General features: G+C 40.9%; 5 protein-coding genes and 1 pseudogene across 8 annotated transcripts; 2 read left to right on the top strand and 4 right to left on the bottom strand.

Annotated features, from left to right (window-relative positions):
* Window positions 1-10,605: 10,605 nt before the first annotated feature.
* On the bottom strand, window positions 10,606-10,818 carry LOC308244729 (translation machinery-associated protein 7-like; annotated as a pseudogene). Its single transcript has one exon. The product of its transcript is annotated as a translation machinery-associated protein 7-like (transcript).
* A 3,051-nt stretch (window positions 10,819-13,869) lies between these two features.
* On the bottom strand, window positions 13,870-35,859 carry DCTN6 (dynactin subunit 6). Of its 3 annotated transcripts, none has more exons than XM_080660949.1 (7): window positions 35,772-35,859; window positions 31,529-31,593; window positions 21,270-21,375; window positions 19,796-19,884; window positions 18,583-18,630; window positions 16,896-17,038; window positions 13,870-14,441 (listed from the first exon to the last, which is right to left on the bottom strand). In XM_080660949.1, the coding sequence occupies exons 1-7, from the start codon at window positions 35,792-35,794 to the stop codon at window positions 14,343-14,345; spliced, it is 573 nt and encodes a 190-aa protein (XP_080517075.1). In that variant the 5' UTR covers window positions 35,795-35,859; the 3' UTR covers window positions 13,870-14,342. The 3 variants fall into 3 exon arrangements, with proteins under 3 accessions (XP_080517075.1, XP_080517076.1, XP_080517077.1); XM_080660950.1 differs by having other exon boundaries at window positions 35,140-35,778; XM_080660951.1 differs by lacking the exon at window positions 35,772-35,859 and adding an exon at window positions 35,384-35,490.
* Window positions 35,860-38,930: 3,071 nt separating this feature from the next.
* Window positions 38,931-44,249, top strand: MBOAT4 (membrane bound ghrelin O-acyltransferase MBOAT4; the record flags this gene model as incomplete). The annotated part of the gene is made up of 3 exons (XM_080660769.1): window positions 38,931-39,238; window positions 40,037-40,261; window positions 43,286-44,249. The coding sequence occupies exons 1-3, from the start codon at window positions 39,120-39,122 to the stop codon at window positions 44,247-44,249; spliced, it is 1,308 nt and encodes a 435-aa protein (XP_080516895.1). The 5' UTR covers window positions 38,931-39,119.
* Window positions 44,250-51,469: 7,220 nt separating this feature from the next.
* Window positions 51,470-64,843, bottom strand: LEPROTL1 (leptin receptor overlapping transcript like 1). Its single transcript, XM_080662766.1, has 4 exons — window positions 64,372-64,843; window positions 57,710-57,785; window positions 56,347-56,533; window positions 51,470-54,587 (listed from the first exon to the last, which is right to left on the bottom strand). Exons 1-4 carry the CDS (start codon window positions 64,385-64,387, stop codon window positions 54,471-54,473), a joined length of 396 nt encoding a protein of 131 aa, XP_080518892.1. The 5' UTR covers window positions 64,388-64,843; the 3' UTR covers window positions 51,470-54,470.
* Window positions 64,844-68,680: 3,837 nt separating this feature from the next.
* On the top strand, window positions 68,681-83,953 carry SARAF (store-operated calcium entry associated regulatory factor). The gene is made up of 6 exons (XM_080661427.1): window positions 68,681-69,021; window positions 72,277-72,455; window positions 73,706-74,111; window positions 76,331-76,460; window positions 77,581-77,732; window positions 79,401-83,953. The coding sequence occupies exons 1-6, from the start codon at window positions 68,922-68,924 to the stop codon at window positions 79,424-79,426; spliced, it is 993 nt and encodes a 330-aa protein (XP_080517553.1). The 5' UTR covers window positions 68,681-68,921; the 3' UTR covers window positions 79,427-83,953.
* On the bottom strand, window positions 80,794-83,203 carry LOC308244974 (upstream-binding factor 1-like protein 1; the record flags this gene model as incomplete). Its single annotated transcript, XM_080661428.1, is given in 5 exon segments — window positions 80,794-81,621; window positions 82,861-82,904; window positions 82,907-82,951; window positions 82,954-83,089; window positions 83,093-83,203. Coding segments are annotated over 5 exon segments (1,164 nt in total).
* Window positions 83,954-132,224: the final 48,271 nt, after the last annotated feature.

Genomic DNA, 132,224 nt, shown 5'->3' with positions numbered 1-132,224 from the left:
TTTAAATAAGGATTATGCTAGGAAAGTAATCCAGTGTTTCACTCTGGATTATGAGGGTTTTCTCAATATTTTTCTTTATAGTCTTCTATAAAAAGCATACAATGTATTTAAAGAAAGCGTTTAAAACAATTCCTACCCTAAGCATGAAGAAGGGCCTGGGCGGCCTGGCTGTGGGGGAGGGGAAGAGGAAGGCGCCTGAGCCTGGTCTGGCGGGAACAGAGTGTCAGCGTGATGGGGAACACACCAGGGCCTGGCTGCGTGCTGGGAGCAGTCAAGATTACTAATGGCAGGACAGAAAGTAACAGCAACAACAGGAGAGCGAGGGCCCAGGCTGGGAAGACAGACAGCGCTAATGAGAACATCGAGATGCATTCCAGGCGAAAGGGAAACCCAAAAATGTAAGCAAGCCTGGAGCGGAGATTACTTATAGCCAAATAAGTCATACAGGATTCAGAGGGTGCAGGCGGCCGAGTGGGAGCCGGGGCACCTCCGCGTCTCCGAAGCCGGCAACATAATGCTTTGTATAAATACTGACTTTTTAGGGAAGACAGAGAGGAGCCTGTCTCTTTTTCCACTGCCATTCAGAACAGTTTATTGATTTTTAAACAGGCTGTTTCTATTCAGGGCTTGTTTTAGATCTAATAAGGTCTGTTAGTATTATATTTTTAATTGGGTACAGAGAAGGGAATTCAGTGCCAATCTGTGAGTAAAGTATTTTTAATTGCTTTGGAAGATGTTACACTGAAACCAAGATTGTAGGTCACATGTGAGTCCCGGGGCCCTAACACCACAAGCCTGTTCCACTAGAACCAGTATGTCACCCAGCACTTGGTCCAGCATTAAAATGTCTAGGAAGATGGATCGGTGTCCACAGAATGGGGTAAATGAATATAATTTCCAGAGAAAGCAATCATTTAGTTATGACTGGCAAACTCCTATTCATCCTACAAGACCCAAATCAAGTGTTTCAATGGAATAAAATTGACCAGATGGGAGAAATGAGGGAGCATGTTCAGACCTGCAGAGCAGCCACTACGGTGGATGGAGCATGGGGAGAGAGGATGGAGACCAGCTTGGAACTTCCCATATATTTTAGAATCCTTGGGGTGAAGGCCTGGGGTAATGTCATGGGCTACTGACTGATGAAGAGGCCAGCTGCTGAAACCAGAAGCTGGGACTGAACCAAGTCGGATTGGGAAAGCTTGTGGGCAGGTTGGAGGAGGCCTAGACTCCCAACACTCCACCTGCCCTGTTTTGCCAAGGAATAGTCCTGCCTAGGTGCCTGACTTGGGCTTTAACAAGTTGCTCTACTCATTTGTTTTTTACAGATATATATTCAGATGTGACCTCTGTCATTATACCTTTTCAAATTGCCAAACCCACCAATATTTTAATAGCTTTCTGCTCTAATTTAGAGTCTCTGCTCTATTTTAAATTTTCTGAGGAAATAACAATAGTGACAATAAAATAGCAACTGATTCTAGACCACGATCTATGGGCCCAGAACTGGGCTAAGTGCTCAACGCCCTCCCTGTGAGGTCTGTGCTATGTTCCTTTTTACAGGCGAGGACAGTGAGAGTCAAGAGGCTAACCCAGGGTAGACACCTGGTAAGTAACAAACTTGGGATTCTGACCAGAGCTGTCTGGTCCAAAGCCTGTGTTCCTGACTTTGAGGTGACCCAAGTGAACGGACCACACAGCTGTGTAGACAGCTGTGGAACAGATAGAAATACAACTGAGTTCCCCAACTTTACATCAAGTAAAGTACATACTTATTACGTAACACTTAAATTAACTAATAAATAATTAAAATAAATTAAAATTAAATAAAATTATCAAAATAAAAATTAAGAAAACAATTGTATTTTAATTAAATAGAGTAAATTAAAATTTAAAAGAATAATTGAATTAATGTGATGCTGGAATTGATGCTTAATTACATTAAGTAAATTATATACAAATTACATAAAGTAGTGTCACGTACTTTCAAGGTTTTTATTACATTTTCAAGTTACATGTGACTTTTTCTTCTGGAAAATCCAAAGGGCCGGTGTCCATTCTACCCCATCTTCTTCTCCAATGCTTTGCTGTTCATACTGAAAGTGTTCCGCTAGGAGCTGTGGGAAATATAAGGAATAATCGGACATGGCTTCTGCCTTCGGAGGGTTTTTCATGTGAGAAATAAGTGGGGGTGGAATAAGGGCTGAATGAAGCTTTAAGCAAGCGTCTTCGCCGTTTCCTTTTGGCTCTTTAGAAGTGGCACGGACTCCGTTTATTCTGCTGAATATCTCAAGGCGGAAAAAGGCCTGGAATGTAACAGCCAATAGCTAAGTGTTAGGAGCACAATTTTTTGTGTGTGTTTTCAGGGGTGAGTCTAAGACTTGAAGGGTGGTGAGTTGATGCTATGACTGTCAGTTGCCATGTAAGGCTGCAATCTGTCCTTGCCCCCAAATTTGGAGAGGAGAATAAATTTTGGCTTTAGTCACTGTGAAAGCCATTCTGTTTCCCAGTCCTTCTGGCCCGCCTTGGAATTACTGTTGGGTTCAGTTTAGCTAACCTTTATGGATAGTCCACTGTGAACGAGATCAGCGATTTTCAACCTTTTTCATCTCATGGCACACATAAAGTAATTACTAAAATTCTGCGGCACACCAAAATATATATTATTTTTATTAATTTATTTATTTATTTATTTTATTTCAGAGATGAAGGGAGAGGGAGAGAGAGATAGAAGCATCAATGATGAGAGAGAATCATTGATTGGCTGCCTCCTGCACACCCCCTACTGGGGATCAAGCTCACAACCCGGGCATGTGCCCTTGACCTGAATCAAATCTGGGACCCTTCAATCTGCAGGCCGACGCTCTACCCACTGAGCCCAAACTGGCTAGGGCAATATATTATATTTTTTGATGATGTGACAAAAAATAGGTATAGTTTTGATTTATCCACACCAGATGGCTATAGTTGTGTTGGCTGTTGTCAATTTTGTATTTGACAATCTAAGGGAAAAAGAGGTCAGTACCCCTGACTACTAGTAAATAGCAGGTATTGCATGTTTTAAAAATTCTTGTGGCACATGGGTTGAAAAGCAATGAACTAGATAGTGTGTGGGTGAAGGTAGGGTGTCTAAAGTTGCAAAAGACATGATCTTTGACCTTGAAGAATTTACCATTGAGACAGGACAGACTTGTCAGTAAAAGCTGGTCAGTTCAGTGACTGAAGTCCAGATAAGGTGCTATGAAAGCCCAGAGAAGGGTTTTAGCCCAGTGTGGTGTAATATGTGGATGTGTGTGTGTGTACATGTGTCTGTATGTGCCTGTGTCTGTGAGTGTGTCTGAGTATCTGTGTGTGTCTGAGTGTGTCTGTGTATCTGAATGTGTCAGTGTGTATATCTTCCTTGAAAACAAGACTCCTGATCTAAGTCTTGGAAGGAGATCCCAAGCAAAGAGAAGTCATAAACAAGTGCACTAAGGCAACAGATGACACACACAGACCTCAAAACAGGGAGGCAAGGTGGGAAGGTCAGGAGACGAGGCTGAAGAAGCAAGCCAGGCTTAGGACTAGAGGCCCGTGGATGCTGGCTGCAGCACTTGGGTTAATCCTGTAACACCGTGGTCGGCAAACTGCGGCTCGCCAGCCACATGCGGCTCTTTGGCCTCTTGAGTGTGGCTCTTCCACAAAATACCACGGCCTGGGCGAGTCTATTTTGAAGAAGTGGCGTTAGAAGAAGTTTAAGTTTAAAAAATTTGGCTCTCAAAAGAAATTTCAATCGTTGTACTGTTGATATTTGGCTCTGTTGACTAATGAGTTTGCCGACCACTGCTGTAACAGAACAGGGCCCTGGGAAGCAGGGGAAAGACATGGTTAGATTAGCCTGTAGGAGACACCGCTCTGGCAGCAGCCTGGAGACCAGACTGACAGTGGGCATGATGGTGGCAGTGGGATGCTAAGGTCAGTCACCAGGGAAAGCGATGCAGGAAAGAGGCAATCAGGGTCTGAATTCCAAGAGGGGAGAACCCGATAGAGAGAAGGCTCCACACCACACTGTTTCCCAAACCCAGACATTTCCATCTCCTCTTCGTGGCCTCCTCTCTCCCCATCTCTTGCCAACCTTTCCCCCAGCAGCTCCCTGGTCTTCCAGATGACCCTGAAGGCTTCTGAAGGCTCTCCTTAAGTTACTGGGGAGAAGGAAGTCTGGGGAGGGGAAGAGGCCACACCAGATTGTTGGCAGAAACAGAGCCTGCCAGGACCTCCCCATTCCAAGCATCCTTATCTGATCACCGTGTAGTGTAGTTTCATTTGCTTTTTGCAGTGGATTAAGTCCAATTACTTCTCCATCAGCTTAATAGAATTGTATACTTACTAGTACACCCGTATGAGGGGTTAAGTAATGCTGTTACAGGGATGGGGTTTGAACTCTGGAAGGTTTTACAGCACCATTTCATTTTTCCTTTTAATGAAAATAAGGTTTCCTCCTGCTGCCACCTTCTCCACCTCCTGGCCCAGGTGAAGACCCTGTGACTACCCAAGGGGAGATTTCCAGTACCTCAGGAGCAGGCTCCCACGGGGAAACTTCCTTGTAAGAGCTTACTAGTATTCTTTGCTTCCACATGCCATTCATATAAATATCCATCACATTCTCCTTTAAGTAGTATGTGTTGTGGGAGAGGGGATCATTAAAATGTAATGAGACTGTTAGGCATAGGATCTGTGACTTTTCAGCTTTCTGATTCTCGTGAGATCAAAACCAATGGGCATTCTGAGCGACCTGTCCATGCATCGCACCAGGGAGAGGGGGTTGGTGTGCAGATGAGGCAAGAACAGCCAGTCCTGTCCTCCAGGGGTAGGTCCACTGCCCATGGAAGAACTCCCTCTGCCCAAGGGAGTCTGAGTAGTTCTGTCTGAACTGGGCTTTTGAATGTTAAGTGGCTGTTTGACAAGGAAAGACAAGCGCATGCCAGGTGGAGGAGGGAGCCTGACCAGTGGCGTGGCAGGGAATGGTGTGCTGGGTGGCTGGAGGCCTGGGTGATAGTGGGGGGGGTAGCGGGGGAGTGATTGAGAGGCAGTTAGAAGTCACTGCAAAGGCCCAGACTGGATTCCGACTTTACTTACAAGCAACTGGAAGTCATGAAATGTATGTAGGCATGATGCATTTTGCGCTTTTGGAAAATAACTAGATAGACTAGAGAGAGGGGAATATAAAAATGAATCTGGAAGCTGTTAGAAGATAAAGATGATGAAGCCTGCTTTAGGCAGTGGGATGGAGAGAAAGGACAGTGTCAAGAGATGTGAAGGATATAGAACTAAGCTGCGTACTGATGGTACAGGAAGGAGGAAAGGATGATAGAAAGGTTGCTAGTTTGGGAAAGTAAGTGCCTCCCATGCAAGGTGTAGGATACCCAAGGAGAGGTAACACTTCCTTTTTTAAAATATATTTTATTGATTTTTTTACAGAGAGAAAGGGAGAGGGAGAGAGAGTTAGAAATATCAATGAGAGAGAAACATCCATCAGCTGCCTCTTGCATGCCCCCTCCTGGGGATGTGCCTGCCACCAAGGTACATGCCCTTGACCAGAATCGAACCTGGGACCCTTGAGTCCACAGACCCACACTCTATCCACTGAGCCAAACTGGTTAGGGCGAGGTAACACTTTTATAAACTGACTTCTGCTATCATTTCAGATGCATCTATGATGGAATTACCTACGGATTGGGTAGAAGGCAAAAAGGAAGAGCTGAAGGAGGGCATATGTCTTTGTGCTCAGGTGGAATCTGCTATTTTTCCTAAGGTCTGCAATTGTGCTGTCTGCTACATGCAGTGGGGCTCTCACTCCAAACCTCCACATGTGAGACTCATCCGCTGAAAGCACACGTTGAAAGCCATGCCAGAAGGACATCAAGGTGGAACTCTCTAGAAGGCAGCTGGAGCTTGGATGTCAGGAGATAACTTGGGTGGAAATATGAGCTGCAAATAATTAGCATACCGGAGGTGGTTGAAGCTCCTGGCATAGGTGAAATCAGCCAAGGATGGCCCAGGGCAGAAACCCAAGGAACCTGAGCATTTAGGGAGCAGCTGAGGAAATTGAGCATTTAGGTAGCAGTGGAAATTGAGGTCTGAAGAGGACAAGGAGAGGGCAGAGGCTGGGAATCTGCCGTATAATGGAGTAGGCTGATTAAAGGGCAAGTAAAGCCAGTAAGGGCTGTGGGGCAAACAAGCACAGTGGGGCAAAAGGAATTGGGCAGGGCAGGGAGGCGGCGCGTGCCAGCTCGTCAATGCTGGGGCGCATTGCAAGTGAGGCAGTCACAGCTGACCATTGTGCCCCTAACTGTTGTGTACTAACTTCTCTCAATCCAGGCTCAGCTTACTTAGCTCTTGGCTCATAAAACCCTGGCTCTAAGGAAGGCTACCATCTTGACCTTTGGGGGCTCAGACGGCAGAATCAGAGGTGCAGCAAGAAGGGACTTATAACTTCCTTTCACTTATCTCTGGGATAAGATCTCTGGACCACTGGGTGAAGGCTGTTCTTTCTTGCTTTGCACTGAGAAGAAATATCAGCTTCGATACCATGCAGAGATATTTCTGCACATGGCTTTGATCTTGTGTAGGAACATTCCAGGAGAAAAATAAGAAAAAAGCTTCTTAAGAATCTGGTGCTTGTTGGCTGAGAGATTGGGTGTTGGGCTGATTGATGAAGGTCACGACACTCAGCATTTAGGGGGGGGAAAGCACTCCCCTCACTATCAGAAGAACCGCTTGGCATGTTCTAATCCTGGCGAGCCAGCTGCTATCTTCATGGTTAAGCACCTCTAACAACTACCATGTGTCAGCTAGAAATTTTACGTAACCAAAGAAATAAGCAACAATATGTAATCATGCGATAAAAAGTTTGTGTACTATGTTCACATAATAAGCAGAATCATGTCTATTAAAATTTTATCCTATATGCCAACAATTAGACTTTTTAATACATGCATGAAGTTTTATAATCATCTGAAGATTTTTAATATAAGAATTAAAAATGAGACAGGGTTGGAGAATTTAACAATGATATAAAAAGCTCTACAAGTCAAGTCATTCTCTTTTTCTACTTTTCATAATCACAGTGTAAAGATACATCTATTAGTCATAATGCTTATTTCTTTGTTTACATAAAAATTCCAATGGATGGGAGGTAGTTGTAGAGATTCTTAACTATGAATGAATGAAGCAGGACAGAATAGTAATGAGCCTGAGATAAATTCAATAAAATTACATTCATCTTGGTGGATTGAGACCAAATGCAGATTTTTCAAGAAGAATTTAACCTATAAATTTTCTTTTTAGAAAATTAGTATTTTCTATTTGATTAAGGATATTGATCATGTCCACATTTTCTCTTTTCCCTTTTTATCAACTGAGAAAACAGAATGTATTCCATCTGCTGTTCCTTCCCTCACCCCAAATCTTCTTAATTTCTTTTAAGACAGAATTGCTAAATAATAAGAGTTGATGGTAGTTTCTGATAAGATGAGAATTTGATAATCATAGAGACTGAGAGATTTTTAACAGTTATGATCAAAGGAGAAGGCTGCCTATGGGGAAATCTATGGGGTCTCATTTTGAGAATGTTGATAACCCATTCCACTCTTTAAAAAATATTTTCTGAACTGAATTTGAACCATTAGGGTCATTCTTGTTCTAGATGCTTTTTGGTTCTCATTAATTTACTTATGGAGCACTGAGAGGAGGTAATGATTTTATACACTGCCTTCTGATATCATCTGAAGCGAATATAAAAATGGAATCACCTCAGGGTTTGGCAGAAGGCAAAAAGGTAGAGCTAAAGGGGGGCATATAAAAAGAGGGTTGGCCTTTGTGCCCAGATGAAATCTGCTAGTTTTTCTAAGGTCTGCAATTGTGCCATTGGTACTAACCATCATCTATAGCAATGGGACTCTCACTCCAGACCTTTGGCATTTCTTGGAGACTCCCAGGGACTGCACCAGTTGGTTCTCTTTTTTATTTTTTTTTTATTATTTTTGTTGTTGTTGTTAATCCTCACCTAAGGTTATTTTTCCCATTGATTTTTTAGAAGGAGAGGGAGGTAGTGAAGGAGAGAGAGAGGAAGAGGGAAACATCGATGTGAGAGAGAGACATCGATTGATTGCCTCCCGCACTTGCCCTGTGGGGCTGGCCAGGGTTTGAACCTGCAACCCAGGTATATGCCTTTAACGATGGGGAATAGAACCTGCCACCCTTCAGTGTGCAGGCTGACACTCTAACCAGAGCAACACCAGACAGGGCTATAAGTTGGTTCTCAAGGGCATCCATCTCAGATGAGGGATAAGTGGAAAATCCTGTTTGGTTGGATTCCCCACTCTCTCTGACCGGCACTAGAAATACTTTTTGAGTCTTCTAGCTGAGACCTTCCATTATATGTGATGAGAACAATGTTAACTTACCCTTTTTTCTTATTTGTCATGGCCACCAAGAGTCACGGGGATGTGTTTCAGACCAAAATATGGGGGACTTTATTGCCTCCACATTTTGCCGTCTGAGATGAAAGAGCTAAACATATGGCAAAAGCACATTGCCAGTTTAATCATTCTTTTTTATTTCCTAAAACACAAGAGTCAAATGATCCTGAGTGAGCTCACACACAGCCCCATAGAGCTCGGCGCTGGACTTGTACAGAAGATTCCAATCCGATGGCTTCTTGTTCCAAAATTACTGTAAAAATGGATGTAGTGGCAACTTCATGTGGTGAAATAACATGGGTATGAGACAAGAAATGTAAGAGTGATTATAAATTATAATAATATTAGCCACCATGTAGTAGCCTTACCAGGCTCCAGGTTTCCTAACTGCTTTGTATACCTGCTCCTCAAGCCAAACCTGATGCTCAGTCACAGTGGTTAGCTCGGTCTCAGGGTTAGCACATCTGCTTCTCCTCATTTTTCTACTTTATTAGTCTTAACACATATGCATTTTTTATCTTAACCCACTTCCAGTTTCTCTTAGAAAGAGGCAGCATTCTGATTAATGAAATACATTTTCAGAATGCTTTTATAAAGAGTGGTTAATTAAGAAGGCTTCAGTCTGTCTTAAATTATAAAGAAGTAGAGGCCTGATGCACGAAGGTTCATGCAAGAATGGGCCTTCCTTCCCCTGGCTGCCGGCACCACCTTCACTCTAGGCTGGAGCTGCCTTTTTGCTCCGGCCTGGCGCTGCCTTTCCACCTTCCCACGCTGCCCAGAGGCCCGGAGCAGCTGGGGCAGTGTGGAACGCCTGCGTCCCGCCCCGCCCCCAGCCGCTCGGCGCCTGAGTTTGCAAATTAACCCTCCATCTTTGTTGGGTTAATTTGCATACTCACTCCTGATTGGCTGGTGGGCATTGAGAAGGTTCAGTCAATTTGCATCTTACTCTTTTATTACTGTAGACTAGAGGCCTGGTTCATGAAATTCATGCACGGGTAGGGTCCCTAGACCTGGCTGGCGGTCAGGGCCAATTAGGGCCTTGCTTCCCCCGGCTGCCAGACACTGGCCAGGGCCTTCCTTCCTCCTGTACCACCCCCTGGTGGTCAGCGCATGTCATAGCGAGTGGTTGAACTCCCAAACTCCTGAGGGGACAATTTGCATATTAGGCTTTTATTATATAGGATTAGAAGGAAGGAAGACAATAGCCCTTCTTCCCTCTTGGCCTCTAAGCAGTTAAACAATATAGATCACACATCTACAATGATGCCAGCCAGCCCTAAGTCGAAAGGAGACATTTTAGGCACAGTTACAGGGTAAGTTGAAAGACCTAAAACCATTCTTTCATCTAATAGGCTTAGACACATTATAGGTGACTAAGTTCTAAAAATCTGCTGTATTAAAAATGAAGCACATCTAACCCAGAGATAAGGGACTCTATGTGTAATCTTTAAAATGTGAGGTTATCCATTTGCAAGTACATGAGCCATTGGCAAGTGTTGTGGTCCAGGCAAGTCATTGCCCCACACCCATGTCTGCTTGACAGCTCCTGGATTTTACTGAAGGAGGCTCTCTTCCCCCATGTAGTCAAAATCTGTAGTTGGCCAGTTAAAGTAGGGAATCTCAAAATTATAATAAATATCCTTAAAACTTTATTTTTATTTTAAAACATACACAAATCCATTCAGCCATCATTCCTTTGATACCAGGCTAAAGCCTTTTCTTTGAATGGGGACTGCACATCAGACCTCCCTTAACATGCAAGGAGCATTGTTCACTTCAGCTTCAGTGGGGTGAGGACTCGAGATGCTTGTAGAGCAAACTGCGGGCAGAATTCTAGATTTTGTTTCGCTTTGTTTTCAAATGAGTTGATTTAATTCCAGGTGGTACAGAATTTGGGATAGAACAAATCCTGCCAGGACTCTGGGCTGGGTTTACTCTGACCTCACAGCTAAGGTTGAAATGGCAGAGTGAGAAGAACTGAAGAGATGAGCCACTGCATGATTATTATTATTATTATTATTAATTATACAAAGTTTATTCTTAAATGTATAACAGGCTCCAAGACCACACTTTACTCTAGCTATAGGTGACAAGAGATGTTACGACAGGGAACCCAGATGTTAAAACAGGAATGGAACTAAGGGTCACCATTGCCCAGGCACAAGGAACAGCTCACTTTTTGCCAGACTTCTTCATTCTATCTGTGGCCTGGAGGCCCTTCCCCTTGGCCTTCGCTTTTAGCTCCTCGGTTTTCTTCTGCTCCTCTTTTTGCTTCTGGAATGCTTTATCTCAACCATCCCCTTGGCCTCCTTCTTGGGCTGCTTCAAGGCTTCTTCTTGCCACCTTCATGGCCGGACATGATGCCTGCCGCCCCTTCCCCAGACTATGCCATGGAAGCTGACAGAATTCTAGATTTTCACAACCCTTTCTCCACCCAAACTTTCACATGTGTTGACTCACACCTAATTCCATAGTCTTTTTCTCTTTCCCTTGAGAAAGACCTGGCTTTATCATGTTTCCTCCAAGCATTCAACTTATTTTCATAGAGATTACCATTCTCTTTACACTCATGTTTACATGGTTTTGGTAATATTGACTTAAATTCTATAATAACTAAATACAACTTGAATGAACAAGTTTGGGAACAAATGACTGACTTTTGGAAAACACACAATTCAATTAGGGAGAAAAGTGATTAACCCATCAGGAACTGGCCTACTTCCTAGTTGTAAAAATTGGGTGGGCCTTGAGCTACAGGCATATTATTCACACAGAACAGAGAGTGGTTCAAAGGTCCGAACCATAGGGAAGGTGAGTTCAACAAAAAAATCTAAATTCAGCACTCAAATGCACATGAAGGTAGTGCTGAAATTCTTTTGGGAGGAATGCTAACAAAAAGGATTTGAAGGACCCTTTCTTTGCTGAGTCTCTAGTAGGACCAGCGATGCTTCTCTGTGGGAGGGTGTAATGCCTGAGCCTCCATGTGGATGTGATTAGTGTCACTGGCTCTACTCCTGGTAAATGCTCTAAAATATTAAAATATATCTCCCTTTGAAGGAGGCAGGGAAGGAACTGTTCCTAGTTTGTGTTTAATAAAATATCGAAGCCTAAAGTAGCCTTAATATGGGTCAGATTACCAAGGATAATAAATTCTCCAAAAGAACCCATTTGCTAACCAATAGGGGAAAACCTACCCTGTGTCCTGGGGCTCTCCTGTGGTAAAACAGCAAGTCTACATTGGGGATTACAAAGCTGTAAGATTAAAGTATCTGAAGAGATCTTCATTTACCTTCGTTAATGGTTGGATTGCACACAAAGAATTAGCCACCAGAATGATAAAAGTGGTGGTGCTTTGAGGGTGGGCCATGGAATTAGAAATACTTCCTCCCCACCCCCTAAATTATCTAAAATGAAATTATATTACTTTCATAAGTAAAAACAACAAAAACCCACCATAATTACCACCACAGTTCATTAGTAATAATACACAGAACTAGTTTAAAGTTTTAGGCAGAATGACCTATAGCCTCAACAAAGGACCCCTTGGGGTAATTCTTATTGAATTCAGTGGGAACACCAAACAATTCTTTTACAATTTTCCTATTGTTTGGTCTCATGCAATTTAAGAACTTTAAGAGAAGCAAAGACAAAGCAATGCAAATCCATAGCTCTTTTCCTAACTAGCGTTTAGGAAGCCCACTGAATTATGGAATCTTTAGCTTAAAAGGTTTAGCTCAAAAGGCAGAATTGAATGGGGTTAAAATCATGAATGATGGACTCAAAATGCTCAGTGGCCTTGGACAGTTACTTAACCTCTCTGTGCCTCAATTTCCACATCTATAAAATAGTGATACCTGACTGTTAAGAGAATTAAACGAGTTAATGTGTAATTAATAAGTTAAGTATAAACTGCTTTTAACAGTGCCTGGCATGCAGTAGGTTCTATACAAGTTTAATAAAGGAGTGCAAATTTAAAAACTATCAGTAAGTTTATATATTTTAGTGTTAAGAATAGTTTTGTATTATTTTCAACATTCATTTAGCATTCTTATCCTTCAAAAATTTTACTTATAATAATTGTAACTAAGCTGAGTTTAACTGATGCTTAATGAAATATATTCAGGGTGTCCCAAAAAAATTTATACACACTTTAACAGCTGATAGGTTAATTTTGAAAATGAAATTTATTTTAATAAACATTGCCTTTATAATTATTGTGTATATACATTTTGCGAAGTGGGGGGGGACACCCTATATTTAGGGATGAGTAATACAGGTTTTTAAGAAGACAGGGTTTACAGGTTATAAGATGAAGACTTTTGATGATATCATGGGCTATGCCCATTAATAAACAGTCCTCTTCCCGTGTGGAGACCCCTAGAGATGCCAACTGGGAGGAACCCAGTTTAAATGGATGTGTGTGTATATGCTAGTGGTTTTAGATTATGAATTCTTGGATGTGTCTCCTTTCAAAAGGTGAAGCCTAATCCCCTCCCCTTGAGGGTGAGACCTGCTTCTAACAAATAAAATGAAGTGGAAGTGATGGTGTGCAACTTTAAAGACTAGGTTAAAATCTTGGATAGTTTGGACCAGAAGTTACTTATTAGCATATCAGAGCTTGCCCAGACATAGTGTTTTAGAATTGGCATAGCATTTCAAAGGCAGTTTTGTAATTTCAGATCTTTTATCTAACATAATTTTCATGACCAACAAAATCCTGAGTTGAGCACCAGGAACTGAAAATGAATAAATACCAGTTATCAAAACTAGAGTTTTATCTGATGTTCTCCTTTTTCAGACACTGTATATAGTCATGTAGTTTTCTAACTTGAGTCATAAGTATTGCTAGCAAAATCAATTCATTCAAATTTGGAACAATTAGGCTAATTTGTACCTGTCAGTTTCAGAAATTCAAAAATAGGTTTTACGATCCACATTTAAAAATTAAATTTCAAGAGAAAATATCTTAGTATTTAATAGTATTGGTTAATATCTATTTATTCAAAAGTTGAAAAGTATGTTCCATTAAATGTGTGCACTTGAACTATTAAAAATACTTGGAATTACAACAAAATCTTCATTATTTTGCCCATTTTGTAATTAAATAGAATTATAATGAGCTCAATCATTAGTAATATGCCAAAATAATTTCATAAATATATCAAAATCTCTTGTAGTTTCATTGTCCTCAGAAACCAAAAAAGAACCACACAATTAATGGTCACTTGTCATTTTCATCAGACATCATTCTTTTTGACTTTGTATTCTATTGAATACAATATCTTTCCCTGACCGTTTTTGTTTTACTAAAAAGAAAAAAAAATACTTTTCTTGGAAACAAAATGAATTAATTCAATAGTTGCTAAAATTTCACCTGAAATTTTAAAAAGCTACAAATCCACCAAAGGAAAAGGCAAACACATTAGCTTTAATACAGCCAGTACATAATAAAAATTAAAAGAGTTATTTTTGGGAAAGCTAATGTAAATAGAAAAATTGATTAAAATATGCTCACTAAAAGTCCTGTCATCAACATTTTTTATTTAGTTTAGTATGTGGCAGAATATAAATACATAACAATATGTCTTTCCTTATCGCGGGTAGTCTTTTGTGTAACTAAAATTTTTAGCTAACATTTTATATAACAAAAGAAACAAAATCTGTAAACTATTAGAAAAGGAACAGGGATATAGGAAAATAATACATTTTAATTAAATAGAGAACAGTTACAATGAAAATCCGTCACTTTCCTTTCTAAGTTTGTTTTACAAAATAAAATCAACCTGTATTATGCTGTGACCTGCTAAGAGGGCATAAACACTATGGCCCTTTCAAAAGACACTGGTCAAAGACAAAATATTATCTTGATGTCACAACTTGTTCTTAGTTTTTAACTGGAGTTGAGCTTCCTTTCATAGTCTTCTTTAAGTGGTGATAGTTTGGCAAGATTTTCATCAGGAAATCCAGCTGTAGTGTCTGGGGCTGAAATGAAAAGATCATTAAGAACTAACAGAAAGCAAAGTTAAGAATACAGATAGAAATGATGCTCACCAGATTATGGAATTACAGATGATTATCACTGACTTATTACTGCTTACCCCATTTTTAAGAAAATTTACAATGAACATATATATTAAACTTGATAATTAGAAAAGCCAAAATATCCTATATAATAAAAAGGTAACATGCAAATTGACCCTCACACCCTCACAAGATGGCTGCCTACGACCAGGCCCGCAGGGGGGTTAGTGAGGGATGACCCAAGACTGAACAAGCAGGCTGCATGGGGCAACCAGGTCGGCAGGGGGGTTAGTGAGGGACGACCAAACGACTGAACAAGCAGGCTGCATGGGGCAACCAGGCCGGCAGGGGGGGCAGTTGGGGGTGACCAGGCCAGCAAGGGGGGCAGTTGGGGGCGACTAGGCTGGCAGGGGGGGCAGTTGGGGCGACCAGGATGGCAGGGGGGGTAGCTGGGGACAATTAGGCCGGCAGTGAGGGGCAACTAGGCCAGTGGAGGAGGGGCAGTTAGGGGCAACCAGGCTGGCAGACAGGGGTAGTCGGGGGTGACAAGGCCAGCGGGGGGCAGTAAGGGGTGACCAGGCTGGTGGGGGGGGGCAGTTAGGAGCGACGAGGCTGGCAGGGAGGAGGCAGTTGGGGGCAACCTGGCTGGCATGGGGGGCAGTTAGGGTCAATCAGGCCGGCACACAGAGGTAGTGAGGGGCAATCAAGCCAGTGGGGAGGGCAGTTAGAGGGGACCAGGCAGGCAGGCAGGTGAGCTAGCAGTCCAGGATTGTGAGAGGGATGTCCGACTGCTGGTTTAGGCCCAATCCTGGCAGTCAGACATCCCCTGAGGGGTCCCAGATTGGAGAGGGTGTAGGCTGGGCTGAGGGGACCACCCCCCCACATGAATTTTGTGCACCAGGCCTCTAGTTTTATATATAAGAATATGTAAATGACTCAGTTTTCAACACTGCTTTTACAGATTTCACCCTGTCCTCTAAAATGTTAAAAAATTCCAGTTATAGAAGACAACCTAAGTAAAATACCCAGAGTACACAGCTTTCCACAAGACCTACCTAGCACACATCTGCAATACTCATCTGATCTTCACTCTTCATATGCTAACTTTGCCCAAGCTTCCCTGTTGTAAACCTCCCTAGGGGTAATTGTGAAAAATACAATTTTTTTTAGGCCCTTGCCCTAGACACTCTGATTCACTGAGTCTGGGGAATCATTTTTCAATGAGGCTTCTACATGATCTTTATGATAACTGAAATTTGAAAAACAGTGTTGCATACCATTGTGTATTAAATATCAGATATTCTTACTCAATTCTAATCTCCCTTCCCCAGCTCCAGCTTCCTTTCTCCCTCTTTAATCATTTTTGCTGTTATGTAGAAAGATAATGAAATAATACGGGATTGGTTATTTCCTTTCCAGTCTACAGAAGTAATACTTGCTTCTAATAATAATCCTATATAATAAAGAGCTAATATGCTAATTAGAACGAACGGCAGAACGACCTTCCGGAATGACCTTCCAGAACAACCTTTGGAATGACCAGTGGGCAGGGGCCGCAGGGCCACGAGGCAGCCAGAGCTGCGAGGGCTGAGCCCCTTACATGAATTTCGTACACTGGGCCTCTAGTAGTAATAATAAAAGCCAAACATTACAGAAATAGAATAACCCCAAAACACTAGAGTTTAAATTTCTGATAAAATATGGCTAAGAATCAGAGGGAAAGTGATAAATGTCTTGAAAAATATTTTCTTTTGGAGGAGTGGAAGGAGGTTGGGTAACTAAAAAAGTATATTGAGTATGCCAACCAATGAGGCGCCAGATTCTGATCAGAATGTCTTCTGTCAAAAGGAAGTTCCAAATGCCCTTTCTTATTCATCTACTACTCTAACAATAAACTCCAAATACATGCTCTTCGTTACTCTTGATTATTAGGAGGGGATAATTTCTCATAAGCCAGGAAATTATCCAAACACACCTGCATATTCACAAGCTGTATTTATTTTCAACAACTGTTAGTAAACTAATCGATGAACTCAGCTGACTGTCCAGTATAAATTCGGTAGAGTCACTCCTAACCCTTGAAGATTGATATTTTAGGAGGAATCAATACATTTTAAGATTTCGTGACAAATCTTCAGTGAAAATATATAAGAAAATACATTTAGGAATAACATCTCTGAATTTTCGTTTCCTATAATCAGTTTGTCATTGTCATATTGTGCATATTTTTTACATTAATTAAAGAGTGAATAATTCCACTGCAGATAAATTCTAGTTTTAGGAATGTTTCTATGATGTTTTGTTGTAATCATGTGCTTTTTTAAATAGTGGACTTGCTGCCCCATTAAAACAATTATGTGGTATTTTGGGGAAATTAGCAGCTAGAAAGAACTCTCTAGAAAGAGGTTATAGTACCTGCGGTCGCTCAGTCTGTACCCGACGAAGGCAATCTACACCATAGATCACTGTATTCTCAGGGATGACTTCAAATGTGTTTAGGTTGCAACAAGCCCCAATGATGCAGCCACTTGTCAATATTACGTTTCTGCCTACGTATGCTGCAGGAAAAACAAAGGAAGAATTACAATTAAGACATCAACTGATTAGAACACTCTTATTTTCTATGATGATTTAGGTATAAAAATGCAAACTGGCTTAAGGAAAAAAATTAAAGAAAACACTTCATTTCAGAATTTGTGTAACACAGAGGCACGTACCAGACTAGTATTCAAAACCGAGTTCTGCTGCTGATTTGCGTGTGACCTTGGACAGTCACTGTAAATTCTCTGAGCAAGTTTAACAATAAATGGAAACTTTTTTCATTTTGTTGTAAGAAATAAATGGGATAGTAAATGTACAGGGCTGAGCACAGGTTTGACACATAGTAAGTATATAATAAATAGAAAATGACAATGACAATGGTAATAATAATTGGCAACCAAATTAAAATAAAACCACTAAGTAGAGTCACAAAAGTCTAATTTCATTATTTAAAAAGAGAAGCATTTTATCCCATGCCAATGAGAACCAAGGAAGATAAAGCATTATCCTAAATAAGTCTCATTGTGCAGCGTCTTTCTGGACCTTCGTGGGACAAGTTCTTGGAGCTGCTTCCCAGTCATGGTGGTGGCTTTACATGAACCCCTGCCTGACCCCATTTATAATATGTAGCTTAAATTTGTTTCTGATTGGCTAGGGTAGTAGACCTGAAATTAAAGAAAGCAATGGCCTCGCTGGAGTGGCTCAGGAGGTCACGGTTCAATTCCCAGTTAGGGCACATGCCTGGGTTTCAGGCTCGGTCCCAGTGTGGGGCGTGCAGGAGGCAGCCAATCAGTGACTCTCTCTCATCACTGATGTTTCTATCTCTCTTTCCCTTTCCCTCTCTCTCTGAAATCAATAAAAAAAAATATTTAAAAATTTTTAAAAATAAAGCAAATGGCTAGACAAACTGATTTTTAAAAATTCTACAATAACATTAATCCACAAAATTATCATTGACATTAGTGCATTATTTAGTAGAAATCTTTTTCCAAACTTTCATTTAAACTTTCCATAAATTTCAGTTCTGATTTAAATATACACAGCTGAATTTTTAATTTAATGTATTAAATGCATTACTGGATTGGATTCCTTAAAGGCAAAGAATGGAATTAGTCTCACAGCTATTTTAGTCCACTTCCATGCATTCCACTTTGTCATAGTTTGTATAGGCAAACCTTGAAAATATTGCAGGTTTGGTTCCAGACTACCACAATAAAGTAAATATTGCAATAAAATGAGTCACACAAAATTTTTTACTTTCTAGTGCATATAAAAGTTATGTTTACACTATACTGTAGTCTACTAAGTGTGCAACAGCATTATGTCTAAAGAAAAAATGTGCACACCTTAGTTAAAAAATACTTTATTGCTAACCGTCATCTGAGCCTTCAGCAAGCTGTAATCTTTTTGTTGGTGGAGGGTCTTGCCTGGATGTTAATGAAAACCCATTATCTGGAAAGCACACTAAAGCGAGGTATGCCTGTACTTAGGTTGCATTCCAGATACCACAAAGAGAAAGGAGGTAATCACTTTTCACAATAAAACTGCCAACATAGCTTACCTTTTGATTCAATAACATTATTATCTCCCATTTTCATGGCCTGGGAATCTGTAAGCCAGAGTTAAGTAAATATTAAATATGTTCCTTTTCCCCCCTAATTCACTATGACCTTTTCCTGCCTGGGGCAGAGGACAGGCGTGGGAAGGGCCATGCAAGCTCAGCCTGGCCAAAATTCCTTGCTCAGGGGTGACTGAAAGTAAAGTTTTAATCTTTCAATATAAATATCTCTAAGTATAAATAAATGACTTTTTAAAGAAATGAGCACCTCATGCCCCAATTCTAAGAGTAACATACTTCCATAATTGTTTTAAAAAGTTAAATACCTATCACTCAATAACTTAATGATAACATTGTTGATGGTTTGATATATCTTTATATAATTATGCATATTTCCCTTTATATAACTGGGAATCAAACAACAAAATCAAGCTGTATAAACTTTTGCAGCTCACTTTATTTGGTCCCTTTAAATTTATGAGCATTATTACATATCATTAAAATTGTTAAAAACATAATTTTAAGTGACTGCTTAATGGTCACAATAGTCCATTTTATGTTTTATGTAAATATTTTGCTATTGTTAAACATTTAGCTTTTTTTCCTCCCAAGTATTTTCCATTATAAAATAATATTTTTCTGACAACATAAAAAAAATCTTTACCATTTTTTGAATACAAAAAAAAAAAAAATCAAGTGAAAGAACTGCTGACACTCAGGGGGAAAAACAAAGAATGAAATATTTTTATCCCCATCCACCATTTCCTTGCATCAGACGATGCACTGTCACCCTAAAGCTATATAGGAGTCAAATGGAAACAACCGTGGTTCTTCAATCAGGACAGAAGCTAGTTTTACTGTTTCTGTGTCTGTCGTCACTTAGTCATTGCTACCTGTCAACAAGTTACAAGAACAAGATGGTGCCTTCAAAATGCTGAGCTAAAGGTGTGTTTGTGTGTGTACACCTGTGTGCCAGCACATCTGAAAATGGCATTCTTCCTTTACTCTCCTGGGTTATTCAGTAGAAGAGGGGGAATCATTTTTCTGATACACTGCAACTATATCTTCTCAAAGAACTGGATAGTGAACCCCTAAAAATGTAATTAATATATACATAATAAATATATTTGATAGATAAACTATGACAATTTCTACAAAGTCTTAGGAACTAAAAAGCAGCCGGGAATGGTTTATCCTAAATTATTGTAAAGGATACAACAGCCAACTTCAAACACGTTATTGGTGCCAATGATCATAGGCTTGGGTTCCACATCTTCAGTGTCAGGGGTGATATTATCAGGGTGACTATAAAAAGAAGAGACAAATCATCAACTCAGTAATGGAATATATAATTCTCCAGTCTTAGAATTTGGGTTTGTTCTCTCAATTTTACCTAATCAAGCTTAAAATAAGTAACTTCTTAATCCAAGTGAATTATTTAATCCTTATACTTGATTTGGAGGTAAAAAAGAAGTACTGAAATGTAAAGAAGTCACAGGTATATATAGGAGGATAGCCTTCCTTTTATTTTTTATACTCAAAGCTCAGAGGGCCTTCTCCAGGACAAGGTAAGAAAGACACTGGCTATGACTTTTAGCTTGTTGAATTTTGGAATCAAAATCATGCCTAAGTTGAATATTTTCCATTCTTAATACTCATTCGTAAACAGATATTCACATAAAATAATTGTTTTATGCTGTCAGGTAGTTAGTTGAAATACTGGAACATAAAATGTTTGTGGTCTAAGCCCTGGTCACCTGGGTGGCTCAATTGGTTAGAGCATCGTCTGGATTCGCCAAGGTTTCGAGTTCGGTCTTGGGTCAGGGTGCACACACATACGCACAATTTGTGCTCTAAGAAGAGGAAGTCATTTTAAAATGGTGATTTATCCCCAACAGCTGAGTTACTGCAGAATATAGCTGTTATTAATTGACTCATGATAAAGGTGCCAAAATATATTTTAAAGAGAAATTGCTTAATATAGTAAGAAACTCCCAAATCCTAAGTAAACTTTAAGACCCCCCCCCAAAAAAATCTCTTTATCAGTTAAATATTTTCCCAAGGTCTTTGTTAAAAATTCCACACATTATTGCTATATATTAGATATAAGCTTGAATTTCCTGCCAAGATTTTTCTAGAAAGCTTTATAAATGCTTATGAAATTTTCATAGGTATTACATTCTAGCTCACTAAGATCATGTACATGTTCTAATATTATATTATTTTTTTAATCTTTAAAATTGCCTCTAGGACCCCAACTTTTTCAAATATAAATAAAACCCCTACAAAGAATATGATGATAACATTTCAGCTAGAATCAAGAAATCCAACCAAAAGACTCTCTTCCGGGGGGTCAGCATAGCACTTGGACATTGGAGGTACCTGGGAAATGTTTGCTTAAGGAATAGAGGAGGTAGTGATATGTAAGGGGAAGATGATCAGATTGAGAGTCTAGTCAGCCGCAACCCACCAAGGAGCTACCTCACTTTGGACCAGTCTCTTCACTCATCTAGTCTTTACTTTCCTCTTTTACTAATCCCTTGTGTTGCAAATGATCCTTAATGCTTCTCTAGTTCTAAAACAATGGGCTTTCCAGAAGTCAGTTATAAAAGGTTCCTATAGTTAGGTGAAGTTAATAAAAACTCTAACTGTGGTACTTCGTTCAGAGGATGTGTAAGGGTCTTACTCACGCATTTATGATCAGCGCCTGTTCTTCTATTAGGTTACCTTCACCAATCACTATGGGTCCGGCCTCCGCAATGATTCGTGCTTTAGGGTGGATCACTGTCCTAGGTCCTGTTGAAAGTATGGTGGGAAGAAATGATCAGTGGAGCCTATGCTTCAACCAGCATAGGAGGTGACTAAGGGGGGGAGGGAGGAGGCTGTGGGGAGGAACATTTTCTAAAGTATGTGCCAGGCACCACACAAGGCACTCTGCAAATGTTATCTCCTCAGCCGTTATCATTAGTAGTTAGTGCCAAATCTCAAACCAAGGTGAGTGGAGACAGCCCAGGCGTTGGAGCCAGACAGCCCTGGCTCGCCCTCTATTTTGAAGCCCCTGTTATCTCAGCGGCAAAAGGGAGGTGGTGAAAATACCAGTCTTGCAGTTTGTTGTAAGGATTCGATGAGATAATATTTGTAGAACCAGTATTCTGACACATAGTTGGCAATAAAAGTTAATTCTCTTCCTTCCTTTCCTTCATAAAGGTGAACCACCTAACACTTTCTTATGCTAGTGTACTACAGGGTCAGTCTTTCTATTAAATGATTAGGAGGGAATAGGGGCGGGATGGGAATCAGAAAATATGGAAACTAACCTTAGCTTTGTTACTTTGCCACTATCCCTATCCTCCATGGGGAGGAAGCAGAGCTTGTGTTGTCTGGTCTAAGACGTGATTTTTAACCAGTAAAAGGTTGAAGGGAGACCGTGGAAGGAGCCCAGTGTGATTACTGGAGCCCTGCACTCTGATGCCGGGAGACCTGAGGCAGTGACTCCCATCTCAAACGGCAGGAAAGGGCTCTCACACATCCACTTTCCCACTGCACCGCCCAAGCACAGGCTCTGGAATGCCAACACACTCCCTCTCCCAGCTCTCATCTACCCAGTGCCCCCAGGCTGGTGATAATGAAACCACTGATGAGAAAACAACCTCATTTTAGCCTCTCCCTCCAACACCCGCTCTACCCATCCCCAATTCCAAAGCTATTTTTATTGGTAAACAAGCAGACAGGAAGTAATGGATTCTGAGAGTAAAAGAGAGAGGCAGAGTGTTGACAGAAAGTGGGGAGGGAGGCATTGGCCATGAAATTCAATTGTATAAATTACTAATTTATTCAATAATCATTATCTGCTTGTGACAGGCAAGATTCAGTGCTATATGTTATTCGGAAACAAAAGGACATTTTATTTTTGCCCTTTGAGCTTGTCACCTTAAAAACTGGGAGTACTTCACACTCACTCACAAGTATACTAGAATGAATAAGGTGCCCAAAGCAAGGAACCTCAGCACAGCGTATTTTTCCCCTAACAACGAGGAGCTGGAGATTGACAAAGGGGTGGGGGGTGCTACAACAGGATGCACAGTCAAAGGGCACACGGTCTGGTAAGATATAACATGAGAGTGGCTTTGCTATTTCTATCACCCTGTTATGGGAGAAAAATGTGGCTTGTCTGCCCCCCGTTGCTAGTGGGAGTGGGGTTCTTGAGGTTCCACTGGAATAATCATATCTGGAGGCCCCCACAGGAGGATGAGATATCGTAGAAAGCTGTATTTCCATGGAATTACACCTGTGGGTTTCCAAAGTTCCACTTCCCTTAATCCAGTCCTGGGGGATGTGCAGCTGAGGATTTAGTAGAGCTAAAACCACAGCCAGCTCTGGCCAGTATGATTCAGTGGTTAGAGTGTCAGCCTGAGCACCAAAGGGTCATGGGTTCAATTCTGGTCAAGGGCATGTGAATGGGCTGCAGGTTCGATCCCCAGCCCTGGTCCGGGTGCGTGTGGGAGGCAACCAATCGATGTGTCTCTCTCACATGGATATCTCTCTCTCTCTCTCTCTCTCTCTCTCTCTCTCTCACTCTCTTTTTCTCTCTGTCTCTCCTCCCCCCCCCACCTTCCCTCCCTCCCTTTCACTCTCCCTAAAAATTAATGGAAAAAATATCCTTGGGTAAGGATTAAACAACAATAATAAACCACAGCCAGCGTCCAGAGTTTTCTTTCTACGGTGGAGCTGGGTCCAGTTCTACATTAGACTAGTTATAGTCCATGAGTCCATTGTGTGCGGGGGCCACATGGCCGTGCGAAAGCAGGAGCAAAGAGCCCCACCAGCACAGAGTAACACGAGTCCCAAGAGAGCCAAGAGCACAAGGCAGTGCACTCCTTTTTCAGGGAATTAAGTATCCCACCTCCTCACACACTTGCTGTGGCCACGCCCATTCTGGCCAATGACCTCTGTTCCCAGATGTGACTGACACAGCACCTTCCTTGTCACCCCAACTTTACTGGGCATGTGTCTTTCTCCCCTCTGCCCAGTCCCAGTGGTTTGCAGGGAACATTCCTATAATGTCTGGCCTTCCCTTTGCTTCGTTCCTGTTATTAATAACCAGCTAATTACCATAGTATCAACCCCGGCTCTCCAAATGTTCGGCTGCTGAAGTAAATTTCCCTATTCAGGATAGACTTCAGGAAAGAAGATGGCGTCTCTCAGATCCTTGGGAAGCTTCTCAACTTGACCATGATTGTGAACATCTGAGTCTTTTTTTTTAATTATTAAAAAATACACACAATTTGGTTATGGGTTTGATCCTCAGTTGGGGCATGTATGGGAGGCATTTGATTGATGTTTCTCTCACTTTTTCTCTCTCTAAAATCAACAACAAAAAAATATATTCTTGAGTGAGGATTAAAAGGAAATACACCCAATTTATTAAAGGAATACATGCTCATTACAAAAAAATTCAAACAAAGCAAAGAGTGCAAAGATCCTCTCATGCTAATCCCATTCCCTAGAGGTAACTATTCTTAGGTAAAAGTCTGAGGTATATTCCAGACTTAAGTGCTATTGTATATAAACCATATCTCATTAGACACGTAAAAAGTAAATTCAACTGGAAGGAGAAAAAAATATGGATTACAAGCACATACTTTAAAAAAAAAATAAGGAATAGTACTTATTCTATAATTTGCTTTTTTCACTTAGTGAGTCATGGTCATTTCCCATATAAGTACACCCAAGTAAATATTATTTTTAATGGCTGAATAGTATTTCACATCATATGAATATGCCATAATTTATTTAACCAATTCCTTCATAACGGGCATTTAGATGTTATCACTCTGGGTGGAGAACTGCTAAACAATGTTGAAACAAACACTGAGTCTCTTTGAAATAAGATATTCCAGCTGTCTGAACCAATTTAAACATGTAGTTTGCACAATCCTAGATTTACATTTTACTTCAAAATGCTCTATGGCAGTGGTCGGCAAACTGCGGCTCGTGAGCCACATGCGGCTTGTGAGCCGCGGTTTGCCACTCTCTTGACTAATGAGTTTGCCGACCACTGCTCTATGGTAAAGGGACACGACCTATTTTGAGTTTCCTTTGTAATTAAAGCCCCAGCCAGCACCCCATCCCTTGTCTAGACTCTAGTCTAGCCTCATCTATGTGCTTCATCTCTCAAAAGCCTGTTTTCCCATCTACAAAAAGATGAGATCTATAACCACATCATGGGGTTGAAGTGTGAATTACAGGAAATAACGTTTGAAAGGAAGATCATGGGGTCTGGTCCATAGTTCTTAAAAAACAGAGGTTCATCTCTATCTGACACTGAGAGCTAGCAAATCGCTTTATCATAGTCAGCAAAGTAACTCCTGGTCAGGGACACAGAAGAAAAGGGTCTATTCTACTCCCTTATTCAGGTCATCAGAGCAATAGCTCCTTTTAACCAGGAGAGAAATTTCTGCCCCTTATTTTAAGATAGTAAAAAGAGTCATACAGGTATCTTTTACACTAGTATTAAAAATCGTAGACAGGACGAAGAGATCATCAGGACTGTGATAAAAAGCAGATCCTTTGTCACTGTGAGATAAGTAGCCGGAAGCACTGGATATTCAGCTGGTCCTCAAGTGGTAGCTTCTGATAACAAGCAGACTTGCAAGAAGATTCCCAGAATGGACTAACAAAACAAAGGTACCACTGGGACCTGCGTTTCTTTAGAATTTGCTTTATCCCCTTTCAAAGATATAATACATGCTAATTATACAAAAAACAAGACAGATAAACACAAATTTTAAAAAATTAAACTAATCCCATCTCATGTTTTCTTACACAATATTTAAAAAATGCCTGTACTATTTTAGACAGGTGTTTTCTTATTATGATTTTTAATCATTATTAATAAGTTAGTAAATAACTGGAAAGCTGGTTTTAAATCTGAGGGCCTTGCCCTGGGAGTAGAGCTTTATCAAAAACTTGGGTGAGCCCTAACCGGTTTGGCTAAGTGGAAAGAGCGTCGGCCTGCGGACTGAAGGGTCCCAGGTTCGATTCCGGTCAGGGGCAGGTACCTTGGTTGCAGGCACATCCCCAGTATGTGCAGGAGGCAGCTGATCAATGTTTCTAACTCTCTATCCTTCTCCCTTCCTCTCTGTAAAAAATTACTAAAATATATTTGGAAAAAAAAACACAAAAACAAACTTGGGTGAGATCTGTGCTTAAGACACTACCTCCACCTGGCGGCAGCACTGCCAAACTACAAGTCCTGGTGCTTCCGGGCTGAAATAACATAAAAGGTCAAACTACCAACTTTGAGTTGTGAAGTAATAGCTAATGTCCTGAGCCACAAAAACCTGAATCGTTCCCCTAAGCCTCTTGTAGGTCTTTTGTGGGCAGAGATTAGAAAGGTTAGAATACATGAACTTCAGTAAATGTAACTGCTAAAATATTAGATTGGTGAACTTCTTTAATTTTTTACTGGCTGTATGCACTTATTATCGTATTTGGGAAGAAAGCTTAAATGGTCTCTCCTGTTTTGAAAGAAAGTCCAAATTTGCCCACGTACACCATAATTTGCATGGAGCACAGGCCCTGTCTCCTCCTCCCCCCCCACCCCTGCCCCCAATAGGCATGCACTAGTGAGCACTCCAGGTGGCAGTCATCACCCCCTGCGGTAAGTCTGCAATGTCTGTACTCAGAGCTGTCGGGCCAGTCCCAGTCTGCCCTGGTGGCATGCCCAGAGAGCAGAGCTCTTGCATTGACTTTGGAGGGCCAGTGGGAGCGAAGGATTGCAAACCCAAGCATGGATTTACTGTTGTCCAGTACATAGACTGTGTTTGCTTCTCACCAGTCAAACCCCGGGCTCGTGGGCGTTTCTATTCCAGCTGATAAATTGACAGTAAATATGGTATCAATTACTGTAGTACATTCGGACCAGTGACGACATGTTGGAGTGGTGAACTTCTTAAAGGAAGGCTCTGACTCAGGTGAGTGATGCGTCCAATGCAACTCTGTCTCCGCGTGGTTTTGTGCTGGAGGCTGGCACCCGCACAGCGACAGCATGCTGAACTGTGGGCACAGTTTGCTCCATGCTTTTCTGAATGCAAGAAGCACTTTTACCTAGAATGGGTCTGAATTCAAACCAAGTTTAAGGGTCTTGAGGTTAAAATGCTTTAAAAATAAAAATGTCACCATGGAAAGTTAAAAAAAATAAAAGTTGTTGTGAACCTTCTTGGGCTCTTTCTGGCAGAGTAGTTTGTATATTTTCTTACCACATGTGGTGAAGCCCTATTTGGCTTATCTCCTTGTTTGGATAAACGTGTCTAGAGTTGGAGCTGCCCTACTGGCTGATGAAATATTTTTCTAAATGGTTGGCTGGGCTTGATGCAACATAGCCAGAAAGACATTCCTTGCATCAAATTTCCATTCTCCTCATATGGTTAAGGACATTTTTCCTCTCTATCCTTGCCACAGAAAGCAATCTTTGAGTTCGTTTTCATATGTCAATAAATAGTTGAAAAGCCACAAGCTTTCTTTTGAAAATTAAAATGATTCCTTTGACCTGTAAGTTGAAGTACCTGTAAGAACTGCTTTGTAGTCCATGAATTTCTCAAGTCAAAGCCACTGTTCTGCCTTATGGAAAAAGATTTCCACAATAAAAGGGAAGCTTTTGATCTAAATTAAAAACTATAATGAAGAGAAAGACAGAATAAAGTGGGACAAAGTGCTTCCATCACAGAGCTTTTACACTGTGCCAAGTTCTGCCTTCACACTATATGTCTCAACCAAGCCCGGTCCTGACCCAGGAGACGATGGCCTTTCACCCTATTATGGGACTATAGGACTGTGCTTAATGGTACTTTTCTGAAATATTTTCAGCATTCAAAATAAAATCTACAGGAAGTAATGCATGGCCCATAAATCAAGGCAGCCTAATTAAAAACAGGCTTGGTGTTATGAAACCGTATTTACCCACATTACAATTAACAAGAGAGCTGTTATTTTTCCCAAGGTCTGTTCTTAGCAGCCTCTAATGAAGCAGCTCCAGAACCACCTCGAGTCATGGGGTTTCTGGTTAAGGAAAATACTTCAAAGCTTCGGACTAGTTTCTTTGTTTAACCAAATACCTGATTTTCTAGGGAAATAAAAGATTGGGTTCTACTACACTGAAACACAGCAAAGGAAAACAATTTTTTCCCAAAAATATTTCAGAATGGTATAATATAGTAAGAGTATATAACCAATGAGGGGATAAAAAGTTATATATAACATCCTGAAAAATCTGTAAGTTGAACTACACTTGAGTTTATTGCCACTTAACCCAGAAAGCAGCTGTATTAAATGCTCAAATCTCCATATCCACAGCACAAGAGAAAAAAGACAAACTAATTCTTCTGGTAAATTAATACAAAACAAAAACAATAAAAGCCATAAAGTGAAAAATAAAACATGGCAGGGAATGCAAGTTTTAATTAGATAACTTATCTCTACTCTGTGCTTTGATTTAACTCTATAATTATAGTAGAGACCCGGTGCACAGATTCATGCTCCGGTGGGGTCCCTTGGCCTGGCCTATGGGGTTCGGGTGGAAACCAGCTCTCCAACATCCTCCGAGGGGTCCCAGATTGCGAGAAGGCGGTTCTTGGGTGATGCACCCCAGAATCCGGCTCCCTGCTCTCTGGTTCCAAGTGTGTCACCCAAAAACTGCAGCTGCCAAGTCACCGCAGCTCAGCAGCTCCTGCGTTGAGTGTCTGCCCCCTGGTGATCACTGCGCATCACAGCTACCGGTCAGAAGGTCACTTAGGCTTTTATATATATAAATTGCCCAGGAGCTTTCTAATCTGATGTATTATATAAAAAAGAACTAATAGTAGCCAAAGGATGCCCTGGCCAGCTACCTTGGTTAGAGCGTTGTCCTGATATGTCAAAGTTGTGGGTGTGATCTCTGGTCAGGGCACATACAAGAAGCAACCAATGGCCCTGACCAGGAGGCTTGGTTGGTTGGAGCGTCCTGTACACCAAAAGGTTGGGGTTCAATTCCAGGTCAGGGCACATACCTAGCTTGTGGGTTTGAACCCAGATCGGGCACATATGGGAGGCAACCAATCGATGTTCCTCTCTTTCTCTCACTTACTTTCTCTCTCTCTAAAAATCAATAAAAAAACATATCCTCGGGTGAGGATTAAAAACAAATTAAAAAAAAAAAAAGCAACCAACAAATGTATAAATAAGTAGAACAACAAATCAATGCTTTTTCTTTCTTTCCCTCTCCCCCTTTTTTTCTCTCTCTAAAATCAATTTTTAAAATTATTTAAAAAATAGTAGCCAAAGGATGAAGATATTTTATACCAAATATAACAATGATAGAAATGACTAAATATCAATTCTGGGAAATTTCTATATGTATATGTACAATTAAATATAAGAAACATGTATAATGAAAATGAGACCAGAATTGTGGAAGACAGGACAATGGGTAATTGTATCACTTCTGAATTTTCCTTAATTTTTAAAGTAGATATATTTCTATAAAGTATTTGAGCAAATTTTCTTGTTTTAAAAAAGTGGGTCAAAAGTAAACATAACAAATATTAACTTAGATCCATTTTTTAAAAAAATTATTACTTCTTACGTTATAATCCATCACTGAAAATCTGTGTTGAACTGTCATTTTATATTTTAACCATCAGAGCTGTACCCTATCAACTAGTGGTCAAATATTACATGGAAAGATTTAATCACTGTATTGACTTACATAATTTCAACGTTTAGGGGAAGTAGGAGGATAATAGGGATAACAAAAGGGGAGGAGCACAAAGTAGTAAAAGAGAGAGGGAAAAACAGAAGAGGGAGTGCTGACTCCTGAAACCCTCATGCCCCAATCCTATGCAGTGAGTGGTCCAGTGGTCGACCTTTTCTTTTCATAGGATAAAGCCTTTACTGAGAAGCTTCTGCAAAAAACAGGTGTTATTTCAAATCTGAAATACACATACAAACATATATATATATATACTTGTCTGGGCATGTATGCCTGTAGAGATATCTACAGACAATAGTAGATAATGTTTACTTATTCTTTAAAATTTTTTTGTATACTTATTCTTTAAAATGGATAAGTAGAATGAAATGAAAGGAAAAGTTTATACAAATAACTACATTATTTTAGTATTATTTTCCTCCTAATTATAGATTATCTTGTGAGCTAATATTAGATGTTATTCCTCGAATCATGATGAAAACCATAAAAAGACCAGAATAGAAATAATGCAGAAGACTGTTTTGATAAACATATGGCCTCATAATTTCTCCTCATACAGAGTTTGCAGGTGGTTGAAGAGTTAACCAAGAGTTAACACAGCACTGAAAATAAACAGGCTCACCTTCTAAACTTTGAAATTTGATCCATTTAAGATAAATCCAACCTGGCAAATTCCTAATGATGTTCCTTAACAACTGGCACAATCTTTGCTAGTTTTATAGGACATGATGCCTAAATTGGTTGAAAGATTAGACTTACTAAAATTTATAATTTTTTTTTCATATTAGAGAAAGATACTGTTACTATAAGGGAACAAGGCATATTTTCTCTCTGAAAATGTACTTAATTCACGGTACCTATACTCTGGGGACCATATCCAGTAAAAACATGTAAAAGAACCTGGGGGAACTTAGTCATGTGCATACAAGTTGCCACAGGTTGAATTGTCCATTTGTTTTAAATGTTGGAATTGACCTCTAGCAAGGCCACACGGACAAGATTTACCAGTTCGCTATGTTAGCTAACTTTTATTGAGTGCTCACTATGTGTTAGGCTTCAGGCAATCACTTGCCCAAATATTCTTATTTAATCCTTCAAAAGCCTAGGAGGTAGGAACTCTATTTTGCATGTGACAGTAACTGCTAATTGCCACTGGATATCCATTCTTCCCTTTTCCTTGTAACAGAATCCTATTTTATTAGGGGAAGCAAAAGGATGAGTTAAGACTATATTCCCCAGCCTTCCTTGCAGCTACATGTGTCCATAAGACGAAGTCCAAGGCATTAGACCACAAAGAAGGGTTACTTGGAACTTTCAGAATGACATTTTAAAGAGAGCTGACTCAACTGAGAGGTACACTCTTTTGTCTCCACTCCTCCCCTTCCTTAACGTCACACTTGGTACTTTAAGCCATCACATTCTGGCCTGCAAGGCTGGGACTCCTGGACAATCAACTGACCAGCCCTGAATTGCCTACTTACCTCTAGATGTTTCTGTTTTAATCCTCACCCGAGGATACGTTTTTATTAATTTTTACAGAGAGAGGAAAGGAGAGAGAGGAAAAAAACAACATTGATGTGAGAAACATCGATTGGTTGCCTCCCATATGCGCCACGAGAAACCTAGGTATATGCCCTAACTGGGAGTTGAACCCACAACGTTTTTGGTATATGAGACAGCACTTCAACTAACTGAGCCACCCGGTGAAGGCAAACCTTTGCATGTTTAAGCCACCTCTACATGCAGCTGAGCCCATTCTGAGACACACACGGGGAAAATGAAGGCTACTGAGGTTAAGTAATGTGTCCAAGTTAACCCAACAAGTAAAGTGCAAGGATGCTCACCCAAGTTTGTCACACTTCATGGTTCACACTGTTAATAATCATTCAGTAGAATGTAAGCTCCAAAACCGGCAGTAAATTTTTCTGCTATCTTCATTGCTGTATCCCTATGCTAGCACACAATAGATGTAAAATGAATAACTTAAATTGCTTCATTAGTTTATCAGATAGAAGTTTAAATAGAGACTCCATCACATTACATTCTTTTAGACACATAAAACACTTATGGGAGAAAATACATTGTTTTGGCAAAAGTAGGACATCAGCGAAACAAGACAAATGAAATACCTAATTACTGTAAAACACTGAAATAAAATCATATCACTTCTTGAGAAACAACACTAGTAAACTATTTTCTTACCTATAGTTACATCGCCTCTGATTTCACTTTCTACACACACAACTGCTCCAGGAGCAATCTTCACACTGAAGGAAGAAAAAAGGTAACATTTAGCATGGGTAAGGTTTACAAATATTGTTATAGAAGCCATCCTGACACTGTGATGAAAAAAGGCTAAGAAAAAAATTGATGGATGCAAGTAAATTGTAAGAGGGTAAGGTTTAATTGTAAGAGGGTAAAGTTTATATATTATAAACTTTTCAGCTGGCATACTATACATTAAGCCAGTGGTCGGCAAACTGCAGCTCGCGAGCCACATGTGGCTTTTTGGCCCCTTGAGTGTGGCTCTTCCACGAAATACCACGTGCGGGCGCACACGTACAGTGCGATTGAAACTTCATGGCCCATGCGCAGAAGTCGGTTTTCGGCTCTCAAAAGAAATTTCAATCGTTGTACTGTTGATATTTGGCTCTGTTGACTAATGCGTTTGCCGACCACTGCATTAGGCTAAAATCATATATGAGCCCTTATTATTAATTACAATACTTGAGAGAAAAAGTGGCTTGAATCCTTTTCTTTCAACACGAGCACCAAAAAGCTGAAAACATAAATATCCATTAGTAGGGGACTGGTTAATAAATTATAGTATACTATGGACTAATACACAATCATAAAAAAGAATAATTCTTTACATAAAGATTTAAAATGATCTCCAGACTAAATGAAGGAAAAAAAGGAAAGCCAGCCCTGGCTGGGTGCTCAGTGTTTAGAACATCAGCCAGCAGACCAAATGGTCTCGGGTTCAATTCCCAGTCAAGAGCACATACCTTGGTTGTAGGTTCCCCAGCCCTAGTAGGGGTGTGTGCGGGAGGCAACCAATCAATGTCTCTCTCTCATGCCAATGTTTCTCTCTCTCTCTCTCTCCCTCTCTCTCCCACCCCCGTCTCCCCTCCCTTCATCTCTCCCTCCCTCCCCTCTCTCTAGAAATCAGTGGAAAAAATATCCTTGAGGATTAAAAAAATAATAATGATAAAATAAAATTTAAAAATAAAGCAAAGCCAGAAAATGGACAGTTTATATGCTATGCCACTACTTTTGTAAAAAAGGGGAAAAAGAGTGTATATTCAAATTATTTAACCAGCAAGGTAATATTAATATAAAAATCAGTGTAATGCATACATGTTCCTATTTATTTTCTAACTGTATGTAAAACTGCTTATCGAATGATATAACTTAGAGTTCTAACTGTTCAAAACAAATATTGATATTCTGCCCTGATCTTTTGTTTGACACAGCTGAATCTAGCTAAATGTTGCCCTAGCCAAGTCTTGTGCTGATATAGACTGTACCAAATGACTTTCCCATTCAATTGACAGTCATTAAGTAACTTGTTCACATTATGCAAAGAATTTTTCTTAGTAGCAATGCTATTATTCATGGCATTAAATCTACTCTCAGCTTCTATGAAATAATACCATTTTAGATATTTTGACTTTAGAATTCTATTTGGATTTTTCAAAATTTTGATTTCTAGTTGTTCATTGCTAGTACATTATAAAAATACAATAATTCTGTATATTGACCTTGTGTCCTGTGACCTTGCTTAAACCCACTCAGTTCAAGTAGCTTTTTTGGTAGGTTCTCTGGATTTTTCCATGTAAAAACTTTTGTGTTCGGTGAATAGGGACAGTTTTAGTTCTTCTTTTTACAATTTGTATGCATATTATTTCTTTTTCTTGCCTTACTGCTCGGGCTAGGACTTCCAGTACAATATTAAGTAGGAGTTAGGAGACCAGACAGCCTTGCCTTGTTCTAGCTTCATAAGACCAACAAAAGCTATAAAATTATCTTCTAAGCCAAGAATTTTGCATTTTAAAAAATTATTAAAACCTGGTATATGAAACCATTGAAGCTTTGTTGACCAAAATGTTACCACCTTGATTTATAAATTTTTCAAAAAGTTCTTTTCTCATTTTAGCAAATATTTTACCACCAGCAAGGACCAGAAATCTAGATTGCAATGAATCACTCATATCAATATTATTTTATAAGTTCTATAAATATTAATGTATAAAAATGCAGGGTACAAACTCCATCATTCATATTTCAGAATCCCCCCACATATTGCAATATAAGTGCAAAGTAACACCAAAAATATTTTAAATCACATCAACTTCCCTAAGGATGATAAAGTAAAGAAAGACATACACAAATTCTTATTCCATAAATTTCAGTGAACAAAACTTCCTACCACAAAATATTTTTAAGCTCTAAGCAAAAAGTCTATCTATCAAACAAAAAACGAATAATCCCTGGGTCTAACTTCAAGAAATGTTTGAGATTAGACACAGCTACATGTATTTCCATCATTTTGACATACACTGACTTTGTACAAAGCTCAAGTTAATGAAATTTGAAAAATGATCTATCTGGGTTACTATGTGCCACCTGACTCTGCTGAAATCACAGAAAATATAGAACCTTTCTACTGAGTAAGAGAAGAAAGAAAAACTTCAGTAACATAACTCAGAAAATAATCTCTCATTTTGCAGATGAGGAAACTGAAACCCAGAGACTAGAAATTTCTTGAAGCAAAGTTCACTGGTTGGGCATCACTATCCTCATACCAATCATCTCTTTTCTGTTGAAAGTTTTCTGGAACCTGTCATTTTGGATATTTTTCCTTTGAGAGATGTGATCCTTGAATGTATCACCATTTGTAAATGGCAATTCTCTAAAGCCTTTCATTTAGAGTGGGTTTGTGTGCTAAACTATGTATTTGATTAAGCCTTGGTCAAATAAATTAGGCTTTATATATAAATGCCTCTTGTTTTAGACCTTATTTCCCAATCCAACTTTCCATTCCCTCAGCCTCCCTCTATTTTTTATGACAAGAGCATTATCTAACATTTGATTTGTCCTGGACAAGTGAAGACAGGACCAATTCACAAGTCCCCCTCTGTCTTCAGTTTTATGCCTAAGCGCCCCAGGTAGAGTTTGTGTCACAATCAGCATACTTCTCTGTGCGCAGGAAGTAATTAAATTCACCATTATATCAACTAAAAAAAACATGGTCCAAACATCTCCGGGTAGACACACTGCCCTTGAGTGGTGGGGCCGAGAAGCAGCAGGCAGCTGGGAGGAGGCTTAGCCAAGATCTATTAAAATAAGTCAACAAGCCCTGACCGGTTTGGCTCAGTGGATAGAGCGAAGGCCTGTGGACTGAACGGTCCCAGGTTTGATTCCAGGCCAGGGCATGTACCTTGGTTACAGGCACATCCCCAGTAGGGGGCGTGCAGGAGGCAGCTGATCGATGTTTCTCATTCCTCTCCTTAATTCTCTAACCCTCTCCCTTCCTCTCTGTAAAAAAATCATTAAAATATATTTAAAAAAATAAGTCAACAAGAAATACCTTCATCTCCACCGTACACTACTGTATACTGCACCTAATAGTCATAGATCTGTTCCTCTGTAGCTTATGAAAAAAATTAGTTACCTGCTTAAGTAGAACAACCTACATTTTAAATTTATGGCACCAGAAACAAAGTTTGTCGGCTCTCTTTTTCAGAGTCAGCAGGGGGTGCGTAACACTGCTGCTTTTGGACACAGTTTAACCTAAGCATTTGTCTCACCTAAGCTGTTCCTTTCCTCCACCACCAGCTCCTAGAAATGAGACTGCTGGAGAAGCCACAATTCCTGTCCCCCCGCGTTTACAAAGCAGCTGGTTCACGCAGGACAGAATGTCTCAGTTCTAGTCCAGGCGCGGCCCCTTTTGCACAAGTGACCGTGGATCAGTTTACACCAACACACCGCCCACGACAGGTAGGCAGGGACGGGGTGCGGCCAGCCCTAACGTGGGTGGCTGGGAACACACACCCGAGAAGGCAGCTCCGAGCCGTCGGTGATCCGCTGCACCAAGCGCGGCGGAAGGGAAGAGGCGACCCCTCTCCCCTCACGGCCCCCGCCTCCCTCACCCACGCCCCCGCCCCGACCCCTTTGCGCAGGCGCGTGGAGGAGGGACGGCGAGGTGGGCCAGGGATGGAAGAGCAAATCCTTCCCCGCCCGGCTTCCGCATCTCTTCCCAGGCCTCCCGATCCCTATTCGGTCGCTTCCTCCCTCCGCGGAAGCAAGGCCTGGGCTTTCGGAACCATTCAGGCCGAGTGCCGGGGATAACACTCCATCTCAGTCCCCACCATTGGCGATCAGAACAGGTTCCATCTCTGCAGAGAGCTGAGAGCAGGCTTTTCTCAAACAGCAGACCCACCTCTTTTGAGTCTTCTCCGCCATGGTTGGGCCCCGTCTCCAATTGGAATCCAGATCGACACAAGCGCCTGAGAAAAGCGATGATCTCGACAAGCGATTGGATAACCTGGCAGGATTGGAAGGGGGTGGGGCCTGCCCGCGGGGGCGGGGCCAGAGTGGGGCTCGCCCCGCCTCTGCTGCCTGGGTGAGTCGGCTTGTTCTGAGCGGAGGTGTACGGCCACCAGCTGATTTCAACTCAATCTAGGGATCGATAGGCTCAGATTTAAAACAGTCATTTAATCCAATCCAACATACATCGTTATGACCACATTATACCCCACCATTCATTTTTAGTCTTCTTTCCAGTCTCCATTCTTTAAGATTCTTCCTGCTAGGCCCTTGGGCCCCTTTCTTGTTCAGTGAGTTTACCTCTTCCTCGATCCCATAAATTAAGTACCTTTACTTGCTGGCTTTCTGGGGTTAATCCTTTACTGAACTTCACACCTGATTATTCAATTGCCTACTGCCTCAAAGTCTTATCAAACCTAGAGTCCAGAAGGGAGCTTTCGATTCATGTCTGGCTCTCTCTCCAACCGGTTGGTCCTTTGATCTCCATCTCAGTAAAGCAAGCATGTCAAACTCAAAGGCTAACACGGGCCAAATAAGGTTTAAGTTTATGTGGGCCGCAAAAAAAACAAAAGCTTCAATTTTCATAGAAACACATGTTTATTTCGTAAGAGACATGCTGAATACAAAGGGCTGAAATAAATGAGTCATCGTTAACATAAAATAATAGAACATTTTAATAAAAATTAATATTTTTTCTTGAACATTAACTCACCAGACACTGAATAACTGCACAAATTAATAAGCATAATGCAAATAAACCTATTTTTCTTGTTCTCCGAAAGCAAAATATTTCCCATTGCACACACCAAACAAGTCAGTACAAGACTAATGAGGTGGCAATTGGCTGCTAAAATATTCGCTGCTAGTATTAGTGGAGAGGAATGGTGCGCCTGCGCGGAAGGCACAGAAGGGAAATGAATGCAACACGATTCTAGGAATCAGTCATTAGCGAACGTTGTAGTTCGTTATTAATAATTATGTATAACAGGATATTGTAAAAATTAAGTTACAAAATTTTTATTAAAACGTTTCTTACATACCGTTATATTGGCTGGACTGCAAAAATACTCGTTGTGGGCTACATGCGGCCTGCGGGCCACGAGTTTGACATACGTGTTCTAGGCACTCCTCACCTCTCCATCTATATAATTCACCAGCAAGTTCTGCTGGTCCTATACCTGGTGTCTGTCATTCCACTTTGCATCATTTAATCTATCACCTCTCTATTGTAATCTCAGCTCTCCTATTGTCTGCTCCCTCCACCCTTCACCTCTAAAGTCACCCCACCACGCCCACCCACACCCCACCCAATCCTGTAGTTAAAATCATCCTTTAAAAACCAAATCCAGTTTGGTTTTTACTTCCTATTCCTTATAAAATCCAGGCCAGCCTGGGTTGCTCTCAGTGGTTGGGCCTTGACCTATGAACCAGCATGGTTCAATTCCTGGTCAGGGCACATACCTGGGTTGCAGGCTTGATCCCCAGTGTGGGGCATGCAGGAGGCAGCCAATCAACGATTCTCTCTCATCATTGATGTTTCTATCTCTCCCTCTTCCTTCCTCTCTAAAATCAATTAAAAAAAAAATCCAAACTCCTTTCCATAACCGATCTCTGGGCTAGATCCTACACTTGCCTACTTCTCTCTTCTTTAATTTCACGTTCCTCTTCCTCTTTCTCTAATCACACTTTCATTCTCAAAGAAGCCAAGCTGACTTTCCACCCCAGGTGGCTTCCACCTGTCCTTTGCCCACTCCCTTTTGACCCTTTATATCTCAGATGTCACATACTCTGTTTCAGTTTTTTTCATTACAGCTGGTGTCAGTGAAGCGGGATTTGCTAGAATCCTGAACATGTGATTTGGGAAAAGAAAGTATAAAAGGGTGGGGGATGAGGAACTTTTGATCCCTTATGGCTACTGTCAAAGTTAGTTGGTGCCAATTCAAAGCCAACAAGAATCCTCAATTTGGGGTGCGGTGAAGAAGGAAACTTCATAGAGCTCACGGCAATACAGCATGGCTGTAAAAAAAGCACTACTGTGAAACAGCTAAGTAGTGCTACAGCAAGGTGATGAGGCTGCTTCCGGGCCAGGAGGCCCTGAGGTCAGGCCCCCTTTCAGCTAGGCAGCTCTGCTCCGCTCCACCTGGGGAAAGGTAGTCCTCAGTGAAAAATGAAACCCTGGAGCCATTCTGATTGGTCAGAACTGTGCGTGGGAAAGTGTCAGTCCTATTGGTTGAAACAGGACTAGAACTCCTTTATAGGGCTGGCTCAGATGGCAGAAACAGTGCAGGCAGGTGGTTTAACGCAGAAGCAGACAAGTTAGAGGCTTCTCTGCCTTTTTATTTTTAACAAGTATTTACTGAGTACATAGTATGTGCCTAGCATTGTTCTATGTGCTGGGGATACAGCAATAAATAAAACAAAGGCTTTTCCTTATAGAGCTCACATTTGTAGCAGGAGGACAGGCAATAAACTGAGAAGTAGATTTATAAGGGGGTGGTAACAGATACTATGAAAAAAAATAAAGAGCCCTACCCGTTTGGCCTGAAGATTCAAGGGTCACGGGTACAATCTGGTCAAGGGCCCTACCTCAGATGCAGGCTCCATCCCCAGCACCAGTCAGGGCGCATGCAGGAGGCAACCAATTGATATGTCTCTCTCACATTGATGTTTCTTTCTCTTCCCCTCCCTTCCACTCTTTAAAAAAAAAAAAAAAAAAAAAAAAAAAAAATCCTCAGGTGAGGATTTAAAAAAAAGAAAAAAGAACACAAAGGGGACAGTGGGAGTTGGGAGGAGGGGATCTTCTTACTCTCTGAGAACCCACCTCCCTTCCTCATACTTATGTTCATGTTCCCCTCCCCCGGTCTGCAGAATTGTCGGTCCACAACTGGAAAATAAGATTTTTCCTTAACTTAGTGAAGAAAATATGACAGTCAGATGGCTGGAAAGACAAATACTGTGATATGTAAACTAAACAAAACCAGAACTTTTGAAAGCAGTGTTTTTAGTACATGTCATTATTAAGTAATATGACCACAAGTAATGTTTTGGTTTCTATAGTGCAGTTCCTTTTATCAGAAAACCAACTTTTATGCTGCGATCCCTAGTGCTTTTGTTTGCCTTTTGCTCACCCAGGCCTTCCTGTACCTTATAAAGAGATCAGAGAGCCCGGTTGAGGATTCTGCTGCAGGAAGGCACCAGTTAAGGACTTTGGAAGGGACAGGATCATCTGTGCCAGTTCCTAATGGGTTGGCTTCGGCTGTTTTTCCTCCATCCCGTCTCACTTTATCAAGGGACTGCTTTTCCCTTTGCACTTCTTTTTAACTATCTCTGCAGTATGGATTCATTTTCCACTCATGCCAGGTAGGTGTGATGGCTGATTTTGTCTAGACATCTATGAATGTTATAGTAGGTCAAATAGCACAGATTGCAGTGCAGATTAAATATAATCACACTTTTTTATTATTATTGATTTCAGAGAGGAAGGCAGAAGGAGTGAGAGATAGAAACACCAATGATGAGAGAAAATCATTTTTTTAAAGATATTTTTTATTTTTTTAATTACAGCTGACATACAATATTATATTAGTTTCAGTGTGCAACCCAGTGATTAGGTATTATATAACTCACTAAGTTAGAACCCCAATAAATCTGGTACCCATATGACACCATACATACATATGACAATATTATTGACTATATTCCCTATGCTGTACCTTACATCCCCGTGACTATCCTGTAACTACCAGTTTGTACTTCTTGACGAGATGACATCTAGAGAGATTTCCTAGATCCTCAACACCAGGTTGACCTCACTTTCATACCAGTAGATTTCGAAGATGTTCCCAGCAGGAAACCTCCTGGACCTGTCACCCACAGAGTTGTTAGGGGGCAGGTGTCCAAAGAGAGGCTCCCAGGGTCACTAAAGCAGGAGTCAAGATTGGTCTCCTAGGGTAATCGTTCACAAATGGAGTCTGGCTCTTTCTCCCGTGGTTCTTCCCTTCAGAAGAACCGAAGGAAGGTTTGGGAGTGATAACAGTTATGACTTCTTCAGGTGCTCTGTGAGGCCTGCTTCAACTGCGTCACCCAGAGTGACTGAAGCGGCTCATGTGTCGCACTGTCTAAGTCAGTCTCACGGGCTGTCTGTCCTTCTTCTTTCAGGCACCTCTTTCTCCTGGCTGGAGGAGGGGCCCTGGCCTTGGCAGCTATGGGTTCCTTTGCTGTGCTTGTCTTCATCCCTGCTCTGGGCACTGTGGTTCTGATCTACTCACTCGGCCCACAGGACGTCCACAGGTGGACTTTCTTCTTTCAGATGAGCTGGCAGACGCTGTGTCACCTGGGTTTGCACTACACTGAGTATTATCTGCAGGAACCTCCTTCCATGAGGTAAAGCAGTCCAGCCATGTGCTTGTACTGAACCGTCCAAAGGGGTTGTTTGCACTGTGGTGGAAGAACTGGGTATTGAGCTTGAATCCAAATTCTTCCACATTTGAGCAGTGTGACCTTGAACAAGTCATTTAACCTCTCGCAGCCTGTTTTTTTTTTTTTTTTTTTTCTGAAGAAGAAAAACGTGTGTGGTGGTAGTGGAGTGTAAAAAAACCTATCTTACAAGACTCTTTATGTTAGAGATAATGAATTAAATGTAATTATATGACTGTTAATAACTACCAGGTGTCACCTATGAAGCATAGTCTGGCACTTAGCTGTAATTACAATTGTGCTAGAGAAGAAGGTTGACCCAGAAGTCCCAGGGCACACAGACGAGGCTGCCTGGAAGTGACTAAGCACAGTTTGCTCACCTCATGTGGGTGGTTTAGACACGCAGCCAGCAGCCTGCCCTCCCCTTTAGCAGGACAGGGAAGGTATAAGTCCACTGTAAACCTTTGCTGCCTTCCCATGGCACCTGCTGTGCACGAGTTGTACTGTCACTGGGACTCCCCTTTCCATCCTCTCAGAAGAAGGAAAGTCACCCAATCTAGAAAAGAAAAAATTGGTGCTAATTACAGTCTAGAGAAGTGTTTTCATGAGTCAGTGACATCACCAAGATTAGGCGGAAGAATATCTCTGCCATCTTGAGCCTATTTTTCGGGGTCCCTCTGTTAGCACAATTGCTTTGTGTCCATGGTCAGTCAGAGAAATGGGGCTTTGACCTGTTGAGGTGGGTCACCTCTCTGATTCCAACCTGTCATTGATTCACTCACTTTGCCAACCCTACCAAACCCAGAATCCTTTTCTTTCTTTTTAAAAAAAATATATTTATTGATTTCAGAGAGGAAGGGAGAGGGAGAGATAGAAACATCAATGATGAGTCATTGATCGACTGCCTCCTGCACACCCCCCACTGGGGATGGAGCCCGCAACACAGACATGTGCCCTGACCAGGAATCGAACCTGGGACCCTGCAGTCTGCAGGCCAATGTTCTATCCACTGAGCCAAACGGGCCAGGGCAGAATCCTTTTCTTTATTTGACTTACCAAAGCTTCAGGGTTTGCTTCTCTGAAGAAAAGGCAAGATGGCAGGTGGATGGGGCGGGGGGGGGGGGGGCGGCGGGAGAGGATGTGATGGAGTAGGATTTTAGTAGGAGGAACAAGTTGAGCAGGATCTGGCCTGACAGAAGCAAGGCTGAGCCAGAGCTGAGATGGAAGGTGTACTAGTTTGCTCTGTCATAACAAAGTACCACAGACCGGGTGGCTTAAACAACAGAAATTTATTTCCTCTGGAAGCTGGAAGTCCAAGATCAAGGTGTTGGTAGGTTCAGCTTCTTCTGAGCCCTCTCTCCTTGGCTTACAGAGGGCCACCTTCTCCACTGTCTTCCCTCTGTATGTCTGTGTCCTAATCTCTTCTTACAAGGATAACAGTTGTATTGGATTAGGGCCCACCCTAATGACCTCATTTTAACGTAATTACCTCTCTAAATACCCTTTCTCCAAAAACAGTCACATTCTGAGTTGCTAGGGTTAGGACTTCAATATGTGAATCTGTAGGGGACACATTCAGCACTTACCAGAAAGTGAGTGAGCAGGGGTTGGTGGCATTTGGAGGCTACTTGGCTTATTGTTAGGATAAATCAAATGAGGAGATCAGTTGTCCTTAAATCCTGACACACAGATAAAAACAACAGTGATTAGGAAACATGCTATTTTCTCTCCATAGGACAGCATTCCTGATTGTCAAGTACGTCACTGTAATTTTCATTTTCGCCACAATAATCTTGCCAGTGGGATCTTCTCCACTTTGTGATGGTGAAGCAGGGACAGTTCAGTTGATTGGTTAAGAACATACCTCAGTTGTTAATGACTCAGCGCACACACTGAACCTCTTTCACCTTTCCTCAGCACAAATCGCCAGCAAAAGTCAGGGATTGGCCTGGCTGGCATGGCTGTGGTTGAGCAAAAACCCATGAACCAGGAGGTCACTATTCAATTCCAGGTTAGGGCACATGTTTGGGTTGCAGGCTGAGTCCCAAGTAGGGGTGTGCAGGAGGCAGCCGAACATGATTCTCCCCCATTACTGATGTTTCTCTCTCTCTCCCCCGTCTGCTCTCTGAAATCAGTAAAAATATATTTTTTAAAAAGGTCAGGGATTGGTTTATTTTTACAATCTTCAACTTTCTATAATCTTTTCACTACTTTTTGTTTCTTCTATGGCAAATTTCTCCCAGGCCCCTGATCCTGATCTTTAGAAGCCATTCTTAGAAATATTATAATCAATACCTCCCCACAATATTCCTTGTCATTCTTTTATCTGCCTCTTTGGTAATTTCCCCATTTATCTTTTGACTAGAGGCCCGTTGCAGGAATATTCCTGCAAGTACAGGGCTTCCTGTGGCCTGAGTGAAGCCCACCCAGGCGAGGCTTCCCTCCCGCAGACGACATGACCACCCCCCCCTCGCTTTCTCTGCCCCCGCCGCCCTGTGCTTTCCCTTCCCTCCCACCGCCGCTGCCCCCCACCCCACACTTTCCCTCCCACCGCCGCCGCTCACCCCCCACTTTCCCTCCTGCAGTCGCTGCTGCCACTGCTGCTGCCCCATGCTTTCCCTCCCGCTGCCACCACCGCCCTGCTTTCTGCTTTCCCTCCTTCTTCCTTCTATGCTGTCTTCACTCCGCATCTGCATATGCAAATTAACTACCATCTTTGTTGGGTTAATTTGCATACTCGCTCTGATTGGCTGGTGGTCGTAGCGGAGTGATGGTCAATTTGCATGTTTCTCTTTTATTAGTGTAGATTCTTCTCAGAGTAGCTTGTCGTTCTGAATTAACTCAAGAGTCTTTGTGGGGGTATTCCAGGCCATGAGATTGGTCTTAATTGTTTAGAACACCCCATTTGCTTATAGGGTCATGTGTGAGGGGCTGGAATGGGATAAAATAAATATGGAATGTTTTTTACATGAAAAACTGTATCTTTTTCAGGTTCTGCATCACTCTTTCTTCCCTCATGCTCTTGACCCAGAGGGTCACATCCCTCTCTTTGGACATTTGTGAGGGGAAGGTGGAGGCAGCCTCACAAGACATTAGGAGCAGGAGCTCTTTGTCTGAGCATCTGTGTAAGGCACTGCCTTATTTCAGCTACTTGCTCTTTTTTCCTGGTCTCCTAGGAGGCTCTCTGTGTTCTTTCCAGAGATTTCAGGCTCGTGTTCAAGGGTCCAGCTCTTTGTGTCCCAGGTACTCTTTCTGGGCTTTCACCTGGAAGGGTCTGCAGATTCTGGGACTAGAGTGCCTAATGGTGGTCATGAGGTGGGTGGTGAGTGCAGGAGCGGGTCTGTACGACTGCCATCAACTCCAGTGCATCTATGTCATGTGGTCCACCGCTGGGCTCTTCAAACTCACCTACTACTCCCACTGGCTCTTGGATGACTACCTCCTGTGTGCCGCAGGCTTTGGATCTGAGTTTGGCGAGAGCCCTGGCGAGGAGGGATACCTCCCTGATGCGGACATTTGGATGCTAGAAACAACCCACAGGATATCCTTGTTCACGAGAAAATGGAACCAAAGCACAGCTCGGTGGCTTAGACGTCTCATATTCCAACAGGGCAGGGCCTGGCCGTTGTTGCAGACATTCGCCTTCTCTGCCTGGTGGCACGGACTCCATCCAGGACAGGTGTTTGGTTTCCTATGCTGGGCTGTGATGGTGAAAGCTGACTACCTGATTCACACCTTTGCCAAGTTGTTTATCAGATCCTGGCCGATGTGGCTACTCTACAGAACTCTCACCTGGGCCCACACCCAGCTCATCATTGCCTACATAATGCTGGCCGTGGAGGGCAGGAGCCTCTCCTCTCTCTGGCTGCTGTGTAATTCTTACAACAGTGTCTTTCCCATGGTATACTGTATTTTGCTTTTTCTATTAGCAAAGAGAAAGCATAAAGTTAACTGACATCTTTCCCCAGCCTTCATTTTATACACCCATGAAACAGAATTTAGAAAGTGCCAGAAGGTGATTGATGATGCAAATATTTGAACTTTTTTATAATAAAAGTTAAAAAAAAATGTTGGATAAATATACCTGATCTCTTGCTATAGAAATTTGTGTATCTGCTTTAACAAGCTATTATACTGGATCCACAAAAGAAAAAGCCATAGTTTCTTCCCTTAGGGTTTATGGTTTTGGTGTGGAAGCAAAGTTAAAGCAATACATATAAACATAAGGTACTGTGAGCCAAATGGTATATGGATGGATATCCAAAAATTGAGTGCTATTGGTCTGCTTGATCCTGGAATGTAAGTTTAGCAAGACAACAACAATAAAACAATATCTAAATCATACTATACAGATTTGTCCTGACCGCTGGCCTCCCACCTTTTATCAGCCAAATTACCCTGAAGAGTTTGATAGGGACCCTAATAGACCCACAGGGACCTCATCAAGTTGTTTGAAAGTATTGTGTGAGATTCTGGAGATTAAGAAATTTCTGAAAATGGGCCCAGCCAGCATGGCTTAGTGGTTGAATGTCGACCTATGAACCAGGTCATGGTTCGATTCTGGACAGGGCACATGCCCAGGTTGCAGGTTCAATCCCCAATGTGGGGCATGCAGGAGGCAGTCAATCAATGATTCTCTCTCATCATTGATGTTTCTATCTCTCTCTTCCTCTCCCTCTCTGAAATCAATAAAAATATATTTTAAAAAAATCTCTGAAAATGGGACAAGCCATATTGAAAAGCTCAGAATGCTAGCAAAGGTTAATTAGAAAACATTTAACAGAAAGTCACAAAATTTGCCTTCCTAAGAGGACCAAGGAATGAGAGAGACCACTTGTGTATTGAAATGGCATTGGCAAGACTATACTCTTTCAGGGATCATTTCTATAGTCTGAAATGGCATTGCCTAGTAAATGTTCCATGAAAACTTCATGTCATCTCTTGACCTATTACTTTGGATAAGCCAGGCTCACAGGGCAGCTCTGTCTCCTGATGCAGAGAGCCACTTGCCGGGTGCTGGCCTTACTCTGTTGGCTGCTACTATGACCAAGAGGCAGCCAGTGGCTCTAAATAGGTAATTCAGGTTTAGCAATCAACCCCACCTGTTAAACTTATCTAAAGGAGACAATCCACTCGTGTGTTTTTTCCTACCCAAGTTGTTTTTTTAAAGCAGACACAGGGAAAGTTCACTGATACACATCCAGCCTGTAGACTTATCAATCCTTGTTCAATTCCACAGCATGGAAAAGGAGCATCAGATAGAGAGTTTTGAGTTTGTCCTGGCAAGTCTTAGATCTTTCCAACTAGGGAAGTGTCAAGAAAGCCAAATTCTACTTCTGCCCAAAGGATGCTACTCAGCCTAGGTGCCTGATCTCCTGGAGGCACTGAGCAGACAGCCTCTGAGGACCAGTTTGGTGGTGAAGCAGGTTCTGTAGGTGTGAAAGAACAGACTTGACATTGCACTCATAGGAGCACTGTAGAGACCAATAGATTATGTGCATTGCAATGACTAATTTCTATAAAAGGACAAATGGCAATCATTAGTAATTTATCCAGATTAAAATGCCAATTACAAGACTGTAGATTCAAGTCACTTCCAACAGACTCTTCTTTACATGTTTATAACAACAGATGGTGTGGAAAACTTGGTTCCCTATCATTTCAGGGTTTGGCACTAAGAGGTGAAGGGGTAGTGATTATATTTATGTGACCTTTCTCAACTTCGCCTATTTCCAAAGCATCTCAAAAGAAATGCTCTAGTAAATGGGTATACCACTTCAGTATTTGATCCCTAAACACTGTTGATTGTGATGCTAGCAAGGATGTCCCCTGGTGAAGTGGCCAGAGCACCTGTCCAGGAGGCAGAGGGTGTGGTTTAGTCCCAAACTAGCACTAAGCAGCTGTGTGACCACAGTTATCCCCTCTCCAGGCCCAAGTTTCCTAGTGTAACAACACAAGAGGCAGATAAAATAGCCTTTACTCTTAAACCCAAAGGCATTATGATTACATAAGTGCTTTGTCAATTTTTCAGCACAGGAAAGAGTAAGGCATTTTCCTCCCAACCTGCATTTACTTATCCAGCAAGAATTTTGCAGGAAGAAATAAATTTGCTGAGTGCCTAAGGTTCTTTATAAACAACTGGCATATTAAATTTATTTCTTTTTTATTTTTTTAAATATATTTTATTGATTTTTTACAGAGAGGAAGGGAGAGTTAGAAACATCGATGAGAGAGAAACATCGATCAGCTGCCTCCTGCACACCCACTACTGGGGATGTGCCCGCAACCAAAGTACACACCCTTGACCGGAATCGAACCTGGGACCCTTTAGTCCACAGGTCGATGCTCTATCCACTGAGCCAAAGCGGTCAGGGCTGCATATTAAATTTCTTACACTTATTTCCCACCACATAAAAATAACAGTCATATTTTTGTGGCTCATTAAAAACCTGAAGGAGTATTTCTCTAGTACCATTAACTGCTCTGACTTTCCCTTCCTCAGTAATAGCTTTAATTTCTCAGCCTATATTTGGCAGATGATAATTGTTGAATACTAGTAATATTAATCTGCTTTGGGCCTCATGTCCTGGAACAATGAGTAAGAATAGCTTGAGATCCCAGACTGTTTCTAAGGAAGTATCTTTGCCTCACTTGGTTTTTACTGCATCTATTTTTTTAGAACCACCTGTTAAGCTATAATTGAGAGCCATATATTTATGTATATAATACAGGTGTTACCTTAGTTTAGTTGCATGGCCAACCTGAGTACGTTAAATTGAGTGACTTAGATGAATTCACTAGTGTGAAGCTATACGGGTGGCATTTTCTGGCATCCTCAACTTACTAATGGGATATTTTCTACAACTTTGCCTCTAAATTGTTTGGAACTTAGATTGTATTTTCCTATAGAAAGAACATTATATTGACTCCTATTGGGTGACACTCATTGTAATGATCTGAATTCAAGGTCACGTTGTTCAGGATAGAAGGAAAGAACAAAGATAAATTCCTCCTCATTTCTTAAATTATAAGTGAACCTAAGCACCTTTCATTTTTCTATTTTTTCCTATTTATAGTTATGTAAATGTGTGGACTTTGTTTAGATCCTGATTCAAAGTAGCCAACTGTAAAAGGGCATTTATAGGGGAAATTAGAACACTAACTGGATACTATAGCATTATTTTTAATTTTTTCAGGTATAATATTTGTTAAAAAATAATCACATTTTAGGGATACTCACAGATGAAATGATATCATGGATTTGCGTTTTAGTAATCTGGGGTATGGCAAATAGGGGACACACAGACAAAACAGACAGGACACGTTAAAAATCATTGAACCTGAGTGATGGGGACATGGACGTTCAACATATTCTACTTTTGTGTAGGTTTGAAAATTTACATGTAAACAAATGTGCAAAAGACTACTACTGGGTACCAATAGCAGAGTGAAGCTAAATTAAGGAATTTCCCTTCCCTAATATCTTATGAAAAGAATAAAAACTGTAAAAATCACTGTGATGAGTATCCTCAATGATACCCCTCAATGATTCTCTTCCTGGAATTCACATTCTCCCACATTCAACCAACATTGGTCGGTGTGACAAATATTACATGACAGAGGTGATGGTACATCATCTCTAAGACTAGTTCACAAAAGATAATGCAGTTTACCAGCTAATCTTAGCATCTTCACATTTTGACATTTTCTTCTTCACTGCAGACCAGTTATACACCTCTGACCTACTCTCTATTTCCCTAAGACAGTAAGTTTCTGAGCTTTTAAAAATTGCTTCCTCCATCTAGAATGTTCTTGCTCAGATCTACATGTGGCTGCTTCTTCACGTAACTCATGTCTCTGCTCAAGTGACACCTCACCAGGGAGAACGACCTCATCTAAAATAAATGCCCTCGCCCTAGCTGGTTTGGCTCAGTGGACAGAGTGTCGGCCTGCAGACTGAGGGGTCCTAAGTTCGATTCCGGTCAGGGGAATGTACCTTGGTTGCAGGCTCAATCCCCTGCCCTGGTCAGGGCTCATGTGGGAGGCAACCAATCGATGTGTCTCTCACATCAATGTTTCTCTCTGTCTCTACCTCTCCCTTTCAGTCTCTCTAAAAATCAATGGAAAAAGATCCTCTGGTGAAGATTAACAACAACAAAAATAAACGTACTGTCTACTTCACCATTCCCTTCTCTTCATCCTGCTTTGTTAGCTTCACATGACTTTTCACGAATTGAAATTCTACTGTTTATGGTGTCTATAGTTAAATAAATTAAAGGCCTGGGTAGTTTCCTAAACAGGAACAAGAAAAGACATGGAAACCATGCAAACATACTTTGTACTTTAGGTTTGAGAGAGAATATGGTAATATGGCATCAGAAAAGCTGAAATATTTAGGGATATAGTAAAATGAATATAAGACCTGTACAGTAAAAACTATAAAATATTTGCTGAGAAAAATTAAAAACCAAAATAGATATACTGTGCTCATCAACTGAAAAACACAATATTGTGGCAGATTATATTTTCTAAAGATGGACACCATTATATATTCCTTTCCATATGCTTTTTTTACAAAATAACATTGACACTTTTCCCATTGAGTGTTTATGGCTCTTTCCCTTGAAACTGGGAGAGGGGAAGGTAACTTTTTGACTAGATTGACCAACAGATTATAGCAGAAGTGATGCTATATATCTTCCAAGGTATGTCATAAAATTGCCATACACTTATGAATAGTTTTGGGACATCTGTTCTAGTCTGGCCATCATGTTGTGAGGAAGCCAAATTTCCATAGAGAGAAAGTGAAACAAAGGCGCCTGGCCTTCATCTTGGCCGAGCTCCCAATTAACAGCCAACACCAATTTGCCAGCCACGTAGGTAGCCCATCTGGGAAGATGATTCACCAGTCCCAAATTGAGCCACCTCAGCTGACCACATGGAGCAGAAATGAACCTTCACTGTTAAGCCCTGCCCAAATTGCAGATTTGTGCGCTATATAATTGATGGTTGATTTAAGCCAATAGGTTTGGGGGTGGTTTGTTATGCAGCAATAGTTAACTTAAGATTTTAATTCTCCTCCAATTTGATCGATAGATTCAATGTAATCCCAATAAAAATCCCAGAGGCTTTTTAAAAACAGAAATTGACAAGCTAATTCTAAAGTTTATATGAACGTACTAAGAACTTAGCACAGATAAACAATTTTGGAAAAATTGAAGAGTAGGCAGGCTTACTAAAAAAGCATCAGTAGATTCACACTTACATGGTTAATTTTTTACAAAAGTGCCGAAGTGCTTGAAAGGGATAAGGATAGTCTTAACAATAAAGTGATGGAAGTGAAAATTTATGTGGAGAAAAAAAGGAGCCTCAACTCTTATTTCATACCACACACAAATATATCTTGAAATGAATCACAGGCCTTACTATAAGAGGTAAGTCTATAAAACTTTTAGAAGGAAACAGAAGAAAAATCTTCATGACTTTAGAGGTAGTCAAAGAATGCTTAAAACTCAGAAAAAGCAGTAACAACTTTTAAAAGAAAAAAATTGGTAACTGACTTATCAAAAGAAAAAAAAACACTTCTGCTTTTTAAAAGACATTATGAAAGCAAAATACAAACCTTAGAATGTGAGTAAAATAACATAATACATATAATCTGACACAGGACTTTACAACTCAGTGAGGCCATATAATGAAAATGTGCAAAAATTTGAATACACACTTCACAAAAGAACATACTTCACTTTTTAGCTATTATAAATAACTAATGTATAAGCTTTTGTGTAGGTATTTTCCGTTCTATTGGGTATATGTCTAGGAGTGAAATTGCTGGATCATATGGTAAATATGTTTAACGTGTTTTTTTTTTTTTTAAATTTTTTACTTTTTTTTGTTAATCCTCACCCAGGGATATTTTTCCATTGCTTTTTTAGGGAGAGTGGAAGAGAGAGGGAAAGACAGAGAGAAACGTTGTTGAGAGAGAAACACATCGATTGGTTATCTCCTGCACGAGCCCCAACCAGGGCCAAGGCCAGGGAGGAGCCTGCAACCAAGGCACATGTCCCTGACCAGAATCGAACCCAGGACCCTTTGGTCCACAGGCTGACGCTCTATCCATTGAGCCAAACCAGCTAGGCTATGTTTAACTTTTTGAGGAACTGCAAAATGTTTTACACAACAGCTAAGTCATTTTAAATCCTAAATAATGTATGAAGGTTCCAATTTTTCTGCATCCTCGCCAACTTATTATCATTTTCATTCTAGCCAGCCTAGGGGATGTGAAATGGTATTTCTTTGTGGTTTGCCTTTGGATTTCCTTAATGACTAATAATGTTGAGCATCTTCTCATGTGCTTACTGGCATTTATATCTTCTTTGGATAAATGGCTATTTGGATGTTTCCCATTTCTTAATCAGGTTGTCTTTCCACTGTTGAGCTATTTATATATTTTGGATATGTAATCCTTATGATATATAACTTGAAAATACCTTCTATCTGTAGGTTGTCTTTTCACTTTCTTGATAGTGTCCTTTGAAGCACAAAAAGCTTACATTTTTGATGAAGCACAATTTATATATTTTTCCTTTGGCTGCTTGTTGCTTGTCATATCTAAGAAACCATTGCCTAATCCAAGGTCATGAAGATTTATACTTATGTAAATCTCAGATTTTCATAGTTTAGTTTGTACATTTAGGTCTATGATTCATTTTGAGTTAATTTTTGAATACAGTGTAAGGTAAGGTTTCAATTTCAATCTTTTGCATGTGAATATCCGGTTGTGTTAGCACCATTTGTTGAAAATACTATTTTCCCCCCCACTGAATTGTCTCGGCACCTAAAGTTGATTTTTAAAGATAAGAACAACAACAACAAAAATCATTGCAGTGCTTGGGGGAGGTCTCCACTAGAAGGGCCCCATATCTGTAACCCTGAGGTCAGAAAGTTTCCTCTACCACCCCAAGGTCAGGAAGGCACTGCCAAAGTCACAAATCTCCTACATCTGGTTAAAAGCAGTGGAATGCAGAATCTTGTCCACCCCTGAAAAAACTCACTTCTGCCAAAGCCTGCACACCACTGCTGGCAGACGATGAACATCTTTTGCTTTTGTTCAGGTTTCCAATTAGCAAATGATAGTTCTTTCCTTGGAATGACAGAAAATTAGGAGGTTTGTAACAGAATAAGAGCTTCCTGGTCTTTACTGAGAGAAAGGGCAATACATGATTATATGAAAGAAATATGAATGTGCATGTCCCACCAATTTTATACGTCACAAAGCATTCTGAGATCTAAAACACACACTTATCACTAACAGTAATGCTGTATGGCTGCTTTTTATATTTGATGCATTAACTAAAAGTTATATGAGACTTATAAAATCTAGTCAAATTTTATATAAATATTCTAGAGTTACTCTAGAAATCTGGATTATTCTGACAATATCTCCCAAATCATATCAGACACTAAGAACTTATAATCTGAATTTTATAAAGTATATAAAGAGACTATAATTAGGGTAAGTTGGGACAAAATTCAATTTTGATAAAAGAGAGTACTTTTCTCTGTTCGAATTGTACTACATGGATTAATTTTTTACTTTTAACTGTTTGAAATGTTTACTAAAAACAAAATACTCTAATAAGTGGTAATAGAGATATTAAAACATGCAGTCATAAAAGCATCCTGAAAATTTAAGGCCAAGTACCACCTTGACTTTAGATTATCAGTAATCTTTTCATGTCAACAAAACCTTGTATTGCTGTTTTTTTAAAAGGTTGGGTAAAAATTCTACTGCCCAGATTACCAATCCTATTACTAAAGCTCAAAGTCATAGGGCTTCATTGTAATATTTATTACTATGATTTCAATTTAATTTTGAAGTGAAACTTCTGAAAGTCTAATGTTATAACTAATGTCATTCTTGCTTTCAATCACAGTATTAAAATGGATAATGCACTTTAGAAACTGAAGTGTGTAGTACACATTTTCATTTCAAAAACACCCACAAACTAAAAAAGATATTTAAAATCTTTATTGTTTCATCATCAAAAGTTTTCTTTCCATAGAAGAATGGCAATGAAGTATCAGTGCATATTCTATGGAAAATTCATACCTCAAGTAACTAGCTTAGAAATCAGAGACAGCACTATGTCAAGCTAGTGTGCAAGATCAAAGACACAATGCCGCCAATGCAATCAGTATACAGAAAGAATATGCAGCTGTTAGAAAAGGAGTCTATGGCCAAGTGACTGAAACAGTTGCAGTGCACTGTGCTGACATTCTAGAACAGAAAATGGGGAATGACTAAAGAATGCACTTCCTGCCAAAAAAATCGAGATTACAGGCACTGAGTTCCCAACGGTTTCACCAGCTAATTCATGTGAACCTGTACCTTCCTCTTTAAGACTACAGTACTCTAACACTGCAAGCCATCTTCAGCCTAATGTGTAAATGGGACAACCACATGCAGATATTTCATTCTGCTTCCCATCTCACAGCTAAAAGTAACAACTTGGGTGCAGCTTTATAAACCTATGGCCTTTAGGTATCTTTAGTAAAAAGATGACCAAACCTAAAATTTGTTCCCTTTTTTTTTTTGAAAACTTGATAAAATAACAAAAGATAGATGTCATGATTACTCAGTTTTGTCTGAAGGCAAGACAATTTTTTATGGAAGTATACTGAATAAACATACAAACAAATGTCCTTAACAAAATACTGTCAGACCAATTTAAACATTTTCATAACAAGCTTCTGAAAAAAGTACTGATAATTGTAAGCTGCAAATAACCACTACAATCTGATCATGCCTGGTTACTGGGAATTTTCAGGTTGGGTTTGTGTCTGAAGCTGGATTTGGCTACTTTGCATTAATTCACACAATAAATGCCATTTAAAAGGAAACAGCAGCTCTATTGTGATGGAATAAAAATGAAAACAATTGAGAGGTATACAGGAAACTTGTCTTAAATAGTTTTAAATTACATATAACATTAGAGAATAAGAACTACAATTACCATTGTCTAAATCTTAAATTGTTAATGCATGAATTATCTGCAGGATTAACAAGTCAATTGTTAATCATGCCAAGGCCTTGTGGGGCAAGGGGCACTCTGAATGTATGGCATAGCAATTACTTTCCAGGTGAGTTAAACACCTCTGATTTAAAGTGTTATTAAACTATATTTGAAGTTATTTTACTTACTATATTCACTGTATAAAATAAGTTAAAAGGAGGGAGCAAGGAGAGGTTTTCTGTATATATGATGCAAACATCTTTTTCTTATCAGTAGTAGTTCCACAAATGTCCATTTTACCTATGGTAAAATATGAAAGGCTGATAAAAGATCAAAAATTTCCCTTATAAATAGAAATAGGACTCAAAAAATGAAATTTCAACATCATTTCCTTCCACAATGCAACTCTTTAACTATCATAAACATAAATAAAAACCTTATCTCAAAAATCTGTTTTTACACCCTTACCTTAAAGTTTAACAAAAAAATTCTTCAAACAATTGAGAAGAAAAGCACTCCTTTGTAGCAATTCCATAAAATAATTTTCAATTCACAAAACATCTGCTTACTGGCAAAACCAGCACGGGCATTAATGCTTGGCCATTCTGAGGTATAAATGCAGCTATATTTGCACTGAGTATATAGTCTATAAGGTATGCCAACAGTCCGAATGTTTGCATAAAATTGGGAGTGATGTCATCCTGACTGATTGAAACTTACTTTTATAACTTTTTGTAATAATGAAGGTTAAATAATTTTAAAAGATATACTTTAGCCCAGTAATATCCTGCAGAAATCTAATTCCTAACCAATGTGAATGGTTATTACATTTAAAAAATTTTTTAACACTGCATATTGATAAAAAAAAAAAAAATTGAACAAGAGAAGCACATAAATATTTAAATTCAGCAGGACACCACAGAAAGCATACTATAGATAAGTGTGAAATCAGTCAAGCTTTTTTTCCAAAAGAGAAAATCCTTTTAATCCTTTAGCAAGTCTCTGTGAAAATAGTATGCTTACAATAAAAGGGAGAAGGAAGTACCTAGAACACCCCAACAGGCTTGCTATACCACTCAGCATTGCTGCCCCATCTCCTGTGTGCATGGATGGCCAACAAATGACAAGAAGTCCACTTGACAATAGTTCAGTAATTTCTTTCACCACTGCTGCCAGCTGAAGTCGTCATTGCTTCCAAAGACCAAGAAAAAGCCCAGTATAGTTGCAAAGATGACTGTGTTTCCTGTGAGAACAAGTGCACAAGCTCCCCACGCAATCTATGGAAATAAGATATAAACATTCAGTTAATAGACATATGAAAACAAAATGAAAAGCAAAGCAAGGCTTTAGTTATGTACCAATCATGATGTAAAACACTACTGAACACTTAATAGTACCTCTATTTTACTGTTTGTATTTATCTCTAGTTCCTTTAAAAAGGAAGTCATGGAAAGATGATTCACTATTCAAAACAAAGCTTGTTGCCTTCTGGGCTATGAGGAGGCAGCACAGAATTCTACAATTTTCTGTTTATAAAGAAATTTGCTCCAACTCTTCTTTAGTGAATCTAAAATTTTATCTAGAGCAGCCGTGGGCAAACTACGGCCCACGGGCCGAATCCGGCCCGTTCGGCTGTTCTATCCGGCCCGCGGAGCCAAAAGAGCGGAGGGTTCTCTTGCTCTCCCCTCCGCTCCTTCACCAGCAGCAGTGTTAACATGGCAACGTCGGAAACACGGCCGCAGCTCCTTCTTCTGAGTGGGCGGATTTATATCCGCCCATTCAGTAGAAAGAACAACCTCTCAATCTTCCAGAGGCTCCTTGTAATGCCCGCGGACGCGTCCCCCGACATCACCCTGGGAATGCGTAGACACGTTATCGTGGTGATGTAGGGAGACACGCCCCTGGAGAGTACAGTATCAGAGCATTAGCTAAAAAGGAGACCAACAACACTGTTCCCACTGAAGTTGATGTTTTAAAGACCAAAAACCTTTCAACCCAGTCTACATTGCCATCTACATCTATGTCCCGGGCATAATTTGGAAGTTGCACTAAAGAAAATGTTTAATTTACTGTTTACACATTTTGTTCTTTTCTATTTGTTTTAGTTTTAAATTATTTTATTATATTTAAGTTTAATTTGAAAGGCTTTTGCACCTTTCCTTTGTTAGGCAATTTTATTTTGCCTTTGCCATCTTCAATATAAGGTATGTTATTGTGCTATGATTCCTCCATTTTTTGAAGTTTCAAATTAGAATAATTAGTGTTTACATTCTTCTTGTTAAAATGTTTGAAATGAATAAAACTATTGAAATTAAAAAAAAAAAAAAGACCGTACCCTTTTATGTAATGATGTTTACTTTGAATTTATATTAATTCACACAAACACTCCATCCATGCTTTTGTTCCGGCCCTCCGGTCCAGTTTAAGAACCCATTGTGGCCCTCGAGTCAAAAAGTTTGCCCACCCCTGATCTAGAGAGTAGATTAAAAAACAAAAACCAACAAAAAAACCCCAATATATAGAGAGCAGATTATATTGACAGTATCAGAGGTGAAAACATACGCATGTACATTCCTTTAGAGGGGCAGGAGCAGTATGGAAGGGTGGCCAGTCCCCATCTTTTCTGTCTTCTCTACTTCCCCAGAGATGGAAAGAGGGAACCTATGACTGGGGGGAGTTTGGGAGGAAGAACTGAGTATACGTAACCCAGCCTTCTCTTTCGTACGCCCCCACCTGCAAAGAATACAAGATTTCCTTGGGTCTTCCCTGTTTCGAGCTGTACAGCACAGGTCTGTGGTTGTTCAGCACCTGGTTGATTAGCTTTTGTGCCCAATTCTGACAGCAAAGTACCGGTAAGCCAACCATGCTGCACACCTGAGCCATGCTCTCCAATATCATTTTTATCAGTTAACAACAAAAGTACGTTTCTAAATCTCTATCTTAGAGGCTCCCTTGTCTCATCACTTTTTCATGTCATTTTAACAAAAAGTTTTTCCTGAAAAAAACTTTACATTAGTGAAGAATGTGTTCACTTACTAGGTGTGCTCTGGCAAATACAATAGGGAGTCCGAAAGCTGAGACAACGATGCCTGTTGTAAGAAATATGGCAAGTTCCTTACAAGCGTTACTCATAGCATCTGTTTCATCCACTAGTCTTCTTGCTATGCAGTATGGAATAGGTGAAAGGATGTAAAAAAACAGAACAAAGAGGGGCCAGTATTGGCTAGAAAAAGAAAAAAATAAGTTAATGTAGTTTTGCTATTTATGTCATTTTCAACACATAAAACATGCTTTTTAAAAATAAGGACCAAAGGAGTATTACAATGTACAAAACATGATACAACTTAAACATAAGCTATAACCTGAACACCAAAAAGAGGAACATTCAGAATCATAGTATTCCCAATGTTAATTATGATACAATTAGTAAAATATTTCTTATATTAAAAGAAAATGCTTTATAAATTAAAACAGTTGGAATCAAGGCCTAAAATTTAAACTATATTTTATTTTACGTTATAAATAAAGAGGCATACGGAAAATGGGAATGTTATCACAGTGATTTTTAAATTCAAAAGTCATGCCCTTGACTTCAATGATATCCTGCCTTAGCATAGAGCTGGAACACCTCCAAACTTTTCTTAGGTCACTAGGAACTACCCAAATATAAAAAATCAAAGTAGAGAAAATGAACTGAAAGTAATATTGAAAACTTTAAGCCAGAATATAGAATTTATTACAATAAAGATAGATGGTTTTTAGTCTGTAGTTCAGCTACTGTATTGTCATTTTCTGGTTATAATAATAAAATTATAGTTATGTGAGACAGTATCACTAAGGGGAAACTGTGTGAAGGGTACCAGGCGCTGCTCTGTACTATTTTTACAAATTCTGATAGTCCATAATTATTTTAAAATACAAGGTTAAACTAAAATAGACATCAGAGTGAAGATTCATTCATACAGGCTTATACTAAGCAAAGATTTATCTATGTTTTTACTAAAAATCTCTTCCTAGATATTTTTGAGAATAGAAAAAAATTACAAATGAACATATGCTTAAGAAAAAAACTCAAACAATACAAAAGCACAAAAAGAGAAAACTCAAAGTTGCCCACACCTCCTCTGCTTTTTCCTTCCTACTCTCCTATTAAGCTTCTTGTGGACCCTTCCATATTTCTATTTGATAAAAACTTTAAAATTATGAATGAATCACTGCACTTTTCCATTTAACAATATATCTTGAACTTTACATATTAGCAATTACAGCGCTTCCTCATTCTTTTTAAGATGGTTTCTCAGGATTACTTCTACAGCAGTAAAAAAATTTTTTTGAGCTTTAAAAGCAGAAAAATGTTATTCTTATATATGCAAAAAAACCCCACAAACATTTTACATACTTGTATATTGGAAGGGCACATCCAAGCATCAAAAACATCAGCCCAATTGCTCCTCCAAAGGACAAACTAATCAAAGCTGCAAAGTAAATAAAAAGTCAAGTAGAAATAGTAATTAAACTAAATCAATATTATTATTATTATTAGCAATCTGAACATTACTTGTAATCCCAGAAGTAAAAAGCAAAACAATACACACAAAACCAAATGTACTGAAAGTAAGTTACCTTTCAAAGTGTAAGTTACCTAGTCACACAATAAGTCTTCTGTAGCATCTTCAAGGCAAAATGAAGCAATATTGATTTTCAAAGCCCTGACCTTTTGCTAGCACACCACTGAATTCCCTGATTCTGTTCTCAATCTACAAGATCAATGCTCCTCCAGACATCAGTATTATATTTACTCCACAGATCACTATAGTTCTGAAAAGCAATTATGTGGAGAAACTCCGCACTGTCAGCTTTACTGGACTTGTCCTCCTTTGGGAAAATCTGTCTGGCTCAGGTTTTGCTTCTTATACATTACAAATGTACACAAAACTGAAAAGATAGTTTCTCAAGTTATACACACATACTTATACAAAGCATTGTATTTTATAAAGGGTTTTCACATATATCAGTGAATAGAAACAACTTTCTTGAATAGGCATAGTTAATCAATGGCCTAGAACAGTGGTCAGCAAACTCATTAGTCAAGAGAGCCAAATATCAACATTACAACGATTGAAATTTCTTTTGAGAGCCGAAAACCGACTTCTGCGCATGGGCCACGAAGTTTCAATCACACTGTACGTGCGCGCCCGCACGTGGTTTTTTGTGGAAGAGCCACACTCAAGGGGCCAAAGAGCCGCATGTGGCTCGCGAGCCGCAGTTTGCAGACCACTGGCCTAGAATTAAGCAAATAAATAAATGATCAATTTATTTCCAGTCCTATATAACCAGCATTTCTGCAACTATGTGCCTAAAAAAATAACATGTCTTTTTTTAGCGATGTAGTTAAAATCCCAAAGATTTGTAGAAAGCCTAAAAAAGTTGTCAAGACAAAAATCTAACATATACAAACCAAAATTAATTATAAAGGGATTAAATGTTGCCAAGTACTACTGATATACTTCTCTGAATTAAAGTGAGCAAAATCAAGGAATCCCACTGACGTGGTAGCCTGGCACATTTAGTTTTCATCATTGATGTAGGTCGTATCAACCCTGAATACATTTACTTAGTCCTTAATGTCATATTATTTTCAGTTACTGAAAGAAAAATTTGCATTTTAATTTTACAGCAAATGAGGAAGTTTATTAGTACAAGGGAATACAATGTAAATGATTAGGGAAATACTGAATTTACCATCTGCTTTGTTCAGTTAAATATAGGTCTTCATAATCTGCCCTGTTACTTCCCCTGACACATTATCAGTCGCAATAGGCTACTCATCCTTGCCCTCTGCACTCCAGTGACACTGGCCCTCTCCCCTTTTCTGGGAATCAGCAGGTTCCCTCATCTATGTGTTCGTTACACGTGTTGTCTCTTCTACCTCAGACAGAGCTTTATTCATTCATTTCACTCAAAAAATATTTACTGAGCACCAAGTATGTAACAGGCGCTGGGGATATGTTAATAAATGAGATACGGCCCTTTCACACTCAGGGAGCTTGCATTCTTGTCCTCCTACTCCTTCTTTCCTCCAAGTTAATTTCTACTCTTCCTTCAGATCTCAGCTCAATTATTTCTTCCTCAGTAAATTTTTTCCAAACATCCTATTATATTCATTCATTCATTCATTCATTCATTCATTCAAGAAATAGCTATTGAGCACCTAATGTATGTCACACACTGTTCTTGATTCTGAAGATAAAGCAATGAAAAAAATCAAAGCTCTTGTCCTGGCCAGTGTGGCTCGGTCGGTTGGAGCAATGTCAGTACACCAAAAGGTGGTAGAATCTATGGCATGTGCAGAAGGCAGCTGATCCATGTTTCTCTCTCTCTCAGAATCTCCCTGCCTTCCTCTCTAAAATCATTAAAAAAAAAAAAATTCAAAGCTCTTACTCTCACGAAGCTTACATTCTAGCAGGAGAATAAATGATATTTAAAGAGTCAGCCAGCCATCACTGGTTGGGTGCCAACCTATGATCCAGGGGGTCACAACCTATGAACCTGGTCAGGGCACATGCCGAGGTTGCGGCTCAATCCCCAGGGTGGGGCCTGCAGGAGGCAGCCAATCAATGATTCTCTCTCACCCTTGATGTTTCTATCTCTCTCTCCCTCCTCTCTGAAATCAATAAAAATATATTTAAAAAAATTAAAAAGTCAGCAAATAAATGTCAAGTGCCATGAAAAAAAATCAGATAGGGTAAGGGGAGGGAGTGCTATTCTAGACACAGAGGCATGGGAAGGCATCTTTGATGAGGTGACACCTGAGTAGACACCTATATGAAATGAGAAACTGGACCCTGTGGATATCTGGGGGACTCTGCAGAGGGACATGCACGTGCAGAGGCTCTCCTTACACCAAGCATGTCAAACTCAAAGGCTAACACGGGCCAAATAAACAAGGTTTAAATTTATGTGGGCTGCAAAAAAAACCCAAAAGCTTCAATTTTCATAAAAAAGTAGGTTTACTGCGATAGAGACATGCTGAATACAAAGGGCTGAAGTAAATGAGTAATCGTTAACATAAAATAATATAACATTTTAATGAAAATTAATATTTTTTCTTGAACATTAACTCACCAGATACTGAATAACTGCACAAATTAGTAAGTGCAATGCAAATAAACCTATTTTTCTTGTCCTCCGAAAGTGAAATATTTCCTGTTGCGCACACCAAACAAGTCAGTACAAGACTAATAAGGTGGCAATCAGCTGCTAAAATATTCGCTGCTAGTATTAGTGGAGAGAAGTAATGCGCCTGCACAGAAGGGAAATGAATGCAACACGATTCTAGTAATCAGTCATTAGCGAACATTGTAGTTCGTTATTAATAATTATGTATAACAGGATATTGTAAAAATTAAGTTACAAAATTTTTATTAAAACGTTTCTTACATACCATTTTATTGGCTGGGCTGCAAAAATATTCGTTGTGGGCCGCATGCGGCCCGTGGGTTGAGAGTTTGACATGCTTGTCTTACACAGTTATCACAACTGTGATTTACATTGATTTGTATTTGTCTTTCCTTTTAAACTGTTGGCTCCACAAGAGAAAACGTTTTTCTGTTGTTGATGCTCATGCCACAGTGCTTAACACTTAAATGATAATATCGGTAGAATTAATGAAAGGAATGAAAGGGGTGGATGGGAGAAAGAGAGGGGGGCAGATGGGGGTGAAAGAGCAGGAGTAGAGTGGAGTTGGGGGGTGGGGGGACCGGTAGGAAAGAGGAGGATGGGGAGGGAAGGGGAAGATAGTGTGCCTGATGTAGTAGGGTAGATAGATAACAGCCCTTAACTGAAAATCAGGAGATGCTGGGTCCTATCTCCTATCAGCCTTCTACTAGCTGTCTAAATACAGTGATTACATCTGAGAGTCAGTACTTTCTCCTATGAGAGCTGTACTAGATCTGAAATGCAAATAATTCTCTGAACACTAGAGATATTTGTCATAAGATATGCTGAGGAAGTAAAAAACCATCTCTGCTTTTTTTTAATGTAGTTGCCAAATAGCTAAGTTCACCACTATAAATACTATACAGGAACACCTTATTCATTCAGAAGCCCATTTACCCAGAAATATATATAGCTTAGAATCCTGTAGGAAACAAAGGTCACTAAAGAGACAAAATATATGTCACAAAACCCATACACTAAAGCTAATATTCTTTTTTAAAAATATGTTTTTATTGATTTTTGAGAGGAAGGGAGAGAGAAACATTGATGGGTTGCCTCCTGCACACCCCCTACTGGGGATCTAGCTGCAACCCAGGCATGTACCCTGAATGGGAATCAAACCAGTGACCTTTTGGTACATAGGCTGATGCTCAACCAACTCAGCCACATCAGCCAGGGCATAAAGTTAACATTTTTTATAAACAGACCCTTAGGATCTTATTCAGAGGTTATTTATTCATATTTTGTAATACAATTACTGTGTGTGAATTTTGGCAGAATGAAACATTTATTTTTTATTTTTTTAAAATATATTTTTATTGATGTCAGAGAGGAAGGGAAAGGGAGAGACAGAAACATCGACAATGAGAGAATCATTGATCGGCTGCCTCCTGCACACCCCACACTGTGGATGGTGCCCTGACCAGGAATCAAACTGTGACCTCTTGGATCACAGGTCAATGCTCAACCACGGAGACATGCTGGCTGGGCAAAACATTTTTATTTTAAAGAATCATCCAGGCATATATGTTTTCAATAGCAATTCATGTGTCCAGAACAAAATTAAGTGAAAAGATCAGTTACCCATATCTTGTGACATAAAATTTTGTATGTTTGATTATCTTGTTCCCCATATCAAAACAAATGAGAAAGAGGAGGGAGAACTGCATATAAGCAAGATCTGGCCTCTGACAGGGGGGAGGAGACTGAAAAGAAAAGAAAAAAAAATAAATCAGGCAGAAAAATTCTCCAAAAGCATACCAGTTTTCTGTCATCTTGGCCAAGAGGCAAGTAGCCTTAGGACTTGGTCTCTGAGGGTAACTCTGTTCTGTGACAGAGAACAATTATTTATGTTCTTATAAAAAAAGAAAATGTAAGTTCTTAAAAACTTAATGAGAGACAACTTCTTTAAAAAAATCAAGGAACTAAAATAAGATATGATTCAGGTATAAAAAAATAATTTTATGTGACATGTCACCTCCTAGTCATACTGGATAAAAGCCAATGGGGTTTAAATAAAGTGCTAAAAAGTGTTCCCAAAACCTTTAAAGTTTCTCCAGTATTATGAAATCAGGAACTAGGCTGATTTATATACAAATTTCATCATTTGTGTATAAATGGTTGTCCTAGATGACATCAACAAGACAAGAATTTATACTGTCGAGTGATGCAACATTTGGAAGCAATCTTAGATGAGTCTGATTTCTCTTCCCAAAGCCTCCACAGTAGTGATGGATAGAACAGCCCAATTATCTAAACTATATCTAGAGACAGAGTGCTGGTTCTGTGAATACAAAGAAATTAGGATAGAAGAGGGGACCAGTTTCCTAACCTAGCAGTTACCAGAAAAAGCCAATATATAACAAAGCAACAGGCAAGTGGCTCAAGAAATAAATTATTCCAATTATAGCAACACTCCTCCTTAATAAAATAGGCCAACCGGAAGAAAATATCTTGATAAATAGTCATAATCATAACAATCAGAAAATCTTACTGAAACAAAAAATGTTAAGTACAATTCCATTGAAGACACTTTCACCCAGTTAATATTTATTTACCTAGGCTTACAGGGAGAAATTACAGTTATTTTAAGAGACTCCTGCATTAATGAGACTGAAGAAATGGGGAGGAACAGGGAACCTGGCTACACCCTGAAAACCACAGCATTCTACTATAACTGCCTTTCACACAAGCATTTAAAAGGGTCTATTATGGTTCAAAAGGAGATTATAAAGGCTGTCAGTTGCTCAGATGACAACGTTTCATATGGGAAACAAAATGTTTTCAGAAATGAAAAATAAACAAGAAACAGTTTTTAAAAAAAGTGACTCTGGGAAAGAAGCTCAAAAGTTGTCCTTAAAGGAAATAAAATACAGAGAAAAAACACTGCTATCAAAGTTCTTCACTTCCTGCTTTGCTGCCCCTTTTACAAAGCCGCAGGTCAGGAAAGCAATGACGTTCATTGTCAAGTTGAAAACGCTGTTAATGGTATCTGCTTCTAATCACATGAACAAAACTACCAGTTGGGAAGAATGCAACCTTCCTATTTCTAAAGAAAAGATACGATCAAACGACTAATTTTTTCACTAAGTTTAAACTATCTCATCTTTTAAAAACCCAACTAAACAAAAACTCTGAAATGTGAAAAAGCCTCAACCTGCAAGTGTGGAGAGGGCAGAGAAGAGGAACACTTCGGAGTTGCCTACAGGGTCCAGCCTACGGCACACACACCACAAATCAGAATACATCAGCGTTAGGAGCGTGGAGAGCTTTGAGCACGGGTCCTGAGAGGATGCGATCGCCGAGGTTTGGGAAAGAGCCGTCTTAACCCTTCCGGGGCGTTGCAGCGCGACTGGGTTCGGCTCAGCGCCCCAAGATCGCACTTGTGCCTTTAAGTGGGAAATGACACTGATTTTCCGTAACTGGCATCTCTCGCGGTCTCAGCCCCCTCAAACCCACACTCTGCCCCCCTCTATCTGGGATGCAAACTCCTGCAAAATGAGTTGCTGCGGGACTTTTAACAGACCGCAGACCACTTCATTCTTTGTACGGGGGGCGATGGGTGGGGAGAGAGGGGCTGCGGAGACGAGCTGAAAGTGGGGGGTGGCCGAGGAGCCGGGACTCCGGCCGTCCCATCTGGGAGGTCGCCGCACCCACCTCCGCTCAGAGGCTGGGAAGCTGCGAGGGCGGAGGCGGGGCAGGGATTCGGGGTCGGCCTCCGGCGCTGGGACCCCGCGGCGCGCGCTGCGGCCGGGGCGGTGGCGTGCGGGGGCCGTGTGGGACACCCTCCCCCTCGCTGCGGGCGGCCACCCAGCCCTCCTGGGCCCTGCGCCCCAGGCCCACCTTTGATGCCAGCCATGGCGGTGACGTCGCTCCTGGCTCCAGGACCTGAGGCGGCGGCAGCGGCGGCGGCCGGGAGACCAGAGACGCGCGGCGGCGGCGACCAGACAACACCCGGAAGTGCGCGACGCAGTACTTCCGCCGGCGGCTCGCACTCGCGCAGGGGCGCGGGGGGCGCGCGTACTGGGGACTAGCAGGCCGACCCCTTCCTTCCCGACTCCGGTCCTCTGCAGATCGCCGCCCTCGGAGGCTCTCCCCACAGCCCGTTTCCGGGGCGTGCCGGCGCCGGCCCGCGTTGCTCCTCGGGTGACGGAAGCCCCATACCGAGGCTCCTCTCGGGGACCCCGCAATGATGTTCCTTCTTTGTTCCTTCTTCTTCTCCTTTCTTCTTTCTTCTTCTTCTTTCTTCTTCGCCTCGACGTTTGGGAGGCGCGGTGTGATGTCTTTGGGAGAGAATTTGCGATCTTCAAAGCGCACCCATTTCTCCTCCCAGCCTTGTAATAAAGGAGAAGTACGGCTAGTCTGTACTTGGCTCCTTGGGTTCCGACACAGAACTAGGGTTCTGTGAGACCCATGTCCTGAGACAGGAGCAGCGGGACACGGTGAAAGGTGGATTTAGTACAAACGCGATCTCTTGGGAGTCAGTGAGAATCGCTGTGTTGTTGTTTTTTGTTTGTTTGGACAAACAGGGCTAGAAAAGAGAAAGCAGCAGAGGTACAAATACATTTATTTAAGTCATCGTAGAAATTTATTGAACATTTACTATGTTGGGAACAGGGCTAGGGATTGAGGTCAGCAAAACTAGGTATGGTTTCTGCTCTCCAGAAGCTTAAAGTTTAGTGAGAGAGACAGACACAAAAAAAGTGTGGAATTTCGACAATGATACTTGCTAGGAAGATGGGTAAATAGTCCTAGGAAAGCCTTCGCTTTAGACCAGTCAATAGATTTCCCAGAGGAAGGAACAATGGAGGAACGAACAGGTGTGTAACTAGAGAAGAGGGAAAAGCATTCATTCGGAGGGGATTGTGTTTGTGGAGGGGGTGGAGGTGATGAGCTTGGCCAGCAAACTGGGAGCCTGGAGCTTGGTCCGCTGGAGAAGAGAGAAAGAAATCAGTGGGATTGCTGGGGTTTGGGGTGGGCAGTATGGTTATACAGCAAGGTCCTATAGAAGGAGGCTCCGTCCCCTCCTCCCAGCAGTGAGAATCTTTTGAAGGTTTTTAAAAAGATGCAAGTGGCCCTAGCCGGTTTGGCTCAGTGGATAGAGCGTCAGGCTGGGGACTAAAGGGTTCCAGGTTTGATTCCGGTCAAGGGCATGTACCTTGGTTGCGCGCACATCCCCAGGGGGGGTGTGCAGGAGGCAGCTGATCGATGTTTCTAACTCTGTCCCTCTCCCTCTCTGTAAAAAATCAATAAAATATATTTTTTTAAAAAATAAAAAGATACAAGTGGAGGTGAGTGACGTACGCAAGATTTGAATTTAAATCTTTTCAGTCATCAGACCAAGATAAACTGGCATATGAGACCTTGATGAGTGTATGGTTAGAAGAGGTGTTTCCAACATGCTTTAAAATGAGAGCTACTGGGGACTAAAGGTACTTTGCTTCCCTCCACTACTTTCAGGGTTGAGTACTTTCAAAATACAAAATTTAAAACGGGTCTCTTCTTGAGGCTTTATGCCCCAAATAAACCTAAAGGTGTCTCGTGGAGGAGAATTTTTTTCTATTCAAGTTAGCACAAAAAGTTCTGTCATCATCTGTACCATGAAAAAAAAGTTTCCATTTAAGGATGGTGGTAGCAAAACCACAAGGCACACTTGAACATATGTTGTGGAAATGTTACTGTTTAGACAATTTGTGAACCACTAGCTTTGTTTTCTAAACTGAAGCCGACATATGCTCACCAACCATCTTGAAAGGGGTAGGTAGAATTTCTAGAGAAGTAAATTATTCCATCCTAAATACTCAACTACTAACACCTTTTGTTTTGTTCCACAGTATTCCATCCTTGAAAGCAGGGATGTTTGAGAGAACATAGCAGAGAGACAGCTCATCAGTGGTGGTGTATTGGAAAGTGATAGGTTCTCATCTCATAGGCTCACAGCTTGGCCCTTGGAGAAAGGTCACATTTCAGGAAGCCTTTTGGAGCTTCCAAAAGCCCTGGTGGCAGAGTTAAATGCTAGTTTCCTAGTTTCCTCTTGTGAATATAATGGGTTGGGCATTACAGACATTTGTCCTTGATGACCTTTATGGGCAACTGGGATTGTTCTTTAGATTAGGGGGTCATTTGCTTCCATAGTCACTGAATCCTAAGAATTTGTGTTCCTTTGACTTTTGCATGAGATCCACAGAGACTCTAAGGACTATTTCTGGTCTACAGATGTTGTCTAGAGTTACTTGAGACCTTAAAAACAATATGTTCAAATGTTGTATTTCAAAGACCACGTACAACATAATTCTTGGGGATGCTTCCTAAAAGTGCAAACTTCTGGGTCCCACTCCAGATATTCTGAATCAGAACTTTTGTGGGCAGAGCCTAGACTAGAATCTGAAATTTTAACAAGCACCCTAAAGATTTCCTATGCAAACTAAAGCTTGAAAATAATTGTCTGAAAGGGCAGAATGTCAGGAGTTTTCTTCATCAGTCTGCCAAGTGAATCTTAAACAGTAATGGTCTATCCTTTAAATGTTCTAATGTTCTCTACATATTATATAATAATCTTTCATAGGTGCAAAACTTTTCTTTCAGATGGCTTGCTGTCCTCCAAAGTTAATTCACAAAGATGGAGATAGGGGTAAGAGAGAGCTATTGCTTATTGAGAATCTAATTTAATTCTCCCTACAATTTTGTTAATTTGGAATTACTAACTCTTTTTAAAGTTAAATATATTTGTATTGATTTTTAGAGAGAGAGGAAAGGAGAGGGAGAGAGAGATAGAAACATCGATGACAGAAACATCGATTGGCTGGCTTATGCATAGTCCCCACCAGGGATTGAATTTGCAACTTGGGCATGTGCCCTGACCAGGGATTGAACCAGCAACCTCTTGGTGCAAGGGTCAACGCTCAGCCACTAAACCATACCAGCTGGGTGGAATTACTAACTCTTACAGATCAAGTCAGAGAAACCCCAGAGAAGAGTTTAGTTGTAGTATTTTTTTTAGTAAAAAAAAAAAAGAAACAAACCCTCTTTATTACGGAAAAAATTTAAATATATAAAAGGTAGTCTAAATAGTATAATGAATTTCCATGTTCCATCAGCTACCCTTAATAGTTAACACATTGTTAATGTTTTATCTATACTCCCCATCAACTTCTCCCCACCTACTATATTATTTCGCCCATATTATTTTGAAGGAAATTCCAGATATAATTTTTTATCTTTAATAATTCAGTATTTCTGAAAGGATTCTTTTTTTTTCTGAAAGGATTCTTAAAAATAACATAGTCAAAATACATATATCTCACTTGAAAAATGATTTTTAATACAATTGTACTAGATTCTTTAATATAATTGTATTCTTTAATATAACATTCGTGCACTTGTTGGGGAGGTCCCCTCAGCCCGCCACTGCAGCTGCGCTTGCCAGCTGTGAGCCCTGCTTTTGGCTGAGCTGCGCTCCCCCTGTGCGAGAGCACTGACCACCAGGGGGCAGCTCCTGCATTGAGTGTCTGCCCCCTGGTCGCAAGTGCCGTCATAGTGACCAGTTGTTCCACTGTTCCGTGTATTTGCATATTAGCCTTTTATTATATAGGATTGCCTAGCTTTGTGTCCCTTTGCCACTTCAATATAAGATCCACGAGTACAGGGACCTTGGCTGTATCCTCCATGCCTAAAACAGTAGCCGACACATATTAGGCATTCAATCTATATATGTTGAATGAATGAGAGAAACCTAGGCCTGCCTGTCAGACCTCTAAGATGTTGCCTCTGCACTCTTAGAACTGTTTTCTCTGTCCAGTTCTTTATTTAGGCAGTAGTTTCTCTTCCTGATATTTTGTAAATTTTTACTGCCTCTACGTACAACGGAATATATAAAGGCTCTGAGCCGCTGAAAGCAGACTATTTCCATGCTACCTATCACTCGAATTCTCTCTCTTTGTAGCAAACAGTAATAGAACACGAATGAGCCAGGAGCTATGCTAGATGCTGAAGACATAAAGTTGAATAAGGCACAATAACTTCCCTGGGGAAGGTTATTGAGATTTTCCTAGATTTTGTCTTGCGATGGTTTCACTCCGACCACCGCACCTACGCCATCTCCTTGGCCCCGCCCACAGAGTTGCATCATCCGTTTGGCTCCGCCCCCAACGACGGGGCCCTGTCACACTAAGGGGCGGGGCCAGCAGCTTTCACCCAGGCTCCCACGCGCGCAGCAGAGACAGTGACGTGAGGCAGGCGCGGACCTTCGTAGCGGCTGAGGCTCTGTGGACAGACCCCTTCCCTTCTCCGCGGCTGGAGTTCCTGGCGTCACTGAGCATCTGCGCGCGGATTTCCACAGCCCCGGTTCCGGTCCGCGAGTGCCTGGTAGCCGCGCACCACCTTCGCCCAGCGCCATGGCCGCGGCCGGTGGGCCCGGAGCGGACAGACGCTGTCCTCTTCTCTGCCTCCTTTTGCTTCTGATCGCAGGCCCTGCCCTGGGCTGGAACGACCCTAGTGAGTGCTGTCTTCACTCGCCCCTTCCTGCCGCCTTGAGCCTGCTCTGGGAGGCCCCGCGGGCGACCATTTTCGTTCCCTTGAGATTTGCTGCCCTAATTCCTCATTTTCATCCCCTTCACTATTCATCGGTGCCCTGAGTGGCGCCTTTTCTCTTCCCAGACCTCCGACGGGAGAGCGGGGACTGTTGGGGAGTTGGTGGGACGGAACGACTCTGTATTCTTAACGTCCCCTTCCTTCCTTCTCTGGACTCCTAGAGTTTGTCCGGCGTCACTTTGCTCGGGCAACGGCCCACATCCGGGTGTCTGGCGGGGAAAGCTCGAGGCTCACCTGCGCTTCTTGCTTTGTCGTCAGGGCTATCTGATGTCGCTGGCTGTTGTCATGGCTGCCTGTTGCTAAGGCTGGCAGTTTCCTTGACACCGGCAGCGTCTGAGTCACACTTAAGGGACAGGGCAGCAAGCCTGTAGGTAGGTTAGCAGATCATATATTTGAGCTTAACTCATGCTTCTTATTGTGACCATTATAGTGAAGCACATTGCGTTACGCTAGCTCTTACTGTTTTTCACCATATTCTAGAATTTAAGAAGTATTTTCATCTTATAATTCTTTTGTGATGGAACATGATAAGTGATTTTTAGGGAAAAGGTTCTTTTATATTACTATGTTATTAGACTTCTCTAACGAATTTTTGTGGGATCAATAATATTGTAATTAATATATGTACAAGTGTGTATATATATCACATACATACAGATTTCCACTTAATAAATGATGTGTGCTGTTAAATTGGAATTAAAGTATGACTTTTAAACGTTTAAAATTCCATTTTTGCTCTAAGGAGTAAAGATGTTAAGGCTGGTGGGAAGTGTACCAATATTGCATTTGTGATTTGGTGATAGGAAATGCCTATGTTTTTTAACTTAAGCAGCAGATTTTCTCCCCCCCCCCCACTCCTATTTTCCATCCTTTTACTCTATTTCCTAGGAAATTTTTTCATCTTTAACTTTTAATAGTTACTATTGAGTTTTTCATCTCAGCTGCCCTAATTTGAATTTCCAAGATCTCTTGTTTTGTTCTCTGAGTGTTCTTTTATAACTTTGAGGATATCATAGCTTTAAAAAATTTTTAAAAAGTTTTCTTCTCTCAGTATAGTCTCTCTTTCCTCCAAAGTGTTTTTGTGGTGGTTGTATTCCATGTTAGGGGCTTTCCACATAATTTTTAGTAATTCCTGGCTATCTGCTCTAAATCAAGGGTGGGAACCAAAAAGCTGATTGGAAGCTATTAGTAATTAGTGTATGATTACTGCTTTTGAATTTTATTGTGGGGTGACCTAGTGACTATAGGGATGCTTGGGTAGTTCTTCGTTTGGGAACTCCTGATGTTGGTATATTTAAATATTTCTTTTTTGGTTAGGTTACAAAGGAAATGGTTGCTAGTGTTTTGTGAACCAGGTGGGGAAAGAGGTTCATGCTTTCAGCATTCAGAGTCATGCAGTTACTTGGAATCCCTTTTATGTTTTTGTACCTATGCCCTCTATTGTGCTAGATATCCCCTAGTACAGAGCTCTAGGGTTTTACCATCTCCAGACATTTTCCTAGGTGGAGAAGGGGTGTGGCAGCAGCACAGAGTTGGGGATGTAGCTTCTTTTCAGGAAGCTTTGACCTGCCAATTCCTGTTTTTATTATTATTATTTTTAGGGCTTCTATTATTTATGTCAGATTGGTTCTCAGTTTTCTGCCCTCCTGGTCTGGCATTTGGCTTTTATTTCCGTCTACTCACCTACCATTATACCACCTCCTGTAGGCTTGCACCTTTCCAAATTCTGTTGCCATCTCCTTTTTTGTTTTACTTGACGTTGTTCGTTCACATCATCAAAACAATCAATTTATTATAGTTTTAGTGAAATTTGGGTGGCAGCAAATTCTGATAATTTGACATGCTGAATATAGGAAATTAGGTGCTAACAAAATGGTAGAAAGTGATGCCTGCCACATACAGCACTGAAAAGTGGGTTGCTTACATCAAGCCTCTTGACATCCATGGACTTAATTATGGGGTACTGGAACACTGTCAGGAAAACCCAGAGACCCCACAGCTGCTTGCTCGCCAAAGGACACACACAGCAGTCTGCTTGCCACACCTGCCTTGAGTTTCTGTTATGGGAACTACAGCTTCAAGAGTTTTTGGAATCCTTTTAGCTTTGCAAGGAGGCTATTAGTTTGAGGGTGAAATGGCTTTGAATGAACCATTCCACAGTCATCTTCCATCATAATATAAGGGTGATAAGTAGGAAGACTGTTTATTTTCCAATAACACTTTAAAATTCATTTATGTACATGAACGCCAGACATAATTTCCTTGTCTTGATTTTTTATTCTTAAACCTCTTGGTCAGTGTGATTTTTAATTTCTAAAACAGTTTAAATGTTTTTAATTTTAAAGTTGTGAAATATTTTAAATATTTAAACATGTACACAATGAACACCCATATATACCCACCACCCATTTTTATTGAATCTTCACATTTTATCATATTGGCAGCAAATCTCCCCACCCCCAAAGTATTAAAACATTAGGGATAGAGAGCTAGCTAAAGCTTCTTCTCCCCATCTCTCCTCAGAGATACACATCTGAATTTGGAGTTTAATTATTCTTATAATTATTTTCATACTGTCATTATATATACATTATTATGTAAACATTAACAGTATGTAGTACTGTTTTGCTTGTTTTCAAGGTTTATGTAATTCTGTCATACTAAACATTCTGCAATTGGATTTTGCTTAAAATGTTGTTACTATTTCTAGTCTGATTCATGAGTTCCAGTTCACTCATTTTAACTATTGTAGAATATTCCATGGTATGAATAAGGCAAAATTTTATTAAGCCATTCACTTGTTAACATTTAAGTCTTTAAATGTGCTTCAGGAACATTGATGTACATTTTTTGCAATTTTAATTAACCATTGATGTTGTTGTACAATAGTATATTTCAGTATGGAAGCAGTTTAGGGGGTATCCATCCTGAAATGATGAAGGGGGCCTTAAAGGTGTGACCACCTGAATTTTGTGCAAGAAGCTGAAAGTTGTTGGTATGGCTTTGGGAGAGTGTTTCATCTCTTTCTTAGCCATCCTCAAAAGGCGAGAAAGACCCTTACTTTTCAGAGTATTTAATATGACAAGAGTTTTATTTGATTACTTTTCTAAGTTTGGCAAGATATTTACTATATGATTATCTGTGTTCTTACGATTTCAGACAGAATATTGTTGCGGGATATACAAGCTCTTACCCTCCACTATGATCGCTATACCACCTCCCGTAGGCTGGATCCAGTTCCACAGCTGAAATGTGTTGGAGGCACAGCTGGATGTGATACTTATATCCCAAAAGTTATACAGTGCCAGAACAAAGGCTGGGATGGTTACGATGTACAGGTAATATTCATTACATTGATGTCCGTCTAAATGGGATTTTTATTTAATGAAGTGTTTATTGGGACATTATTCAATATTTTAGGGAAGCATATATAGAAAATCTCAGTTTAACCTAAAATATATGGACATAAATCAGTCATTTATTCTCTGGAAGAAACATGCTCCAAAAGAAATGAACTGATTTTAAAGCCTGGAAATATTTATTGTAATTTTGTCCCATAATTTTCTTCTAAGACGTTAGGAAATTTTCAAAGCTTTTCACACACTTGGGGGGAGTAGGGGATTTCTCCTGGGTGTCATTTTTATGTCATTCCTTAAGGAATACCAACCTGCCCTTAAGAAGTAAAGTTAAGGTGATAAGGAATTGTAGGTTGTAAATGGGGTATATGTGTCCCTTTTGTGCTTCACACACTTGATTCTAAAGTTGTTTTAGAGCTGAGGGTGGCTGCTCCTGAACAAAAGCATTTCTGTGGGCTTTATTTGTTGTCTCTGGGACTCTGGCATTTTGTACTTAGGTTGGACCATCTTTTTCAAGTTCCAAAATTTATTCTTTAGAAATTTATTGAATGAATTCATTTTAAATCAGTACTAATATATTTCTACTTTGTATTCTGCCTGCTTTCAAAAGAATTTAAGATAGTTGGTTATTTGCAAGAAACTTGTGTTGACAATTGCCACTTCCATCAGCATGATAATTATTCATGGTCTGTGAACCATGGGGTCACGGTTCAATTCCCAGTTGGGGTATGTTGCCTGGGTTGCGGGCTTGATCCCCAATGTGGGGCGTGCCGGAGGTGGCTGATCATTGATGTTTCTGTCTCTCTCTCCCTCTTCCTTCCTTTCTGAAATCAATGAAAATACATTGAAAAAAACCCCACAAGAAAAAACAACATAAAAACCCAGTGGTCTGTGCAGTTCAGAGTTTATATTTAGTAGGTAATACTTATTTCACAACATTTTTTCCTATTACTGCTAACTGAACCACAGAATCGTCAGGTTAAAGCAGAGTCCCACTTTCATTTTGTATTTACAGTCTGTTGGACTGTTAAGAGGTAGAACATTAACATCACCAGTACCTTCAAGGCCTCTAGCTTGTTCTCCTCCCAACACAGAAATACTTATTGTCCTGAACTTTATAATTTCTTTGCTTCATTTTGCAGTTTTATGGCAGTTAGATAACCCAAATGATAATACATTAAGTGAAAAAAAATCTTTTGGTTCTAATAACTTATTTCTGCTTTTCTTCACAGTGGGAATGTAAGACTGATTTAGATGTTGCATACAAATTTGGAAAAACTGTGGTGAGCTGTGAAGGCTATGAATCCTCTGAAGACCAGTATGTACTAAGAGGCTCCTGTGGCTTGGAGTATAACTTAGATTACACGGAACTTGGCCTGAAGAAATTGAGAGAGTCTGGAAAAAACAATGGCTTTAACCAGTTCTCTGATTATTATAAAAGCAATTCCAGTGGCATCAGTGGACTGATTACCATCGTGGTGTTACTTGCTATTGCCTTTGGAGTTTATAAGTTGTTCCTTGGTGGTGGTCAAGATTCTCCTCCACCATACTCTGAGAATCCTCCGTTTTCTCCCGGTTTTCAGGGATTCACCAACTCAGCAGGACCCCCTCCCCCGGGCTTTAAGTCAGGGTTCACAGGTATGTTTGCTGAGGCAGTGGCACTAAGTAGGGTAGGTGTGAGGTATGAATCCTGTGCAGTTTCTGAAATAAGAAAATGGTTGCCACAGGGAAACCAAGCAGATTTGTCTTTGCATTTTATTTTTTATGTTCAACTTTTATCTTTTTTATTTTGTTTCTCTATAAGGATATTTGTGATTACTATTTTAAGGATTCGTGATTAAATTATGAATTATAAAAATTATATAAATTATAAATTATAAATCATCTTAATCAGAAAAACTTGATCAGATTTGGTAAAAAGCATTTACCTTTTTTAATTTTTTTTTTTAATTCTCACCTGAGGGTGTTTTTCCATTGATTTTTAGAGAGAGTAGAAGAGAGGTGGAAAGACAGAGAAATATTGATGTGAGAGAAACATTGATTGGTTGCCTCTTGCACGTGCCCCAACCAGGACCTGGGCCAGAGAGGAGCCTGCAACTGAGGTACACGCCCTTGACCGGAATAGAACCCGGGACCCTTCAGTCCGCAGGCTGATGCTCTATCTACTGAGCCAAACCGGCTAGGGCTTTAAACGTTTACCTTGAACTCTTGTCCCACACCATACATAAAAATTTATTCAGGTATTATAGATCTCAACATAAAAGGTAAAACAATTAAGTTTCAAGATAAAAATGTAGGAAAAAATATACATATATATTGTTTTTTGTAGGAAAATATTTGTCATGATCTTGGGATAGGCAAAAATATCTTAGAACACAAAAAATACCATCCATGAAAGAAAAGATGGATAAATTAGACTATTTAAATTAAGAATGAAAAGGCAAGCTACATACTTGGAGAAAATATTTATAAGACACATATCCAACAAAGGGTGCATATCTAGAATATATAAAGAACTACAAATCTAAGAAATTCACTTTTAACAATTGACAGGATTTGAACAGATATGTTATAATTAAGAGGATATCCAGATATCCAATAAAAATATGAAAAGGTGTTTAGCATTATTAATCTGGAAAATGCAGATTAAAAGCATAGTGAATTCATTATTATCCACTATACTAGTAATGGCTAACATTATATACTAAGTAGTCAACTGAGGGTAGTCAGCTAGAACTTGCTGGTAGGAGTTAGAATGGTAAAACACACTGGAAAACTCAATATCTCCTAAATGTACACCTACTCTATGACCCAGCAATTCCATTCCTTGATACATACCAAAGAGAAATGCATGTATACATACACAAAATATCATGCACAAGAATGTTCATAGCAGTTTTATGCACAGTAACTGAAAACTAGAAATGGGATGTCCATAAACATTAGAATGAGACAAATTGTGCTTTCTTTTATCATAATGGAATACCACACATTATTTTTTAAAAGCCCAAAACCTAATATATACAATAGTAGGATTGACTCTCATAGACGTGATATACCAGACACAAAAGAGTGCCTACCATATGATTCCATTTATAAAGAATGCACGTATGGCTAAAACTAAAGTTTGGTGAAAGAAGTCAGAGAAAGGCTTATCTCTGATGTGGGAGGGTATCTATTGGGAATGGTCATGAGGAGGAAGCCTTCTGCGTGCTAGAAATGTTTTACTGATGTGAGTAGTAGTTACATGTGTAAATACTTATGTATGAATTTATTACATTTCACATGTTTGATTTGCATACTTTATGTATGTTATACATTAATTTAAAAAAAGTTCCTCTGCGCAGAAGATACCTTTTTGGTTCCTTTAAGACCTGACTTCCCAACTGATACAAATATCTGGCTGTCTCCACTTGGGTTCCTCCATTAGACACTCAAGCATAGCTGTCACCTGGAGCTTTTAGAAATGTTCACGATGCAGAAGGGAAGTAACTGATAAGTGGGAGTCATCTTCTAGTAGCTCATTTTAAGCAGGGCAAATGTGACCTTATAGGAAGACCCCTCATCCTAAAATAAATCGTTAGTTATAAACCCATATTTTACTAAAACACTTTTTGAATGCAACTTGTTTATAGGTTGAGGCCTGAGTACTAGTGAAAAATAGTACTACAGACAATGTGGCAAAGGGCTGGGGCGGGGGGTGGAGGCTGAGTGGAGTGGGGCATGGGGGACATCTGTAACAGTGTCAACAATAAAAAATAGTACAGATGAAATAATTGAAATACCCCATTATCTTTGGTTCTATAGGCTATGTTTTGTTTAAATGAGGATACTTAATAAATAATTTTTATTTCTAGGAACGCCTGGTGCAACTTACGGTTTTGGGAGTGCTTTCACAGGGCAACAAGGAAACGCAAATTCGGGACCAGGTTTCTGGACTGGCTTGGGAACTGGAGGAATACTAGGATATTTGTTTGGCAACAATAGGTAGGCTTTGCATTTATCTCACTTGGTCGTTAATTCAAATCTTCTTTAGAGAGTTCTTTGTTTTGCTTATAGTTTGACTGGATTTGATAAGAAAAATAAATTATGATGAATTACCTTTATTTAACCAGGTTCTTTGGTGATGGGGAAAGGTATACTATATGTGCCGTGATCAGTATTGTGTATGTTATTTTCTTGTATTTCTTCTTCCTATGTCATTCTTTTTTTTTTTTAAATATATATATTTTATTGATTTTTTTTACAGAGAGGAAGGGAGAAGGATAGAGAGTTAGAAACATCGATGAGAGAGAAAAATCGATCAGCTGCCTCCTGCACACTCCCCACTGGGGATGTGCCCACAACCAAGGTACATGCATGCCCTTGACCGGAATTGAACATGTCCGCAGGCCGACGCTCTATCCACTGAGCCAAACCAGTTAGGGCTCCTATGTCATTCTTATAGATAACATGAGATAGGAAAAAGATTTTACTTGACATCTGAGAAAATAATTAGGCAGGAAAGAACAATATTTGGGGAACAGTTAGCAATTCTGGTTTAGTAGGAGAATGATAGAAGTAAGGTTGGAAGAAACTTAGGGCCAGATTTTGGAATGTCTTCAATATTATTGGTAGTTTAAGTTTAGATTTTACTCAAGTTTGAATTCAGAAAGAAAGCTGTTTCTCCCTTTTATTTTCTTGCCCCATGGCAATGACCATAACAATATCAGAAATATAAAACAGTATTTAATTCATGTTAATCCTAATATACCAGAATATTGAAGAAAAATATGATAAATATTTTTATCTGATAGTGTAGGGGTAGGAAGGTATTTAAAAATTAAAGGCACAAGAAAAATACTTGAGCCCTAATCAGTTTGGCTCAGTGGATAGAGCGTTGGCCTGCGGACTCAAGGGTCCCAGGTTCGATTCCGGTCAAGGGCATGTACCTTGGTTGTGGGCACATCCCCAGTAGGGAGTGTGCAGGAGGCAGCTGCTTGATGTTTCTCTCTCATCGATGTTTCTAACTCTCTATCCTTCTCCCTTCCTCTCTGTAAAAAATTAATAAAAATACATTAAAAAAAAAAAAAAGAAAAATACTTGATACACTTTTATGTCTTTATAGGGCAGCAACACCCTTTTCAGACTCATGGTACCACCCATCTTATCCCTCATACTCCAGCACAGGAAATAGCCGTGCTTATTCCCCGCGTTGTGGAGACTCCGGTAACTATTCAGCATGTTCAAGTTCAGAGACAAAAACCAGAACAGCATCAGGTAAGAGCAAAAATATAGAAGTTCAGAAGATGATTAACTATATATTTAGCAGTCATGGTTTTATTTGGTATACACACCAGAAATATTAATAGCACAATTAACTGAAATTAAAATATAATTCAAATTCATCCTTTTCTTGCACGTCTAAACGTTCTTTAAAAATCAAACAAAGATTTGATTTAAACTTCTGCCACTAACCAAGGTTTTAACTGAAACCTTCCTGGACATTGGTTTCCATATTTGCTTAATTGTGTGATATCTAGGGATCCTTTAAGCTCTAAAACGGAATTTTCCAGGTAGAAATGTGAACTTTTAAAGTTCAGTAAAACTCAGTAAAAATTGAGCCATATTTTAAGTAATTGTCAAGATTTTGATTATAATGTTACAGTTGCTAAGAGGACATTTTGCAAAAAGCAAAGATTCTTAAAAACAACTATTTAAACATCCAGCTAATTAGCAGAGAATGGGAGGTGGTAGGTAATGAGGCAATAATGGGATGCTGTGTATCGAGTGTCTTCTTCAGCAGGGGGAAGTTATAGAACAATGATTAATTCTTGAAATTGGTAGAATATATTTAAATATGTTTTGAAATGTAAGAGTGGAATCCTAATGCTGCTGTGAATATAAATTAATACAATCACTTTGAAAAACTGTTTGGCATTACCTAATTAAACCCAAGACTCAGCAGTTTCACTCTCAGATTTATAGTAACAGAAATGCATATGCTTGTATACCAAAAGATATGTACAGGAATGTTCATAGCATCCCTATTCATAATAGCCTCTTACTGGACTACCCATCAGCAATAAAATGGGCGAATAAATTGAATTATTCATACTATGGACTACTGTGCAACAGTAAGAATGAATACATAGTTGTATCCAATAATGTGGGTAGGTTTGCCAAATAGAAAGAAAGAAACTAGGCACAAAAGAATATATACGATAGGATTACAACATTCATATTTATAAATATACCTGTTTAAAAACAAGCAAGACTAACCTATGGTGTTAGATGCTAAGGTTGTAATTGGAGGATATATAAAAATGTAACTACATAGGACATGACAAAAGAAAACTCATTCTCAGTGGAAACAAAAATTATAAAAACCATAAATATCAACTAGAAATGTATGGGACTTATATGAAGAAAATCATAAAACATTACCAAATAACTTAAAGGAAACCTGAAAAAAATCAAGAGACTTTTCAGGTGGGAACACTGTCATTTTGTAACCTGTTAGCACGTGTGCATGTGTGGCCATTGGAAAGTCTGAAACTCTCCCCACATTATTTCTATTTATCCCTGGAGTTGTGAGAGGTGGTAGGACATAGCTTGGGCTCTATTGGCTTCCCTGCTTTTTGGCTTAGACTTTGAGTATTGCCTGAACCACATTGGCCCCAACATAGACTACATCTTTGGTTTACTGGACTAAAGGTTATTCGCTGCAAGCAACTTGAGTAGACTTGATGATGAAAGGATGATGGGGAGGGCTGTTTTGGGGAGGAGCTGCACTTTATCGTGCATAGCCCTCTTCCATCAGGGCTCACATTCCTTCCCGCATGTCTCTTTTATTCACTTGCTAACAATAAAATGTATTACGTTGTAATTTTATAAGCAATTCTGGTGCATTTAAAATATAATATAAATTTTACTTTTCTCATTTAGGATATGGCGGTACCAAAAGACGATAAGAAAGTAAAAAGTTGAAGTCAAACACTGGACGCAAAATTTCTGACTTTTCATCACTTCTCTTAAAAAGTGCTACCAGCTAACAACTGGGAAAGGGAATATTAAAACATTCTGTGGTGTTTTGTCTTGTGTAGCTTTTTGTATTTTATCATTTAGTGAAACTAAGAGTTGATAATGTGACAAAATACTTATGTAGAAAATTGTATTAGTGTAACATGCAGATATTATAGTTTTTGAAAGTGATGATTACTGTAGAATGCTGAAAATGTATTGTTTAATTTCTAAAAACTGATGCCATGAGAAGCATTAAGAATGAAAGCTTTATACCAACAAACACTGAGTATATAAAATTTCAATCTGGTTTTTGTTCATGATTCATAACCTCATAGAAACAGTAATATATTTGGTATTCAGTATTTGGTGTTTGCTGTTCTTCAAATATTTAAACCAAGCTTTGAACTACTATACTAACTTGTGGGATTCGAACTATTATACTAATTTGTGGGAGTTGATCACTTTGAGCTCAGGAGCTTTGAATCCTTCCATGGTGGTGGGGTTCTGTTGAGAATTACCTTTGTTAGGAAAAGGTAGGAAAAAAATAAGTATCTAGAAGTTTGTTGTGAATGATTGTGTGCTGATAAAAATTCTTTTTTTTTTTCTTTTTTTGAAATATATTTTTATTGATTTCAGAGAGGAAGGGAGACAGAAACATTAAGGATGAGAGAGAATCATTGATCGGCTGCCTCCTGCATGCCCCCTACTGGGGATCAAGCCCACAACCAGGCATGTGCCCATGACTAGAATCCAATGCAGGACCCTTCAGTCTGCAGGCCTACCCTCTATCCACTGAGCCAAACCGGCTAGGGCCCCAAAATTTTTCTTAAAGGCAACTATCCTACCTCCAGTCAATCCAATTTCCCCCTCCCCAGTTCCAGTGCAAGAGTCCTGAGAGACAGTTTCACAGAGAAAAAGTACAGGTCATTGGCTTAGGGGAGTCCCTACTGCCTCGATCAGATAGAAGTTGAGTAAAATTTTTCACCTCAAAAAACTCAGTCCAATCCAGTATGCCCTCCAGAGCCCGGTCATCTCGTTGTTTATTTCAAGATCATTAATTACATGGAATTTCTCTGGAGGGTAGATTCTCTTTCTGGAAATCTTCAATATATTTCATAGAAGAGAGTCAGATGTCCTACACAAGATCTCTTCTTTCCAACTAGACCTAATTTCTTTTGTGGAGGGAAGGAGAGACAGATGAAAATGAAAAGGGACAGAGAGAAAAGTCCCTTAATTTGGTGTTAGTGCCAAGGACTATGGTTGGGAAGTTCTCTATCTCACCATTTAGAAGTGAACAAAGCTCAGTTGAAGTGAGTCAGAGGCTGGAGTTGCTCTCCTCACATTCTACATCTACATCTTCACTGCTGGAGTCTGAGGACCCACTGCCTTCTGCCTTTCCCCCATCTTCCTTATTTTCATCAGATCCCTGCGAAGTCTCTGATGACTCCATCCCTGGATCCTGCAGCTCCTGCTCCTGTGCAAGCCCTTCTTGCAGAGTCTTTGCAAATGGAGACTGCACATCTGTCCTGATGATCTTGGGGTCTGGGCCTCCACGCATGTTCATGATCTTACGCTTCCCAGAGGGTCTCTCTCTGTAGGCAGCATACTCTTCAGGAGACAGACTCTTGAGCCAGTGCTCCAGGTCCACCTTGTACTGTTTCTGCAGCTCCTCAGCCTGCTTCTTATAATGCTCTCTCTGGCTCCTTGGGACACGCTGCCAGCGTCTGCTAATCTCCACCATGCGCTCCCTCAGGGGCAGGCCTTGCAGCTCCCTACTGGACCATAAATCCTGGTGGAACTTCTGGTATTCGTTCATGGGGGGCTTCTCCGGCTCTCCATGGAATTTTATCTCCTCCGAAAAATCGTTTTCTGGGAAAGACTTCAGTTCTTTCCCATTTCCCTGAAACTTCTTGGGGGCTCTGGTTGAGCTCCTTTTGGGGACAACCAATGTCTTGGAGTTCTGCACAGGCTCAGGGTGGTCCTTCCTGAACTGAGCCAGTTTCTCCTGAAACTCCTGTTTCTCTTTCTGGAAATCTTGAATATATTTCAGCTTCATCTCCTCTGGGAGCTTCTTGTATTTCTCAGAAATGACCTTGGTCAGCTCCTGGTTCTTGAGTTTGGGGTGCATTTGGGAATACTTGAGCTGCTTCTCCTTTTCTTCTTTTTTTCTTAAATTGAGAACTAATACTTGGTGTACTAAATGAGGTAGATAATTCTCTTCACTTTGTAACCTGTAAACTTTAATATGAACTTTAATTTTAACTTTGATTGTTGGGACAGGAGGCTAATGCTTTTTCCATCCTTGTAACTAACTGCCCAAATTGCTCAATTGGATTGATAGACACCTTGCGTCTATCATCAATTGCCTTCTTCATGTTATCAGGTGTTACATTATACAGTCTCTGAAGATCGTTAAAGTCGACTTCTCGCTGATTATTTCTCTTGAATGGTGGCTCAGCAACGGCATCTTCCACTTCTTTATCACTGAGCAGGGCCATTGAATCTTTTGTGGTTCTGTAGTCTTTAAATGTACTGTCTAGCCGCCTTTTCCTTGCAGCAGCTGCCTTGAAGAGGTTGGGATAATGAGCTGGAGAAATCGTATCATGGTCATCCAACTTAAGCACCTTCACATAGGGAAACATCTTTTGGGAATGCTTTTCCTTCAGTGCCTTTTCTGCTTCTCCTAACAGCACAGCTTCATGAGCTACATAAGGTAGGAGCATAGCATCTGACAGCCCTTCATTGATCAAAGCTTTCATGGTCACATAGGGTGTCATCTCTGCATATGATGCAAACAATTTCAACTGAGCAACAAATCCTCTCGCTGTAAGTCCTGGCAGGTCCTTATTTTCTGCAAACAGTAGGGCATTTAAAACGATAACATCAAGCCCTTCTGAGCTCATCCAAATAGCTGCTTCACGGAAATCTAAGGCTGGATCCAAGTCTATTGTAGGTGCCTGGGTCCCCGGGAATACAGTAGCATGAAGAGCGTTGAATCTCTTTATTTAGGATGTGAGATTCTGTTGTGGTCTACGTGCCACATAATAAATGAGTGCTAGAGCTGTCTTTATGACAGTCTTTATTCCAATACTCTTTACTTGATAATCTTCAGGTCCCCATTTCACAAACTCTCCCTTGGTATCTTTCCCACGGTTTCCGCGTATTTTCTCCAATTATTTCCGCTGAGTTCGTAGAGATTTGGAAATGTTGCTAATAGACAAGTGGTGGTGATTGAAATACCTTTTCCCACGGTCACGGGCTTCATCTTTGGTACGTCTACGAGACCACACGCTGCTGCTGACAGTACGATGTCACAAGAAGGTAAATAAACATCTATTTGGTCACCACTAACCATTTCCTCATATTTCGCCATGGTTCTGAGCCGCTTCTCCTTGAAGAAGTGGAGGTAAGCAGTGAGGGGCTGCTGGGCATGTCTGGATGTTTCTTGAATTTTTTGCTTTTGTAAGAATTTTAACATGTTCCTTAGCTTCCAGGACTAATTCTTTCAGAGTGCGAATCTTTCTCAATTTATAAGAAATCTCTAACCATTTGAGTTTGCACATTTCTCCAGAAAAATCTTTAAAAGCTACTTTTCCCCAGTCCATATGTGACTAGGTTGTTTTGAATGTGTGGTTGTCATTGGATGGCAGATTATTCTCCATTCTTTCCAGTAGCTGTGCAATGTCTTCTTCACACCAGTTATCTTGGCTATTAGATAATGCCATCTCTAAATCTTTGGGTCACTTGTATGGTCCTAGCTGTTTAAACATCTCAGCAGGATCTCAAACTTATTTACTCTCAATACTCCCCTGGTGAATTATGTACAAATGTGTGATTTTATGTTTCCTGCCTTCATGGCTCAGTGGTTGAATGTTGATCTATGAACCAGCAGGTCATGGTTTGATGCTAGGCACATGCACAGCTTGATCCCAGTAGAGGGCATGTGAGAAGTAGCTAATCCATAATCCTCTCCCATCATTGATGTATCTATCTCTCTCTCCCTCTCCCTTCTGTTCTTACACTTCCTTAAATCTGTGGCACGCACAATTCTTGGAGCAATCCCTTGCCTCTTGCCTCTTGTTGCCTTTTTCGTGCCCCACGTTGGGCGCCAGATGCGGGGGCCAGATGCGGCGGGGATCTCCCTTTTCCGCGTCCAGCACGGAAAGAGAGATGAATGAATTGGTTCTAAGTGGAGGCGGCCAGGGATTGAGAAATAAAAGAAAGAATGAAAGAAAGAAAGAAGACGCTGAGATAAATTTAAAAAGCTGGGAGCTGGGTGGAACCGCTGCCACCTCTGATGGAGAGGCAGGGACCTGATAAAAATTCTTGAAGTCTCCTTATTCATTTCTCAAGAAGTATAAGTTCAAATGCTTCAACCAAGGTCTTTAATAGCCAGAGCATGCAATTCTGTGTGGAACCTCAAATATTGTTGTAGCAGTTTCAGTCTTACATTAAAATGACAAAAATAAAAACAAGGGGTTTTATTCTTATTCTTTTTACCTGCTTTAGACACATACTGATGTTACCTTTTTACCATTTTCCCTAAAAATGGTTCATGCAGAAGTTCTAGCCCCCTAAACAGTAATTTCCCATGGAAATCTAGCCTTAGTTACCAGTCATTTGGTAAGTGTTCTCAAATAAGTAATTTAGAAATTGTGTGGAAGGAAGCCTCTGCTAAAAATTGCTTAAAAAAGAAAAAAAAAGAAAATTAAATCTAGCTTCCAAAGGTTGCACAGTCTTAGTTAAGCTGTAACCTTAAAGTCTCATTTTTACTTTTTAGGAACCATTTAGAAACAAACCCTTATTTAGACTTTAAAATGTGATGTAGGGAGTAGTTGGAAGGGTACTGTGAATAGAGCTATCCTTTTTTCATCAGTAAAACTTGGTAGAAATTTTTATGTTACAGAGGAAACAATTTTTCCTCAGGTTTATTGCAATAAATCCTTATCCTATATTTTTTTAGTAGAAAGAGGTGTAATAAAAGAAAATCCAGTTTATTGCCTCCCCCCCCCCCCATTTGCTTATTGCTTGCTTATTTTTTTTTTGCTACAGGAATTGATAATCTTGCATTGAATAGGTTTTACTTGGAGAGCAAAGTGAAAAATTTTAACTTAGAACTGCTATAGTTTGGGCTGATAATAGTGATCTGAACATTAAATTTGCTGTTCTTAAAACACTCTGCTCAGATTTCTATTTTTTTAAAAAAATATATATTTTATTGATTTTTTACAGAGAGAAAGGGACAGGGATAGAGAGTTATAAACATCAATGAGAGAGAAACATCAGTCAGCTGCCTCCTGCACACCCCCTACTGGGGATGTGCCCGCGACCAAGGTACATGCCCTTGACCGGAATCGAACCTGGGACCCTTGAGTCCACAGGCCGACGCTCTATCCACTGAGCCAAACCAGCTGGGGCTCAGATTTCTATTTTTGAATACGTTATTGTAAATCACTGGGATCATAGGAAAATAATGAGTGAATATAGAGTTAACTAAATTGGTGGCTCAGACTCCTCTCAAATCCTAGGGTGTTCTTTGAGGCTCTTTCAGAGTCTGCCTGGAGGGAAGATAAGAAAAGAAGCTGAGTGTGTAGGGCTTAAGATCCTTTCCTCACCCCCCCCCATATTTTTACACTTCCTTGTTATTTATGGAAAAGATTCTGAGGTATTACCTTCAAAATCTAAGACTCGGAGACCAAAAGACAGTTTGACTGGATCCCGAGTTGATGGCCCAGGGAAGTCCTTCAGTTGGGAGCTCAGTGTGCCTGGGAGGGCATGAAGAGGAGGTGAAAGGGAGCTAAGATAAGTTTTACTCACGAGGATTCAGCAGAACTTTTTGGATGTTAGGGTGAGATTTTTTATTTTTTAGCCAGTTATGTTACTCTAGTACTGGGCATGGTTCCCTCTGCAGCTCCTTGATCTCTACCATTCTGACTCCTGTCCTCTAAGACTGGCTTAAGTTTTTTTAAAAAATACAGACAGTCCTCATGTTTACGTCGGACTCGACCTACGTCATTTCGTGGTTACATTGCCATCTCCCATTTATTTATATAAAAAAAGTTATGTCATTTTGATGTATGTACATATGTGCATTATGTTTTTTTTTATTTACCACAAGTAAAGGTCAGTAATTGTTATCGTGCTTTTAAATTTTTTTTACTGTTTCACTTCATTACTGCTGTGTATGTGCTCCATGTGAGTGACGTAGGTGCTTATGTAGGTGGGTTCCGACTTATGGCGAAAATTGGATCTCTGATGTAACCTGAGGACCTACTGTATATATTGATTTCAGAGAGGAAGGGAGAGGGAGAGAGAGAGATATAGAAACATCAATGATGAGAATCACTGATCAGCTGCCTCCTGCATGCCCCCTACTGAGGATTGAGCCTGCAACCCAGGCATGTGCCCTTAACCAGAATGGAACCCGGGACGCTTCAGTCTGCAGGCTGATGTTCTGAGCCAAACTGGCTAGGGCAAGACTGGCTTAAATTTATCTATTGCTCTTCCATAACACATGGTACACTTATGATTGTACTCAGTATGTTGCACTGTAATTACCTTTTCAGTGTAGGTCTTGCTTACTGCTCTGAGCTCCTTACAGAAAAGGGGCAAATATTATTTCTTCCTGCCCATTGTGTTGTCGGAGGGTTGGTTGGGTGGAATTCTGTTCCTAGTGGGACTGGGGTTCTTGGGGTACCGCTGGAATAAGAATTTCTGGAGGCCCTCACGGGAGGATGAGATGTGGTAGAAAGCTTTATTTGCATGGAATTATATCCCTCTGTTTGCAAAGTCTCATTGTCTTTAAACCAGTCTTGGAAAATAAGCAGCTGGGGATTCAGTAGAGCTAAAAGCAGGGCCAGTGTCAGAGTTTCCATTCCATGGTGGCGCTAACTCTGGCAGAGCATCAGGCTAGCGTCTCTAGTCCATTAGTCCATTGCATGTGGGATCCACATGGCTGTGGCGTCCATATGGCTGTGGGCTACGGGGCAAGTGCACAGCGAATGAGTCCCGCAAGCCAGGAGTCAGGTGCTAGCAAGAGAGAGAGTGCTTTTTTGTTAAGTATCTTGGATTTCAAGCCCTTGCAGTGGCCATGCCGATTCTGGCTACTGACTCGCAGGTGTGACTGATGTAAGCATCTTCCCATGTCACCCAGACCTTTCTGGGCATGTGATTATTGTCCAGTCCCTTCCCCCAGCGGTCTGCAGGGAACCGACATGGGGAATATTAACGGCAGCTTCCTGGCAAAGCTGTATAAATGGCATACCTATATTATGTAGTCTCCCCTTTACTTCTTTACTGTTAAATAATGACCAGGTTATTATAATGGTTTCACTTGCAGGGAGGGTATGATCATGTGACTAAATTTTGTCAATTAGAGGCTTTTCCTTTCAGGTCTTTGACGGTAGTGGCACAAAGACCTGAGCACAATTAAGTGATTATTTCCAGTGGTGGTTCCTAGGGAGACATTTGAACTGGGTAGCTGCTGTGTGTTGTATGTCTCACCTGGGTCATGGGCTGCCTGGGGTGCCCCTGCCTGAAAACCTGCCTCTTCCTAAGCCTGGTTTGCCAGCCTTTCCATCACTCTGTGAAGTATTTGATATATATGTTAATAAATTCCTTTTCTGCCCAATTTACTAGAGTCATTTTGTTTGCTATGAAAAACTTCGTATGTATGGTGAATCTCCTGATTATTTAATTCTCAGCAACAGATTCCGGCTAATTGTAATAAAACATTGTGGTTGACTCCCAACATCTGTTCTTCCCTGTTGATTTAGTCTCTAAAGCAGTGGTTCTCAAACTGGAAGGAGCATCAGAATCACTGAAGGGTTTTGAGTATAGGTTGCTTGGCACTATCCTCCGGCCCCAAGTTTCTGGTTTAATAGGAATAATAGTTTTATGTGTCAACTTGGCTAGGTTATAGTCCCCAGTTATTCAAATACTATTCTAGGAATTGCTGTGAAGGCATTTTGTAGATGTGATTAATGTGTACAATTGGTTGACCTTAAGTGAAGGAAATTATCCTTGATGATATGGGTAATCTGATCTAGTCGGGTCGAAAGGCCTTGGGAGTAGAACTAACATTTCCTAGAGGAAATTGTACCTGGGGATGGCAACTTCTGATAAAGAGTTAGCACCTGCTCTTTCTGATGGCCTACTCTAAGGATTTTGGACTTGCTTAGCTGGGCCCCACAATTGTGTAAGCCAGTTCCTTCCAATAAATCCCTCCATATAAGTCTGCTACTGGTTCTGTTTCTCTGGTTGAACCCTGACTGATACAGATTTTGATGTTAGAAGTGATTCTGGAGAAACAGAATCTTAAGGATGAGTTTTTTGAATTGGTTCTTGGTTTTCTGGAATGTTTTCTAACCGGATTAAATTGAAAGGCACTCATGACTCTATTTCCAGTGGTAAAGGGGATTAAGGTTATTCACAGACTCAGCAACAGAGACTTGCCCTCACTGAAACGGATCTGGCTGTAGCCACTGTTGAGGGCCCAGTCTTTAACAGTGGAGACCCACACTGAGCTCTGGTTGTGGTACCTTTCCCTGGGGGGGGGGGGGGGGGGGCGGGGAGGTGGAACCAGGGAAATTGTCGCCTTGATTCCATTAGACCACTTCTATCACTGTTGTCATTGGAATAGACATTTATTCTAGGTTGGATTTGCCTTTCCCACTGGAAATGCTTCTTGTAAAATACACGATATGTGGGCTTACAGAATGCCTTATTAAGCATGGCACTATTTCGAATTGCATTGCTTCATAGTGAATGAAGTGCAGCAGCAAACTATACCCACATATTTTATGGGGGCCTCTATTGTCCCCTGGTCCTAAGAGCATGAAGTCTTCATGGTTTTGTTAGCTCTAAGATGCCTTCAGGAAAATATCTTTTTCCCATTTTGTTTAGTACTGTTAGTTTCCCTGTGTGTAGGATTGGTCCCCATCATCCAGTCCTCCATTACTAGAAAATGGAATTCCCCTACTTTACATATTTGAAGATAGTTCTACCTTTTCCCCAAGGTAGACATTCAAAACATCTGCAGCCATTTCTTCCTTTATTTAATTTTTAGGTGCCCCCACCATCTATTCATTCTAGATTTGATAATATTTATCTTTTTATCCCTAGCATGATCATTTTTAGTTTCCTTATAATTCTAGAGGAGAAAAGAAACATTTTTTCTTCTTACATTAAACATTCAAGATTATGAAAATTTATTAAATTGTTTAAGTTATATTTAATTTAATTATATAGTTAAAATAATTTTCAATTATGCATATTTTAATAATTTTAGGTTACAATCATACATATTCCATAATTAAAAATAAAATTAGCACAAGTTCTTTCTAAAATATTCAAGTAATTTTGAAGGATATGAAGAGAAAAGCAAAAAGTCTATATCCGTACTACTCCATATAACCATTCCTCGGTCCTTTCAATGTGGCCTCTCTTTCTAGAAATAACCTGTTAACAGTTTTTGGTTATTTTTCTAGAAATAATACATCATATCCAGATTTTTTCCCCCACATAGAATAGATGTGTTTTATTTTTTTAACAGCTGCATAGTATTCTATCATGGATATAGCATAATTTAATCTGCCAGTTCCTTTATTGATAGATGATGCCATGTTTTCAGTAACTTTCTTATTTTCAACAATGCAATACTGAACATCCAAAGATAGCTTTAGTACATGTGTTTATGTCACTCTACAAAGGGACAGGATGGACCCCCGCTCAAACAATAGAGTCTCTATTGTAGTTTAGATCTTTAACATGTATGTATTTAGATTTGTTTGATATATTTCTAAATTGAGAAGATCCATGCTTAAATGTGGCTGAAATTCAGATGTGGCTATAAGAGGAGCTGCCATTAAACATGGCCTCCCATCTTTCCGCATCGGTAGACAAAGGGAGTCACTGAAGAAGAGCTTTGTTCTGGGAAGACTCTGTGGCTCTTCTTAAGTAAATAAATACAGGGTAAGTAGCCACCCACTGCTCTTGGGGTATAACATGACTTTTAAAATGTCTTTTTAAAAAACTATATTTTTATTGATTTTAGAGAGGAAGGGATAGGGAGAGAGAGATAGAAACATCAATGATGAGAGAGAATCATCGATCAGTTGCCTCCTGCATGCCCCACACTTGGGATTGAGCCCATAACCTGGGCATGTGCCTTGACCAGGAATCAAACCGTGATCTCCTGGTTCATAGGTTGATGCTTAACCACTGAGTCACATTGGCCAGGCAAAATGTCTTGTGAAGGCTCAATTCTTTCAATACCTTTTAATATGTAGAGATCAAATGTTGCTTGAATAAGTAAGTAATCCCTTGGAGACCAGGTGGCTATTGGAAGATAACTTACAAATCTTCCACTCCTCTCTTAGGGTACCTCATGAATAAGTACTTCTTGTATGGTTAGAGATAGCTCTTACTGATGAAGGGTGGAATGAGTTTAGACTGGGGAATCTGGCTTGTACAAGACGGTCTTAGGGGAAATCTGGTTCTGAATGAGCTTTGTGGCTATATTTGGAACTGGGATTGCCCTAGATCTTACAAACAGGGCACAATGAGTGTTTTGGAAAGACTCACAGAACATTTAGTTCTCAAACTAAAAAGCTATCACTTGGGAAGTCTAGGGGTAGGGACCACTGTGGCCTGTATGTGAATAGGGACTGAAAGGAACAGTGAAAAGAACATATCAAGACCAGTTTTCAGAATGTGGCAACAAATATGGTAGCTGAAAATCTGGTCTGGTGGTAAGTGATTCAGATTTTCAGATTGCTGTCCAGAAGGCATTTAAGAAATATGTTCAGCTACTCTGGACAATGTCCATGGGTTCTTGAGTAAGTGGGGGTAAAAAGCGAGGTCCTTGGAGAGGCAGAATGCCTCCAGCTAATCAGAAGTATTGGGGTTTTGATCCAGTTTAATTACAAAAAATAAGAGATGCACCGGTATTTGTTCCTCAAGATGATTAATTAAATTATACTGGTTATGCCAATACAAAGTTCAGTGGATTTATTACTTCCTTGATGTGGATGAACATTTTATCATTACAGTCTTTTTGGAAGTTACATCTCTCTACTGCTTCGTATTGAGTTTTGGAAGATTACTTAAAACTAAAACAGAATAAAAAAACCACTCTGTGTATAGCCAGGAAGTTTGTCACCATCCTGCATTTGTTCAGTTGACTAAACAACAAAAATCCCAAAAATATAAATTCAGAAGTTACCAGTTATACTCATTAAACTTCATCATGTTTCTTTTTTAGATGACAAGAAAATATTTGAGTTGTTTATATCACTACAAATACTACTAAGTCTTACACATATAATAGTCATGGTAGGTTAGTCAAAGGGTTTCAGGATCCTTGTTTTCTTGAACATTATGGATAACTTTGAAGAACAATGCCAGATTTTATTTTCCCCAATATAGAATTTCTTATGATACATCCTAATCAAAAATTGTTATAAAGTATCTTGTCATGGCACAAAGAGAACCCAAAATTTCAAAATATGTATTTCTCTGCAATATTGGTTGCCACTTTCTAGCCTTTTCTAAATTAAGTTCTTTTTTCACCACTAGAAGGCGGTATTGCTCCACTATTCAAAGTTAGTGGGCAGCAAAATCTCTTTTTGTTTTTAATACTTAATGGGGTCCCTGCTCCCCGCAGCAGGCCAGGGGATCTCAAGGCAGGTGCTGGGCGTGGAGGCCACGGGGGCATAGGCTACCAAGGAGACAGAACTGAACCTCACATCACCCAGCTTGGCCCCGGAGGATGACTGGTTAGCCAGAGACGGGTAAGATTCCTCAGGGAAGGAACAACCTAAGACAGGCACAGTCGCAGAGGGGCCATCAGGAGAGAACTTGGGGATCAACAGAGGTGGGGCACAGACCCTTACCCCCCCCAACCTTGCAAGGGCCTGAACCTTCACCCCGTCTGAGGGAGGTCTCCTGCCCCCATGGCTGCTTTGCTTCCCACGCCCAGCTCAGATCGGGACACAGGTGACAGAGACTTGGCCAACAGCAGCTGCCCTATATGTAAATCCAGCCTAGCACCAGGAATGATCAGGGCCTACTCAAGAATGCAAATAATCCTTTCCACTAATATTTACAGGGTAAACTAAGATTGTTGGTAGAGTATTAAATTTGACAGTAAAATAATAATCAAGTTTTCAGATTAATTTAAATAGGCTAATTGAAATAAGTGAATATTCAAGAAAATTTAATTGTACTGGACAAAAAGCTGTTCCTAAAGTGGTAACTAAAATTTCTATTGGTAGTTCATCTCATGGTAAAATTCCTGAACATGCAATGAAACTAAAGCAGTCATATTTTTGTGCAAAAAATTAAAATTTAAAGTTATCAAGACTGCATTATAAAATTTACAAAAGCCTCCATTAATCAAAAAAGGGGGGATAGTAGGGTAATATGTAAGGAAAAATATCCTGTAAATAAATTACATCTAGAAAATTTTTACTTTACAAAATTAATTTTCATTTGTAATGCTAACAGCAAGACACACATGATGTCTAAATAAGACAAAGGAAAATCGTTTGGGCAAAAATAAAAAGGATCCCAAATCGATTATATAGAAAAGATTCCTTTATTAACTTTTGGTCGAGAATATGTTTGTATATTTTCAGAAAACAACTCCAAGACCATGTGGATTCCTGTAACAGAGAGGAATTGACAGTTCTGCTCCAACCACGAAGACAAGAGGAGAAACAGTCCAGAGATGGAAGACGCTGACGACGCCTTGCCACGCTAGCAGTCAGCAGCTGTGCGACGCAGCAGGTTGCCTAGGACCAAACCAGAGAGGGTCGGACCTACATTGCCACCATGTGCCCACCATCCAGATATCATTGCTGACATGTACACATAAGGAACTGTTTGACATTGAAACGGGGACTCAGAACTGTTGGACATTGAAATTGGGACTCAAACATTTTTTGTTATTATATGTTTATTTCTAGTCTGCAGAGGCAAGATTTTTTAAAGGAAAGAAATGGGGAAAAAATAGATACAGAGGCAAAGAAGCATTGAACAGACTGTCAAACTACAGCGGGAAGGCAGGGAGGTCGGGGTGGGGGGCTGTAAGAGATCAACCGAAGAACTTGTACGCATGCATATAAGCATAACCAATGGATACAAGACACTGGGTGGGGGGGGGGGGGGCAGGTAAAGGCATGTACTGGGGGGTAGGGGAGGCCAGGGGGAGGTCAATAGGGAAAAAAAAAGGAGACATATGTACTACTATTTGTAATACTTCAAACAATTAAAAAAATAAAATTAAATAAAAAAAAGAGCTCAACCAAAGAATTTTTATGCATATATGTGTAACCCATGGACACAGACAATAGGGTGGTGGACGCCTGGTGGGCTGGAGCTGGGGGAAGGCTAGAAGAAGTCAATGGGGAAAGAAGGAGACATATGTAATACTTTCAACAATAAAGATTTAAAAAAAATACTTAATGGGTTATTTATGCTGTCTTGTACCTACTAGATAATTTTCTTTCAGACTGTTATCAGAATATAAGGTTTGCCTATATCACACAAGATGTTCCTGACATACTATTGGAACCAATGTGGTCTGCTGTCACTGTTCTCACATTTTCAGTCATAGAGGACTTAATTCTTTTCAATACATAAAGATATATCCAGATTCTGATAACTTCTCATCTTTTCCACTATTTTTTTAAAAAAATATGTATCTTTATTGATTTCAGAAAGGAAGGGAGAGGGAGAGAGAGATAGAAACATCAATAATGAGAGAATCATTGATCGGCTGCCTCTTGCAGGCCCCCTATTGGGGATCAAGCCTGCAACTTGGGCATGTGCCCTTGACTGGAATTGAACCCAGGACCCTTCAGTCTGCAGGCTGACGCTCTATCCTCTGAGCCAAACTAGGGCTCTTTTCTCCTATTGACATATAGGTTCAAGCCACTATACCATCATCTGTCACCTTAGTGAGGTCTACTCTTGAGGTCTACTCATTAGTGAGGATAGGCTAGGTCAGTGGTTGGCAAACTCATTAGTCAACAGAGCCAAATATCAACAGTACAACGATTGAAATTTCTTTTGAGAGCCAAATTTTTTAAACTTAAACTTCTTCTAACGCCACTTCTTCAAAATAGACTCGCCCAGGCTGTGGTATGTTGTGGAAGAGCCACACTCAAGGGGCCAAAGAGCCACATGTGGCTCGTAAGCCGCAGTTTGCCGACCACGGGGCTAGGTTATTCTGTATAACAAACAGTCCCCCAAATCTCATTAGCTTAATCAACACATAGCTCACACCAAATGTTTTACACATTGGCAGGGGCTCTGGCTCATCACAGTTACCCAGGGATTCTGGTTGATTGAAGCTTCCTTTTGGCATGTTCTGCCATTGCTGCAACAGAGGGAAGAGCATGTAGGAAATCATGCACTGCTCTTAAACCTCCTGTCCTGAAACGACACATCATTTCTGCTCTTCATTGGCTGTTCCTAACTTTAATATGGTGGGGGAGTACAATCCTAGCATGAGCCTGGGAATGGGAAACTAAATATATTTGATGACCAACAGTAATGAAACTAAACTACTCTTTAAAATTTCCAACTCCCCATTTCTGCCTTAGGGCTTTGCATCTTCCTTACTCTTGAATATTTTTCCCATAGCACTTATTATTTTCTATATATATATATATATATATATATATATATATATATATATATATATAAAATTTACTTTATTATTATATTTCTACCTCTTTTCACTAGAATATAAGCCCCACAAGGGTAGGGATTTTGTCTATATTGTTATATACTATATCCATATTGCTCAGAGCAGTGTCTAGGCATTCTATAAGCCCATACTGAATGGATAAATAAGCCACTGATCATATACCAGTTTGGTTCTCCTCATACAAAAGCCCACTATATATACTCTGGCTAACAAGAGAGGAGCAATGATATAAATTAAATTACCTTCTATGGTTATTCAAAATCATTATAGTTAGGAAAGTCTTTGCAAGTAGGATGTCTTACTGGAAGGATGAATTCTTTTGAAACTGGGAACTCCTAAAACATTCTAAAAATAAACAGGTTAATAATAGTTATTATTGTATTATCTTTACAGTTGGATTCACAAATATAGTGGTAAACAAATATTTATTTATTTACTTATTTATTTTTTATTGTTGGCCGTATTACAGATATTTCCCATGTCCCCCTCTTTACTCCCCTCTGCACAGCCCCTACTCTAGGTCTTCACCACCCTATTGTTCCTGTCCATAGGCTATGCATATCTATATATATAAAAGCCCAGTGACCAGAATGGAGGAACTACCAGAACGACCAGAACAACTGGGGGCTATGACACACACTGAAGCAGCCAACCAGCCTGATATGGGCCCTGATCAGCCCCCAACACCCTGATCAGGGGTGGGGCTGGCCAACCAACTGCCTATGGCCCCTCCCCCCTGCCGGCCCGGCCCGATGGGCTCCCATTGGGGCAGGCCAGCTGGACCCCACCCATGCACAAATTCGTGCACCAGGCCTCTAGTAAGTATAAGTTCTTTGGTTTATTTCTCCTCACCCCCCTACCCCCACATGGAGGTATGTCAGTTTGTTCCACGTCTCTATGCTTTGTCACTTATTATAAATAAATAAATATATGATTTATAAAAAGATCATACGTATATGATTTTAGAGAGGAAGGGAGAGGGAGAGAGAGATAGAAACATCAAAGATGAGAGAAAATCATTGCTTGGCTGCCTCCTGTATGCCCCACACTGGGGATCAAGCCCACAACCCGGGCATGTACCCTGACTGGGAATTGTACCGTGACCTCCTGATTCATGGATTGACACTCAACCACTGAGGTAGGCCAGCTGGACATTGTCACTTATTTTAAATATATGTTGTTATGGTTCCTGTGGAGGCAGATGGATCCCTAGCCAAAGTGAGGCTTGGATGTGGAGACTGATGATGCCTCACATACATAAAAGGGTATAAAAAGGTTTATTACTTACATAATCAAGATCTCTCTGGGGAGGAGGGCAGATCTCTCAGATGGGTTTGAAATGGGTTTCAATCATGATTAGGGAGTGGGGCTGGGTGGGAGCTCCTGCCAGTAACAGAGTAGGGAGCACTCAGACTTTCTCATAGCTTGTCCAGCTGTGGAACTTGAGGGGAAAGGGTGAAATTTATAAGCTGTTCTTTCTCCTTGACCACCTTTGAACTGAAACTTCAGCTCTTCCTGGGTCTCAAGCCTGCCAGTCTTGAGACTGGAACTATACCATCAAGTATAGTTCCCAGCTTGCTAACTCACTCTGCAGATCTTGGGACTTGCCAGCCTCCATTCCAACACTACCTCCCAGAAATCATGTGAAACTTGAAAAAGAAATTGTTTTATCTCCTTGCTTTCATCTCCTGCTTCACCCTGTAACCTTGGACATAGAAAGGAAAATAGTTAAGGAATGGAGGGTTTTAATGGTTACCTTGATTTCAAAGAATTAATGGAAATCTTTCTTCCTTAGGGCGGAAGAATACAGGAATACATGGTGTGTGTGTGTGTGTGTGTGTGTGTGTGTGTGTGTGTGTTAGATTAAGGGTCCATTGGAATAAGTGTTAGGATCTTAAATGGCCAGATTTCCTCAAATTAATGTATATGTCTTTAAGAGCATCAGAAACAACAATTATATCTTGCCCTGGCAAGTGTGGCTTAGTTGGTAGAAGCATTGTCCCATACACTGAAAGGTCATGGGTTCAATTCCTGATCAGGACACATACTAGATTGTGTGTTTGATCCCTGTCATGGGAGGCAACCGATCTCTCTCTCTCTCATTGATGTTTCTCTCTCTCTCTCTCTCTCTCAAATTAATTTAAAACATTTATTTAAACCAACAACAAAAACTCTGAGGGCCTATGCATTAAGTTGAACTGTATGAAATGGCCATGACTATAGGTAAAAAAATAATCAAATTTTGGCAATTTCATAAGGTTCAATCTAATACTTGCTTTAGAGTACGAATCCTATTTTGAAATTGTCAGAGGAAGAAACATCAGAAGGATGAAGTTTTGATAATAGAAACACAGATGAGGACTCAGTCAACGGGACAAACAGGGATGTCCCCAGGTGTTGATATTTTGCCCAGTTGAATCCCCCATTGCCTGGGCATTTAACTTTATTGTACTTTGGTTACTCAATTTTAACTTTCTCTAATTTAGATACAGTTTTACCAGTAAGTTGCAGAAAAGGTATATATCTTAGTGTATTGAGTTGGCCTTTGTATTTGAAATACAAAGTCCCATTTTGGAATTGATCATTAAGAATAGGAGCCAGCCAGCTTCTTAGTTGGCTGGGGCACCTCATTAGTGAGCTCCCAAGGTGGCCTGCTGAGTGATTAGGAGAGAACTGAGAGTGGATTTACATACTTCCAGATCAGGTCTTCTTGTTAACACTGGGTCGCTGATTAATAACTGTGGAGGAAATAAAGGTCCTGCTGGTGGCCTGCAGGGAGCAATACATAATTAGAAGAAATGTTCCTAGCCAAACAGAGAGCTGATGCTTGAAGGCAGGTGAATAACCTTCTGATACTAGGACTTGGCATTTAGCCAAATTCCTGCCACTTTATTCTGTAATCTGACTTGGGATTCACTGACAAGAAAAGTGGGTCTGGGAATGTAAACCCTCCCACACCCGAGCCTCTCAAATGCCATCTGACTCCTTTTGAATCCACTCCTTTTTTAGAGATCAGCCATTAGGTAACCTTTCCAACTCAGTTTTCATGATAAAGGTACATTAGAAAATAGTAACAATTAAGTCCGTTCTGGGAGAAGCTTGAGATACAGGGTCTGTCAAGACATAGTTATTACATTCTGTAACCATATCATCTTCTCAAGATTTTGGCTCATCTAGTGCCTTGGCTGAATGTTGACTCGAATGACAAGGGGAGTGTTACAGGTGTTAATCACATCTCTAAGCCAATCACAACTTTTATTAAAAGGCTTTATTTTATCCTTAAAAATAGATTTTCATTGATTTCAGAGAGGAAGGGAGAGGGTGAGAGAGAAATGTCAATGATGAGAGAGAATCATTGATCGGCTGCCTCCTCCACACCCGCTTCTGGAGATCGGACTCCAACCCTGCTGTCACCTTGATCTTGGATGTCCAGCCTCCTGAAGTGTGAGAAAATAAGTTTCTGCCTTTTAAGCTACAGATTCTATGGTATTTTGTTATGGCACCCTGAGCAGAGTAATACAGAGGATATGGTTAACTCAAGAAGAGGGTTCAAAATCCAGTATGAATAAGCTCCAAAAGTTTATTCTGTCCTTACACCTATCTATCTATCTATCATCTATCTATCTATCTATCTATCTATCTATCTATCTATTTATTTTTATTGATTTAGAGAGGAAGGGAGAGAGAGATAGAAACATCAATGATGAGAGAGAATCATTGATCGGCTGCCTCCTGCTCGCCCCCTACTGGGGATCGAGCACACAACCCAGGACCCTTCAGTCCGCAGGCTGACGTTCTCTCCACTGAGCCAAACCAGCCAGGGTGCCACTCCACTTTAGATGAATAATCCTGGAAAAGGAAGGGTATAATTGCCTTAACTTTCATCACATGCCCATTCCCAAGCTTGGTACAACATTCCACCACCACTGAAGACAGAGGAGTTGACCAGAGGGTGTGCGATTGAAGACAGAAGAACCAAGTCACCACCTGGTACTGTGGGTCACTAGCAGTGGAGATACACTGACATTTTTAATAGTTTTACTCTCTAAGAACTGTTCCTTGTGGAGGTCTTCAGGTCAAATCCAGGTTCCAGAAATCCCTTAAAAATTTTAGCTGTCAAAAGAGGCCAAGGAACAAGGATCTTCACGCATGGTAAATTATTTGTCAGCCTTGGTATGTATAGAAGTCCCTCTTATTCGAGGTTTTGCTTTTTGGAGTTTCAGTTACCTGTGGTCAACTACAGTCTGAAACTATTAAATGGAAAATTCCAGAAATAAACAATTCATAAGTTTTAAATTGCATGTTTTTCTGAGTAGCATGATAAAATCTTACAAGGTCCTATTCCATCCACCGAGGATGTGACTCATCCCTTTGTCCAGCATCTCCACGCTGCAGATGCTCCCAGCCCATTAGTCACTTAGCAGTTGCCTTGGTTATTAGATCAGCTATCACTGAATCACAGTGCTTGTGTTCAAGTCACCCTTATTTTGCTTAATAATGGCCCTAAAGTGCAACAGTAGTGATGCTGGCAATTCGGATATGCCAAAGAGAAGCCAGAAAGTGCTTCCTTTAAGTGAAAAGGTGAATACACTACAGAAAGATATTGAGAGAGAGAACACATTCACATAACTTATTATATAGTATACTAGAGGCCCGGTGCATGAAATTCTTGCACGGGGCGGGGGTGTGTGTGTCCTTCAGCCCAGCCTGCACCCTCTCCAATCTGGGACCCCTCGAGGGATGTCCGACTGCCCATTTAGGCCTGTTCCCAGTAGAATTGGGCCTAAATGGGCAGTTGGACATCCCTCTCACAATCCAGGACTGCTGGCTCCCAACTGCTCACCTGCCTTCCTTCCTGATTGCCCCTAACCGCTTCTGCCTGTCAGCCTAATCACCCCCTAACCACTCCCCTGCCAGCCTGATTGATGCCTAACTGCTTCCCTGCCAGCCTGATTGCCCTTAACTGCCCTACCCTGCAGGCCTGGTCAACCCTAACTGCCCTCCCCTGCAGGCCTGGTCACCCCTAACTGCCCTCCCCTGCAGGCCTGGTCCCCCCCAACTGCCCTCCCCTGCAGGCCTGGTCACCCCTAACTGCCCTCCCCTGCAGGCCTGGTCCCCCCCAACTGCTCTCCCCTGCAGGCCTGGGTCCCCCCCAACTGCCCTTCCCTGCAGACCCAGTCGCCCCCAACTTCCCTCCTCTGCCAGCCTGGTCACCCCTAACTGCCCTCCCCTGCTGGCCATCTTATGGTGGCCATCTTGTGTCCACATGGGGGCAGCCATCTTTGACCACATGGGGGCAGCCATCTTGTGTGTTGGAGTGATGGTCAATTTGCATATTACTCTTTTATTAGATAGGATTGTTATAGTTGTTCTATTTTATTATCAGTTATTGTTGTTAATCTCATACTGTTCCTAATTTATAAATTAAACCTCATCATGTAGGTATAGGGAAAAACATAGTATATATAGGGTTCTTTTCTATCTGTGGTTTTAGGCATCCACTGGAGGTCTTGGGACATATCTCCCACAGATAAGAGGGGACTACTGTGGACAGTAAGTGCTCAACCAATCCAGAGTCTTAGTGTTATTTACTTATTTAATCTTCACCGGAGGATATATTTTTATTGATTTTTAGAGAGAGAGGAAGGGAATGGGGGTCAGGGGAGAGAGAGGGAGAGAGAGAGAAACATTGATCAGTTGTCTCCCATACACATTCTGACCTGGGATGGAATCTGCAACCAGGGTATGTTCCCTGACCAGGAATCAAACCTACGACCTTCCAGTATACAATACTTTCATAGATTTACTGGCCATGTGGACTTCATTTTCTGTGAATTGTTTGTTCCTTTTAGTAGGATCATGCTTCATTTATCACTGCTCAAAGTATTTTCTCTACATCTTGGTAAATGTTCACATTCAGAATCCTGCTTTCACAAGAGGGATGGCAGAAAACTTGCATCACCAGGCTTTCTTGCAGCTAGGGTATAGCATATAACCCAGATTCTTTCAATCAGATGGACCCATCTAAGACTTAATTTAGAAGTGAGCAATGTAAGTGGTATCCTTAGGGTAACAGTAGCTGCTATATCAGATCTCATTATCAGCACTGAAATACAATATACATTTACTTCTCACTCATATGGAAGTTTGATGTGGGAGTTCTTGATGGCATAGCCTTCCATGTGGTCTCTTAGGGACTTAAGCAGTGGAAAAGGCGAGAGAGGACCATTTATAGGAGGCTTTTACAGGCTCTTCCTGGAAGAGTATACTTCCCTTCTATCTATATTCTATTGGCCAGAATTCAGGCACATGTCACACTTAACAGTAACAGAAATATAATCTATTAGTGAATTTTGGTAATACATAGCAATTCTGCTACATGGTGGAATTGATCTTTTGGCTAGTATGGTGACAGATGGCTGGTACTTTGAGAAAAGCAGTGGTGGAGCTTTTTAATGTTCAGTGTCAAGAGGGATAGGGACTAAGTAGTATGGCAAAGCTAGTCCACTGGAAGCCCCCACAATATAGGTGGGTATTGTTCCTGCCCATGCAGCTCCAGTGCTTGGCATTCTACTCCTCCTAGTAATTCTATTAGCTATTTAAATCCTTCAGCAAGTTCACTTTCTGCTTAGACTAGCCTTAGTAGATTGCATGGATTGTAAGAATTCTGAGTGTTTTAGTTTCTTTTGGCTATTTGTATTTACCTTTGAGATTGGGCCTCAGAAAATATCTCTACTGAAATGAGTAATGGTGTTTACTCCTCTGTAAGCCCTACTTGTGTTAGAACAAATCAATGCCCACATGTGTACAAAGGCATATCTACAGAGGATCCATTCTGCAAGTTTGAGGCCCAAAGACACCTCTTCCTAAACTAAATCTGATCAAGGTAAATATTCATAATTCATATGCAGTCTAGGCAGGACAGTCTAATCTTTAACTGAAGAGAATTTTATTTAGAATCTTGTGGTATCGAGAATGCAATCCTAATGTTTGTTGGGAGTCCTTCAGGCTAGTCAGTGTAGTTGTGACAAATAGTTAGAAATCTGTGTGATCTTGGAGATGAACCAGGTAGAGGATCAAGGTTGACTAAGAGATATGACTGATCCTGCATAGATCTCTGGGTTAAGGGAGAGGCAAGAGTTAAATGTTTTAAGGTGAAGTAAAAATCCCCTGATAATTGAGACTCTTCAAAACAAGTTTCTCGGGAGGATAAAATGGCAGTGGAATAGATAGATGTGTCTGGAGCCTTGTCCCGGAGCAGATAGAATGAGCAGCTGAATCGAATATCATCCACCCCGAATTGGCGAAGGAGACACAGCTGATGAGACAATTCGCAGCTGGGAAGGGCAGAGGACACCTCTGCCACCCCTGCCAGGGACCTGCTACCTCAGCTGTGGTCCCACCATCACCGAGACTCCAGCCACCCTGCGCGTAGGCTCCTGTGAGTTCTGAAGTGTGCTCCCCTCTGACTGGCCCAACACTTTAGCCCAGGGCACTACAACCATGTGAGTAGCAGGCACGTGAGCAGCCTGCTCCTGTCCGAGGAGGAGCAGCCCCACAAGCAGCCCACCCCAGGCCAAAGAGTGGCAGCCTCATGTGGCCTGACCCTGTCCAAGGAGCAGCAGCTGTGTGAGTGGACTGCCCCCCTCATCCGAGGAGCAGCAGCTGCGCGAGCAGCCCACCCTGGTCCAAGGAGCAGCACGTCCCTGCACAAGGAGCAGTAGCCACACGAACAGCCTGCCCATGACTGAGGAGCAGCAGCCCTGCATAGCCCGCCCCCATCCGAGGAGCAGCAGCCACCTGAGCAGCCTGCGCCAGTCTGAGGATGCACCAGCCTCATGAGCAGCCTGCCCTGTCCGAGGAGCAGCAGCTGTGTGAGCAGCCTCCCCCCATCAGCCAGAGGAGCCACCACTGCTGCAAACAGTACCCACCAGAGAAGCCGCTGCCAACTGAGGAGCAGCCATTGCCACGACTGCCTGAGGAGCAACTGCCACCCGATGAGCCACTGCCACCCAAGAAGCAGCCCCTGTATGACTCAACATCTAGATCCTTTGGTGAGAACAAAAATGGGTAGACAAAGAAACCCCCAAAGGAAAGAAAAGGAGGAATTGCTAGAAAAGCAGCTAAGTGAAATGGAGGCATGCAATATGTTAGAAAAAATTCAGAATAAGGGTCATACAGTTCATAAACCGGATGGATGAAAAAATCAACAACTTATGTAAGAATCAAGAAGAAATAAAGAGTGATATAGCTGCAATAAAAAACACCATGGAAAGTTTCAACAGTAGACTAGGAGAAGCAGAGGACAGAATTAGCAAATTAGAAAACAGGGAAGCAAAACACACCCAAATGCAACTGCAATTGGAGAAAAAAATGAAAAGACAGGAGGAGAGCCTAAGGGAGCTATGGGACAACATGAAATGAATCAACATACGAATAATAAGGGTGCCAGAACAACAGGAAGAGGAACAAGGGTTAGAAAACCTATTTGAAGAAATAATGTCAGAAAACTTCCCTGATGTGGGGAAGAAAAAAGTCACACAAGCACAGAGAGTCCCAAACAAGATGAACCCGAAAAGACCCACACCAAGACACATCATAATTATGATGGCAAATGTTCAGGAGAAAGGGAGAATCTTAAAGGCTGCAAGAGAGAGACAGAAAATTACATACAAGGGATCTCCCATTAGATTATCAAATGATTTCTCAACAAAACAAGTTTCTCTACATTTTGGTTCATCCTTTTCAGGGGAAATTATATCCAGGAGTGACCAATATAATAATGTCATTATCTAATTCTTTCAGCTTAGCAAGTCACTTAAATTTGCTGGGTCTTTATTTTATCATATGTAAAAATAAAAGGTCTCTTCCAGTCACCACTTCTGGGATTTGAATTATGGGCAGATTTTCACTGATTCTTATTATTATTCTTAGTTGCTTTCAATATTTTCCACTAGATGGCTCTAGTCTCTTGATGTAAACCCCTGCCCACAGCCTCCTTTTGAGCCAGGCTTGCTTTGTGAGTTATTCTCCTCTGCATACTCAACTTCTTCTCCAAATCTTTGAACAAACCACTTTGTATGTTTGAAAGCATATCCTTTCTGTTTTTCATAGCATATAATTCTCCTTGTTTAAGCCATAGATCAAGACTCAAATAATAACCCAGTAATTTGTTATTATTTTTTGATGATGCCAAGTTATTCTCTACCATAATCCCTATAGTGGGATGTGGCCAGGCCTAGTGCCCCACACTAGCCCATTGGTGCTGTTAGAAACAGAATGTAGATGTATATACTCATGCAGCAGGAGTTTTCTTATATGGCTTAGGAATTCCTATGAAAGTCAATGAACTCATATTCTGAGCTCTTCTATCTTGATAGATTTATTATTTTACTTGACATGATGAAACAAATAAATTCTGGGGGCTTTACTGCCGGAAGCTAATTCCAGCTTGTCATAAATGCAAGAGTTTCATCAAAAGGTTGATGGAACTTGGGGACTTAGCAAGGGCTGAATCACATATGTTATTGCCTGTTGGAAACGGCTAAGGGCATTTCCCCAAACCTGAAAAGGATGCATAAATGATTGCTTGCTGCCAGACAGCTGAGGGCATTTCAATCTACATGTTATTGCCTCCTGCTGGCCAAACACCTGAACAGCCTTAGGCAGTTTCCCTCAATCTAACAATGCCTACTGTATATCAAACCTTGGCTTTTGATGTGTATATTTACTTTGCCTTAGGACAATTTGTGTTAATAAAAAGCAAGGGGTCCAGAGAGACAGAAGAACTTGGTTCCTTTAGCTAAGTCTTCTCTGGCTCCCCAAAATGCCTTCCAAGATTATGTTTCGTCTCTGGATTCTTGATTAATTTACAGCAGCGCCTTCTCCAGATTCCTGAAACCCTTCAAGATGCTGTATTAAGACCCCTGGCACTTTACTGTGAGGAATTAGGAAGGCAACAAGGAGCATTCAACTTATCCATATCTTTGTTCTTGTGCATATTCTTTTCATTGCTCATTGGCTAGTTGGGTAGCAAACAGAAGTGAAAGCAACCTTAAGCCAAGTTCAAATCATCATTCTGAAAATTGTTGAATTAAAATTAGTTTGGTGGTATGGTTCAGCTCAGACTCTAATCAATTCCAATTCTTTAAAATAATCCTGACATTATAGATATATCTGTGTATATATGTAATGAGTGATTAAAAAGTTAACTTGAGTTTTCTTTTGCTGTGGACTCAACTTGAAAGAATGAAACACACTTTCTCATTTTCAAAAGGGAAAAAAAGAAAGATACTTTCGCATTTTCCAACCTTGAGTTATGCTGTTTTTGAAGTTGTAGATCCATTAGAGGTGGAGTTTGTTGACAGAAGAACATTGGATAGTATAAGAAAAAGAGGAGGTTGAAGACCTGCTATGCTGAGTTGTTTATTCAACAGATATTTGTCATTGATGTGTGCTTGGCACTTTTCCAGGCATTGGGTATATATCAGCAAATAAGGTTGGAAAGGATTCTGCTCTCATGGAATTTATGTTCTTCTGGAGAACATAGAAAACCAACATATTCAATAAATCCATTGGTTTAGGCTGTTGATTAGAGCTATGAAGAAGATATGACAGGGCTGTGAGATAGAGTGCCAGGAGGTGCTATTTGAACCATGGGCTAGGAAAAGGGTTGTGAGTTTTATAAAGTGGTTATTGAGAGACTCTCCCTCATGGTTGAACTTGGCATGGCGGAAGAAATAAAACTGCCTGTCATTGAAAATGCATGACATACATCTGGAAGTGATAATCAGGATCCTTCTTTTTTTGGATCATATAAGCTCCATCATGAGTCACTTGATGGTTCTTGTGCTCTCATGAAGGGGAAAGTATCTTCTAAAATGACAGACACTAGACTTTTCATTACCTTTGTAAAGTTGGGTCTCATTAGATTTAGTTTGACTAAAAAAATAAAAAAATCCAAGCATTTCTTATATCCCCACTGTCATGAAGCTGCATAATCCAGCTACACATATATTACCTACTAGAGGCCCGGTGCATGAAATTCATGTACGGGGGGAGGAGGGGGGGTTGGTGGTGCGCAGTGTACCTCAGCCCAGCCTGCACCCTCTCCAATCTGGGACCCCTTGAGGGACGTCCCTCTCACAATCCAGGACTGCTGGCTCCCAACCGCTCGCCTGCTTCTGCCTGATTGCCCTTAACTGCTTCTGCCTGCCAGCCTGATCACTCCCTAACCACTCCCCTGCCAACCTGATTGACGCCTAACTGCTCCCTGGCTGACCCGATTGCCCCTAACTGCCCTCCCCTGCTGGCCTGGTCACCCCTAACTGCCCTCCCCTGCCAGTCTGGTTGCCCCTAACTGTCCTCCCCTGCAGGCCTGGTCACCCCCAACTGCCCTCCCCTGCTGGCCTGGTCAACCCTAACTGCCCTCCCCTGCTGACCTGTCCTCCACCCCCAACTGCCCTCCACTGCTGGCCTGATCCCCCCAACTGCCCTCCCCTGCTGGCCTGGTCTCCCTCAACTGCCCTCCTCTGCTGGCCTGGTCACCCCTAACTGCCCTCCATGCTGGCCTGATTGCCCACAACTGCCCTCCCCTAAAGGCTTGGTCCTCCCCAACTGCCCTCCCCTGCTGGCCTGGCCCCCTCCCCAACTGCCCTCCCTGCTTGCCTGATAGCCCACAACTGTCCTCCCCTGCTGGCCTGGTTCCCCCCAACTGCCCTCCCCTGTAAGCCTGGTCCCCCCCAACTGTCCTCCCCTGCAGGCCTAGTCCCCTCCAACTGCCCTCCCCTGCAGGCCTAGGTCCCCCCCAACTGCCCTCCCTTGCTGACCTGGTCTCCCCCAACTGCCCTCCTCTGCTGGCCTGGTCACCCCTAACTGCCCACAACTGCCCTCCCCTGAAGGCCATCTTGTGGTGGCCATCTTGTGTCCACATGGTGGCAGCCATCTTTGACCACATGGGGGTGGCCATCTTATGTCTTGGAGTGACAGTCAATTTGCATATTACTCTTTTATTAGATAGGATAGTCCCCTCAACTCCCACTCCTATTTTACCTATTAGAACACAGGTGCCTTGAGCTTAGGCACTTGACCTCATACACAGAAAGTTCCAGTGATTTGAAATCTAACATCCAGTAGCCATTTCAACAACAATAACAAGAACAAAATTTGTTTAAACCACAGACTGATGTGAATGCAGGGAGACCTGTGTGAAAATAGGTCTTCATTAGGCTTGAGACAAATAATGTTTAGGACTGGAGACCTCATTTTCAGAGGGGCTCCCAATCCTCCTTTGGGCTGTTGCCATTACTCAGGTTGATGATTTTCCTCCTTGGGGCCTCCATGAACTGGCCTCTTCCTGTACTTTGTGCTTCTGGGACCTGTGGGAGCTGCAGGCATTGACTACATAGAGGCAGAGGTTTCTGTGACTCAGGAAACGCAGGCTCCCTAGTTCTTGTGGGGTGAATGGCAGATCTTGGATCATTATGCCCAAGGGTCTGGATGCCGCCCCAGGAAGCAAGCTCCTGTGAGGCGCTGGCTCAGGAAAGGCCACAAAGTGCCAAGAAACCTGCAAGGAAAGTGACGTTGCATCTGCTGTGAGCGCACTGAATGTGCTGGTGCATCTGCCTGCCACCTGCTTCTGCGCGCTCCACTGACGGGCGGGGGTGGGGCCCAAGGAAGCAAATGCAAAGGGAGCCTATAGGCGACCACGTTGCCAGCAGCCTGTCCTCTGGGCTGTGTTCTCTCTCTCACAAACATCTTGGCTTCAAGGAAAGGTATCAAAATAGTGGAGTCTGTGCGGGTCCCTTGACGGTATGCCAGGTTTTTGAGTGGGCAGGTGTTGTTAGCTGTTGGAGCTAGTTTAAGGTTTGAACCCAAACCAGGAAAAGGGTGGGAGTGGAGCAGGGCAGGGTGGGAGAAAGAGAGCAGGTGCAGGGGGAGGAGGTGAGTCAGCCGGAAAGGGCCTCCGTCTTCCTCCCTGCCCACACCTCTGGCAGTGGAACCCGGAGGCCAGCCCCACCTCCCAGGCCTGTCCCTGCCAGCGCTCCAATGCCCAGACCTCCTCTGGGTTTCCTTAGGCTGCTGAGAAGATTTTCTGGGAGCTCTGCCAGACCTTCGAGGTGTAGATGGAGCGCTCCCCAAACCCCCTCTTCTGTGGGAGTGCCTCCTTCCCTACAGCCTGTATAAAGGAAACCTTAAACCTAACCTGCTCCCCTGCTTGGATGGATGCCTTCTCCTTGCCCTTTAGCTCTGGGTTCTGTGTAGGCAGACAGTGACCCCAAACACCCAATTTAATCAACAGAAACAAAATTTAGTAATTTCTCAAAAAAAAAGGTAAATATGTTTTTTTTTTTTTTGCCTAATGTTCACAGAGTCACACAATGGGCTTTTGCTTGTTTGTTTCTTCTGATTTAAGTCAGAGAATGTGTTTGAGAATTTCCAGACAGGGCAGCACTTCTCTAGTGTTTGATTCTCCTTTTTGAAATCAAGTAATTAGTTTTCCTAAGAGTGGTGACTGGTACAATAATGGAACTGGCTAGTATAGAAAACAGATAGTTTTAACTAGTTTCAGTTGGAATTGATTGTTGCATGAAAACCCCAAATAATCAGTGAAAACCCCCAAGTAATCTATGATACCTATTGTGCTATATCTTTGTGCTATGTCATTGGCCTCCTAGCATCAAAATCATCTACAATGTGCATTGTGGGAGCCATTTACCTTTGCAGGACCACATATTTCAGTGACATGACTTCTTTCACAAAGGATGGGTGTGAAGGGGAATTCATCTGTGGTTCAGCACAAGGTAAGGGCAGCCCACATGGCAACCAGAGCACTCAAACTGCTAATGAAGCGCCGTCAAAAGGGCCGCACTGTGGGGAAGGTCCGGGGATAGGCAAGGTGTAGGACTCCTTCAAGATTTCTCTTTCACCTCCAATTTTTCTATTAACCCCCTACTTCTTGTTTGATATTAGTTGAAACCATGAAAATTACATGGGACTATTTTATGTTATACTAGAGGCGCGGTGCACGAAATTCGTGCATGGGACGGGGTGCGGGGGGATGTCCCTCAGCCCGGCCTGCACCCTCTCCAATCCGGGACCCCTCGGACTGCTGGCTCCTAACTGTTCATCTGCCTGCCGGCTTGATCCCCCTAACTGCTCTCCCCTGACGGTCTGATCCCCCTAACTGCTCTCCCCTGCCTGCCTGATTGCCTCTAACCGCCTCTGCCTCAGCCCCGCCACCATGGCTTTTTCCAGAAGGATGACTGGAAGATGTTCAGTCTAATTAGCATATTACCCTTTTATTAGTATAGATATAATATATAGATTTTCCACATTTTTTTATTTATATAAATAGAAATAATATATAAGACATGTTATATCTCCATATAATATTATATTATTAATAAGATATTATTATATATTATAGCAGTAATTGCTAACTATAGATCACCTATTATATAATTATTAATTGTATAATATTATGAGTATGTCTAATATAATTGTATAGTAATATAATTAAATTATATCTCTATGTTGTGTATGTAAATTTATCTATACATCTGTTTTTCTCTTTTTCTCCCTCCCCCACCCCCCAGGAGTTTTAAATCCTTTGCTACCATGGCCAGGGGCAGAAATGTTTTGTAGGTTAGAGAAACAAGAAGACTTCTTTGAAGATTATAGCAGGTTAATGGGAGAAGCAGGATCAAGGTCTTCTGTGTGGTCCACAGTTGTTTGAGACCCTAGGACCACGCCTGCAGTCTCCTGCCATGCCAGCTTCAGTGAAGCTGGGCTTGCTTCTCAGTTCTCAGATTGGCATCCTTTGTTTGTGTGCCTCAGAGATGAGGCCTGCATGCGAGGCCACTGGGTGCAGCTTCAGGGACGTAAGGATGCCAAGGTAGAGCTTAAAATGAACTGGGTATCAGCAAACCAAGGCACGTGGAGAGGTTTTATGTGTGCAAATGAGGAATTGATGTTAGCTTTTGACATCTGCTTACATTCCCTTCTCTATTTCCATCCCTCTCCCTTTCTTGGAAGCCCAAGACCTGCCTTCTCAGGTTCCCAGAACCCTCCTGCTGTCCTTTTGCTGTTTACCCCTACTGTCACTCCCTGTCCTGCTGCCATGGAAGGGGTCATTCAAGAGACATATTTTTTCAGTTCTTGGTAGACATTAGCCATTACACTTAAGATATATATTGGACCAAACCTCTAACCATCCATCTGGGCACCGATGTTTCTAAAGTCAAAACATACTGCTATACATGTATTCCCTGTCCTTCCTTCCCTATTTCATCTGGATAATGGTAAAGTCAAGGAGAGGAAGGCACTAACTGTTAATTTTCTCCCAATATCTGTTCTTCCCTTTTTCTGTGGCAACAGAACTCCCGATTTTTAGCTCAGAGTATAATCAAGAGTAAACCCTGAACTTCCCATCTCCCTCACATCTGGGCATAGTTTTGTGACGAAATTCTTGCCAAAGGGGTATAAACGGAAATACTGTGCAGCAGATCTTGGGAACCTTTCTTCATCCAGCTGTCTGGAAGGAAGATGCTGCCATCTTGGACCACGAGGTCAGCGCTCCACCTGGTGGGTCAATAAGATAGAAGGTCCTGTGTTTCAGGTCGCTGTGGAGCAACCTATGACATTTGGGTTGCTTGCCTGGATTTGTTGAAACCACTGTTAACTTAAAAAAAATTGTTTATTTCTTTGTTGATCATGCCAAGCTAACTTCTATCTAATAGCAGTTGTGTAGATTGCTTCCAAGCCAGGCCAGTTCCATAGCACCCTGGCAGAATGATCTGTCACCATTTCCCAGACTATGGTTCCTTCCCGGCTGATGCTGATGTGTAGAAGTAGAGGGTGTGAATATGTAATCGCACGGTTTATTCCCTGGTTGACCAGTGGGAGGAGCAACAAGTCAATAGCTCCAGAAGTCCAAATATCCAAATCTGAGTCTACATGTTCCTTCTTTGCCCAAAGTACAAATTCCCCCAAATTCCTCTTTTCCTCCAAGGTGGAGCCAATTAGTCTGCATTCTTCTGACTTGTGAAGTCACAGATGCAAAGCATTCCACAGTTCTGCTTTTTATCTTTTCCTTTCCCCACCCTCTACCTGGCTGTTATGTTCAGTTTCTTCTAAATTTACTAATTTAACCCAATTTATTTCTACTGGACATCTTGATGCCTTTTTCTCCTCCTACAAAAAAATTCCCATCTAAAGCCCCCTCTGATTCACACTCATGTTTGGACAGCAATGGGTTGAAGGGGATTACCTGCCCTCCCTTTACCCTATTGCTGTCCACTTTCCAGGTAAGCATTTAAAGTGAGCTTTAGGACCCCAGTGAGCTTTCAGTGATGTATTTAAAGGCAATGAAACAGCTCGGCCAGTGTGGCTCAGTGATTGAGCATCAACCTATGAACCAGGCGGTCACGGTTTGATTCCCGGTCAGGGCACATGATTCTCAGTCATGGGCTCAATCCCCAGTATGGGGTGTGCAGGAGGCAGCCTATCAATGATTCTCTCTCATCATTAATGTTTCTATCTCTCTCTCCCTCTCCCTTCCTCTCTGAAATCAATAAAAATATATTAAAAAAAATAAAGGCAATGAAACAGCTTTGAAATGATCCAGGTCCTTGTGTGAGACTGGAGTATGCTCAGAAACACTCTGTGTCTGTGATTCCTAAAGGTTTGGATGCAGAAGAAGAAAAGAGGTCAAAGAGAGGAGGCTGTAGAACTCTGAACGCTGGTTCTGACGTGGAACAGTGGATTTTATTCCAGCAGAAGAAAAGAAAGATATATTTTCCCTTAAGTCTAGTTCACATGGAATTTTACACCATGAAGGTAAAGGGAACGTGGGCTCAGATACTCAACCCACTCTGCAGTGATCACTGCATATTGCATCTGTCACGACTGTAATGTTTTCGTTAGCAGGTGGGATGCATATTCTTTTTTTTTTTACACTTTGATGAGTTTTATTTTATTTTTTTAATAAATCTTTATTGTTCAGATTATTACAATTGTTCCTCTTTTTTTCCCTCCATAGCTCCTCTCCACCCGGTTCCCACCCCACTCTCTGCCCTTACTCCCCACCCCACTGTCCTCATCCATAGGTATACGATTTTTGTCCAATCTCTTCCCGCACCCCACACACCTCTTACCCCCGAGAATTGTCAGTCCACTCCCTTTCTATGCCCCTGATTCTACTATATTCACCAGTTTATTCTGTTCATCAAATTTTTTATTCACTTGATTTTTAGATTCTATTGTTGATAGATATGTATTTGTTGTTCATAATTTTTATCGTTACCTTTTTCTTCTTCTTCCTCTTCTTAAAGAATACCTTTCAGCATTTCATATAATACTGGTTTGGCGGTGATGAACTCTTTTACCTTTTTCTTATCTGTGAAGCTCTTTATCTGACCTTCAATTCTGAATGATAGCTTTGCTGGGTAGATTAATTTTGGTTGTAGGTTCTTGCTGTTCATCACTTTGAATATTTCTTGCCACTCCCATCTGGCCTGCATAGTTTCTGTTGAGAAATCAGCTGACAATCGTATGGATGCTCCCTTGTAGGTAACTAACTGTTTCTCTCTTGCTACTTTTAATATTCTCTCTTTGTCTTTTGCTCTTGGCATTTTAATTATGATGTGTGTGGGTGTGGTCCTCTTTGGATTCCTTTTGTTTGGGGTTCTGTGGGCTTCCTGGACTTGTAAGTCTATTTCTTTCACCAGGTGGGGGAAGTTTTCGGTCATTATTTCTTCAAATAGGTTTTCAGTATCTTGCTCTCTCTCTTCTTCTGGCACCCCCATAATTCAGATGTTGGTATGCTTTAAGTTGTCCCAGAGGCTCCTTACACTATCTTCATATTTTTGGATTCTTTTTTCTTTTTGCTTTTCCAGTTGGGTGTTTTTTGCTTCTTTGTACTTCAAATCTTTGACTTGATTCTTGCGATCCTCTAGTCTGCTGTTGGATCTCTGTATATTATTTTTAATTTCAGTCATTGTATGCTTAATTTCTAGTTTGTCCTTTTTCATATCTTCGAGGGTCTCGCTAAATTTATTGGCCTTTTCTAGAAAATTCTTGAAAAACCTTACAACCGTGGTTTTGAACTCTATATCCAGTCATTTGCTTTCCTCCATTTCTTTTATTTGTGACCTGTTTCTTTGTCTCCGCATTTTGGTTGCTTCCCTGAGTTGATAGAGTGGCTTTGTGTGCTAGGTGTCCTATAGGGCCCATTGGCTCAGCCTCCCCAGTTACCTGAGGTGGACACTCTTGGTGCACCCCTTTGTGGGCTGGGTGCACAGTCTTGTTGTAGTTAAGCCTTGATTGTTGTTGGTATCACTGGGAGGAATTGACCTCTAGGCCAATTGGTTGTGAGGATCAGCTGTGTCTACGATGGGAGAACTTCTGTGCTGGAAACACCCTTATGAGACAAGACTTGCTTCAGTGAGGCTTTGGTGCTCACTGAGTCTGTCCCCTGAGTGTGTCCCTTATGGATCTGAGGAGTTGTAATCTGGATGGTCCCACTCTGGGTACAATGGCTCTTAGATCTCCAAGGAGGTGCTAATTTAGCCTCTGCCTGAGGCCACCCAGCAGGAGCTATGGAGAGATCTGCAGATTCCTTTTCTTTGTTTGGGTTTTGGAGGTGCCCAGATGAGGCCCAGCTGTGAAGCAGTGCAAGCTGCTGTGGGGCCTTGGGCCTTCTTTTGGATGTTCTGGGTCTCACTGACTCAGCTGCAGTTTGTTAGGTAAGTTTAGAATTCAAAGGATCAGGCCATTCATATGCAAAAGCTTCTGTGCTCAGCTTGGATGGGGTGGAGTCTCAGGGTGGAGCAAACAGCGATGGCTTTCCATCAGCCCTGCACTAAGAGGCCTCTGGGTCTCAGTGTCTTGTGGTAATCGCTGCAAGCACCTCTGAGAGAAAGCTGCTTTTGAGTTTTGCCTGCTGCCAGACAGTCCAGTTTCTCCCCATATGAGTCTGGGTTCCCAGAGTCTCACCTGGAACTGGAGTTCAGAGCAGTCGGGAGCTTTTGTCTCCCTCCTGATTGAGAAAGCCAGGCACATACTCAGTTGCCAGCCCTCTCTACGGGCACCTCTGTACCTCTGCCTTCCGTAGCTCCTGTGAGTCTCAGTGTGCTTTTCTCTTTCCTTCTAGTTTTAGAATTTCCACTCAGCCAGCCTTCCTGTGGTTCTGGATGATGTCTGTTTTGTCTTTTAGTTGTAGTTTTAAAATTGTTGTGCGAGGCAGCAGTTCAGGTGTTTACCTATGCCACCATCTTGATTTCTCTACAGGATGCATATTCTTTTTTTAAAAAAATTATATTTTATTGATTTTTACAGAGAGGAAGGGAGAGGGATAGAGAGTTAGAAATGTTGATGAGAGAGAAACATTGATCAGCTGCCTCCTGCACACCCCCTACTGGGGATGTGCCCGCAACCAAGGTACATGCCCTTGACCGGAATCGAACCTGGGACCCTTCAGTCCCCATGCTGATGCTCTATCCACTGAGCCAAACAGGTTAGGGTGGGATGCATATTCTTACAAGCTGAACTATTCATGTTTCCCCAGGAGTTTTATTTTGTACTACAATATATATGTTCATCTTTGTGAAGGCTTTCCATTTACTTTGATTGTGAACAATCATTCCCCCTCCCCCTCACTTATCTTTCTGCTCTTAAAATGATTTACATACAAATTTTAGCCAGGAAAACATCTGAGAACGTTAATACCTTTTGCTAATATTTATTTCATTGTCCCTGAACCATAGCCTGGCCTGCTTCAAGGGCATACCTTACCTTTGTTCTGCTTTTTTAAAAAAAAATTTAATAAATCTTTATTGTTCAGATTATTACAATTGTTCCTCTTTTTTCCCCCCTATAGCTCCCCTCCACCAGGTTCCTACCCCACCCTCTGCCCTTACCTCCCCCGCACTGTCCTCATCCATAGGTGTACGCTTTTTGTCCAGTCTCTTCCCGCACCCCCCACTCCTCTTTTCCCCCAAGAATTGTCAGTCCACTTTCTTTCTATGCCCCTGATTCTATTATATTCACCAGTTAATACTGTTCATCAGATTTTTTATTCCCTTGGTTTTTAGATTCACTTGTTGATAGATACATATTTGTTGTTCATAATTTTTATCGTTACCTTTTTCTTCTTCTTCCTCTTCTAAAGAATACCTTTCAGCATTTTGTATAATTCTGGTTTGGTGGTGATGAACTCCTTTAGCTTTTTCTTATCTGTGAAACTCTTTATCTGACCTTCAATTCTGAATGATAGCTTTGCTGGGTAGAATAATCTTGGTCGTAGTTTCTTGCTGTTCATCACTTTGAATATTTCTTACCATTCCCGTCTGGCCTGCATAGTTTCTGTTGAGAAATCAGCTGACAATCGTATGGGTGCTCCCTTGTAGGTAACTAACTGTTTTTCTCTTGCTGCTTTTAATATTCTCTCTTTGTCTTTTGCTCTTGGCATTTTAATTATGATGTGTGTGGGTGTGGTCCTCTTTGGATTCCTTTTGTTTGGGGTTCTGTGCGCTTCCTGGACTTGTAAGTCTATTTCTTTCACCAGGTGGGGGAAGTTTTCGGTCATTATTTCTTCAAATAGGTTTTCAGTATCTTGCTCTCTCTCTTCTTCTGGCACCCCCATAATTCAGATGTTGGTATGCTTTAAGTTGTCCCAGAGGCTCCTTACACTATCTTCATATTTTTGGATTCTTTTTTCTTTTTGCTTTTCCAGTTGGGTGTTTTTTGCTTCTTTGTACTTCAAATCTTTGACTTGATTCTTGCGATCCTCTAGTCTGCTGTTGGATCTCTGTATATTATTTTTAATTTCAGTCAGTGTATGCTTAATTTCTAGTTGGTCCTCTTTCATATCCTTGAGGGTCTCATTTTCTAGGAAATTCTTGAAAAACCTTATAACTGTGGTTTTGAACTCTATATCCAGTAATTTTCTTTCCTCCATTTCTTTCATTTGTGACCTGTTTCTTTGTCTCCACATTTTGGCTACTTCCCTGTGTTGATGGAGTGGCTTTGTGTGCTAGGTGTCCTAGCAGGGCCCAGTGGCTCAGCCTCCCCAGTTACCTGAGGTGGACACTCTTGGTGCACCCCTTTGTGGGCTGTGTGCACAGTCTTGTTGTAGTTAAGCCTAGATTGTTGTTAGTATCACTGGGGGGAGTTGACCTCCAGGCCAATTGGCTGTGAGGATTAGCTGTGTCTCCGCTGGGAGAGCTTCTGTGCTCAGCTTGGATGTGGCAGAGTCTCAGGGTGGAGCAGACAGTCTTGGTTTCCCGTCAGCCCCGCCCTACGAGGCCCCTGTGTCTCAGTGTCCTGCGGCAATGGCTGCTCGCACCTCTGAGAGAAGGCTGCCCTCGAGTTTTGCCTGCTGCCAGAGAGTCCAGTTTCTCCCCGAATGAGTCTGGGTACCCAAAGTCTCACCTGGAACTGGATTTTAGTGCAGTCGGGAGGTTTTGTTTCCCTCCCGAACGAGAAAGCTAGCCGTGTGCTTGCTGCCCTCCCTCTCCGCAAGCTGTGAGTAAGCCAGCCGCATATTCAGCCGCCAGCCCTTTCCGCGCAGGTCTCCGCACCTCTGTCCTTCACAGCTCCTCTGGGTCTCAGTGTCCTTTTATCTTTCCTTCTAGTTGTAGAATTTCCACTCAGCCAGCCTTCCAGTGGTTCTGGATGATGTCCGCTCTGTCTTCCAGTTGCAGTTTTGAAATTGTGCGAGGCAGCAGTATAAGTGTTTACCTATGCCGCCATCTTGGTTTCTCCCCTGTTCTGCTTTTGAATGGTTTGGCTGTTTCTGAAACATTCCCTGAGCTGGATCTCTATCTTCATATCATGTGTCTAGAGATAACAAGAATATTGTGTCATTGGTTATAGATTATATGGGCATGAGCATGACTTGTGATTTCAAATCTGTCCTATTACCATTTCAGTGGCTTAAACCAAGCCTTTAGGGACAGACCCAAACCTGTCTGAAATTTTTCTCTTTGTCAGCAATCGTGCACTGGTGTTACTAATGCTCTCTAAAAGGCCATTAGGAAGCGGCCTTTTAGACAATCACCTTGTTTTGTCTACTGCTTTGAAAACACCCTGGGCAATGCTGAGACAGGAACTTCTCCTGAGTGGTAAGCAGGACTGAGCCCAAATATGCTGGACCCCAGTGTTTTTAATCTCCAAAGTCAATTGTCATAAAAAATTCTCAACCACAGAAACTTTATAGCAAAATAAAAACAAACAGTAACAATTTCATCCACATGAAGCTCTTCAAATTTACCTCTGATCTATATACACACACCAATAATTATGTTAAGAAGGGTGAATATATAAGTTTGCATTCTAATATTTTTCTTAAGATTCCTATTCCAACTTATTTTTATCAACATTATACTTGTAATTAATATAACGGCATTTTATTGCTAGGCCATGTTGTCTTAGTAATTGTTTTCTTATTGTGCATTTATTGTGTTTTGTTTCCAATGAATAGGGTTCTTGGGCTTTAAGAACAAAAGCCTTGAAATGATCATTTGGCCTCAAATTTCAAGCTGAGAGTTATTAGCTTAGTCTTGTCTGAAGAAAGGGCTACAGACATGCAAATTTTATTCCAAGCTGGATATTTGTTAATAAGCAGTAAAAGAGTAGTTAAAAAGTTAAAAACAAAAATCAAAACAAAAAACAAAAGTCTATCAGTCATTCTGTACTTTAATGTAACTGTTTTCATTGTTTTATATTCCAATCTAGTATTAGTACATATCCATACAATATACACATTTTACAATCTGCAATTATACTGTATGGGCAATTTATAAACTTCTCTTTTCATTTTGCATCAAACCACATATAGAGGTCTTAAAGTCAATATTTTCAGTGCGAGTAATATTATAGTGAAAAGCGATTGCAAATAAAGTTGTGGTCTACATTCCTGCCTATATAATTTTAAAAATTCAGTTGTATTATTTCCTGGAATAAAGATCCAAAGATAATATGTTTCATGATATTTAAACATATTGTCGTGTTGCTTTCCAACATACAGTGCTGCCTGCAAAGTATGAACTTACCAGTTTTTCTACATTTTGACAGTATTGGATGTTGCCATCAAAACAGTTTGTGGGGTTAGCATAGTAGACGTAGATGATAACTGCTCAGTGTTTAAAGATGGAAACTGCTGCGGTTGGATCGTGAATGAAACGTACCGTTTCCCTTGAAAATGTTTCCCTTTTATTCGCTCTGAATAATCTTTCAAGAGAATAGATAGCTTTTCTTTGTGTGACCTAGATCGGTAACGGTAATGCAATAAAAAATTAAAATACTATGACATGAATATCCACCACCTGGTAATGAATATCTTCATACTGTTTTTATTCAGTTTGTAGGGTTGTGGAAGCGTGAAGGCCTCCGATTGCACACTAGAGGGTGCTCGTGGCTACCGAATAGCTCTGCCCTGCCTTCCCATTCATTTTCCTTGGCATTGTCTCAGGGAAACTGACCGAGGCCCCAACCCACGTGGTCCTATACAATTGGCTTCATTTGCTCTCTGGCAACCGAAATGCACAGGGATGTTTATCCTTGGGAGACTTGTGTGCCTTTTACTTTTCTCCTTGGGTGCTCTCAAGAACAAAGATTTCAAAAGAGTTTTCAGTGGAAGATACCCTAACACCTCCAGGTGGGGTTCACTCAAACCAAACCTCTGCGGAGGGATCTGTGCTGCAAAAGCAAACAGCAGGGATTACTCTAGAGCAGCGGTTCTCAACCTGTGGGTGGGGACCCTTTTTGGGGGTAGAACGACCCTTTCTCACGGGTTGCCTAAGACCATCGGAAAATACAGATATTTACATTATGATTCATTAACAGTAGCATAATTACAGTTATGAAGTAGCAATGAAAATAATTTTATGGTTGGGGGTCACCACAACATGAGGAACTGCATTAGGAAGGTTGAGAACCACTGCTCTATAGCATGGGAGCTGACCAGACCTTGGCTTTCAGAGATTTTAATTGTTACAGTGGATTGGGATGGGGACAGCGCGGGAAGGGACCAAAGAAAGGCCAAGAAGGCAAGGAAGGAATAGACACAGGGGCTCCTGGGAGGGATGGCGAAGGAGGAAAAAGGAAATAGCCTTGAGCAGCTGGAGTCAGGTTGATCACGGACAGCAAGAGATGAAGTTGCGGTCCTTATTTTTCTTCTCTAAAAAAATAATTAAAACAACAGTTTGTGCTGAATCTTGGTGGCCTCTTTCTCTGAGGAGTTCAGAAACAGATGTCATTAGCCCGGAGGGCAGCTCAGAGAGGCTAACTCCCTTAGTGTCATGTGGCCTCCTGAGCAGGAAATCAAGTCCCTACAAGGCGCGATCAGCGAGGCTGGAGGAAGCAGGGCCATCTTTCCCTCTGATGCAGCACTTGACCGTGATTGTGTGGGGTCTTCCTGGGTCTGCGGAGAGGGTCAATAGCACCACTTTCCCGTGAACTCAAGCCTTCTCCAGAGCCTTCCTCTTTCAGTGTTCTGTCTCAACTTCTCTTGAATTTGTCTTCAAACTCAGGTTTCTTCTACATCAGAAACAAACAAAACCCCTCAAATCATTCTTCCCTCCACCTGCTATACCCTGGAGCAAACTTCCTCTCATTATCTTTCTTTCCAAATCAAGAAAGATGGATATTTATAACAGTAAGAGATTTGAAATAACCCTGACTATTCTACCTGTTTACATACATTTTGGTTTAGGCAAAAATTAGAATATTACTCAAAAGTTAAAAATAGCATTTGACAACTAATTACACAGGAAAATTCTCCAAATATAATTTAAATGAAACAATCAGGAATAAACCTGCATAAAAGGTATGACTCCAGCTTAAAAATACAAATTTCCCTAATGTATGCATAGAAAAATGTTCAGAGGGTACTATCCCAAGATGTTAATAGTGTTTAGATTTTTTTTTTTACAACAAATTGGTATCAATTTTTATAATCAGAAAAGGGGTATGTTGTTATTTATTTGTTTTACCTTTTCCACTTCCTCTGCCTGCCTCTTTAACCCTTGGGTTCCACCTTCCACCCCCAGGTGTCTCCTCAAGTTGTTCTTTCCAGGGTTGCAAAGATCACCTGCTTATTTAATGTAGTGGGTTTTTTGTTTGTTTGTTTGTTTATTTGTTTTTAACTTCAACCTCATGGAAATCACTTCTACCTGCCTCATCATCTAGACCTTTTCAGCTGGGTGCTACCAGGACCTCAATCTCAAAATGTCCAAAATGAAATAAATATTCTTTATTTACTTGTCTCAGTCCCTCCCCACTCCCCTTCCCCACCTACAGCTCTGTCTCATTTTAAAATTTCTGATGATGATATTACCTTGATGATGATAGACCTGGAGTTGAAATAACAGGTCCAATCTGACTCCATCCTCTTCCTGGTTCCCTTCCCCCATCCCCTCAATTGCTGAGTTCTTAAAATTCTACTCTGTGATATATCTTTCTTTCATCAAATCCTTTTTTTTTTTTTTTTGGTTCTCATTGTGCCTCGTCTAGTTCAGGTGCTCCTGTCTGATACCTGGTCACTTAGTCAATATCCTAATAGTCTGCTTTGTCTTTAGTCTCTGCTCCTCACCAATCAATCAGTCCACAGACAGAGGTCCACAGCCCAGCTCTGATCAGGTCTCTCACCTGCACAGAAGCTCCATGAGCTCCTCATGGTATTTCAAATCCCAGACAGATTTCCTTGGGCTTTCTTAGGCCTAACTGTTCCTTTCATTTCTGTTTCCTACTTTCCCAGCTTAAATCCTGTGCTTCAGTCAGCCAGACTATATACCTTTACCCAAATCCACACCACCAAAAGCTTGCTTTCTCATGCCAGTCAGAGAATCATGGATTCAGAAGGGACCAGGTTTACCACGTCTAACTCCTTCCTTCAATCATTCTTTCTTGTCCTCTTTTGAAAAAAAGTCCTGTTGTTCATAACCCCTTAAAATGATTTTGGTGTTCTGAGTTGAACAGGCTGGGAAGGGGATTGGAGATTAGGAGCTGATGCTGGAAAGTGAGCCTATTTGCAGCTACTTGTTTGCATAGGGTGCTGAAGAGTTTCCCTTGGAGGAGGGTATGTGGCCCAAGGATATAAAAATGTCTGATAGACTGAGGTGACTCAGACAAGGAGAATGACCCCAAGAGAAATTCACCATGAGGAAGAGATAAGCTGCAAGTAACCCTCACTATCAGGTCTAGAGGCATAGAGGTCTTAGAGTTAAAGATGGATAGGGAGCCCCTCCTGACCTAGCCAGACGAGAGTGGGTGGGTGGAGATGGCTGTGGTGGAAATTTCCTTTGCAATTAGAACTGAAACTATTAGTTATAGAGTCTGGCTTTTTGGGCTAAGTATAAATCTCCATTCTCCTGCCAAAAAGTGAGAAGAAATCTAGAGTGAATTGTGGATAATTATAAATCCTCCTGGAGACTGTTGGAAATATCTAGTGTAAGGAATCCTAGGAATAGGTTGGACTTCTCGTGAGGCAAACACATGGAGATGCGGACCATCAAGATCTGGAGAAATATGTGTAAAGTGGTCCTCATTTGCACTTGCAGGCCAGTGAAGCCAGTCACACAGCTATGGCCTTCCCTCATTAGGTTGTAGGCTCTGTGAGCTCAGGGCTCTGCCTGTCTTTTCACTGTAGTAAACCCACTGCCTGATTCATAGTAGGCACTTTATCAAAATATGATGAATGAACGAGTAAATAAGAAGTCTGATCTATGTTCAATAGAAAGTATGATCACCTTTATTTTAGAATCTATATTTTTATTAATGTAGCCCAAGAACACATTGATGTTTGTGGGTGCCGTGTTACATTTGTGACTGACCCTGATCTTGCTGTGGACTGGTGGACCTCAAATTGGGGTGTATTTCTGAATCACTAGTGACATTTTAAAAGCATGCAGGTGTCTGGGCCTACTGAGTCAGAACCTCCCGAACCAAGGGTTGGGGTTCAGGCGTGTCTTTCCATTGGGCTTCTCTGGTTAAACCTCTGCTGTGACCTGAAGCACCCACATAGCTTTCAGAAGCATTGCTGCTACATCATGTTCCCTTACCATGTTGTTGTAGTTAGATTTTTAGACTCCTGTTAAATTTTATCTTGTCAGTTTTGGCTCATTGCTTATGGCTCATCAACATCTTTTTGATCATGGTTCTGCCGTGCACTATATCAGCTATTTCCCCAGATTTGTGTCACATGCAAATTAGATAAACTCCACTTCTTTCTCTTCATGTGAGTCATTGAAAAAAAAGGTTGAACATAAAAGGATAGAGATTGGATTCATCAATTAACACCCAGAAATAAAATAAGCTTAACATTTTTTAAACAACATTTTTTTTCTCTTCATAAATGCACTTTAGAGGAAAAGAATATGGGGACACAGTGAGGAAATTTGATTTGTATTTTCAGTCCTGTCAACATATATCTCTGTGACCTTGGGCAAATCAGTTATTCTTTCTGAGTTTAACATTATGCGGAAAACTATGGGGAGGCGAGATTAGAGCTCTGAGCTGAGCCTAGTCCTTTCCTTCTGTGTTTTCTCTCTGGGCCTGCCCCCAGTTCCATTCATTCCTTCTTGAACCTCAGCCTGGCATGGCCCTGCCATCACCATGCCTGGCCTCTCAAGAATTATTTTCCTGCTCTCAAACCTAGTGTAGACAGATCACCTGTCCCATTAGACCAGCCTGGATAAGGTAGAAATTTTTGAAAATTTCTGATGGATAAAAACAAATAACCCTAAGGAAATAGCAAGGAAACTGTATAGACAGAGAAATAGGGGATATTACTCACTCATCCAGGATTTGTTGGGTTTCTATGATGCATCAATCACTGTTCTGGGTCCTGGGGATACAGCCGTGAAACAAAGTATTTATCCTGATGAAGCTCACATTCTGTAGTGGGGGAGACATATAAGAAACACATAATCAGATACACTAGGTGGTGAAAATGTTTCACAGAAAAATGAAGTCTGGTAAAGGGCATAGGGAGTGTGGGTGGGTGGCTGCTATTTCATGTAGCGTGTGAAAGAAAGGCTCTCTAATAAGCTGGCATGTAAGCAGAGATCTGGAGGACGTGGAGTGCTGGAGGGAGTGGGAGGGGCGCAAATGTCTTGAGGAGGGTGCTTGCCCGTGAGGTCTAGGAACAGCAAGGAGGCATGGGAAGGGCAAGATTAACATGGTGACAGATGAGATGGAACTGGTATCAGACGGGTCAGATTGCCAGGCCTTTATAGTCCATGCTCGAGACTTTGTATTTTACTCTTAAGGAAATTAGAAGCCGCTGGAGAGTCTTTGATTAGAGAAGCAACATGATCCGACTTAAGTTTTTAAAGGATCGTTCTGGATGCTGTTCAGTGAGTAGATTTTCTTGGGGCAAATGCGGAAGGAGGGAGACCATTTGGATCACTCCATTTGGAACACTCCATTATTTTCAACTGAGCAACTAGGTTGCCATTTGCTGAGATTGGGAGGCTTGGGGGTGGTGAACATGAATTTGATTTTGGACATGTTAAATTTCAGATGATTTTTCAACATCTGAATGAGTCAGGGGTTTGAAAACCAGAAGCCTTCATGACTATGTCAAGGAGGATTGTTATCTCCAAAAGTGGTACTTTGAAACTAAACTTACATATCCCCATGACTTGAGGTCCTGAAATCCATCCTTGGCCCTGCATATTCCATCTGTCCCTTTCATTTCACATAAGCATCCTAATTTGATAAGGATATTTGCTAAGGTTGGTTTCACTTCGAAGAAAATGGACTTCTTTGAGCTGTGATTTTCATGAACTAGTCTCTATCAAGCATTCCAGCATAGACTGGGCCAATCTGACAGCTGATAGAAGACTTTGGACTTTTTCCTAATTCAAAACTGGAGTCTTTGCCTGCCTGCTAAGCTCTTATATTTTCTTAGTGGATCACTGGTGTTGCTACCTCATTTGCAAAGTGGAGATGACTAAAATACTGTGGGCCTGAGTGTCTTTCCAGAACTTCCCCAGGTTCCCTGTGGTAATTCAGAAAAGTTTCCCCCCCATCTCCTCACCCACTACCATTACCCACGAGAATCTGAACACTGCAGGTTCCCAATAGAAAACTACCTTAAGCAGAGACAAAGTTTGGATAAGAGAAGATTCATCCTGTTCACATTTCTTTCTATAAGTTAGGGCATGGGTTATTATTAAAATAAATAATATCCCAAGATACTGAGCATCAAGGGTCACGTAATAACATAAACAGTTAAGAATAAAAGAAAGAAAAATAAAAGCAAAAAGTATGGAACATTATTGCTTGCCTTGATTCTAAGGAGGATTCTATGGTTAGAACTATAAGATGCTTATTTTATTTTATTTCCTGTTTTTAAATCCTCACCTGAGGATATTTTTTCCCATTGATTTCTAGAGAGTAGAAGGGATGGAGTGGAGGGGGGGAGGGGAGAGAGAAACATCGATGTGAGAGAGACACCATTGGTTGCCTCCTGCACACACCCCTACTGGGGCTGGGGAACCTGCAACCCAGGTATATGTCCTTGACTGGGAATTGAACCCTCAACCCCTCAGTCCACAGGCTCACACCCTAATCGCTGAGCCACTAGCCAGGACTGTAACATGCTTATTCTGGATGATACTTAGATATCAGCTAATCTGCTAAACCATTTCTCTGTCTCAGGTCAAGTTGGAATTCATAGCATTTTGCCTCCACCGTTTTTCAATTTTATTTCTTTTATTTTCTGTGATGGTATATTGCTTAAGGAAGAGCTTGCTAATAAGGAAGGGAGTAGAAAGGCAGTAAACCAATCACAACAGGGAGTTTCAAAAAGTGTTCATAGCAAATTATCAATGAAATCTGTAGACCCTCACATTAAACAGGTTAGAGTGGAGCTGCTTTGCCTCTGGCTCCCACCAAGTCCCGCACCCTCCCCATCCCGTTCTCTTTATATAGAGTTTTTGCAATAGCTGTTGGCACTTTGCTCACAGACCTTCAGAGAGGACTCTATGTTCTCTAGTTCATTATAAAAGGCAAAAAGACTTCTGGATAACCACGGAGGTGTGTTTCTTCATCTAGAGGGGTCTTCTTCACGCATAGAGCCTATAATTGAGAAATTGAGAGCCAGGTACAGGAGAACCTGGGCTAACATTATTATTGGTTAAATATTTGTGGACTCAAAACCATGCTTTGCTTGTACTAATTTGAGAGCTAGAGTTTGAGCTTCTGTTCACTTTGTGACGGAGAAGAAGGCAGGGTAAGGGTGGCCAAGCAACAGAAGGAGGAGAGGGAATGCTTGCCCTGTACCCATGTCCTTTGCAGAAGGCCTTGACTTTTTCTTCCTCTAATTCCCCGGTTTCCTTATCTGTGCTCCCACCCCCCTTGGACTCATCATTCTAGTTGTTTTTTCTCTGAGAACACACACTCCTCCCTGACAGTGGTATGAGCTTCAGTAGACATAGTGGCCTGGCAGGGACAGCTTCACCTCTGAGTGGTGAGAAGCATGATGGACCATGACTCACTCTAAGAGTTTCCATCATCTGTGCTGGTCAGTCAGCCCACCCATTATCTGTGGTTTGTCTCATTCTTCCTAAACCTATTAGCTCATCTCTCTTTGCCGAGTTGACTTTGGTTTTCTTCCTTTGTTCCAGCCCCTGGGACTGTCTGCTGCATTACCTTCTTATGGGCTCATTGTCCCATACGGTGCCATTTGCAGACACTATTAACATGCCATTTACACTCTCCTGGATCACTAATAAAAATGTTAAATGAGTCAGAACCTGACACCGTGCTTTTGCCATCTGCAGCCTATTGACGTTTGTCACTACCACAATCATGTGGCCTTTTAAGGCAGAAGAAATAAGACCCTACGTTCATAGCAGTCAGAACTCCACCCATTCAAACTTGACTTTCAGCATTTGCAGGGATAAACATCCCCATTAACCATAATCAGTAGCTTCATTCACCCTCAGTGTTGGCCTAGGTAGCACTGAAGGTGATGAGCAGGGTGGCAAGTAGGGAGCAAAGGGGTGAGGGGCTCTGAGCTCATGTTTTCTGGGCCCTTGAAGTCTGCAGGCACATACTAGTGACATGTCACTGGGATCAGGTTGGGGAAGGGAGTGTTGACACAGGTTCAACACTCTGCTGGGTCATTTGGGAAGCAAAGCAGAGTCTTTTTGGTTTGAATTATTGTCTGCCTTGTCTACTGTGATGAAATTGACACTTTAGCATATACGCAATCCAGAAATTTATAGACTGTCAAGCCCTGGCCGGGTAGCTAGTTTGTTAGAGTGTTGTGCTAATACGCCAAGATTTCGGGTTTGATCCCTGGTCAGGGCACATGCAAGAATCAACCATGAATGTATAAGTAAGTGGAATAAGAAAGCAATGTTTTTTTTCCCTCTCTCTCTCCTTCCTGTCTCTATAAAATCAATCAATAAAAAAAATCAGTTATTTTCTTTCCTTGGCTGAATTATTAAATGCTAATTTATACATCTTTATTTTCCAATGTTGTGATTTGACTTTTTTCTTTTTAGAAATTATTCTGGTTATTTAAAAAATGTATTTTGGAATCTTAATTTACAACTTTTTTCATTAATTGGTTTGATTTTATTTCATAATAGAAAATCCTATTTTTCTTTTTTTTCTGGAAAATTGAACTTATTCTGTGTGCGTTTATCTCTGGACTGTAACACATTAGTAGAACACAATCTTATACATTTTCATGTACCTTCCATTTTTGGTGTGGGTTAATCTTTTTTCTATAGAGGTTTGAGTAATCCTTCCAAAGTCCATGCTGCGATTATTTCTCAAGAGAACTGAAATTTCCTAGTTTGATTTCTACACTTTTAATATTCTCTAGGATGGACTGTGTTGCTTTTGTCTTTGACCAGAGAAGGGAATGAGACAGGAACATACATGACATAAATGTAAGGGGCAAAGTAATAAGTGACATCGTGCTGGGCCAATGGCTGTGGTAGGGATCCAGTCTCTGCCGGAGGACACCAACAAACCACTGTTATCATGGGAGGTATTGCAGTGAGGAGAAGCCAGAGAAACTCTGAATCAAGGATTCACTTATTCGGAGCGCCAGAACTTAGAATGCCTGCCCTGGGAATCTGAAAGCAGGAAAAGAGAGTTTTAGAATTAGTAGCCATACATGTCATTTCTTGGAGCAGTTTCCTGGAAAAGGCATTAACAAGCAAGAAGAGGGTGAAACATGAGCTTTTATGAACTTTCAACCATTTATTTAACTGATTGATTGAGCCAAAGGCTGAATTAAAGTCTTTACTTGCTTTAATAATAGTAATTATAATTATCTTAATAAGTCTCAATAATCCTCCCATCAACCAAGTCAGCTTAGAGAGGTTAAGTAATGAAAGCTTTCCAAGGTCACACAGCTTAGAAATGGAAGAGCTAGAACATCATCCTATCTGATCCCAAAGTCTGAGGCCCTAGTCATTGCTCTAAATGTCAGAGACCCAGACATGAAGCAAACAGTGCCTGCCCTCAAGGATCTCATGATTAAATAGGAAGGAGGTAAGATTCTTATAAGGAAATTTAAAAAATAGTGTGGTAGGCGCTACGATAAAAGCATGCATGGGGATCATTGGGGTACAAAGAAGGGCCTGATTTGTAATAGGGGTATTGAGTCAAAATAGAAGGAAATGGCAATGAGCTGGGTCTTGTATGATGATCCAGAAAATCCCCTCAGACCAACATTCTACACTTTTCTTCGGCACTGGAGTCATCAGCAGTCCTGGATTCAATTTAACTTTCAGGACAGTGCTTTTATGCAACAAGTATTTATTGAAACCTGCTACATGAAAAGCTCCTTGATAGAAATCAAGCAGGAATACAAACAAAATATAAAACTTGGTCTCAGCTCTGCAGTAGATAACGAGAGAGAATTAGGGGTGCAATCATGCAGTGCTCAGCGATTCAGAGCCGGGGGACATGGGAGGAGGTGGGTCTCTCATAGAAACCTCCGTGGAGAAGGCAGCCGCTGGGGTCCTGGAGCAAGAGGGCGGTGGGATTGGTGGGAGTAGCATGAGCAAAGGCTGGGAGTTGTGACAGACATGCTGTATTGAGGGGTGGGGCGAAGCTGGTCTAAAGCAGAGGATTATATTGTTAATAGGGGGATATAGATGTGAACAGGAGGGCTGGAACCTGCTTCTGGGAATTCTTTCCTAATGTCAGGCTGAGGTTGTTACCCCTTCTAACACGATAGTGCCCTCTAGCTCCCTTGACACTGAAGAAGTACCTGCCCATGTCACTTCCCTTCTCTGACCGCTCACTCAGCCTGAGGTTGACTGGCCTCCTTCACCCCTCCCATTGCTGTGGGGACAAGCAGTCCGCTGCTCCCTAGGCTGCTTCGTCCCTGTCTTCTTAGCTAAGGACATGTGGCTTCAACTTCTGCTGGAGTTGGTACTTTTAAGGTCATAAATCTCTTTGGCTTAGGGACTGACTTTGAAGGCCCTCCTGACCTCACCCTCTCACAGTTCCCCTGCCTTGGGCACCGGTGTGCCCCTCCCACCCCATCTTCCCAGACATGTACTCTATGTACTTTGCATGTAGTTCGTCTCTGACTATAAACATTCGAACTTGAAAATTGCTGATGGTGGTCTCTCTTGGCACCTCTATTAAAATAGAGGGTAGGTAGGTTTTCCTACTGGAAGGAATTGCTCTAAATGTAAAATTTAAAAGTCACTTATCTGTATATTTGTGGTAATTCCTCTTACTTTTCAAACATGACTCAGAGTATTTTTCCATCACAGAGTTCACTATCATTATATAATAAAAGGTGTTTTCAATTACCTCCAGTTCACCTTTCCATTCACCAGTGGTCTCAAGTCTCCTCTGTAAGCGGCTTTTGGAGAAAAGGGAGGAAGCAGGAGGCAGTATTAGGCAGGATTGAGGGAAGTGGTTTTATTTTCCTGCTGGTCCAATCTTAGACCTTCAGATCAATTTACTAAACACAAGTTCAGTGGCACTAGGGGGCAGCATCCTGTTCTGGGCACTGAGGGCAATGCCTATGTACATAAGCTGTTTCCATTCCTTGGTTTCATAGCCCAAACTGGTCTGGTTCTGGGTCCATCATTCTCAGGTGCCTGGGACCATTACTCTGAGTGTCTTGGGTAATTTTGATCCCTGGATGTGTAGGTCCATGGGAGCCATTCTGCTCCTTCTACCTCTTAACTTACCCTATTACCCTGTGTCCTTACGAGGACGTAGGTAAGAGAGAAAGCAGGGAAGTTGGTTTTTCCCTGCTATAGGGCAACAACCAATCACAGGAGAGCAAAGAGTAAAAGCTAAGATGAGCAACCAAACGTGAACAGCAGTTGAAGAGATTCTAACTATGAATGTTATTGAAAACATTTTCAATGAATCTGCAATTATGTTAATGATGACATTAGTTTTTAGCAAAAAAATGTTTATTCTTGTATTTACTGTGTGCCCTTTTTTGTAATTATTAGAAAAGCACTGTATGAATAACAGTTTAATGCTGCTCCCTGCAGTGCTAACTTGTTACAGCGCTATTTGTCTCTGGAACATTTTTCTAAAGTAGATAGATGTGTGTGTGTATGTAAAGTAATCAATTACAGAAAACAGAATATATGATTTTTATATAAAGATTCCATTCTCTGAGTGTAACTGAACCATAGAAGTGGCATTATAAGCTTCAAAAGAAGCCAAAAATATAACTTTGAATCAAACTTACATAAAATTAGAAAAAATTATGGGAATCAATTCTAATTTATGGGAAGCCTTGATAGGATGTATGTTGTTGAGGAAGTACTTTGAAAATTTAAGTTCAGGTTGCTATATTGCATGTTCCTGTGAGGTAAACTAGAGAAGATAAGAGTATCTTACATTTTGTTAACCACAGAGTACAGTGAACAAAGACTCCTTAGATACAGTAGTTCCCCCTTACTCATGGGGTATACATTCCAAGATCCCCAGTGGATGTCTGAGATCATGGATAGTACAGTCTCTTTATATACTATGATTTTTCCTATACATACCTACCTTTGAAAAGGTTTAATATATAAATTAGGCACAGTAAAAGATTAACAACAATCCTATCTAATAAAAGGATAACATGCAAATTAACCATCACTCTGTCACAAAGATGGCGGCACCCATAGCCACAAGATGGCAGCGCCCAGTCCTCTCAGCCCTGCCGGAGTCCCCCAGTCCCGGGGAGGGGTGGCCACTGAGAGTGGGCAGCATGAGTGGCCTGGCAGAATGCTTGCTTTGTTGGAGGGCCTCTGGGCAGTGGGCATGGAGCGGCCGGGGGAGTGGGAGGGAATGCTTGCATCACTGTGGATGGGCCTCTGGGCTGCAGAGAGCCTCTGGGCAGTGGGTGTGGAGCGGCCAGGCCCCACAGAGAGCTACTGGTGCACGGATTTGTGCGCAGGCTACTAGTAACAAATAAAATAGAACAGTTATAACAATACACTATAATAAAAGTTATGTGAACATGGTCTCTCTCTCTCTCTAAAAATATCTCATTGTATTGTTCTTACTTTTCACTTAAGGGAAGCACTTTACAGCTTCTATTTGGCATATCTGAATTACCAGCATCACCACTCTTGTGCTTTAGGGCATTGATTAAGTAAAATAAATGTGACTTGAACACAAGCACTGCAATACTATGGCAGTTGATCTGATAACCAAGACTGCTACTAAGTAACTAAGGGACAGGGCACAGATACTGGACAAAGGGATGAGTCACATCCTGGGTGGAATGGAGTGGGATGGCGTGGGGTGGTGTGAGATTTTATCAAACTACTAAGAATGGTATGCAATTTAAAACGTACAAATTGTTTATTCTGGAATATTCCATTTAATATTTTCAGATCACAGTTGACTACAGGTAACAGAAACTGTGGACAGTGAAACTGTGGATAGGAAGGGACTAATGTCTTAGCCTAGTAGGGTTAAAAGTTCCTGTTAAAACTTAAATCTATATATGTTTTGTTTCTTTTTTTTTTTTTTTTTTTTTTTTTTTTTTTTTTTTTTTCAAATTTTTATTAAGGTATTATATGTGTACATATCTTACCATTGCCCCCCACCTATGTTTTGTTTCTTATCATGGTCGTAGTTCTTTCAAAAAATGTTTTATTGATTGATTTTTTTTTTTTTTTTTTTTTTTTTAGCGAGAGAGAAAGAAACATCAATTTGTTGTTCTACTTATTTATGCATTCATTGGTTGATTCTTTTTTTTAAAATATATTTTATTGATATTTCACAGAGAGGAAGGGAGAGGGATAGAGAGCTAGAACCGTCGATGAGAGAGAAACATCGATCAGCTGCCTCCTGCACACCTCCCACTGAGGATGTGCCCGCAACCAAGGTACATGCCCTTGACCGGAATCAAACCCGGGACCTTTCAGTCCGCAGGCCGACGCTCTATCCACTGAGCCAAACCGGTTTTGGCATTGGTTGATTCTTGTATGTCCTTGACTGGGGATCAAACCCACAACCTTGGTGTACTGAGACGGTGCTCTAATAACTGAACTACCCAGTTAGGGCTGATTGTGGTTCCTTTCTTCATGTTTGCTGACATGCCAGGAGAAGAAGCAAAATGCTTTCTAAGTCATTCTATTTTTTAACTACATAATTTTTATTTTACTTCCTGGAAAAGTGATGTTTTAACTAGAAAGCTGATAACGAAAAGTGTTGAAAATAGGTTTGTTGTAAGGAAAAACTGCAGTTGTCTACTTAAGCCATAAATTGTTTGTATAGAAAATTGAATTTGCTTATTTGAGCTATACATGAACTCCCCAGTCCGATGTTAATTAGCTAACCACTCTCATAAATGAATTTACCAGTTTTATGTTAATTGACTTTCTACTAGATATACTGTGTGCATTTTCTTGTTAGTCAGAAAGCAACCAGTTCTAATCTAGTTTTCTCCCTGAGGGCTTGTTAAAAATAATGAGTGCCTCTTGTGAACTTTGATCCAAACATAGTACAGAGTATCATTCATTCATAATATACTCTCAACCCATGAGAGCTAACTCTTTAAGCTCTACTTTCTTCTCTATATACGTTGGCTTTTGTATTTTTAGGCCAATGGTCATTAACACACCGTGCTGCAAATATTTTCAGCCAATAACTGCTCTGTTATGCTATACTGAGTTGAGTGCATTTTGCAATGCATGTTGTTAACTGTGGTCTCTCTTTGTGTCAGTTATTTTGTATTTTGGTGAATTGTCTTGACCCATAATAATTGTCAAAGGTGTGTGAGTGATGGTGCTGGCCCACCATGAACCAAATGAGAGCATCATGGAAGATACTAAAAGTTTGAATTTCATGGTGTCTAAAATTTATTCAAGCACATCATTGAAGAAGCAGAGGTAAATTTCAGTAAGCAGTTAGGAACTGGGGGACATCCTAATAATGAATGACATTATTAAAATGATTGCAACCTAGCAATTATTGGTGGGCAATCAAATGAATGGAGGTCAAGAGAAACTGGCCGGGCTGGAGAAAGGCCTGTTTTGACATCTGAGGAGTTGAAGGGAGTAATCTGTAATTGCTGGTGGACAATTCTGAGGACACATCTTCATCTATCAGGGGTCCTCAAACTCTTTAAACAGGGGGCCAGTTCACTGTCCCTCAGACCGTTGGAGGGCCGGACTATAGTTTAAAAAAAAAACAAAACTATGAACAAATTCCTATGCGCACTGCGGGCCCGGGACGAGTCGGCTGCTAAGCAGGACGGGCACCGGCACCCGGCAGGCCGGATAAATGTCCTCGGCGGGCCGCATGTGGCCCGCGGGCCATAGTTTGGGGATGCCTGATGCCACACAACATTGTAAGCTCTGAAGAAGTCAATGCTCCAAATTCCAGGAACATATTCCCCACCCCATTACCTCCCCCAAGTGAAAGGGCATTTATGTTATTGCGCATGGTGGAAAAACTACCTGTATAGAGGGAGAAAATTAAAAATACAAATCTCCATCCTCTCCCTTCCAGGTCCATTCAATAGGGGTAAATACTATTAGCCATATCAGAAATTTTAAATACATACGTCT

The sequence above is a fragment of the Plecotus auritus genome (assembly GCF_963455305.1).
Source record: "Plecotus auritus genome assembly, chromosome: 3".
Classification (NCBI taxonomy): Eukaryota; Metazoa; Chordata; class Mammalia; order Chiroptera; family Vespertilionidae; genus Plecotus; species Plecotus auritus.
This window is presented reverse-complemented; position numbering and strand designations above follow the sequence as displayed.

Excerpts from the sequence above, each read along its gene's own strand:
- SARAF (XM_080661427.1), top strand. The coding sequence starts at position 68,922 with ATGGCCGCGGCCGGTGGGCCCGGAGCGGACAGACGCTGTCCTCTTCTC. Across the intron at positions 74,112-76,330 it reads CTTTAAGTCAGGGTTCACAG|GAACGCCTGGTGCAACTTAC; the intron begins GTATGTTTGCTG and ends TTTTATTTCTAG. Across the intron at positions 76,461-77,580 it reads TATTTGTTTGGCAACAATAG|GGCAGCAACACCCTTTTCAG; the intron begins GTAGGCTTTGCA and ends ATGTCTTTATAG.
- LEPROTL1 (XM_080662766.1), bottom strand. Across the intron at positions 56,534-57,709 it reads TGTGCCCTTCCAATATACAA|CCAATACTGGCCCCTCTTTG; the intron begins GTATGTAAAATG and ends TTCTTTTTCTAG. Across the intron at positions 54,588-56,346 it reads TATTTGCCAGAGCACACCTA|ATTGCGTGGGGAGCTTGTGC; the intron begins GTAAGTGAACAC and ends TTATTTCCATAG.
- DCTN6 (XM_080660949.1), bottom strand. The coding sequence starts at position 35,794 with ATGGCGGAGAAGACTCAAAAGAG. Across the intron at positions 17,039-18,582 it reads TAATGTTATTGAATCAAAAG|CATACGTAGGCAGAAACGTA; the intron begins GTAAGCTATGTT and ends TTTTTCCTGCAG. Across the intron at positions 14,442-16,895 it reads TACAGACTGAGCGACCGCAG|CCCCAGACACTACAGCTGGA; the intron begins GTACTATAACCT and ends TTTTCATTTCAG.